Source organism: Haemorhous mexicanus, chromosome 1 (assembly GCF_027477595.1).
Source record: "Haemorhous mexicanus isolate bHaeMex1 chromosome 1, bHaeMex1.pri, whole genome shotgun sequence".
NCBI classification, from domain to species: Eukaryota; Metazoa; Chordata; class Aves; order Passeriformes; family Fringillidae; genus Haemorhous; species Haemorhous mexicanus.
In genome coordinates, this window is record NC_082341.1 from 110,468,168 (window position 1) to 110,584,882 (window position 116,715).

At 41.7% G+C, this 116,715-nt stretch overlaps 1 protein-coding gene across 1 annotated transcript; it reads left to right on the forward strand.

Moving 5' to 3' along the window:
* Positions 1 to 13,877: 13,877 nt before the first annotated feature.
* On the forward strand, positions 13,878 to 110,445 carry COLEC12 (collectin subfamily member 12). Its single transcript, XM_059858948.1, has 10 exons — positions 13,878 to 14,035; positions 25,317 to 25,367; positions 91,398 to 91,520; positions 97,566 to 97,664; positions 100,173 to 101,219; positions 102,628 to 103,116; positions 103,239 to 103,375; positions 104,116 to 104,225; positions 105,908 to 106,053; positions 107,217 to 110,445. Exons 1-10 carry the CDS (start codon positions 14,029 to 14,031, stop codon positions 107,234 to 107,236), a joined length of 2,229 nt encoding a protein of 742 aa, XP_059714931.1. The 5' UTR covers positions 13,878 to 14,028; the 3' UTR covers positions 107,237 to 110,445.
* Positions 110,446 to 116,715: the final 6,270 nt, after the last annotated feature.

Below are 116,715 nucleotides of genomic sequence, written 5' to 3' on the forward strand. Positions count from 1 at the left end.
CTGGTATGTCACTCCTATCCAAGTATTTCCTGTTTGTTTTGGAACTAAAGAGTCTGATAAATTCTTTCAACACAACAGAAATTGGAGACAGCAACATCGAGAAGATAAAATGCTTTAATGTGCAATAAACAGAAGCCAGACTTAACAATTATTTAAAGTAATATAATGAAATATAGCTGCTCTGAAGTCATAAACTGATTTCAAAGCAATGAAAGTGGCATAAAGTAATATCAAATGTAAAAATGTAAAATAATAAATAACAAACATTTAAAAATTTTTAACCCAGAATTTCAAACTCCAACCCAAAATTTACAGTCTTCCAAGTAGATAGCATTTAATTTTTTTTTTTTTTTTTGCACTGTGGAGTGTAGGAAAAATAGGTTCAAATGTCATTTCTCCTTTAATTCAGAATAAAAACAAATTTTCAACAGCAAAATTTCCTGAACACATACATCCGATGTTTTGATCAGGACTGATATTTAGACAAACAAGTTAAAAGAAAATTCCTCTTTCCAAAAAGTGCCACATATTATAGAACAGCATGAGCCCGAGCAAGCATTTAATCAAAACTGTTTAAATTTGCAGTGGTATTCATAAACCATGAAGGAATCCAGTCATTGTTCCAATATCAATCCATACATCATCACCATGTACAGTGTAAGATTATATACAGATTTCTTATTAGCCAAAAATGCTGCCCATCAGCATAACCAGGAAGCACAAGTCCAAGTAAAGCTGTGCAAGTATATACAAACCATTTCAGCTCACCCTTGCCAAGAAAAAGCATCAACAGAAGTGTTGTCTGCATTACCAATTAATTCCTGCAGAAAGCTGAGAGCCTTGGGCCGTGCACGAGGTTCTGTGATATTCAGTAATACAGGGGTCTACAACTGAGTGAACAGACCTGAATGTATCACTTGTAACAGAGTTTTGCCTGACCAGAATGAACTTGCCCTAAAACAAGCAACAGAGACTTTAATCTATAATTTAGAATTTACTTTTATAAAGAATCATTTAGGTTGGAAAAGACTTCCAAGATCATCGAGTCCAGCCGATAACCGAGCACTGCCAAGTCCACCACTAACCCATGTCCCCAAGTGCCACATCTACACAACTTTTAAACACCTCCAGGCATGGAGATTCCACCAATTCCCTGGGTTGAAAATGTCACAAAACAATCCACTCGATAGGGCTCACCTGGACACATACAGGTTGTGCACTTTCAGCTTTCTCGTTCATTCTTTGCAATTATTAGGTGCAGTCCTATTTCACAAGACTCTTAAAATTCAAAGTTTTGGTAAGAGCAATCCATTACAAGAACTGCCATCACCCTGAAAAAAGTTCTTTGAAAGCCACTCAGTGGTATAAAATGCTGCTGCCTACTTAGCAGAGCAGATCATGTCCCAAGGTTTCATTCTTCACATTTCAACCCCACCATAGAAGAAATCCATTTCAAGATTTCTTGTTTGGCTATTCATCCACATAGCTCTGCCAGTGGATGAATTAATCTCCTGCATTATCACCTTCTACAGCAATTGTTTTCTGGGGCAACTACCAAAGTCAGAAAAGAAGCTCCAAAGTGCAGCAAACGAAGTGCTTGCAGGAGCACTCTGCTTCCAACTGGATGAAAGAAGCTTGATCATGGCCATGCCATTTAACACAGGACCAGGTATTGCACCTCCTATCAGTGTGGAGGATTTTCCTATTTCATGGATTCAAAGTTGAATTGGGCCTGGAGTACATTTTGAGAAGACATAATGAGGGTTACCGACTCCATAGTTTCCCAAATAACTTATGTAAAATTCATGTTTATGCTTTAGCTTAGCCCCAGTAATTCACCACAGGCACAAGATGAGGAAGGAAGGAGGAAGACCACAGAACTGAAGCACTTCTGCTGTGAAGACAGGCTGAGCTGGGGTTGTTCAGCCTGGAGAAGAGAAGGCTCTGGGAAGACCTTATAGCAGCCTTCCAGTGCCTGAAGGGGGCTACAGGAGAGATGGAGAGGGACTTTTTACATGCACATGTAGTGATAGGACAAAGGGAATGGTTTTAAACTGACAGAGGGTAAGTTTATATATTAGATATTAGGAATAAATTCTTTACTGTGAGGGTGGTGAGGCGCTGGAACAGCTTGCCAGAGAAGCTGTGCATGTCCTATGGCTGGAAGTGTTCAAAGCCAGGTTGGAAGGGGCTTTGGGCAGCGTGGTCCAGTGGAAGCTGTCCCTGCCCATGGCTGGGGGGTTGGAACAGGATGATCTTTGATGTCCCCTCCAACCCAGACCATTCTGTGATTCTATGACTCTATGTTGAATACTTTTTCTTAAATTGGAGGCTGCACTTTCACGTCCCTCTTCTTCTCCCAAGGCTGCAAAGAGGTTATGAAGAGTTACCAGAAAACACTCTTAGCCACGAGGAGCTCATTCCCTGTAGGAGGGGGAAGTGAGAGGTGGCCACAGTCACGGCCAAGGCTCTGCTAGCCAAGTCTGTTTTCTGGCAGCAGCTCAGCCAGTCTCTCTCAGGCAAGGTAATGCTTGTTCTTGTAGCCAGCAAATGCAGCCAGTTCTCACCCTCATCCCGAGGCACCGAGCTGCTGCTGAATCAGGGCTACACAAAGACGAACGAGCCCAACGGGAAAGGGCAGGGAAACGGAGACAGCTCACACTCATAAAATGAGAAACACAGAGTTAGAAGAATTACAGAAACTATAAAAATCCTCTGCACTTTGGAACGTCCTTCTACCAGCAAATCCTGAGAAGTCCTTTCCCCACAGTAATTCCTCTTCTGTGTCATCCAAACCTCAAATTCCTCTCTGGAAATGTATGTGGATGGGACTATACTTCCCTGTGGTTGTTGCTGAATGACTCAAAACTTTTCCCTCCCTTTTCCTGTGAGACCAAGGGGCCACATCAACCACCAGCAAAATTTTGCACTCTGCATTTTAACTCTGTGAAAAAAGTAGTATCTGGGCCAAAAGAACAGGAAAATTGGTTACAAGATCAGGTTTCTTTAATTGCAAACACAAATATTATCAATATGTAAAATAAAAGATAATAACATAAAGTTAGGCTGCTTGGTTGGGTCGATGGAGGCTTGCAGGGGTGGACAGAAAGTGGCTCCAGATGTCCTGCCTTTAGGACAATATACACTACTGCTCCTACGAGCTGGGCCAAGGCAGACTGCCTCAAAGCATCCTTGCTTGCCACAAACACCCCACTCCAGGCCATATCTCCAGCAGGTTCTTCTTGGAAAGGTCAAGGCAGAGAAGACCACTGCCAGGAGCAGCTTGTACTCTCCAAGCTGGACCCACTGCTGAAGGCAGCAGTGCCAGCAGCTGCAAGGCTGAGCAACGAGCAATGGCTTCTTTGCCTTGGTCTTCAACAACAAGGTCTCAGACCTTTATGCCTAGAAGTGATGGTCAGGGAGAGAGAAACCAAAAAAAAAAAAAAAAGGAAAAAGAACTGAATCAGAGGTTCCTTGGGAAACTTTGATCTATGTCGATGGAACTAGATAGGGTTTGTGCAAGGGCTCCAAAAGGTTCAAAGGATAGTGGTTAATGATTCCTGCCACCTTGTCTGGTGACTAGTTACAAGCAAGATCTGTCCTGTCTTATACCTATATTCCTGATCTGAAGGAGGGGATGGGGTGCACTTTAATTAAGTCTGCAGATGAAGGAAAACTGGGGAGTACATTCACTGGGCTAGGAAGCAGTCCTGGATCTAGGCAGGCTGGAGGACTGGGCCAACAGAAATGTTTTGAAATTGAAGAGCAAGTGCAATTTTCTGCTCCTGTGATGGACCAACTTACTCGAATGGGACAGGCTGGGGACTGCGAGCATGGGGAGCAGCTCCACAGGAAGGGCTGTGGGGAATAGCAAGCTGAGCATGAACCAGAGGTGCACCCCAGCAGGTGACAGCAGCTTCCTGCTGGGAGGCTGGGGAGGAGATGGAGCAGGGCTCTACACAGTGCTCCATGTTGGGAGGATGAGAGAGACAAGCATGCATTGAAACAAGGGAGGTTCAGACAAGATACAAGAAGAAACTTGTTCAGCCTGAGTGATCGGTCACACCCAGGCAGGGGTGCAGGTTGCCCAGAGAGGCTGTGCAGTCTCTGCCTTTGGAGCTTTCAAGATCCAAATGGAAAAAGCACTGACCAAGCTGGTCTGGTCTCACAGCTGACCCTACTTGGAAGAGGAGGCTGGACCAGAGACCTCCTCATGGTTCCCTCCAGCATAAATGACTCTGTGTTGCAATTTTGCTATTCTAGTGGATTTCGTTCTCTGATACTTGTGCATATATTTGGATATTAATTTCTTTGCAAGTACCTTGACTATGTTCATTTAATAAATAAAAAAAAATGGAATTTATTACACAGGCAAATATCTCAAGGGGGAAAAAAAGGAACATTATGAGCAGACTAGCTGCCTGTTACCAATTTTGTAGTCTCTTTTCTGAAATCTAATACAAAGCAAAGCCAGTGACACTCCAAAACTCAGAAAAATACATGGTAACAGAAGAAGCAAACTCTTCCATACTTAAACTTCTGAACATCCCCCAGGAACACTGGTCAGGTGGTGCCTCGGGTGCCTTGCTTCATTTTCATTCCCCATGAAAATGTTTTTTGCATGTATTGCATGTGGCACATGGACTGAGCACAGTGCTGCTCCATGCTTCACAGTTCTCCCTGCCCTTGCAGTTATCCATTGCCCAAGAAACCCCAGAGATCTCCAGGTCCTAAGGGAACAGTTTGAACAAACAGGTGTATGTATATACTTGTTCTGCAGTTCATGCTGATTTTGACAGATTTTGACTGTCAACAGGCATGCCTGGTCTCTTTCCATGAAGAAAACAGCATGACAAATGACAGCATGAAAGTCTGCACTTGAAAGCATTATTTTATAAATGTGTGACTGAACTCTTTCCTCTCCATCCCAAGTGCCCCTGCAGGAACAACAAAGCTGGTGAATAATTTGGAGCTTTCCTCCTGATCTGGGTGCTGCTCCCTTTCTGGGAGGCAGAGCTGGACACCTCACTGAGCTCTGTCAGCCACAGCAGATCTGCTTCTGCTAGAGCAGGAGGGAGCTTTTTCCCATCTCAATACTCTGCTCTAGCACCTGCACTGAAATGGGCTAATAACAGTACTTATTTGCTGATCTTCAACCTGAAATGTTTGCAATACCCTTTGCACAAGACTCTGGAAGCCAGCTGCATTCTGAGCAGTCATCTTTAAAGTAGAGAAAAGTGGTCTATACTCTGCCTGAGGGTGTATGAGTGGCTGATGCTGAGTCTGGAAGCTGAAGGCTACAACTCATTGCTCAGCTGGGCTTGTAGGTAGTTTTAGGTGGATCTGAGAGAGGCATGGATGCTTCTCTCAGGCAAAGTGTTTCATTCCTCACAAATATCTCAAGTAGAGAAATTGACTTTTCTATTGTGGGAGAAAGCTTTGTAGAGCTTTCAAAAGACCTGACAGCCTGGACTGACAGAAGAAAGATCAAAATCAGCTTGTTCCCTTGTGTCCTCTCCACAGATATCTCCAAACACATTTTGGGTTATGCCTTCCCTTTATAGGGTTGCATGGTAGATGAAAGATTAAAATCACTGGCCACCATGGTCATTCTTTCTTCATTCCTGAACTGGCTTTGGCCTTTCCTAAAGTTACCCAATACTTTCCATTATAAGGACCTTTTAGCCTTGCCAAAATTCAGTCATCCTAGCTGTAATTTCTCCTGCTGGCTGGATGCCTCTGGCTGATTTTGTTTGGACTTCTTTTGATAATTATTTTTGGAAAATTTTCAGTCATTTCCAAGAAAGAACCTAAGGGAAAATGTATATATTGTTGTCTATGTCAAAAGCCTGTAGATGTTTTCCTTTAAAAACTCTCATTTCCCAGGCTTTGCATCAAAATCCCAAAATCTGGTGGGTAGGTGATCTTTGTGCCTGAAATAACATTTTCTCTTTCCCAGTGGGAGTCTGCACAGCATGGAAGCAAGATGTCAACCCCAGGTTTGTACAGTGAAGAAAACTTTAAGTCTTTTAAGAGTTCTACCTCACTTATTGTAAAGGTCAGAGAAGAGGCAGGGAAGAAGAAATTTCTGATTTTCAACGCTGAAACTAGAGAACAAGACTATGACTCTGCCAGGCAGTGCCCATGTGATGGGAACAGCTACACTGGGTCTGGGTGGGGTGGAGGTGACTTTCTTCAAGTGGCCTGCACAGTGCTGTGGTTTAGATTTGTGACCCAAAGAGTGCAGGTAACACATCCATGTTTTTGCTGCTGCTGAGCAGTGCTTTTACAGCACCAAGGCCTTCTCTGTTTCTAGCCCTGCTGCCCCATGAGTAGGCTGGGAGTAGGCAAGAGGCTGGGAGGGGGCAGCTGACCCAAACTGCCCAGGGATGTGTGACACCACATACAGCATACTCATCAATAAAACAGGGACTTTCTGTGCTTAGCTGCTGCTTGAAGACTGTCAGGGCATAGGACTGCTGGTGGGAGGTGATGAGTGATTGCCTTTGCATCAGTTGGGATCTTTTTTTCCCCATTCACTTATTAAACAGCCTTCATCTTGACCCATGAGTTTGTCTCACTTTTGGCTTTCCAACTCTCTCCCCCATCTCTCTGGGGAAACGTGAGTGAGAAATTGCGTGGGGGCTGAGCTGCCACCAGCTGGCCTCGACCCATCCCAGCAACAAAACCAACATCCAGCTCATCCTGTCGGTCATTACCCATGTTTTTCTCAACAATCCTGACAGAAGTCCTACGGCTTCATTTGCAGAAGGGCTGAGCACTGCCCCCTGACATGGAACTCCATGGGATGTAGCCTTCAAGCTTGGAAACACTGTGCATGACTGCAGCTGGATTGCTGGTCTTCTGCAATCAGCAGCACCCCTCATGTCCTCATGTCCCAGTCATCCACTCGTGGGGTTTCACTCAGAGCCTGTCAGGGCTGCTCTTTGCAGGTTTCACATGCATGGAAAGATGGGAGAAAAAGGTCAGAGGCAGCACTGTGTGTAGCTGAGCCTTGAGGAGCTGTCACTAGAACTTGCAGCCAGGCTTGGAAAGTGGAAGGTGCCCTCAGGTGTACAGTGTAAACATCAACAACAGCACTGGGTACCTCAAGAAATCATTGCACTTCAAGGGATTCACTTTTTAGGAGAGAATAGCTTTACTCTTACTGTGTCTCAGTCCTTTAAAACAGAGGTATTAATACTCCTTATTACTTGCAAAGTTTAATTAAGATTTGTGAAATGCTACCCTGATGACAGACATAGAGGAAATCAGTAATTTTTTTCTTCAGAGAAGAGCATGAACATTGCAGTGAATGGCACCTATAAGAACAAAGAAGAAAAGACAAAATGTTGAATTGGTGGTCCTTAAATGAGTTCAGTCCCTCCTCTGTACCAAATAAATGGAATTACTGGAGAAAAAAAATTAATACACCATTATATACTAGAATCCATATTGATACCTTTTGTCAGTAGGAATATATGTCTTGTCAATAATTCCAAACATAGGCAGGTAAGCTGAAGTCCCATGGGAAATCTTTCTTCTGGCATTTCCTATTGTGAGTGCTCGATTTCACCACCTCAATAATGTTTTTTGACCACAACTATTTGTGCATGCCTTACAAAATGAAAAAGCCACAGTATTTCTTCATAGCCTTCATGAATATTTCTAGTGAATATCTCATGCTCTGTAATCTACCTGAAAGAAGACAGAAGCAGAACATCAGTTGCACCAGAAGCAACTGTTGATAATATGGTCTCAGAAGCAATCACTTCCTATCTTTTAGTACATTTGTTCCTTTAGAAGTCCATTTCCTGTCAAAAAAAGATCTATGTAAACCTGGTAAATTCTACTAAAAATACTAATCAGAGTGGCCATCTTTTATTTTCAGTATGTTCCAAAAAAGCAAAACTTCAAAGGTTCAATGTTCTCCATAAATATTAATTTACATAATTTACAGATGTGTTCTACATAGTGAGCAAAATACTTTACAATTGCAGTCATGATGTTCCCTGATTTTCAAAGGGTTTTTTCTGTTCTTTTTGGGCCAAAGTCAGAGCTGAAGAGTTGTAATTTAATATTCCCCTGGACCTACTTACACCCACTTGTTGAAGCGTCAGGGAGTCCTTATGGGTGGAACTCATGGGCTGAGGAGCCAAAATACATTGCAATAATGTTAACTTAATATAGGGAGGATTCACTGCATTTTTATTTGCTTTTCTTGCTAGGATCCTCTCCTGTGACCAAGCAATATACAAGCCACACTCAGTCCCTCTTTGACGCTGTGGTCTGCACTGCCAGGCAAGGGGTCAGGAAGACCACATATGGTATTCCAGTACCTGAAGAGATCCTAGGAGAAAGATGGAGAGGGACTTTTCACAGGACCACACAGTGACAGGACAAGGAGGAATGGCTCCAAACTGAAAGACAATAGATTTAGATTAGATACTAGGAAATAATTCCTTACTGTGAGAGTGGTGAGGCACTGCAACAGATTTCCAAAGAGAAATGATGGATGTCCTGTCCCTGGAAGTGTTTAAAGCCATGTAGGATAGAGCTCTGAGCAACCTGGTCCAGTGGAAGATGTCCTTGTCCACAGCAGGGGGAAAGAACTAGATGATCTTGGAAGTTACTTCCAACCCAGGCCATTCAATGATTGTATGACTGTATCATGAATTTGGACTTACCACGTGAGTCTCTATTGACATAACCAGCAAATTTGGGGAGTGGACACAGCTGAACCATTCTGTGTTGGTGTCTGTAAGTTGTCTACAGGGGCTTCCACTCCTTCTAGTGCCAGGTGCCCTTACAGAGACAGCTCTGTGCAGCACTTTGCCTCCGGGAGAAGTTGCACAGCCAGACTGGAGCATGCAGAACACGCTCAGCTGAAGCCCAGATGTGTGGCATGTAATGACAGCAGACTGATGCTTCTCTGGGCTGACACAGCCCAATTCTGGGTTCTTGCTGACTTGCTCCCACTAAAGATAGCCATAAACTGAATGTCATTGGCATTTGGACAGTCCCAAAACATGGAGAGACCTTTGCTGCTTTCTATCAACATAAATCAAACTCTGGCCAGTATCATTTTTATATAGTCCAGCTGAAGAGAGAGCTGACCTGATTAACCTCAGGCAATAAGAATCTATTCCTGAGGCAATCAGAATTATTTTTCTGTGTGTTGAAAGAAACACATACTATGAGCAAACAAAATATCATAAGTAATGTATAAAAATCTGCTTCTGCAAGGATTCTAATAAAATTGGCACAAATTATTTAGTCTTGGTTTTAGTGTCTTCAACATTTTAGCACTCTAGCAGTAATGGAATTACTTTTCATTATGGAAATTCTGGAGTGCAAATGTCAAATATTTCATTGGTTTGGATATTCAGCAGATACAACGGCTACAATTGTTTTAGACAATTTTGACAAAAAACTGTGCAAGGAAATTGGTCTGCAAATTGCCAGAATAAAATTTCACAAACTTTCTGAACTGTAAACAATCTCTCTTCATTCAAAATATAAAAAAAACACCACAATGATGTGTTTTACCAAATATCAAAAATATGAAACAGTGGTCCCTCAGTCTCACTGACAGATGATCATAAATAGCTGTACTTTTACTTGCATTCCAGCATTTTGCTTTTATTTTAATTTAGTGCAATGTGACTGTACAGCCTTTTTTAGAGCTATCTTCCTTTTTTCCTTCCAAGATAAAAAGTTCACAGCAATTGAAAGACAGGAGAACTGGCACATGAGCCTTTGCATGATCAACATCCAAACCATGGCTAGAACAAGTCTGTATCTCTGAGTAATTCTGGCATGCCAGAAAGAAAACCAGGTGTTTTGCTGCTTTCAGAATCCCCCTCAGTCTCACAGTTAATCAAAAAATAGGAAAGGAAAAACAAAAACCAACCTCACTTGCCAGGGACAAGTCTAGATAACTAAATACTTTCAAATTATGATGCTAATTACCCAGATTAAGAAAAGGCTCATCTGTAGATTTAACAAAAATTTTAGCAAATAGCTTCACCATTTGTTCAGGATCATTTACAAACTCATTACCCAGATCCAAGGATAATGTCTTCACTCTGGGCACAGCTCCAAAATGGTCATTAACAACAATATGAAATTGTTGTGCAGAAAAAGATTTATCATTAAAATATGTTATAATACTCAACTCTTACTTTTCAAATGCACATTTTGTATGAAACCCAAATGGTACTTACTTCAGACAAATGATCTTCCACATATGGTTTCTGTGTCACATGCAGTTCTCCTCAATGATGCATGCAATTAATTTTTTGAGACATTTTAAAATTCAATTGCTGCCCTTTGTATTGTATGTGAGTTCAGGCTATGAGAAAGCTGCCAGTCAAAAGAGAATGCCACACATGCCTCCACACATGCAAGGACCAAGGCTTCCAGGATCTCCAAGATTTGCCAAAGAGCACAAGTTTTGTATGTTAGGCTCTGGGAATGAGCCAGGTGAGGGTAATGGTCTGTTATGAAGTGGAATCAAAGTGAACAAGAACTGAGCCCATTACCTTGGGTTTAAATCACTTCAGCACAGCCTGCACAATTTATTCTAAAGTGCACATGGAGAGATTAAACACTGACATCTTTCTCTTTTGGAATACTGCTGAATTTCAACACATTTTGCAGAGTAAAAGTGAGTGACACCCATTATAAACAAACTTCCTTTATATTCAAGAGAGACTGTAACAAGAAAAGAAATAAACAATGCACATGTGGTTGGTAAGTGCTTAAAGTCACACCGTGCCACAGTAACTGCAAAGCACTCACTTGGGCACCTTATTTCAGCATTTGATGAATAAATTGTAATAGTTCCATAGGCAATATGTAAACATTTCTGAAGAAGGATGATTTGTTTAGATCCTTTAGTCCTTCTCTGAGTCTGAATCTGGCTGCAACATGGGATTGCTTTGTGACAAGCAGCCTGTTGTGGTAGTAAGCTGCCGTTATATTGTTATTGTTGGATGAAAAAACAGGCCTCATAATTTATGTCCTGAACAAGGGTAACAAAGAAGCCCCTAAAATAAAGCATTTCTGTGAAATTAGTCTCCCTAGAATGTGGCCTAAAGCTTCATAAAAATAAAAGAATATGAAAATATTCTTGAAACTTTTTCTGAGAAGATCAGTGGTTTTCTGCGGAAAGGCAATGTAACAGTGTTTGGCAAATTTCACTATAGATTTAAATGAAACTTGAAAAATATGAGAGTGTATAAAAAGCTGCAACTGGGCAACACAGTATTATGTTTCCTAGCATAAAACAAACCTGTATTATGTAGTGCACTGCACCCTAAATATGTATGTATTCAGCTGAACATATACAATAATGTATATGCTCCATAATATCAATTGTCCACTGATGTTCGTTAAGTGTGCTTGATCAATTACCCCATCTCCATGATCCCTCAACAATCTGTCTTCCCCTTTGTTAATCCCAGGATTGCTAAGGGTGGTCATGGTGTCTAACACCTACATCCTCCTCTGGTCGATAGACATGGATTGGTGGGAAGGAAAGAACAATGCTCACTTTAGAAACTAAAACATAAAATACTTGGGTTTAAAGGAAAGATTTGACATATGAAACAGTTCATGAGTTTCCTGCATTTCTTTACTAGCACTAGGTTTTTGCTAGTGTTTGCAGAAGCTCATCAGCCATTTAATTAATGTAGTTTTACCTATACTTTCTCACACATTCCTAACATATGTGTAAGAAATCCAGTGTGGAATACAACTTACATGATTAAAAGCCCATATGGAAGCTTGCTCCAGAAATATGAAGTGTCCCACTGTGTTCACAAATTAATAAATATTTTCAAGTCCCAAGAATGAAGGTAGACCCCAGGCCTACTGAATCAATCATAAACTCTATATGAATTCAAAATGCTAATAAATTTTCTTTAAATTAATCCGGAACATATTTTCCTCAGATGCAGAAATTAACTCATCAAGCTCTGCAACTTTGGTTGCTACCCATCAGTTCATTAAGGTTACTATATAAATATTAGAAAAGTGTTATATTTTACTGCTTTTGAGGAATTTTTTTAAATTCCTGCACAGTCCTGCTCCTTGCACATCACCTGATGACACAGGTTTAAGGTGATGTTCTTCTTTCCCCATCTTTTTTAAAACACTCCTTCTGCATTGTGTTTTCAGAGGTACCCTCCTATGGAGAAATGGGGCTTCATTTACTGCTTTCATCCAGTCAAGGAAAAGTGATGGAAAGGTTTCTTTTTGGAAAAAATACTCATGGCCTTTGGATCAGAGTTTCGATGGCTTTCGGTTTTGAAAACAGAATTTCATTGATTCTATAAAATAAAAATTGTAAATTAACTTAGGAGCCTCACACCACCAAGTAAGCATGAGTGTGTCTCATAAACACGGCAGTCCTAATCCAACACAGCACTACAGGGACCCCGTAATTACCTGATGACTGTATTCAGGTGTAAGTGTTCTACTCATGATATTCCAGTCAACTGCTAGAGTGTAAACTAAAAGCTGAGTCAAGTCTCTTTGATATCTGAGCCCTGCTTTAAAGCAGCAAATGGCTACTGCAGCTGGCATTCCCATATTTTCATCAGTTCCAAACTAAAGGTACTGCCTCCAAGTCAGTGAAACATGCTCAAGCTGATGTCAACTCAAGTAATCAGACCAACTGAAGGAATTCAGATTTCTGAATCTGTTCTTTCATTTGTGCTCTAGAATGACTACTTTTGGTGGATTTAATCCTCCATTCCTTGCTGATATGAGATCCTACTTGATAGGTTTCCAATGCTTTTTGACCTAGTGTTAAATTAATGCTGTGACCCTGAGCCATGACCTTTCTGTTGTCCTTAATGGAGGTATAGACCCTCTGGAAAGACCATGTAGTATAATCATTTCTTTGGGCATCCCTACATCCAACAGGCTGTGGTACTGCTAATTGCAAAGGCAAAACCATGTGCATCTTCTCACTGCATCAGCAGGGATTCTGGTGCCTCCACTACTTTGTTATCCCCAGAACGAACTGGGGCACATTGCACCTGCCCTGCCTCATCAGCACTGATGTTAACACCCAAAGCTGGATCATAAACATTTATCACCATATTCAATTGCCTAAAAACTGGTAGCTTTGCAGAAAAACAAAACATGCCTTTCATGAAAACAGGAGCCTGGAAATGATCCCTTATTCCTGGCAACATCCAGAACTAGAAAAATAAAAGATGACTGGCCTGTATATCCCTAATCCCACAAATATTTACACACACTCTCCAGTGCCTGTAGTGCACGTAGTCCCATTGAACCCAAGAGGACTACTCGTGGCCCTTCGTTCAGCACCAGGGTGAATTTCGCACATCCTGCAGCCTCTTCCCAGCAGTCAGCTATGCACCCCCGCTCCAGGATCCCTCCATCGGCGTGCCGCGCGTGAGGCACGCTGCTGCGGGGAGCCTGGAGACATCACACCCGCGAGGAATCCCCCGGGTGCCTGCACGGCCGTGGGGAGTGCAGAGCCAGGACCGTTCTCCTGCCGGGAGCATCACATCCCGCTTGAGATGCCCCGGTCCCTGACGGGTGCCCTGTAACTCCCGTCCCGGACTGCTCCCCAAGGGCATCCCGGGCTGCCCACGGCCCCGCAGCCCGGGAACCCCGCGGCCCCGCGGGACGCGGCGGACGGGGTGTGACACCCCCGGGGCGCGACACCCCCAGCCCCATCCTCCGGCGGGACCCCGAGCCCGCCCCCGCCGCCCGGCCCCGGCCGCGGCCCCTTCCCCGGGGCGGAGGGAGGGAGGCGGGGCCGGGCCCGGCTCCGCGGGGCCGGGCCGGGCTCCGCGGGGCTGGCGGCGAGAGCTGGGTGCCGGCGGCGTCCGAGCAGCGAGGCGAGCGGCAGCGGCCGGGGCTGCGCAGCAGGGCCCGCGGCGGGTCATGGCCCGGCAGTAGGCAGGGAGCGCTCCGCCGCCCGCCGCTCCCGGCGGCAGCCCCGCCGCGCCCCGACCGTCCTATGTGACCCGCCCCGGCGCCAAGATGAAAGGTAGGGACGGGAGCGGGGAGCGCTCCGCAGCCCGCACACGTGCACCGGGCACCGCGGGCAGCGCGGACCGGCGGCGGGCGGGAGCGCCGTGCGGGCACGGCCCCGGAGCGCGGACAGTCTCAGCAAGGGGACATTGCGGGCAGGGCGGTCTTGGGGACCGTGCCAGCGGGATGAGCCGAAGCCAGCAGCGTGCAGGCGGGACACTGTGCGGGCAGGTGGCGGGCAGGGCACGGGCGGCCGGTGCCGGGAGAGGCAGAGCGGGGGTCTGACCGCGAGCCCGGGATGCGGGTCTGCGCCGCCGCCGCGGCTCGGCGTGTGTCGGTCAGTCCCGGTCCGGGAGCGGGCTGTCCCTGCGTGAGTGTGTGAATGTGTGTGTCGCGGCATGTGTGCTCTCCTCCCGGCACGGTTTCTCTCGGCACCCAACTTTTATCTTCCCCCTCGCCCGTGCCCCGAGAAGAGGAGTTGTGCTTCTCCCTGGTTGATTTGTTTATTTTTTGCCAGCGTTTTGCGATGTTCTTGGTGCTGCTTCTAAACATCTGGCAGTGATTAGGTGCCAGTAGAAGCTTAACTGGCTTGTGAAATGTATTTGGCGTATTTCTCCTCTGCATCCACCGACTGGAAAATTTTTGGTCTTTACTTTGCATCTGTTCAAACTGAAACTTTGTTTCTTTTCCATTTTCTCTCTCTTCCTCCCTTCCTCCTCTTTTTGTTTTAAATGGGTGGAACATTTGACCCTGTCCTATATAGCTGTGACTGAGAGGTATCACATACTTTAAAATGAAATAAAGAAGCAGATTACCAAACTGCTACTCGGTAACCTAGTAAAGTTGTATCAGGGGTGCAAGAAAACCTTCTGTTTATGAAAATTGATAGCCTTACAGCAAAAGGGAGAGGCTTTACACACTGGGGAATACTTACAATGAAAACATCAAAGGACATCATGGAAAGTTTAGAAGTTAGTTGGGACGTTGTGAGCGTTGAATTCAGTTTTTCTTCAGAGGCAAAAATAAGCTTAAGGAAAAGACATACATATTAGAAAATTGCTTTTGGGCACCACTGTGCCTGTTCTTGGATTGCAGAGTTTTATTCCAGATGCCAGGAGGCCAGTAAACATCATGACAGTTACCCTGAGTTTCCAGAGTCTAGGACACCAAATGATGTGATTATTTATTCACTTGCCAGAGTAGCTGCCTGGAGGAAAAACTTTTGGGGGGCATTTATTTTGCAAGCCCACACACACACTATTTAAGTTACTTCTGACATTGTGGCGTGATGCCTCTCCAGGGCCATGCAACATATGACAAATAATGTATTTACAATGTTCTTTATTTGTAAGCTGCTCATGCCAAAAATTTTGTCATCAGCTTGTCATTATCAGCCTAAGTGTAAGGGCAGGAACAAACCAAAACAATGGGGATCTGATTGTAGATAGAACAAACCTGTTACCACTGAAAGCCTTCCATTCCGTTCTTTGGGGTTTTGGGGAGAGGTGGGATGCAAAGGACCAAGGATGGGAATGCGACTTGTGTCTGTCTCCTTCCATTCTGTTTCCACTGCTCTTTGGAAAGCAGAGCAGTGGTGTTCAAAGGGAGGATGTAATTCCTGCTCCTGGGAGCACTCGCTTGTGCCCCACACTCCATCAAGAGGGAGTGCTAGTCCTTACCATTTGGCTTCCCTAAGAGTGATCACAGCCATCTTGTTTCTTTCCCCCAGAGAGTTCCAGAAATCAGTAATAAAACATGCAAAGAAGAGCACTTGAATGACTGCGCTAATAGCAAAACAAAAGCATCAAACAAATCATCACATCAAGTGCTTTGCCAGTGTTAGAGCAGTCAGAGAGTCAAACCAAATTTTGACTCGGTGGTTTCCTTTTCTGGGTATGGACTTGGATTTTCATGTTTTCTCTTTAAACTTGATGGTAGTGATAATTGTAGGACTGTAGAACTTTGTATAGTTACACATTTTTCTCAATAAAAACAAAAAGATCTGTTGATTGCAGCTGTCTCTGTATCTACCCTCTCTAGAGAATGGAGGAATATCTAAATAATTACATCACTAAATATCTGTAAGGAATAAATTATATTTTCCATTGCTGGTATTTGTAATGTGTTATGTTTTAAATCAGTAAAACAAATTGAAGTTTATGTTCTATATGCTGGCAGTTTTATTTCCAGCAAACAACACTGAGCTCACAAACTTTGTCATATTTTTTAGCAATAATTCATGTGATTTATATAGGGATTTGTCTGCTTTAGGGTCAGATATATCTTTATCAAATGATACTTCTAAGTTATAGTTATTTATTGGGGTATGAAGGAGCACTCGTTGCCTGGGAAACAAGTGAAAACAGCTTCCTCATAGTCAAACACCACCACATGTTCAAAACCATTGGCCCTAATTTAAGACAGGGACAAGCATTGTTAAAACTGAGAGTTTCTTCCCATATAGCTGCTATGCATTTTGTAATTGCTACTTTAAACTCTACCTGTAATCACTACTGTCATGGCAGTGCTGGTGATAAGTATTTTCCTCTGAAATGTGGATACTGTTTGGATAACCACTTAATACTAATGCCCAAAATCAGGCAATGGCAAAGTCAAAGTGGTCATTTTGGGACTGTTGCTCCCAGGATGACAGAGAAGCTCTTAATTAGAGATGCTTAAAGTAGCTTAGCTGCTTCTTTTCATTCTTCTTCTTCCTCCTCCTCCCTCTCTGCCATCACAAGCACCTTGCTATGTACCACATGTATAGCGATGGTGCTGGAGGACAGATCATCTGGGATCCTGTGCTTGAGAGCTGGAATGCGACCAAATATTCTGTCTCGTGCTGTTCCTCTCATTCAACACAAGAGGATGCACGGGGCGGGGCGGGAGGGGGGAAACAGGTGTGGTCTTGGTCATGTTGCACTGGAGCAGTGAAGCCCTCGGTGCCTCGGGACCAGCCTGGCCTGAACCCCTGCCCTGCTCAGCCTCGACCCTTCGCCTCAGAGGCGCTCAGTGCACCGTGTGCAGGAGGGGACAGCACACCCAGCTCTCTTGGGACGTGCCAGTTAGCTGACCCCGAGTTTGCCTTACACAGTGAACACTTTAGCAGACAATTAATTAACATATCTGCCTCTATTGCTAAAATTGTCCCCTCTGTGGGACTTAGAGCATGGATGTAATTTGAAAATAATGCCTACAGTAGCAAAAGCTGACTGTTTATGCAAGTTCGCTTTTTTCTTGACTACCTTGAAACATTTTAAATAATCTATTTATATGGTTTCCTTCTTGACAGATTTTGTCTTTCTCTCAGTTTTGATGCCGCTGCTAATTTTAAAGAATAAAGGAATAAAAGTTATAATTTTGTAACACTGCAGAAAATACTCTCTCTCTCTCTCTCTTCTTTGTGTATACAAAATCAAATGAACAGTCATCTGCAAATAGGTCTTTCATGGATAGAAACTTCAAACCAAGAATTTTTTTAAAAATCCAGTCCGAGCATTTTGCAGAAGCCAGAAAGCATCTGAAAACCAAGGATTAGAAGTGGAGTGATCCAGTAACCTTTCCTTAGTCCACTTATAACAGAGCTTATATGAATATAGTGACATAAACATGAAACATATGCAGGAGGTCTGAGTGGTGTGTGTTGGACATGTCACAGGACCCTACAGCAGAAGTTCAAAGGCATGAGCAGTTATAATAAATGTGTGATAAAACACAGAACAAATCCTGAGCAACACTACTATACAGTCAGTGTGTGTCCTGAGTTGATTGGTAGCACAGAGGATTTTAAACATATGGATGAGAAAGATGCAAGTGTATGTCAAAGCATGTTCTTACTAATACAAAGGAAAACAGAGCTATGGAATTACAAGAGAAATCTGTTCTTGCACAGATAGAAATATTACTGTACAACTGCAAAGGATATTGAGCAGAATTAGCATATAAGCAATTTATGACAGGAACATTTTCAGTAAGAACTTGTAATTGTTTGTTATTGCTTCAATTCTACTTTTCCCAGTCACACAGGACTAAGAATAGCAACTGAGAATAGCACAGACAAACCTCCCTATGAAGAAGGGAGTTGTTTAAAATGTCCTTTTTCCTCCTACTTTGGATAATGTAGATTCATTTTAGACTGATTTTGCTACAGCTGAGGGCTGAACAGAGCCCTTTTTTTGTCACAACCACTAAACAGTTTACTTAGATCCACACTGAAAGACTGTTGTGCCCAGAGGTTCAGACACTTCTGCCTGCTAGGATAAGGAGGGAAAGGTAATCTTGCAGAGAGATAGAGCTGATCAGGCCTTGCAGAGATAAAACAGAGTAAAATAAAGAGAGCTGGGACAAATGTCAAGGATGAAAGCAGCTCAGTACTGCAAAGGATGCATACCCAGTTATCTTCAGCTTCACAAAACCTTCCTTATCCTGAGGTTCTCTATGTCAGAACAGAAAATCTCTCCTTCCAGCCCTCCCCCTTGGAAAGCAAAATAAAGACACTTTTTACAAGGCATGGAAAGTGAACCTGATCCTCCTCATAATGTGAGTGTGGTCTGTGTGAGTGAGGGAGCAACCTAAGATGAATTGTCTTTGGAGTTTGACCGCTTCCACCTAAAATTGCAATCCCCTCTGGTGCATAAATTTGAGGTGCAGACTGGGACATCACTGGGGAACAAAGTGAAAGAGTTATGGGAGGTAATGGAGACATGTGTTGTTAGGAATGTGTATGCCATTTTAATGCCTCTGTTAATTGCCTCCTCTGACATACAGACAGGGAGGCACGATTTTTCAGTGCACTAATGAGAACATATCTGTTTGCTCTTAAATCATTATTCTGAAATACGATATGATTTAAACTTTTAACTTCTAAGGTGGATCCTCCACACCACGCAGCTGCTCCTGACCCCAGTATGGTAATGTGGCACTTATGGACTAACAAGTTTTGTTCAAAACTCCCTATTTACTGTCTTCATCTTGTGCCTAAAAAGCAAAACTAGAGTGATTATTGTTATACCTCTAAATTTCACAATCTTCTGTCTTTTTGTGTGTGTTCCTAAAGTAAGTGCTCACATTTTTTGGGCACAGCAGTAGGGGAATAGATGAAGACCAGGACATTAAAGTGCACCCATTTGTCACGATTATTGGTTTTGTTTGTTTTATGCATGTGTTAAGTGATGGGAGACACTATCCAAGTAATAGGATAGTACCAAGGGAGGATCTCTGATCTAGGACATTGCCTCTTTCAGTCACTAAGATAAGCAGAAAAATTCCCAAATCAGCAGTCTCTGTTGGACAGAGCTGAGGAAAAGCCTCAGTTTTCTGCCAGAATCCAAGCTCAAACAACATTCCAAAGGATGCTTTGGGATGCAGGGAGGTGGTCTCTCTTCCAGGACTGCCTCAGCAGGACCTCCTCCATGGCTACCCTAAAGACCAGGTACTCTGCAAGTGCAGAATCCGTGTAATCCCTGTCCAAAGGAGTTTGCTGCGTGACAAGCCAGACAAAGGAAGGGTTGGCTAATATGGGCACCACACACTTGGCCAACAACAGTGACTGTTAGTGTGACATGTCAGCTTGGGATTCTCTCAATCAGGACGTGCTTTAAGTGGGGGGTAGGATTTTGTGAGGGAGGGCTTATCAAAATAGAGGCAGAGAGAGACTTGACTATGAAAAAGGCCCATAAGGAAAAAGTAGTGGAGAAAGGCAGAACAAGAGGACAAGTGAAATAAAGCATCTGTGAAGAGAGCTAGGAATGAGCAGCCCATTAGCACAAGCAGGAGACTGTCCAAAATAAAAGCTACAAAAACCAGTGGAAACCAATTAGACTGATGAAGTCATCAACATCTGAAGGCCACAGCTGCTTGCTGTGCTTCTGCTGGCTCCATTTCACCTCTAGGTCAGCAGTTTGAACGTAGACCCAGTTAATAGTGAGCAGAAATGCATATAAATCTGGTGGCAGCTCAAAAAGCTTTTGAAATGTGATATGAGAAAGATATTGGTGTCGCTGTTCTTGTCTGCTTGAACAGTTGTTAATATTACAGAAACCTCACAAGTGGACGAGTTTTGCCTTTCAGTGAAAGTGCTGAGAAGGAGAGAGCAGGCAGAAGCAGCTTTTTGACACTGCAAGCAGTCTCTCATGAGGGAGAGGCACTTGTTACACAGTTCTGAGTAGAGTTCTTCATCCATGCTGATGGGTTAAAGAGAGGAATACTGTGATTTTCAACTAATGGGCACAGCTTCTTTCCAAAAGGTACAAGTAAAAATCTCTCCTTGATAATATTAGAATAAGCTTTACAGAGTTTCACTGAGATATAGCTCTATTGTTCCCATTAGGAACTACAGGAAAGGCAGGAACTTAGGAAAGGCAGGGTTCTAACCATTAAAGCCCTTTGAAAGAGAGATTTATTTCAGAGGAAACCCTTACACTGGCTGTCATTTTTACTACAAATTAATCTTACAGTCTGAGTTCCTCGCCTGGTACTTAGGGGTAAGTTCTAGTGTACTGTAGTTTGAGTTTTCAGGGGGTTATAAAGGAACTTCTAAAATCTGAGGTGAAACTTGGCATGACAATTTTCAGCCCAGATGCCTCATTCTCTCCTGGAATAGATTTTCCCAGATTTTGAAATGCAATGTAGAATACTGGGTTTTTTTCTTTATTTAAGTCTTCAGACGAGGTCTTTAAACAAGGACTCTGTATCCATGTTTGCAGCCACCATATGACCCAGCATCTCTAATGGTTCTGAGGTCTTGTTTGCCTCTTTAGTTAATTAGGTTTAAATGGCTGAGCAAGGTGTACTGTTAAAAGGAGACAGCTGGACACGTACATTAGCAGCTTTCTTTAACACCTTCCATATGCCAACAATGACACCCATGAAAGGAAGGGGCTAAAATGGAAACAACTTCCCTAAAATCACCTTGCACCAAAGGCTCCTCTGATCTGGTGCTGTGGTTTTATGCCCTGTATTGTCTCAGGGGCAGATTTAGCATCCATTTTGGCTCCAGGCCAGCTCTTTCTTACTTGACCTCACAGTGACTCATAAGTGATCCATGATAAATTTATTTAAGGTTTAAGAACAAGAAATTAAACCGTTCTACTCCACAGATTTGCTTTGCCACTAGCAAATTAATCAAATGAGAGTCTAATTTGTTTTAGATTAAATGAATTCCCTCTGTTCGCTGTGCTAATCCCCAGCTGAACTGCCTTTTCATAATTCCCACTCCCTGGAAGCATTGTACTGTAACTTATTTAACTCTACAACTGTACTTACTAGAGGTGTTGCAGTAATAGCTTATAACTGGAGGGAAAGTGGAATTTGGCATTGGTACTCAATTGGGCATGGATATTGCCAAAAAATCTCAAAGGGGTTTCTTTTACTTTTTTGGACCAGAACTTTTACTTTGCACCAACTCCATAAAATATTTGATGTATTGCTGTTCAGCCTCAGTGAGACAGTGACTTGTAGCAGTTTGCTGTAAGCTCCCCATGACAATCTGTTCTAGCATCCAAGGAGGCTCTTGTAAACCAAATAAAACAGGAGATCTCCAGTGGCCCTTCCCCTATATGGTCAAATACAATTGGTTGCTCACATATGTTTCTGTTCTGCCCAAAGTTCACCTTTTTTATGGACCTTACTTCTGCCAGAGTTCTGTAAAAGTCAGTGGAATAAGAGACCAGCTTTTCATGTTTTTTCATCTTTCTTGTTCTGGATTTTGATTCACAGTTGAGTATCCTATAACTGAGTTAGGGCTGGTCTTCCCCCTTCTAAAGAGTTAATTCTTGTGACCTGGACATAACAAAAAATTCTACTTCATTGTCTGCTTCAAGGAGGAGTCTGCCCTTCATATATTTCACTTATGAAAATAAGCCTTGCCTGCATATTCATGCATGTGTATGTAACAGAAATACTGTGTTCATTTGTAACTGAGGACTGGATTTAAACTACAGAAACATATTTCTAACTTAAAGCTTTCACAATGTCCCACAAAACCCCCCTACACCAGTTACAGCCTCACTCAAGTGTGGGCACCGCTGATGTGAAAATGCAGAATTTCCATTTCTAAGATCAGTCACTGGTGCTCAAAGCTCATGAATTTCTGCCACAACAATTTCTGATATTGCCTTTAAAACCCTAAGTCATTAAAACATACTGGAGTTGTTCATAGTATTTGACTTCTTACTTGGTGTATATTTTCTTTACCTCTGTAATTCATAACAGATCACATTTTCATAGTTTTCACTGGAAAAGCTGTTACCTTTTAAATGAAAACTTAGGTTCTCCTGTATTTTGCTGATTTGAAGATATCAGGAAGCTTTGAGATTTTTGTAGAACTTGGGACAAAATTTTAACATTTCCAGCACTGAAACAGGGAGCTGAGGGTCAAGTTTCAGCTGCCTCCGGTGAGGACAATACTGCCCAACAAACATGGGAGGAGCAGGCTGGGTGCAAGGCTTTGCCTTGGGACTTAAATTTATAGTCTTGTTTGTCAACTTAATTTTTAATATTTCAAACATAGACTTCTTCTGAGGTAGGACTTTCAGCCCATCTTAGTCTCTTTTTCCAAAGTGCTGTAATTTCTGAATGTTTAGTCTAAACTTGCTTTATTAATTTCCTCCATCTTTTTTTTCTTAAACTTGTTACATTACAGTTAGTATTTTAAAGTACTATATTTGCACATGATTTCAGCAAAGTTGCAGTTGTGACTGAAAGAACATTGAGCTTTGTCTGTTAAATAATTTTTATAGACCTCCCCTAAAATTACATTGACTGCCCCTTGCAAGATAACTCACAGAGATGATGTTTGAGATTTTACTGATCAGGGAGACGAGTCACCACTTGACATAACTGTCCTTGCCCATCTCCACTTTGTTTCAAATATCACAAGTGCTCTTCAAAATTAGGAGGTGAATGAATAATTATAATGTATCCAAAGCTTAAGGAAAAAGCCGATCCGTAAAAAGAATAACATGCAGCACTGCAAATACTGAAAAGCATATATATATAAATTTGAAAGTATATGTGTGTATAGAAATGTATCATATGGACAAATATAAACATGTTACATATACCAAAATAGCCAAAGAAACAAAAATGTGATTAAAGCTGTAAAAGCCAATGCTGTTGGTCTAAGCATGAAAAACAAGAAAATTAGGGAAGGGGCTGTCAGCCTAGGAGGAAGGACTTGGAGATGAGGTGTGGGAAGAAGCTGCAGGATTTAAAGGTGGCCTGGCTGTATACATCAGATATGGACTGGATAAGCCAGGTTACACTCCTGAGAAACAAAGGAGGCAATTGTGTTGCAGCCTGATAGCAGGAGAGGGCAGGAAGCTAAGGTCTCTGGAGCTGTTATCTTATTTTGTGCAGCATTTTATCTTTCGTGCAAGAGGGGAAGATCTTTCCTGAGTAGCTCACTGCTGGGATGAGAAGCTGGTTGCTGACTGTTTATGGTTTATTAGTATTTGTCATGTTTAGCTGGGGGGCCTTGTCTTCAGATAACATTTGGGACAATTGTGAGGGTTTGTTTGGCTTGGTTTTTTTAAAGGTTTCTTTCTCTCTTCAAAACCAGGATGTGTTTGTTTTGCCTAAGGAGCACCCACTGGCTCTTCCACTTCTTAAATGCACATCTGAATTGGGGGTCTAGTTAAACATATGGACAGGAGCACTGCTGGCAGCAAACAAAATGTCTTACCTGGTGAAGAATATGATTTAGCTGTTTAATCAATCGTGCTGTCTGAGTAAAGGGTGATGTGCTGCAAAATGATGCATCTCATGGACTCTGCTGCTGCTTCAGGCAAAGTCTCTTCAGAGACTTCTGTCTGTGGCACCTCACAGGTCAGAAGGAAGAACAAGTCAGATTTCCTGCTGCAGACATGCACACAAATCGTTTGGGCTTTGTTCAGCCTGGATGCAGACTGTATCTTTGCCTTTGAATTCATCCCCCCAAAGCTCTGTGCTGTCCCAAGTTAGCTGTGGCACCAGTTAGCCCAATTTCGTTACGCAGAGCAGCCCAATCACGTGCAGTAAGTCTGTGGGCAAAAAAAAATCTAACTAAACACAGACTTCTCACTCCCTCACACGTGTTTATCTGCTTTGAGCTCACTTTTCCTCCATCAGTCATTAAATGTTCCCTCTGGGAAATACAGAGGCGGGAGAAGAACAGCCTGGGCTGTGCTGCCCTCCCAGCTGTTGATGCAGAGGCTGGTGCTGGTGACGAGGCAGAGCTTTGCCTTTCCTGGCTCAGCAGAACAAGGGATTGTCTGGGTGGAAGGAGGCTGAACACATGAACACAAACATATTCTTTTTTTTAAAAAGTCATGGGTGTATTTTTTTTTTGCTGATGCCAGCCTTTTCCTTTGCTGACGGAAGGAAATGGAGAGAAATTCAGCTTCTGACAAAATAACCTTGTGATTATTAGCATATTACTGCTTGCTTGCTGTAAAGATGAGAACAAAAGGCATGAAATCAAATGATAGAATATCCTGAGTTGGAAGGGACCCTCAAGGATCATCAAATCCAACTCCTGTCCCTGTGATGCACAGGCCAGCCCCAAGAATCACATCATGTATGTGAACACATTGTCCTACCACCTCTTGAACTCAGTGACCCCTTCCCTGGGGAGCCTGATAGTCTCCTAACAGCCAACCTAAACCTCCCCACAACTTCCCTTCTCTCGGTTCCTATCATCAGTGTTTGCCCCTCCACTTCCCCTCACGAGGAAGTTGTAGACTGTTGTGAGGTGTCCCCATTGTCTCCTCTTCTCCACGCTGAACAAACCAAGTGACTTCAGCCATTTCCCTCTAGACCTTCCACAATCTTCACCATCTCAGCTTTTATTTTTCTCATCCGAGTTTCTCAGTTCTGTTTCCCATGTTTTAGTGGATCTGACATTTTCAGGCCAAGCTGGTGTGCATGGGAAGTGGTGGATGGATGGACAACCATCCCCTCTGACTCCTGTGGCCCAGGCAAGCTTGATCAGGTGGCACGCTGGTGACAATTGTGGCTGTCATTGTGATGAGGGACATACCTGCTCTGATCTGCACTTAGCTGGCCAAGCAGGCCTCAGGATGGCTGCCAGGTGATAAATCTGCAGTTTGTGATCCAGAGGGATTCTCACTGGGGGAAAGGCTCGGAACTGCCTTCTGCACATGGAGACAGAGGTGGGATAGGAGCAGCAGAGGGGAAGAGCAGTAGCATGCCTAACAAACCAAGTAAACTTACATTGTTTGAACATGCACCTGTAAAAACTTCTCATCTTTTTCCAGTGGTAGTAGTGATAATCTGCTGCTGTGTCTTTCTTTCTCCAGACGACTTTGCGGAGGAGGAGGAGGTGCAGTCCTTCGGCTACAAGAGGTTTGGTAAGTGACCTTACCAAAAGCAGTCTTTCAGCTTGCTTTTGCATAGTGCTTAGGGTAAATCAAACACTTGCTATGAAAAACTTTCTCGCTGGCAGCATCAAACATACAGGTACAGTCCCATCCTCCACATCCAATGTCCTCCCAGAAGAAGGTGTGATGTTTAGGCGTGGTTTATTTTCTTGGCAAACATAAGGTTTCCGGAATAGTTCTTTCATTAGGAAATTGAAGCCCACACCTGAAGAGAAATGAATGTGCTGGCTGTGAAAAGGGGCTATGCCTCTTACATGTCCTCTGCCCAACTGGGCATTGCTTCAGCCTCCAGACTGATGTGCAGCAGGGTTTGTAGGTTTTCCCCAGAAACTTGCCTACTTTCATGGCATCTCCTGTAGGCATGGCTCAGTTGTACCAGCAGCTGAGCCATGACACAGGCTGTGCACTCCCCTCAAAGGAAAAGTATATGCTATGAATGCATTCTGATATCAAAAATTATTAAAATGAGGTTGCTCACTTTCTTTCTTCTTTCCTCTTTTTTTTTTTTTTTTTTTTTGTCTGTTCACCTAAAATGGCTTTTTCATGTGAGGGTAGTACCATGAATCTGTGCACAGGGGTTAGCAGCCTTCAAGGCCCCTGTTTTCAAGGCTCTTGTAATCTCTTTCTGTTGTGAAACAGCCTCTGCAGTCAACAGTTTCACCCAGGACAGGAGAATGCTTGTCCCTGTGGCAAGGGGAGGGTTACATGGCGGCCTCTGAGCTCCCACAGTGCCAGCTCTGTCTTGGCACAGCCAAAGGGGCTCATCACCAAAGCTGCTGGTGCCTTTTCACCTATAAGCCATCAGAATAGTTCACCTCAATTTTTCTGTCCTGGGAAAGTAGCTGCAGCAAGAGTCACTTTCAATGACCCCAGTTGGCAAGTGGATAGAAAAGGCAGACTGAAAATAAAAATGAAAAGTAAGTCAAAAATTCCTTCCATCCCAAAAGGAGCAGGGGGAGGCAGCATAAGGAGATGTGGAGTTTGGGAGGTGGGGATCACATTCGCATGACCTTTTCTACCCCCTGAACTACTCCACTGCTCCCTGCTGTTGAGCTTTATTTTGGATAGATCAGCCAACCACAGAGCCAGCATCTGTGGCTTGGAAAGTCCTCCATAAGGCTGCACACAGGGTTTTTTCCTTTTTTGTTTATTGTTTTCCTTTTGTTTGTTTCCTTTTTTTGTTGTTGTTATTGGTGTTGTTCTGCATTAAGCCCTGGAATAACAAAAAAGCACAAAAACTCTTGAGAAATAGGAAGAAATGCTAACTGTTCGCTTCTGTCACCCTCCAAATAAGTAAAAAATATTGCTATTCATTAGCAGCTATAAAAATAGGTTCCTTTGTTGTTTTCCTCTACCTGGCTATCCCTGGCCAGCACTCTTGCAGTGAACAAGATTTTAGGGAAGAGCAGGCACTCCATTATCCTTACTGTCCCAATAGTAAGTGCGCTGTTGTGACAGGATGGGATTTTTGCCTACTAGCTTGCTGACATTTCTTTCTTTCTTTCTTTCTTTCTTTTTCTTTCTTTCTTTCTTTCTTTCTTTCTTTCTTTCTTTCTTTCTTTCTTTCTTTCTTTCTTTCTCTCTCTTTCTTTCTCTCTCTTTCTCTCTTTCTTTCTCTCTTTCTCTCTTTCTTTCTCTCTTCCTTTCTCTCGTTCTTTCTCCTGAGTATTGTAATGATACCAAGGTGAGTTATTTCTCCCCTTAGAAATACAGAACATTTCCAGAAATGCTTGTGCTGTTGCACTCGGTGGGGCAGCATGGAGGGAGGAGAGGACTTACATCCTGGAAGTGGTAGGAGGAGATTTCACCGCAAGAGGAGGAGCCAGGGTAGTGCCACCCTTAGGAACCACCGACCCTAAATGCCTTATGCATCCGGAAAACAACATTGCTGTGGTCCAGAAGGTATCCCAAATATCTGCAGTACAGAAGAGCCTTGACTAAAGGGGGAATGGGATCATGAAGCCATAGCATTGACACTGGTGAGAGCTGTGTAATTCAGTAGGGTCCCAATCCAAGGAGCTACCTTTGTCCATACTATTTTGGAGCCCAAACTTCCTCCCATACCCTTCTCATCTTTCCCAGCATCATGGGGCAGCTCAGGGAGGAGCTAGGCTGGCCTGGTTTCTACACACCCCTGCACCAGCATACATGCTGTTTGATTGTAGGTGCTCATGCTTTTGTGTCCCTTAAAGGGTTTATTTCCCCTTCTTCAGAAAACCCGACTCAGTGAGTTCCCACCACTACAGTCTCTGCTGCATTTCCAGGCAGCCTCTGAGCAGCCTCTGGAGAGAGCAGGAGCCTCATACCTTCAGCAGTGCTGGCTGCTTCCTCATCTGGCACTGAGCTCCTCCAGACAGAAAGGTGACCTGCATGACTTTTAAAGACTCCAAACTCAGTGGACAGCTGGGTCAGCATTTCAAGTGAAGCACCAGAGGTTGCTCTTGGGGCCAAAATGCAGCTGAGCTCTTGCCTGACCAGTAGGAAATGTTATTCCTGCTGTCTTGGTGTTCCCTCTTGGCCCTGTGTCCTTCCTGGTAAAAGAAGACAATAAGGGGAAATCCCAAGGCAAGAACCAAGTTTTATTACACAAACCTTGATAAAGGGTAATTTTGAAAGGAGTGCTGTCTGTCTGCTGGCTGGCACTGTAGAAATGCCAGCACTGTTCCTGTTGGTGTGGGCAGGGATAAAAACCAGCAGTGGGGTTTTTGTTTCAGGAGTCATAGCACAAGAGCAGTTGTGTTAATGTATTGTGGTTGGAGAAGTCCCTGTATGCTCCATGGACATGAGACATGGTAGGTGGACCATGAGTCAAGTACCTTTGACTCCATCCTTTGGAATTGGGAGGTCTTGTTTGGGGCAAAACATGCTCTGAGGGGCAGGAGGCTAAAGTATAACTGGTTTAAAAAAACATGTCTAGCAGTCAGTCAGTCAGTCAGTCAGTCAGTCACTGCTGGCAGCTGGGAACATGTGTTGGTCAGCATTTGGCAGGCAAAGCCTTGACCAAGCTGCTTTCCTAGAGTTCAGCTGAGGAGTTTATTATTAGCTGCCTTGTTCCCAGAGCCTGTAGTTTGGTTCAAGGAAGGAAGAGAGCAGCAGAAGGAGGGAAGGAGGGAGACATTCTCCAGCAATTCTCATTTGGGGAAGAAGTTTTTGAAAAGAGGACTGAATACACACTGTCTTGTACCACTTCCCCTTTTTCTGAATCATTCTGTCCTTCCTTCTCAGATAAGTTAATTTCTGAGAATTTGTCAAGCTACTGTATTTTTTAGTCAATAGAACATTAACTGGTCACAGTGAGCCAAACATACTAAGCATAACACACTAACATATTAAAGAATAATGAATACAGATGCAGACAACTCCTAGGAAAATACACATCAGATTTTTTCTCCTTTGAGCTTGGGACAGATTTGCTGCAGGGGGTCAGTAAGGAAAACAGTCTTTCCAGCTCACTGATGCTGTTTACTTCTTTTCAATGAATGCTACAGATGTGCAGGGATGCTGCCAGAAGTTGCTCAGCTGCAATGCCTCCAGATTGCTGCACTGAAAAAGGGAGGAAGTGTGTTTCTTATTCCAGTTATTCATCTTCAATTCCATTTCTCAGGCTGTTTTAAAGTTATCTGCTCCAGATGGCAAGCTAAGCCTCTCCACTGGTTTTCCTCTACCAGATTGCCACCAGTATTAACTCTTTCATCAATCAGTGTCACTGGTTTGTACCACCTCATGCACAACTTACTTTGGAAAACAAAGGGCAGAACTTCCTTTCCAATATGAGACACTTTGGGGATGCTAAATCTCAAGCATTAGAACTAAGACTAGTTTCTAAATGGTAGACAGAAGGATGAGATCTCTTTCTGGCGGGGTTTGACTCTTTCCTCTGAGATTTGGGCTCTAGGCATCTCCACAGGCAAGGGAATTGAAGGGATCCAATGGACTCCAAGGTAGAAGATCTGATCTTCCTAACTCATGGCATTCTGAGGTAATAGATGTAGAATTCATTGTGCATTTTTTTTCTTTATGATAATGTTTAATATCTTCACTTTAATAAATAGAGTCTTTTAAGTAGAAATTTCCTGTTAAATTACTGATTGCATAATATGAAGCTACAGTACAATATGGAATTGCTGAAAGCAGAGAAGATGATCTTTGACCTGTTACAAAGCACACTTGTAGTGTTTTAGAAAACAGACTTCAAAAAAATGAGCTGAAAGCCCTGCTGATGAAGAGGAGCTTCCCATGAAATCAGAAGATAGGACCAGTACACTATAGATAAGTGGAAGACTAAACAGCTTGTGCAAGATAGTTACCCTTTGCCCCTGACAAGCACAGCCAGAATTACAGACTGTGAGCCTGCTCTCCACAGAAACACCCATCTTGGCCACCTCCATGCTCTAGATGGTGAGTCAGGATGCTCCTCACCGTCACCTCCCCTCCTTCCTGCTGAGCTGTCAGTAGGGGACAGTCTCTCATGTCCCCAGGGAGGTCCAGTGCACACCAAGCCACTGATCCTCCAACTTTCCCCGCACCCCATGGGTCAAGAGCTGCCAGGGAAGGGGAGAGAAAAATTACCAGGGGGCCCCCTCAAGGAAGGCAGGCACTTCTTTAGGTATCTTTTGTAGGGTATATAAGATATGACTGGGTTAGGATACCTCTTCCATGCAGTTACAACAGTCTAGCTCCTAAGCATGATTCCAGGTGTAAGAATAAAGTCTAAGAATTTGTGGACCAGGAATGGATGAATCATCCTGCCATGCAGTAATGAAAAAAAGCTGAAGGGGGAAAATCTGTTTAAAAACATATTTGTAAAATAGGTTGGTTTTTTTTTTTCCCTTGATGAGTGGCCTGGGAACAGCTGAACAAGATCCATTTACCTGTTTTCTTGCTGTGCACTTTTTATAGTATTTTGTACGGTAAAAAGTTATATATTCTTTCTTCACCTTTGATAACATATAACTAGGGAGTTTTAGGAGTGTACAACTGATAAAAGCGTTGCAAATGGGGTGCAGCAAAAATGAAAACTTTTAGATACAAAGCTTTTTCTGAGAAGGATTTTAAAAAATACAGGGGAGTTTGTGCCTATGAATAACTGTTCAAACATGATCAAAATTCATGGCTCAGAATTTTGTGATAGTTCAGGAACAGCATTTATTCATTAACAGTGCACAGATGGAATAATTTTAGTCCTTGTCTCCGAATAAATCCAGGCCATTGTTCATATCTCTAATAACAAGCACCAAAACAATGTCTGGCATCAGCCTGGTGGTTTGCTATATCCACACAATCCTTAAGCCCCTATGAAAAAAAGAAATTCTGAGCTTTAGGAATTTGTCGATTTTTCTTTATGGTTTGCAAACGACCAGTGAGGGATTTCAGGTGCCGCAACCACATACCTCCCTGGGCATTCTTTCACTTGTGTGCCTGCAGTGTGTAATCATATGGCTTAATAAAAAGTCACAGGGTCACTCACACTCACAAAGCCAGAGGAAAGTCAGGCACTGTTGCTTCCAGTTCACTGCTCTGGCCATATCTGACAGATGAGGATTTTGCCTGCGTGTGTCCTGGGGTATGAAATCCCCACTGAATGGCAGTGCCCGTGTGGCTGTTCATTTTAGGCCAAGAAATTTCATTTGAAATGACCCTTTTAATTGCCATGGCCAGTAAGGTGGAAGGGAGTCGAGCCTGCCCTCTCCTATGGTGAGCCCTGAGCAGCTGAGAGAATCCAGCACCCTCAGGGGTCCTGGGTTTGTGCTGGGGCTTCAATCCCAGCATCGGGGGCTGCATGGGGAGGGACCGCCTATGTACAATTTCTTTCTTTTCTTTTCCAGCAGATGCTCCCAATACTGGAGCAGTTGACAGGGAATTGAAGTCTCAATAAATAAATAAAGAATGCTGACATGTATTGCCACTGCAGAGGAATGTGCTCAGGAGCTGTCAAGGTGCCCCTGTGCCACCAGTGTGTGTCCCTCCTCTGTCAGTACCTTCTGCCTTTTGCAGTGTAATGGCACATGTGATAGATGGGATATCCAAACAACAAACTTGAAACCACCTGTCTTCATAAAGATAGAGAATAGTTGGTGGACACTGAGAAATCCATCAGTGTCAGGCAGTAATAGCAAGATCCAAAAAGTTATCAGGTCTATGTGCTCTGTGCTAACTAAGTCAGGAGCTGAAAAAGCCGAGACCTTCGGGTCTGTGGGTTTGAGGCTGCCCCATCCAACCTGTCCTGCTGTGCCTGGCTAAAGGCACTTCTAATCCAAGCCCATAAAGAGGCCTCTTAGCAGTGCCGTGGGGACTAAAGTCATTCCAGCTGTGTGTTGTTATGTAGGCAATCTATTTTCTCTTAGTTACGGGTTTTTCCTATTTAGTACAATTAAAATTCTTGACATGCTTCTTCATATATTGCATTCGCATGCTTGGAGCAATACCTGTTTGGTCAATCTCTGTCTTTTACAGGGGTGAATTGAAAGGCAGTGTGGTCACCATGATGTGTGAATTTTGCTCTGTCTTTTTCATTAGAGCTATAAAATAGGTGTGTGGGCTGAACAGCACGTTGTATTTACGAGAAGAATGAAAAACATTGGCTGCACTGTAAGCGACACCTGGGGATTTTGTTTTTATTTCCCTGTAAACTAGCTGGACAAGTAATGATGTTTGGTAACATCAGCTTGCTGCCAGAACACCTAGGCTGCATTTTGGGGTGTTCAGCTTTGTAGCAAAATTACCTGTGAAATTACTGTCTTGGAAAGAAACTGTGCACTATGTTTTCAGTGCTTGGTACCATTATGTTTCCATGCAAAGGAGTAAGTAACACAGGAAAACTGTGGCAGAAATTAAAACTTCAGATATGAAGCCATCACCAGATGGAAGGAAAAAATAATGGAAAATACACATTAGTGGATTCTCCCAGCATGGCCGTGGGATTGTAGAATGCACCAGCATTTCTCTTGAGCTCCTCTTAAGCTTTATTCCAAATACAAATCTGCATTTGTAGTCAGCTGCTACTACAGCCAGCTGAACTTTGCGCTTTCAAGTGCTCAAATGTCTGCAGTACCTTCTTCATAATGATTTTATCTGAAAGCGGCACAGGGACACTGGTCTTTCCATGAGAAAAGGGGTGCTGTATTCCCTTGAGGCTATTTTTTTGGATGAACCTAACAACACACACAAATTAAACACATTCCTGTCATGTGCTGCTTACTTTGATATCCTGGATTCTTTTTATTTCTTAGGAATTTCTTCAACCTGTACTGTAGCTCTGTGCATGGTTGGTGCCTGGTTTTCCATGCTCCTGTGGGAGCCACTGCTGGGAAGGTGTGAAACATAACCAGCTTCACCCAGACCTGATTGTGGGACCTGGACCTAGACCCAGACCTAAATATCTCTGCTGTCCTCTACCATCACACTCAGCAGCCCTGAGCCTGGCCAGTAACACTCTGGCAAGGTAACACTCTGAATGCAGCTACATCACATTGTTGTACTTGGCAAATTTCTTGATAATTTTCAGAGAGAAGATTTTCTGTCTGAAGATTGACTTCCATATGAAATCTGAATATAGGACTTAGGATAGGAGTCATATCATCTACTTTTAGGGATCTGTGGCAACTACCTCTTTGAAGACACCTGTCCTTAAAATAGCAATAGCAAGGAGAGGCCAGTGCTGCTGGAAAGGATTTCCGTGATGAACAAGAGGATCACCACACTTATCATTTTGAGTTACTACATAGATAATATTGTCAACTCCAGATCTCTGTAACATGTCTTATATAAAAGCTGGGGAAAGCCTAAAGGAGCCTGTGAGAGAGAGAGCAGTATAAGGGATAGCACAAATGAAGAACAGGGTGAGTATTTTAGGATGATTTGTCCTGTTGCAAACGCTAACAAGGAAACAGTATGCTGCTTTGCTAAGGCAAAACCAATCCAAATTCCACTGTTCTGCACTACAGAATATTAGCCAAAATAAAGCTTGGATTTAAATTTTACCCAGTCTCAATTAGCCTTCTGTATATGGTAAACCTTAGGTGAAGCAGCCAAGAGCCAAGAAATTTCCATTTGTCCTGTTCCAGCCTGGGTTAAGTGAGTGGGCTGAGACTCTGGAAAGCGGAGCGAGGTTGGGAGAGAGGCGTGAGTGGGAAGGAGTCTTGCTCGGTGCCCGGAGCCGGCACGGACAAGAGTTGTGCAGTAGGTGTGTGGAGAGGTTTGTGTCCTGCAGACACTCTTCAGCTCAGTCAGGAATGCATCTGGAAAATCCACCCACTCAGCCAGAGAGAGAGATTGATGCCTTAAATAAATAAGATGTGAATGTGGTTTTGTGATTCAGCTTGTGACTCTTAATAGAAGCAGCTGAACTTTCTGTAGTAGGTGGAGTGTGAGACCCAGGGATCCACTTTGCTTCAGCCCAACTGAGGCTTGTAAGGAGATTTTGTATTTGAAGTTATGTGCAGACATTCAGGCCTAGCATAGCAGGACTTTCTGTCTTCTCTGGCAGCTGTTTCATAATGCCACAAAGAGGCAGAGCAGAATTGTTTTCCTTTAAGGATATCTGGGCATGAGGGTCTGCTTAACAGGGCTTCACCGCATATTTTTCAAAACCTGAAATTTTAAATATTTGGAAAATGCTTATTGATTTGCATTACATAGCATGTGTCTGTGAGCTTGATTTTCAAGGTCTTGGTCAGGGAAGAGGGAGAATTCTGCCAAATTTTATATTTTTAATTAGTCCAGGAATGGACATGGAAGCTTTTACTTACCAGGCTTGTTATGATCAATATACCCTACATTTGGTAGTGCTCAATGGCAGAAAAAACCTTCCCTTTTGTGTTTTGTTAGTGGGTGAAGGTATGATTTCAGACCATCTGTGTATTTAGTGACAACCATTGCCTGAAAGATTCATTACATATATTTCTGCTTTATCATATGATAGGGGACAGTCTGGTTACAAGAAATAATAATACATAGAGCCAAAAGATATTTTTCTTCCTTCTTCATTGTTTCTGGAAGTTATTTGCTTCAGGTGGAAATCTGATGTATAATGCCCCACATAACTGGTGATTTCATTTTAAATCTAACCTCAAGTCTCAAGTTGGGAGTGGGAGAGATCTTGTCTTTAATTAAGACTGCACAGTCTGAAGCCAGTTAATCCAGACACACACTGTCCAGGTTTCAGCACAGCAGCTTGCACAGCTAGACTCACTTGTCCCCAGAAGTTACCACACGTCCCTTCTTGCATGCACAGATGTTTATATTTAAACCTGTGTGCCTTGTGTGAATACATCCAAGCTGGATTTGGCTCAGTGTGTAGGACTACCTAACAGCACAACATCAGAAACAGACTTGTAGGACTAGATTGCATGTAGGTTCCATCTGGAAATTTGTGCTCCAAACATTGTTTCCTAGGTCTGGAAAGCCAAAAATATGAGAGGTGGTTCTTGTGCTCAGTGTATTCCAAGGCCCCATTCATAAGAATTCTGGCTGCCTCAAACAAAGTAACTTGTCTCCTTAAGAAAACAGGTTTCTTCCTGTGTAAGGATACTACGTGTTTAACCTCTTTTGCAAATTTATAAAAATAATCATGTGCAGATTTCAGGTTTTTACAAAATTTCCTTACTCAAGGTGCCTTGCAGAAAGCAGCAGCATAGCTCGGTTTTAAGGGAAGGCAAATAAACCAACATCAAGTTATGCTCATTACACAGAAGCTGAAAAAACTTTCCAGAATATTGACAATTTTAATACTTATAGGGGTTTAAATAGTTAATCAAGGATAGCTAAAATTAGGAGAAAACTTGGGGGACTCAAAGTAATGAGTTTGGTATGTGTAAGGGTCTGAATCAACTGAAATACTGCAAGAGGAAGAAGAGGAATGAACATGTCTTCATTGTCTTTCTCTTGCCTCATCAAAGAGAACCCAAGTAAAGATCATTTTTCAGAGACCTGTCATTCAAGCCTTAGAGACCATCTCTGCTGGTCTCAGATCAGACCCATCCTTTCTGCAAGGTCCAAAGCAGCACATGAAGCCACATCTGTGAAAGATCTCTGTGCTTTGTGTGGTGTTCACAGCTCAAGCTCATCATGCTTCAGAAAACTGCAGGCTCTGTGGAGATGATGGTTTGTGGTGCCGTGGTCTGCTTTTGCTTTTTAAGAGGTAATAGGGGCAACGCAGAGGTGGCTCCTGTCCTTTCCATGTTTAGCTGCAAGTCTGTCCTTTATTCCCCCTGCCCATATCAGTTTGGTCTGGAGTAGTCCAGCAGAAGGTAGAAAGCTCATTTCAGTACTGAGCCCATCGAGAGGATGCAGGAGGGAAATTTGGTAGCTGCAGGAAATGCCTGCCCTTGTCAGAGGGCGATTGGCACCCCATAAACCCCGTAAACTTCACAGCTGCCTCTTGCTTCAGCAGGCCTTGACTCTGGGCCAGGAGCAGATGAGACTCAGCCTGAGTTTGAGCCCCTTTGCCCAGCATGTGACCACCGTGCGTGCTGACCCACAGGACGGGAGGGTGCTGGCAGGGGCCCACCTCTGCAGCAATAGCCACATCTGCTCCTCTGCTGCAGCTCTGACTCCTGAGAAACTCGTGCTCTTGGCAAGCTGCTGTGTGAAATACAACATGGTGAAGCTGTTTTTATTCTCAGTTGTCTTGCAAAAGGTTACTGTGAGTAGTTCTGTGCTTTAATAAAAAGAAATAGAGCTGTGTTCTTCAGAACAAGCCCTTTTTATTACAGCTGGTTTGAATAGCACTTGGCCTCTAATCGTGTCTCCAATGGAAAGAAGACCCCTTATGAAAGCCTTTCATTTACTACAAAGAATGAACTTTCCCATGCATCAAACCAGATTACCAAAACAAACCCACCAAATAAGCGAAAGAGCTAGCAAGAATTTGTATATGTCCAGTGGGTATTCAAGGTGACTTAGAAGACATTAAGTGGAAGTGTCTTTGTAAAAGGAAGCAGAACAGCTGACTGTGAAATTATAAAGCATTTTACGTCAAAGGAATACTTAGATCACTGTAGCCTTCTTCATTTTGAGCTTGGCGATTGTGCTGATGTGGCACTATAATAATTTACTTTATTTTTCTCCCTTCTGGGAGGTTTTTAAAACAATATTTTTAAAAGAAAAATAAATAATGCCTAATGTCTTTTCAGTTGTTCTTCTGGGAAGTCTTGTGGTGAGTTAAAAGAAAATACTTGGTGAAGCTGTGAATGGGAGACATTTCCAGGGTGGGTGTGTTTTGAGGTTTGTTTGGGTTTTTGTAATACTCTACCCCTATGTATTTTTTAGCAGTTTTCATAAGCTTTTAATACAGGGGAAACTAAATTAAGAAACTCTTCCTTATTCCATCAGTTTTGGGAGCTTTTCGGGACGATGTGTTATGGGACTATTACCCTCTTTGAAGTCCTGATGGAGGGAAGCCATGACACCGCCCTAGTCCTGCAACCTTCACTCAGGCAAATTCCCAGGAAGGGTTTTTTGGTGGTCACTTCTCTGTTCTTTTGCTGTCAGATCTGTATATGAAAAGGTTTCATAGCCTCCAGGTGACCATGTTTCACCTTTCAAGACTGCTGTTTCTAGAACGCCAGTGTTCCCAGAGGGAACCAAAGGTAGTATTGTGGTCATTATGATCTCATGAGAAATGTCCTCTTTTCCCCCAAACACCTTCAGTTTGGAGATTGCAAAGCTTGTTTTCCTGCTCCTGCGCTCTGAGCAACACTTCACATCACAGGTAGGACTTGTTCCTAAGCATCCTGCCTCAAAGTGAAAAAACATCACCTGAAATCAGATCAGTACTTGAGAGAATCAACCATGTGTTCATATAATCTCCTTTGAGCTTTTTAAAATAAAATACAGTCCTGCAGAGTTGACTGGTTTTATGAAAGACATCCCCTTTCCGATGGACACATTGCATCATCTCAGCCACCAAAACTATGCAGCTGAGGGCACGGCTGGTTTTTTGCTACTGGAATTACTAAAGCTGCATGAAGTCAGATGGGGTTTTCCTCCTGTCCTGTGCTGGAAGTGGAATGCTGAGAGCAAGAACAGGAGAGCCAGGCTCAAGATGACAGAGATGCTCTGTGGCTGTGGGGAGGCAAAGCCACACAGAGCTGGCAGGCAACAGCAGGGAGGGGGTCATCCCAAAACTCTGCCAAGGGACTCTGTTGTTGCAGTCTGGTTACTCTGATTTGACCACTGCTCAGCAGGGTTCATATTTCTGTGCCCATTCATAAAAAGCAATGTAAAGACCTTTGAACTTCTCTGACTGGTGCCTGTTGGGGCCATTCCTCTGCTGCCTTGATTTGCTTGAGCAGGCTTGACTTCACCAGAGCAGAGCATGCCACACAGGCACGTTTCAGGACAGGGTTAAAACCATCTGCAGTCTGGAAAACAGCAGGGTCCCCAGAGAGGGAGTTAAACCCAGGGAGTACTGATCTGTTTCCTGCCTTTGTTATGATTTCTGCCATGTAACCCAATCTCGCCCACCAGCCAGCCTGAGTGAGCCCAGCCAGCTGAGTCAGCAGGGCATGGGCTGCTGCTGCTCACCTCACACCAGCACAGCCAGCCTCCAAAATCCCTGGCAGGTTTTCAGGTTAATCCTGCCCCAAAATAGGTGGGTGCTTGCCACCTTCACCCCCAAGCATCAAACAGAGCAGAGAGGAGGTGGGCAGGGTGCGGGGGGTCTCCCTGGTCAGCTGCCACTGTGTGCCTGTCCAGAAGGGATATACAGGGCTATGAACCCAGATCACATACAGGTCCCAACACAGCCCTTTAGGAAAATCCCATAGAAAATGGGGATGGCATTTAAGACTCTTGGGTGGGGACTCTTCTTTGATGTCAACCTCCAAAATGTTTCAAAGACTTCATATTCTTAAAGAAAATAGAGCATTATCTGCACATTATTAGCCCAGCACAGTGTGTGTGATCTTGCAAACAGGTAAAATGGGATGTAGTGTGGCAAGGGCAGGGAAGGAGAGTGTTGCCATGGCCTGGCACTGCTCACAAATCCAGGGGGTTTCACCTCCCACTCCCAGAGAGAGCCAGGCAGGTAGGTGCCTGTGTGGGCACCTACTGCCTGCCTGTGAGCAGGGCTGCCCTCGCCCTGAAGCCTTTCACTGTACAATGTCAAGTCAAACCAGCACCCAGTCTTTGCCTTCTCCAGGACTGCCAGCCCAATGAGGAGGAGCACTGGGAGGAAAGTCCTGGTGCTGCCAGAATAAAGGCTGGTCAGTTCTTTGGGGAGAGGGGTGGGGCAGTGCTGGACAGCACAATCCCAGTCGTGCTGTGGGTCCAGGTCTCCTGGCAGAAATGCTGCGCTGTGCCCAGGAGCCCTTGTGTGCAGATGGGGAGCATTGAGTGATGCCTGGCAAGAAAAAAATCACCTTCTCACTTTGTTTTTTCCTCTTTCTTGCACCACTGGCATGAGCTGGAGCTGACATCTGATCCGTTTTTGATCTTTTTCTAGCACGGGCTGTATGTTTTTTGAAGCATTTCGCTGCCAGACCTGACCACTACTAAGAGAGAGAAAAAGAAGTCAGCAAACATCCCCATTTAAAACTGTGCTGGTTTTAAAGCTTTGCAGATTACTTTGCTTGTTTTTCAGCCAGCTCATAAGATGTTGCCAGCAGATTTCCAGTAAATTAGACATTTAAGTCAAAGTGGCTTATTTGAAATATTTGAACAGTGGCATGGGGAAAACTTAGGTGAAAGGCAGAGCTGGGAGGAGGATGATCTGTAATTTGTCTGCAGCTCTGCCTGGTGCAGATGAGATAACCACAGCAGACCATCATTCTCATCAGGTTATGGTTTGTTACGAGGATTTGGGATTATCTCTGCTGATTTCCAAGGCCTTAAAATTCTGATTATTCATTTCACCTGTAGTACAGTAAGCAAAACATTTTTTCTGGGATTTCTTGATTCAGGCTCTTTTTGAAATTCGTGGAAGCTATCTGCAACATTATTTTCTCATAATAATTTTAAATTTTAGAAATCTGAGGAGAGTGGAGAATTTTGTGACTATCTCTCAGAAGTTACATTCCCAGGTCACAGACAATTCTGTTGCAAAGAAGTGCAGCTCCACTGATAAAAGCAGTGTTGTCCCTGACAGTGTTGAAGTGTGAAATGATTAGGGTAGATTTGTGTCATCCCTCTGTTAAAAAACAGAGAGTTAAACTATACTTGTGCAGGCAGCTGAAAGGCCTAAATAAGTATGTTGCTTTAAATCACAATAAAATCCATCATTTATTTTCATTGTATTTAGTGAATTGGAGCCAGGATCTCAGTGTGCAAGACTAGTTCCCTCTGTAGTTGCTTGCACCGTGCAGTCCTTTAACACTTGTCAGAGGAGCATAGGGAAGTCTGTTAACATCAAAGAATCATTGCATCTCACTGTGAAGTTTTTAAAGTTTTGCAGTAGTAGAGTTAGTTCTGCCATGAAGTTTTGCATAAGGTTGGTATGGGATTTATAAAAATAACATTCTCTTCAGTACTGACTCTCCTCACTGATTGATAGTATTAAGAGACTCTTAGTTTCCTTCTACTTAACTAGTAAGTTGGTCTGTACTACAGGCTGATTAGAGATGGACATTCCAGCATTCTCATTGCTGTATTCTTAGTTTTTAGTGAACAACAGTGAATGTTGTCCTAGATAACTGGGAGATAAAACAGCTAATATTTTAATTTGATTTTATGATAATTTATGTTCTGAAGCCATGACCATCTCCTCCATGTATAGAATATATATTATCCCAGTATGTACATTTTTGATATTTTCTTATCTTTTAGTGGGGAAAACCTTGTCAGAAGCAGACTGAAAACTCAGAGTTGTGCCCCAAGTGTCCTGCAGATTTATGCCAAAGGAGAAATAGCAAGGACCAAGAATAAGCAATATCTTACTTCCTCTGTTTTGTTCAAAAAAGTTTCCATGTTCCCTCAGCTCCCTTGAGGCAGTCCTCTGTCCTCATCTTGATTCTGGAAAAGTGTTTCTTGCTGTTTTTATGTATCTGGTCCGCTGGGCCGTACACATATCCCTGCTCTGTAGATGAGCTGCCTGCCACAGCCATGTTCACCCTCCCATCCAAGCAGTAGCAGCCCTCTTGCTCTGAGAGGTGAGGTTTCATTCATGAGATTACTTGGAACACTGCCTAAAACATAGAGACCAAAAAAAAAAAAAAAAAAAGAAGGAAGAAGACAGTTGAACAAAACAGGAAGGCCAAGCCTTCCTTCAAACACGAAATGCAGTCATGGGTATCACCAGCCTCTGTGCAGGGTGAGCTCTTACTCATTCCCTCAATGGCATTTCCATTCCAGGCAGAGGGAGTGACCAGGAGGAGACAGAGCACCTGCTTTGTATCCTGTGCTGGCTGCTGCAGCATCACTGTGGCCTGGGCTAATCATTATGGACAGCAATTAAGTGTAATTGAGGTCATCTTTCTAGCCCAGTGCTTTCCCTGTAGCTTTTAATAAGGAGAAATTAGAAGGGGAAACAAATGCTGTTGTTCACTAAGCTCTCGAGAGGTTTCTGATTGTCTCAGGATTCAACAACTCATTAGATGGAGAATTGGCAGTGCCTGGTTTGAGTAACACCAGTTTTCTGCATGTCTGTGTGGTGACGTTGTTTACATTCTTGAAGCATGTGGAATGTTAATTTTTCTGTTGGGTTTTTCCCTCCTGGTATGGGGTTCTTGGGCTATTTTGAGCCTGAGCTTGTTTTCCTCTATTATGTAAGGAGTCAAGAATATAGGAAGTGTGATGTACTTTCTATTAGTGATACTGCAACTAAAGAAACTATGAAGACAGGACTGGCCAAATAGGATCTTTGTCACAGGCTTTTGGTCATAATAAATCACTGGGTTTGGGAAAAAGAAAAAAAAAATTGTTTGGGTTTTTTTTGTAATATTTCCTGTGTTTGATGAGACAAGGACAAGTACCAAATAGATTGCAAAAGAGAACCATGTTTGTAGTGGTAACAGCCCTGGCTGAAACAGCTGCCTCACCTGCAGCCTCTGGGCTGGGCAGTCTCTGCTGGGACCGTGTCTGACATACCAAACCTGTCAGCAGTGTCCAGTGCCTGCCAATGAAAAGAGAAAATGTCTAGCGAAATTTTATCTCCCTTATCCCCCATCCCAAAATGTGGATTGCTTTTTTTCTCCCCATTTGTTTTGGCACAAATTCAGGACCCCAGAGCAAGACCTGCAAATGGTTGGTGAGAAGGAGCAAAGAAGATTCTGTGTCAACTGCTCATCCTGCTGCCTCCATAGGAGACAGCCCCTCGTGCCCATTGCTCTGTGGATGCCCTTCCCACATCATACCTGTGGGAAGACACCTCCATGTTCATGCATGCCTACAAATTAGGGGTCCTCAATGGCCTCTCTTCATAACATGCAACCAAAAGGGTGAATCCTCTACAAGTTTTTCTCATAAACACCACACATTTTTTACAATCAGGCCATTCGAGCATAACTTGGAGTCAGCAAACTGTGGTAGAGAGTACTCTAACAAATGGGAAAGTTGTGCTTGTAAATGCGTAAGTTTTTCAGAGGCAACTGCTGATAAATTCTTTCCGTTTACCATAGTTTCTCCAAGGAGATTTGCATTTTTCATTTTCTTGTCATCAGGGCTCCACAAGTAAAGGCATATAGGCTCATGTCTTCATCAGACACCCATCAGGCAACCCAGGTCTTGTTTTGGAGGGTCTGTATGCTCTCAGACTATCTGTAAACAAAATGCACATATTTATGACATGTTCTAGAGAAAGCAAACAGAATCAGAGGTCTTTTCTTCTAATTAGCTTCTACTTTGAAAATATTTTCACAAATGCAGTTTTCACATTTAAATATTAAAATGTTGTGTTCTTCCTTCTCACATAACACTTGCCTTACCCAGATTTTGATTTGCATTACTCCTGTCATCTGTGCAGTAACCCTCATCTTTGTTCATTACGTGCTTGGATCTTGTTTTTCCAAACCCTGACTAAAGCAATCTTGTGGCTTCCTGTAAAGCTGGGAAAATCAGAGATTCTTCTTGACTGACCAATCAAATACATGAGGAAAACTGTAGATGGATAGTGATAGATGGTTTGAAGGAAGTTTGCACCCAAAAGCTAAATCTGCAGCCATGATGGCACAAAACATTCAAGTAATGAAAATCCTTCTGGGTCGTCACTCTCTCAGTGCTTGGATTTCTTTTTGGATGTCTAAAATCATAGAAACAGAATCAAAGAATGGTTTGAGTTGGAAGATACATTAAAGATCATCTGGTTCAACCCCCATGCCCTGGGCAAGAACATCTTTCACTAGATCAGGTTGCTCAAAGCCCTGTCCAACCTGACTTTGAACACATCCCATACTGAAAAATCTATGTTTTCTCTGGGCAACCTGTCCCAATGTCTCACCACCCTCATAATAGAAAATTTCTTCCTGGTGTCCAATCTAAATCTACTCTCTGATAGTTTAAACCTGTTTTCCCTTGTCCTGTCACTATAGGCCCTGCTAAAAAGTCTCTTTCCCTCTTTCTTATGAGCCCTCTGTAAGTACTGGAATGCTTCTATAATGAGTCCCCAGAGTCTTCTCTCCAGGCTGAACAACTCCAGCTCTCTCAGTCTGCCTTCACAGGACGGGTGCTCCAGTCCTCTGACCACTTTTTTAGCCCTCCTCTGGACCTGCTCCAACAGGTCCATGTCTTTTTGTGCTGTGGAAACTGGATGGACATACAGAACTGGATGCAGTATTCCAGATGGGGTTTCATGAGAGAGGAGTCTTGTATTTGTGGGGTGCCCCATGGCAGGAAGGAATGATGCATCTGACTCCATGTTCTTAGAAGGCTAATTCATTATTTTAAGACACTATATTATACTAAAGAATACTGTACTAAACTATACTAGAGAATAGAGAAAGAATATTCACAGAAGGCTAAAAGATAATAATGAAAACTCATGACTCCTTCCAGATTCCCAACACAGCTGGATGGTGATTGGTCATTAAGTCAAAACAATTCAGATAAAACCAATGAAACAACCACCTGTTGGAGAAACAGTCTCCAAACCACATTCCAAAGCAGCAAAACACAGGAGAAGCAAATGAGATAATATTGTTTTCCTTTTATCCTGAGGCTTCTCAGCTTCCCAGGAGAAGAATCCTGGGCTAGGGGATTTTTCCAGAAAATATGATGGTGACAGATTTGGTAGAGTGACCTGCTGTCCGTGTGTCTTTAATGCAGCCCAGGATGTGGTTCTTCCTGACTGGTATCCCCAAATCCTTTTCTTCAGGGCTGCTCTCCTATCCATTCACCTCCCAGTCTGTACTGATATTGGGGATTGCGCAGACCTACATGCAGGACCTTGCACTGCCTCTTATTGAAATTCATGAAGTTCATGTGGATCTGTTCCTTAGTCTTTGTCAAGGTCCCTCTGGATGACATCCCTTCCCTATGGTGAGGGACCACCATTCAAGAATTCAATACAGTCATTCCATCATAGAATTCCACTAGATTATCAGGAATGATTTGCCCTTGGTAAAGACATGCTGGTTGTCTCTAATCACCTCCCTCTCTTCCATATATTTCAACATAACTTCCAGTATGATCAGTTCTGTGATCTTACCAGGCATGGAGGCGAGGCTGACTGGTTGGTAATCGCGTCTAGCAGTGAATTAGGAATTTATTGAAAGACTGGGCAGAAAAGATATTTTTTCTGTCTGTTGTCACCATGATTCATGACCCATCTATTTGTGATATGGAAGTTTCAAAACATGAAATGCTTCTTTCATTTAGATTTCGTATGTGGGATTACGTAGTGCAAATAGGACTGCATTGCATGAGGCTGAATTTGGTGTTAAATTCCAAGTATATAAGTTTGTTTTTATACGGAAATACCTCTGTTCAGAATCAGTGCAGTGCTGATATATTTCTCTAATATTAGAGCTTGTCAAAAAATTTTGACTGTTTTGTCCCAGAAAAAAAGTGCTGGCATTTCATTTTTTTTATTTTCTTGCTCTGAATAAAGGCACCATATGATTCCCACCCACCTTCCCCCACCAACAAGGGACAGTTGCAGAAGGGATCATCTTGGAAAAGCTTATACAGCTTTATTTTGAGGTCTTCAGCTGAAGAGAAACTTCAGAATTCCTGAGCAACTGAGCTATTCTACTTTATTCTGGTGGGATTTTAAATTTTGTTCTTTTGCTTTATGGGAAAAATAGATCAGATAAATTAGTCTCAGTTTTCACTAGGAGGCTGGGCTCCCAAGCCAGAAATGCATCGGGTATCACAGTGGATTTATTTAGGAATACTGTCCAGCGTTTCCTTATTGCTACCTCAAAATAAACACATTTCAATTGAGTAGTGCAATTTTTCACTTTTGCAGAAGGTTTTGATGCTTGTTCATTATGCTTTGTCCAGAATCTAAACACTACCCACAGCTTATTTTAGCTTCCATTAAAGAAAAATCTGAAAGTGTTTGTAAATATTAAATCTTTCAAATGGAACTGCCTTCTTCCCTAGACACATTAATCTCGTGAAAACTTCTACTGGGTTTAATTTAAAAAAAAAAAAGTGTCAGATTCTTCACTGTGGTTTCTTCAGCAGTGCCCTACTCAAAAATATATTGCAGACTACTCCTCCATTTAGAGAAACTATGTATTTATTATCTGCAGAAAATCTGAGAAGATCTGACTAAAATGTTTCGTGCTTGCAGTGAACAGCTCTTCCCTTTGCAGTGTTTAAATGATGGGCTGCTGCTGTTACTCATGGTGCTTATTTCATTGCATCTGAAATTCATCAATAAAAAATTCATAGTAAGAATCCTGCAAGATCTTGTGGTCTCAGCAGGTGAGCTGAGCAAAGAGTGGGTAATAACCTGCAGGCCAAGGGAAGGATGTGACAGCAGGAATTCACACATCTGCTCTGTTCTAGGCTTGAGATTCAAAGAGTAAAAAAATAATAGACAGTAGTAGCATTTTAGGAGCATCCATGACTCCAGGAGAACCTTCTCCACTGGATGACTAAGTCCTCAAGTCTTTATGAGCAATAAATAAATGACTTCATCTGTTAGCTGTCATATAAAAGCATATTTTCATCTATATTGCCTTCCACAAAAATTATTGAGAACAGGCAAGGGTTTCTAGCCCTGTTTTTAACCAGCTAGTAAACATAAGGCTGAGCTATTCTCCAATTCAAACATGAGGCTGAACTATTCTCCAATTCATAAATGCTTTTTTTGATTTTTAAAGTTATTTCATCTTAACACCTCTGGATCTTTTGGTACAGGGCAGGGAGGGTCTTTATGTGTCGATCATTTTTATTGCATTTAAACTTCTTAATCTGGAACTACCTCAGGGACATTTTACTAAGGGATTTCCAGTTGTTTTGGTTTTTTTTCATTTTGAATACCAGAATGCAATGTGAGTTTAACAAAAACAGTCTAAAAAAATCACCAAGAGAATATATAGTAGAGATCCAACTCTGATTTCTAGATGCATCCAGATTATGCTTTAGAGAATAAAAACATCTCTAAAAGTTCCAGAATAGGGCACAGAGATGAAGGATGGTAGGGATGTAACACTCCCATTCTTCTGCTCAGTTCAGCAGAGGTTTATCATCAAGAGATGTCTTGTGGCTATAAAACTGCTCAGTGTCCCACACAGATCAGGGCTGTATTTGCCTGGAGTGTTCTCTGCTCAAAAAGGACTTGTTGACAGACTCCTTGCTGCAGCAGCATCACGGAAGGTATTACAGCTAATTCAACATGTCTCTGGCAGGAGTTAGGCAAGTTTGAGGCTTCTGTGGTATCACTGTGCTTCCACATCAGCATTTGTGAGAGTTAACTCAGTTCCTTACAAGCAAATATAAACAGACCAGCTCAGGTTGTACAAATTCCAGGGGTGGAACCAGTGCTCACTGCTGTGACAAAACAGGAGTGTGACGTGTCCAGAACAGAGGGATACTGTTTCTTCCCGAAACACTCTAAAGGCAAGGAAGATGGAATCTGCTGAAAACGTATTTTTGGTGAAAAACAACCTTGAAGTTGCAGTGTTTTCTGATATTTAACTTATGCTGTTTGTCATCTGAAATGGTGGGACAGACCATTTTTTATTACTGTAGTACCTTTACCAAGTCTCATGTAATTAGGCTGTTTTCAGCAGAAATAAGCAAACTGAAGGAGCAAGTGAGATTTTCCTGACAGAAATCCATGATAAGCAATTAAATCTTTGTCTTGTCACTGTGAAGAAAGGCAGGCTGCCCACTCAATCTGATGAAAGTTTTCCCTTGGATTATTCAGGCAGCTGAATCCATCAGCTCTGCCTAGTTTGGGGTGTTTTTGACTGAGTTAGGTTGATTGTGGAGGATGTAAAAAAGCCCACTGGACAGATCACGCTTCTGTATGATGCAGAATTTTTCATACTGTTTTTCAGAAGGCTTTTTGAGAATCACAGCCCACCCTGCTGGGTGTTTCCAGGTGGAAGCTGTCTGTGTTCACTTTCTCTCAGCATTGAGGACTCCACATTAGAGAATGGTCCAGGAACTGGCTGCAAAGTGTCCATGAGCTGCAGTGTTCTGGCTGAGGTGGTGTGCACCCCAGCTCCCAAAACATGTGATATAAACAGGATGGGTGTTTTGGTTTTTCTGCTTGAGTGTGGAAGGAGTCTGGCTGACGTGTTGTGCTCCTCTCCAGAATCTTTTGGATGACTTAGAGGAGCTAGGGAATCACCAAGGGGATCAGGGTTTGAATCATAAGGAAGGATAGTGGAGTTTAGTGTGTGCTCACTGCTGAGCACTAATGAAGCAAAGCTGTCCTTGGCTGTGCATGCTGAGGGTGATACTGAGTTATGTAGCCCGTGGTCCAATTCTGTGTAGATTAAACCCATTTTGACACCTCATGGCTTTGGGTGGTTGGCATGCGCCATTTCCTTTTCTATCCCGAGCATTTTTGGGGTGGTCATAGCACTTCAGAGACTTACACTGTGTATACCTCAGGCATCCTGACTTATGGCCCACTGTCCTCTGCTCAGGACAGTGTGGTGACAGGGTGGGCAGCAGACTGACTGTCTCCCATGCCTGGGCTCAACAGCAGTGGCTTTGAAGCTGTGCTTTTGGGGCTGCCCCCGCATTTGACCCCAGCTCTGTCAATTTGGGGAATTTCCACTTGATCCATCTCACCAGTCTAAAAGGTATCACGCTTTTTATGCCCAGGGATGACTTCTGTCATGGCTAACCAAACTAAGTAGGTATTGATGGAAGAGAATTTGGTGTCCTGGATCTACCATTAACTATTACTTAAGAATGACTGTGAGCTGCAAACTTGGTCCTGTCTTGCCCAGTTTTCACAAGGATAAATCCATGATGATATTAAATCAGGTTGCAGGAAATGGTGTAAAGGAAATAGTAATTTGGAAAGAAGGATAGAGCAGCCTGGATGGGTACGTTAACCTGGGCACTGAGAGAAACTGTGGATTTGTGAAACTCTGGATTTTGCCGGGGCTATCCCAAAGTCCATGTAGCTTCAGTAATCCAGTGATCTGTTCCAGCTGTTATCATGAGCACCACAGCATAATAATCATCCCCGTGTGCATTACTCATTCTCCATTTTGTGGTATGTCTCAGTTCTTATTAGATCATTGACAGGGGGAACAAGCCATCCATTGAAGGAGACCTGGATGTAATTAAGCATTGTTCAACTGAATCCTATTAGTGTTAAATAACAAAAGATGTTACACGTAATCTGAATTAGTAAACTACATGGAGGAGTACAGCAGAGTCACGAAGGCAAGGACTGATGCTCAGCAGAGACTGCTGCTCTGGGAGATATAGCCTTGGTGACATATTAGCCACGATGCCTGTTAGCCATGTGTCATTAATTCTGGCTTAACATTCTCCAGATATGAGGGAAATGCTGAGGTTATGCAGGCATTGACTAATGACAAATAAAACCTGGACTGGCATGGAAGAACAGGAGATTTTTGTAGTCTATAGTGAGCACATGCCCAATATAAGAGAAGACAGAAAATATTTCAGGGTTGTTCTTCTGCTTTATCTCAGGAATGAATGTGAAGTCCTGGGGAATCTGCTGACCCTGTGTAACAAAACAATAGGGGCCAGACAGACCACTATTAGCAGACCCCAGCAGGATCTCCTTGTGCTGCAGGTGGCTGATGCTGCACTCACAAGTCTGCTTGTGTAACTGTGGTGCAGTGCAGAGCCACATGAACACATAGTAAACAATACCATCAGCACCCAGGGGAGAGATGCTCAGTTTCTGCAGCAGAGTCCAAGGCAAGCTGGGTAATCCCCTACCCTAACAAGCACCAAGCCCATTTTCTGACTGACTTGCACTCTTCTCAGATTGCTAGTAAATTCAGTCCGCTGAATAAGTGCTCTATAAGGGATCAGCTTTTAGGCTCTAGCTAGGTGTGAGTCTTGCCAATGCAACCGTGCTCAAGTACTTAATTTTGGACAGATTTCCTCTTAGCACCTGGAAACCTATAAATGTGTAAGCTGAAATGCAGGGAAAGAAAATACCTCAGAAACTAGGCACTGCATTTGGCACCTAATGTTCTTGATATCAGTGCAATGCACTGGGTCAGATGTAGCAGTTTTATTCCACCATAAAAATGATGAAAAGGATGCAGTTTTCAGGTTTGTTTCAGTCAATTGTGTGGGCTTTCCTTGTTGATATGGTTGTTAAAAGAAGCTTCCTGTTCTTTTTAGTAAGTGTTTTAGCTTAACCCGGGTGGCAGCCAAGCCCCACACAGCCACTCATTCACTTCCCCACTAGAAGGATCAGGTAGAGAATCAGAAAAGTAAAAGTGAGAAGACTTGTGGGTGGAGATAAAGACATTTTAATAGGGAAGGCAGAAGCTGTGCACAAGCAAAGCAAAACCAGGATTTCATTCACCACCTAATAGGTTAGAGCATGTACTGATAACACCAAGGTTTCATGTTTGATCACTGTCCAGGCCATTCACTTGAGAGTTGGACTCAATGATCCTTGCAGATGCCTTCCAACTCGGAATATTCTGTGAAATAGCTGGGAGATTATTTATTTCCCCTGGTCAGGTAAGTGTTCAATCATCTCCAGAAAAGCTGAGCTCCATCACATGTAACTTTGACTTGGGATGACAAGCACCATCACTCTAAATGCCCCCATCTTCCCCCAGCTCTGTATGCTGAGCATGATGCCATATGGAATATCTCAGTGGTCAGTTGGGATCAGCTCTCCTGAGCTGTGTTCTCTCCCAGCTCCTTATGCACCCCCAGCCTGTTCACTGGTGGGGGATGTGAGGAGCAGGAAAGGCCTCAACTCTGAATGAGAGCTGTTCAGCAATAGTGAAAATGTCCCTGTGTTATCAGCACTGGCTCCAGCACAAATCCACAGCATAGCCCTATATCAGCTACTAGGAAGAAAATTAACTACTCCGTTGCAAACCAGCACAATAAGCAAGAAACAGCTTTAGTTTAGTGGACTTTAGTTTATACCTCATGTGTTTCAACACAGCAAAATGTTGTAGGAATTCAGGCCAACAGGCACGAGTACTAAATGCAACAATGATGGAAATGATACTGGTAGAATTAGGGAAATATGCAGGTTATTATTATTATTTTTGTTATTACTGTTTCATCAGAGGCCATTATTCTACATTTTTTCTTTTGGAACCAGATTTCAAAGCTGATTAAGGAATATTCTTTAAACAACCATATTTCAGAAAATTCTCACCAGTTACATCTGCTCAGTTACAAATGCTCAGTTACATCTTGTGCATTCATTTGACTTAATAAAGACATCTGAGGCCAAAGAAAAATTTTGCTAGCCACTCCTCTTTTTTATTAAAAAAAGAGAAATCACTCTCTCTTCAGCACAGTTATGTTGGTTTCTTGTGTATCATGTCATGGATAAGCTGCATATTCATCAACAAAGTGAGGAGAGGTGAAGAGTTTTTATGAAGGTATTTTCCTTAACAACAGTAGGAATTCACTGGTTACTTCTCAGTCATCACTGATCTTTTCAACAAGGGAAATGTGGCTCATCATCCTTTTGGTACAGAAGGTGAGACTGAAACCAAGGTAAGAAATTTGCTTTGTGGTCATGGCAGATCAGCGTTCCTGAGAAACAGGTAGAGCAATTAGCAATTAATTTGTGCTCTGGTACGAGACAGGAGGAAAGTCCTAATGGTCTTCCAGCTCTAGTGCAAATGCCTGTGTTGTGCTGGAAAATTCACAGCAACCCCATTTGAAAAAGAAGGAGAAAATACACTTTACAGATTGTGTGGTTGTTTGCCTCTGAGAACAGCAGAGCACAGACATCAGGAGAAAGCGAGGGAGCTGAAGACAAAGCAAAGCTGGTGGGGGTCAACCAGGTAACTTTACCCAACTACATTTCAAATCCATGATCCCAGCATGGAAATAAAATGCAAAATACATTGAACGAGTGATTTATAACTGAAGAGGTAAGTGCCAAAAAATTTTTTTACACTTATTAAAAGTTTAGTGTTACCGTGGGAGATTCTTAAATTGCAGCAATGGTAGGAAGTGGCACTGTTAGGAAAATTCATAGACATTTCTAGAGCACATAAAATTATTGGATAAAAAGTAGCAAAGCCACGCAAACTCAGTTACAAGTGCAAATTATCAGTCATATAAATTATCTTTCCTGATGTAGGTGTAAGGGATGAGAGAAGTAACTATGTGGCCAGGTTGTGGTATGGCTAAGAAACTTGACACAACTAAATATATCACATAGGCCTTCCCTGTAGAAGAATTCCACATTTAGAAGGAGCAGATGCTAGTTGTTGTCAGTGCCAGAGATGAGTTGCATCCAGTCAGAACCAGTAGGAATGCAAGCTCCAATATGTTTCAGGAAAGAAAGATGAGAACTCAATTTCAGGTCAAATTTGACTATGTGATCTTGGTTCTCAAGTGGTTCATGTCTGGGAGAAATCTATAGTTTGTGAAAAGGTAACACCTTAGAATGGTAATCGTGTTCAAGAGGTTTCTTCCATTCAAAGTAAACGAGAATATTTTGGTGCAGGTAAATAAGAACCTAATTTATTTTTCACAGTGTCAAGTTCTCCAATCTCCTCTGGTAGCTGTGTCTCTCTGAGATGAAGGAAATTTTCTACTGGAGGAAGTAAATGTAGCTGAGTCTTCTTTTGCTTTTCGGGTTTTTTTAAGGAAACTGCAGAACAACCAAATACAAATGCTGCACCAACTACAGAAGTCTGTAAAGAAATCACCCGAGGGGTGTTTGCTGTTGTTTTCACAAAATCTATAATGCTATTTTTAGATAAGAAGTTAAACTATAGGAAATAAAAACAAGCCTCCCAAGCCATGTGTTTGAGAGGTACCGAAATTGAAGGCCAGTTTATTAGAAGACAAATCTACCATGGAAGCCCACAGATTTGTCCTGTATCTGTGTGATGCTTTACCTGGGAGTTGAGACAAGTAGTGGCTCACAAACCACTCCTGTTTTGTTTCAAAGCCACATTGTAGTAGGCAAGTGTTTGTGCAAACTGAGTTAGGAGCAGCTTTCAGCTGGTATGAGTACCTGCTGACAGGCAGAAAATTACATTTGCAAGTGTTTTATCAACAATATTTTATGTACAACCTTTTGTAATGAAAACAGTCATAAATCTTCTTGTTTACTGCAATGCTGTGATTCTGATACATCATTCTCTCTCCTAACCATATCACAATTCATGGATTTGGGGAAGCTGAGTTCACATGGGTCAGGAAAGCTATTTTGAGCCATGCTCTTGGTGAGGCAGAAATAATGTCTGGTAATCCGCCTCTCCCTCATATTGCTAGTTTGTGCTGATCCCCAGTCCCTTCCCAGGATTGCTAAGACTGCCATATCCATAGGATGGGAGTAGTCTAGCACTGCAGATCAGTGAAACCACCCACCAAGAAGGTATAAACAGGATTGAAAAGCCATAGCTTCAGGCAGCAAGGGAAGTGCAACTCTTCTGGCCCTGGTTGCTGAGAGAATATAGGGTAAAATCTGTCTTTAGACTGGCAAGGATGAGATCCAAGCTCCTTGGCTTCTCTTTAACAAGGGTACTCCCCCTATTTTTTGGTGTTCACAATTCTCCTTAGCCTTGGAGAAGTGAAGAGAAACTTTGAATGAGTGTTCCATCTGACGAAACGCTTGCTTGCTGAGTTGGCTGAGCAATATTTCTTGCTTGTTAAGCTCAAGATACATCTTAGCACTTCATGAACTATTGAAAAAAAATCCCTTACTGAGGCTCAGCCAAGGTGGCCATGGAAAAGCAGCATGGCTTGAAGGGCTGTCGTAATTCCTAAAATTGCTTTAAACACCCTGTGCTACTGTGGGAGAAGTAACTTTTGAAATAATGTGAGTCCCTCGTGGTCATATTACCTAGGGAGTCTGTGCTGCAAAATGTTTTGGAGGCTGCCTTTCTGCTGGAGGGGACCCTGTGGTCTGCCAAGGCTGGGCTCTGCTGTTGGCTGAACGGGAATGTCGCTGCCTGTGATGCCAACGCAGAGCCCAAGGGCTCGTCCTCCTCTCTGAACTGAGGACCCCGGAGCAGAGTTCCTTGGTTACACAATAAAATAATAAAAATGCTAGTTTAAAATTTGAATTAGTAAATAACTATTTTTGGCTTTCTCAGAGACAGCATCTGTAAATAATCAGGCAGAAGCCTTCCCATAAAACAACACAGAAAAACCTCAAAGAGCATTTAGATTCTGCAACATTTAAACAAGATTTTTAACTCATGGGGAAGCCAACATCAACACAATGCTTCCTGCACATAAAAGCATGGAATTTCTTAGCAGTGTGGGGGCAATAAATGACTATCACATTTCCCTCCTTTCTAAACCTAAATATTTTTCAATGGAAATAGTAATATTGATGGAAAAAGAAAAGAGGACCTTGAGTTATGTAAGAATTTATTTAAGCTCTGAACCTCCATACACTGCAGACTGGAGGCTAATTAAAGAAAAACTTTAGCTGTTCTGTTTTACTCTAATTGTCCTCCAAGCTCAGGAGATCAAATATACTAGCTGAGATCCTTCTTCTAATCATTCACATTCGTGACCCAAGTTTTGAGTTCATTCCTGCTGCTCTCAGCCAGGTCCTTCCATAATTCAAACAAAAGAGATGAATGATATACTCTTAATTTTGTCCTCCTCAGAGGCAGGAGGACATGATGACAAACAGCTACACACATGTATGCTCCTAGCAATCACTGACCGCAGGATTTGCCCACAGTGTTTGTGAAATCAGAAATTCATAGCCAAGTACATATGCATGAGTTATTTGTTAGGGAAAAGGTAAACATTTACCAGGGTAAAAAAAATTAGTTCTTTATTCAAGATGCTGTTACCTTAATTTCTTAGCTCTTTTAGGAGGTTTTCTGTTGGCTCAAGGGGCTGCCTAGTCAGGCTCTTGTGCTTTTGAGTGGGAAATTGTTTATGAACAACTGGCTATATTTCTGATCGTTAGACCTGACTGAAACCTATGGATCTACAAGCTGTGGATGAATGAACCAGCACGTAGCAAGTTTCTAGGAGGGATGACTATTGCAGGCAATCAAAACTGGGAAGTGTTACGATTTAACATGGTTCCACAAGCAAGCTTTGTGGTTTCACAAACCACCCCTGATTTGTGAACTGCAGCTAGAGAAGGGCTGAATTAAGCATTTATTTAATCTGTGTGAAACTCTGGGTAAAAAGAAGCAAAAATCAGTCTTGCGTTTCCTGTTTACCAGTCTGGTTAGCTTTTAGCTATAGTTTGTAAGTTGTCATTTAGAGTGTCTAATTATCTAGCTTCCCACAAACAACGGATTTGTGACTTTTCCCAGATGAGGCACAGTTATGAAAAGTTATACAGTAGAGGAGTCAAGATGATGGTATGCAAAATTGTGCCTAGATTTGTTTTCTCTGCTACATGATTTACTCATTTTGATAGTCTGACAAATGCCAAAGCAATTTCCCAAAAAAGCTAATGTTTGCTTCATCAGCAGCTTTCAGAGAAAACAAAATGTTGTGGTTTAGGCGTGGGGAAAGATGGTCACAGAGATACTGAGCTTACCAAAGTGCACCCATTATGAGTTCTCAGAGCCCTCCGAAAGACGTCAGTCGGTGTTGGTGGTACCTGGGAGCCTGGCACAGTTGTACTGCTGGCTGAACCATCTCCTGGCCACCTCCTGCTTTCTGGCTGCCCCCAGCAGGTAGTGCTGGGCCACAGGCACATAAAGCAGTGCCCAGGCTGTGCGTGGTCTCTGTGCAGCTCAACACTGACCTTTTCAAATGAACAAAGGACAGCTAGGCTGGTTTGCAGCTTTGAAAATCCTGGTTGGATCTACCAACACATGAAAATGCTTTAATGAAAGTAAAACCTGGATAAAGACAGGACTCCATCCTCTGGAAGGATTTTAAACTCTATCCCCCAGCAGGACTTTCTTTGGTGTTTTTTGTTTGTTTGTTTGGTTGGTTTTTTCTGTTTGTTTTGTTCTTTTTTTTTTTTTTTTTTTAACTGTTAAATTTGGGAACAGAGCAGAGATTGGCACTTCTATTATGGAACCATGAGAAAACCAAGGGTTTGTTCTGTAATTACTTTTTCAGTGTAGCTTTCTTTTCACAGAATTACAGGATGGGTAGGGTTGGAAAGGACCACATCTGGTCCAATCTCCCTGCTCAAGCAGGGCCATCCTAGAGCACATGGCACAGGATTGCATCCAGACAGTACTTGAATATCTCCAGTGAGGGAGACACCACAGCCTTTCAAGGCAATCTGTTCCAGTGCATGGTCACTCCAAAATCAATCTAAGCTGCTCTCAGGAGAACTAAAAGCTGGTGTGGAGTTTGTAACCAGCAGACTGACAGACCTGCAGTGAGGAAAGTGCGTGCCAACCCTTAAGTGTTGTTTGCACATTGGTTTGTTTGCTTGTTAATATGACCTGTGGCTTTTAACATTTTTCTTTCTTGCAGTTTAAGAAAGATTGTCTGTGAGTTTCACCTGAGAAAGATACCCTTAAGAAAAGTTTCCCTGCAAGCAGGAAGGATGCTGAGCAGAGGAACTCACACAGGAGATAACTCAACTGGCAATCCTGCAACTCTTCAAAGTAGAGCAAGAAAGTGTTACTTAGCTACCATATGGTTGACAAAAAGGTTTATTAACTTGGTTAACACTTCTCTTCAATTTACAATTTTTCAGGTAGTGTAAACTGATGACAATAGATTTTTAGTACATAAATTGAAGACATAACAAGCAGGTGCATTTCCCCAGGTTACTTGAGTTTATGTGTCTTATGCTGCTGCATTTTCATACAGGTACTCCAATTTTTCACATTGTATCTAGTATCCATGCAAGTCATGAATTCTCATGGTACTTTTCAGGAGTGCAGAAAGTTAAGTCAGGAACTGGGTTGATGTAGTCTCACAGAAGAAAAAAACAATGGACAAGACTGTGCTGTTTAGGTATTGTGAAACATTTTCCTCCTAGTTCAATAGGTAATGAGTGCAGCATGATCAGCACCAACACAGAAGTAATAGTATACAATATGTTTTTGAACTTTTTGTTCCTATCTTCCCCATTCACTCTTTTCATGCCATGTGGGTAGCTAACAGATGTGTTACATTACACTGCATTAAATCCTGTAGAGGCAATAGTCTTAAGTGCTGTGTCAAATATTTATAATGTGGAATTATTTTAGGACAGGAGCCAAGTGCAATATGGCATCCTTCACAGTGTGTCTCTTGTTTTTTGTATGAAGTGGAAGCTCAGCTACTTACAATTACAATTTTACTTCTTTAGTCTTCAACAACCCTTTTCATTTGCCACCATTTGAATATGTCTTAATTATTACCATACATTAGAGCCACTGTTGCTTTCTTTATTAGCTTTCTTATTTAAGCTGGGAGGGGCCAAGTTTTCAAGATTCCCATTGTAGCCCCACTGCTCATTTGGCTGGGCAAGACCCATCTTCCTTGGGCCCCTGAGGCTCAGCACACATGCAGGATGTACATACTGACTGTGCCCTCTAGCAAGCCCATGGCTACAGACAGACTCTGGGAAGGGCCAACCTGGAAGTCATCAGTGCAAGGCTGGCTGCGAGGTGATGCCATCATGAGGGGCCCAGGATTTGGCTCATTGGTGCTTCTGGCCTGAGGGTGAGGGCCTGGGGTGTGGAGCCCAGGGAGGCAAATAAGCGTGGCACATCCTGCCAGCTGTTTTGCACCTTTGCATTGCAGGGAGGTTATGCTTTTTGACATTATATTCTCCTTGATGTTCAAGACACTAATAGTTTTAATAGCAAGAGGAATTTTCACTCCTAAATCTGCATAATACAGTGTTTATGGACAATGTCTTGCTTTTCTTTTTTTTTTCTTTGCAAAAATGAAGACCCTAACCATAGCAGCCTGTCCTGAAATCATCTAAAATACTTGCAGCTATTTTCTCTTTAGAAAACCAGCATGTTAAGGGAGTTTGTTGTTCATCTAAGGCCACATGTCTTCCATTTATGAGGCTGCTTAAATGCCAAACTTCTGCATCCTTTTCTACTTCCTTTGACTTCCAAGCTTAGCCAAGTCACTTTATTAATGGAATTAATTTACAGGTTAAGTTAGTAATTAGAAATTCTTTACCCAGAAATATTGACAATAATTTTACTCCTTGTTCAGAAGTACTTCTCTCAGAATGCATTTGTTACTCAACCACCTGTATGATTGACCACATAATTGAATTGTTCAGTTCCTTTTGATTGTTTTAATCATTTACCCACACACGCAGGATCCGAGGTTCATCGTTTGATATTCGACAGGAAAATACATTCTTGTTGGTAGATGATTTTCTAAAGACTTCAAAATTGTTTTGTCATTTAGATAGTTTAGAAGCATCATTCTCACCTACTGTGATTCATAGGGTCTGAGTTTGGTTGAGGCCAGAGTCTGTCCCAGTGCCTCAGTTTGTTTGTCCATTAACCTGTGGGCATGGCTAATGTAGCATGGAGAATGCCCAGATAGTTCCATGTCACTCTCACGTAGTGAGACATAAATAGGACTGTTAGCTATCACTCCATCACTTGAAGTGAGAATTTACACTTATCAGCATTGGTATGGCTGTAGCTGAAATACAAGCAAAGATGGATGAGATGAGAGGATCAGATGAGATGAAGTGAGATGGAGAGAGCACAGAGCTGTGATGAAATATTTTGTACAACAAACGTATGTCCTCTGCCAGACATTTTCTGAGAGGTGCCAGCCCTTACCTCTGCACAAGTGGTATGCATTCATTTCAGTGCTATCACTCTTACTGGAAATTTTTCTCCACATTTAGGACTTTGGAGAATGTATTCAACTACGTCTTCTTGGTATTTTGTTGATATTTGCTTAGTTTCCAAACTAAAACCAACAGCTTCTCTATTCTAATCATTGTTGTATTACAAAGGGGAACAGCTATGAACAGTGTGTAGCAGGGAAAATGAGGGTAGGCCCCAAGTTTCTCTGTAAGGGCCTTCTTTTAGTACTTTCAATCCCAAATCCTAGTGTAAAAGTAACATAACTTTTATCATAGTATCTTGACAACTTTAATCTTCTCTGCTGGCACAGGCTGTAACTCACTCTTCAGACCCTTTCTCCTGTTTGCAGATGGCCTTTAGGAAAATGGAAACTATCTGCTGTTCCATTAAAAAGGCAATTGAAACAAACATAAAGATCTTGGCTCAGAAGTCCAAGTCAATCTTAGTTTCTCAGTTCAGTGCGGCATTTTCTCATTCCATAAGAAAGGAACACTCTCTGAGGTTTTCAGCTACTCTGGGTGGGCTCACGAGCCAGCAAAATGAAGGGGTGGTTTCTACCAAACTTGGCTCAGGTCTTGTGTAGCAGCTCATAAACACCATGATTTGCATAACCTCTCCAGCATCTGCACGAAAGCGACTGTCAGTCAACACTTCTGGCACGTCAGGGTCATTCTTAACACATTAGATGTGAAAGGGCACCGACAGGGTGAACTTAATATCCTTCCACTGATGTGACCCACATACCATCCAAGACAGGGAAGGATGTTTTCAATCAGGTCAAAATGAAGATGGCTACAAGCTGGGACCATTCAGTCTCTGAGCTGTTTATCAATCAAATATATTATATTCTTCATATGGGATATTCTTGAAACTATCAAAATTTTCAGGTCTCATTGAGACATAAAATAGCCAGACTGTCAGTCTGGTTTTCATTTGTGCTCCTTCCAGCTTGGCTGTAATTGAGAGCAGCCTCATGCAGTCTATCTATAGCTTCCATATACTTTTAGGCCTGTGTGCTTCTTGCTTTTACACAGGGTCCATTAGAATAGCAACAAGAGAGAAGCTTGGGGAAAAATAAAGAAAATGTGCAGAATACATTTTGCTTTGGCTATTTGACTACAGGACCCTGAAGAAATTTTTCATTTTTAATTCATGCTTGTTTTCTGAGTCATAGGGTGATGGTTTTTGTTAGCCCTTTAGTCCCTCTTTGAGCTCAACAATATTTAGTTGCTAAGGCACTTTTTAAAGTCACAGGAGGTTTGCACCTTCATCTTTAGATGATATTGTGCCCTAAAGTATCCTATGGCTACATGACTTGCTCTGAGCCCCAGTAACAGACAATGAAAGGACATTGTCCATTCCAGGCCAACATCCTGGCTCCTGGGCTCTATGTCAAGAAAAATAGGTAAGGTACAAGAGGTCAATGGGAAAACTTAAAATAAACTTTCTATGAAAAAAATTAATGAGGCAAATGACTTTGTGAAAACTGTCACACCTGGGTCTCAATCTTTCCTTAAGCCACCTAACTTTTCTTAGGGCGCTTAAGAGTCGTTGCAGCCCTGACTAACTGAAATTCCTGCTTTCATGCTGAGCATGTTCCTAAGTGCAATCCCCTTCCTTCAGCAGGCTTGAAGGAGGGAATTCTTTCAGTCAGGCCTTGTGAGGGTTTACCCACTGACCTGTGAAATGTCTGTTATGGCAAAAAAAATCAGCTTCATTACATATTTCCTCACCATTTTCCTGTCATTGTTCATAAGGGGCTTTTCCTAGTTCACTCAAGACATAACCAGTTCTTGGATGCTCAGGTATATCTTGCTATTTATTATCCTTGAAATCCATTTAGTGCCTAGTATTTTTTTGAAGCATTTTTCTTTAAATCATTCAGAGTCTGCCTATGATTTTTATAGATTTCCTTCTTGTACATCCACATACGATGCCAAAAGTAATGTCTGAGTTGGAGATTTGTACTCTGGTCTTTTAGTAATAGATGTTTGCTGACCAAATATTATTTGAGATGGTAAATGTGGCTGTTGCCCTGTCAGTTGATATCCTGTCAAAGGGGTTGGCTTCATCTCCTTTTCTGCATCTCCAGGGGGGTAATATGTTGTTTCCAAGGTATGGAAATTATTTAATATCTGGTGTTCATGCTTATTTCCAAGCAGTATTGGCACTAAAATGTCACAGAGGACATCATTACTTTGCTGGGTTTTTTTTATAACAAACTATTAGTACTTTGGTTTTGTGAAGCTGAATGCTTCATTTGCATATTGGCTGAGCTGTCACTTACAAGAGCAAGACTATCAGCAAACTGAGCTTAATTGGTGTTAAACTTTGTGGTAACTTTATGGTAGACCACCACATTTCTCTTTCCTCAAAACTGAGTACAAGCTAACAAATGGAGATGGATATAGAGATTTTGCTCTAGAAAGACCCAGGATCTGGGTCTTAGGAGGGCTAGGGAGTGTGTGCACCATGAGGGCAGTGCACTGTGCTTTGCACTTTGTCATGGCTTTTTTGGGGAAACACTGTTGTCCCAAAGCATTTAGTATGATCTGCAATAAACATTGGAAAGGGTGTTAGAAGAGTGTGCTTGTAAAATTAAAGCCAGGTACAGCTTTGAGTCACTCTATGATAATGCCTGCCTTTTTCAGGCTTGCTTATATTAATCAGTTTCAAAAGAGGCTGAAATGCGGTGATGATGAACATCATTGGGAGGGAAACAAATTAAAGTAGAAGGGAGTTCAAATGCACATCCTTCCTCTTCTTCATTTTAAAGAACTTCTTATGAAGAAGTTCCAAATTACACAATCAATCAGATTCATTTGCTGGTGCTTTTTGTCAATTGATTTTACTTGTTTTTGACAGCTGCCTCCCTGTGCAAATGTAAAATCTGAGCTCCCCACTGAGCCCTGAGTTTGGAATAATTCAAACCTCATCTGAAACTCTTTATCCAAGCTTCAGTACTGCCATTCTCTGTGTGTGTGTGAATGTGTATATATATGAAGTTCAAGTCTTTATCTTACATGAAAATGATTGAAAGAAAAGTTTTTTCACTGATGACTGGTTGAATAATGTTTAGTGTATTTAATTCCAATCAGTTCCATGTGTGATTATAAAATGCTTTTCTTTGCAAAATAATGTGGGTATCTCTTTATTACAGTTTTATAATGCCAGGACCTGTTTCTTTCCTAAGTCTTGAAGACTATATGCAGCTAGTAAGAGTACTAAAAAAGGTTCATTTATACAATAAGTGTGCGTGTTTGTGTATACTTACACATAAAACATGCATGGCTGTTGCACATGCCTATGTTAGGGAGCATCCTATGGAGTTCTAGGTACATCATTTACCACAAATGTATTGCTTAAGGTGATTGTAGGTGTTCAATCTTACTCTGCTTTGTCACACTGAGAAACAATGAGAGCTTTCCAAAATAGTTTACATGCCATATAATTATTTTAGCAGCTGTGGTTTCAGTTACCTTTAATTAGTTCCCCCTGCAGCTCTAAATAAGGAGAGGCTTCTGTTAAATGCAGTTATTTTCTTCTGCAGATGGCATGATGAAGTGTGGCTACTCATAAAAGGAGACTACTGAACACCACATGGCAAACCTGAGGATCTAAAGAAATGCAATTATGAATTAAGGACATAGATTTCTCCATGGATTATTCACGATTTCCAGTCACTATGTTTTTATATCAGAATGGTCAGCCCTAAATTTTATGTCAGCTGGCATTGCTGAAAATGTTGGCTTAGATGCTTGAGAGCTGGTGAGGTAACCCTCCACCATAATGAAATGGTATTTTGACATTGTCCTGTATTTTCCCCATATCCCCACATTTACTTGGTTCAGTGGCTCCGTCCCTCCTAGAAAGCAAGGCTTGATCTCCGTGAACATCTGTTAAACAGATGAAAAAGCCTCCTAAAGACAATTTCCTTCTCTTATGCATGGGAGAAATTTTCAGACCCCATTCAGGCCTATATGGTTTTAAACATTCCAGTTGGAAACTGTAGGGCTGCATTCCCTTTCATAGGGCTCAATGGTACGTGCCCTGTGCCATCCATGGCAGCAAGCAAACACGCTATTTCTTTCCAATTAGGATTTCATATAATAACTTCTTACAGAATTCTTCAGATATTTCAAGTTCATTTGTGACTCTTCAGCTGTATAAACAAAAGCCACATGAAGCAAAGTAAGGGTTCACAACAACACAACTTGAGTTTTAAGTGGTAATTTTAGTGGGGTTTTTTTTTAGAGGTAAAAACAAATATTCATAAATAAAGATGTTTGACTTGTATTGCTGCTGACTGACAAGGAGGGATGTATCAGAGCCATGACTTCATTCCATGAGAACGAACATCATGGAAGACGATGTAAGATGTCGTGTAGCAGGTCCCAGCAGGCAGGAGAACCCTGCTGGCTTCCTCCTGCAACTGCTGCATAGTTTAATTAATTTAAAAAGTGTTTCTGTTGCAATCTCAAATGTTCCAGTTTGCACTGTTACCCGAGGTCAGAGCTCACCTGACCTCCCTGGCAGAGGAAGAGAAGGGTAAGGAAATCAGGAAAAAAGAGAGTAAGCAATCACTCTAAGGAAGCCTTGTTTCTTTTACCCCAAACCCAGCAGAGCAAAAAAGGCTGAATTGAAAGGGAAAAGGGCTAAGACTGAGATTGATTAAGAGAGGTCCAACCCGAAGAAAAGGCAAAGAACAAAACAACTAAGACAGAGAAAAATAAACTACATTAAGATTGAGCTCAGATGAGGCAGTCGGCCGCTGGCCAGGAGGGAGCAGCTGCGGCAGGAAGGCCCGGGTCCCATTGAAACAGAAAAGGGGCCATCTTTCTGCTGGAATGAAAGGGAAACAAAAAAATAATTCACCTTTAAAGGCACAGAAATGGGATTCAAGGCTAGGGGAAGGGCAGAGAGGAATAAGAAATTGTGAGTTATTTTTTTCCTAAGGACAAGGCAGTGGCTGTTCAGATCCTCCCAGAGAGCTGTGTGATGGTGCAGATTAATCAGACTGGCCAGAGCGGGCAGGCCACTCTGAGCAGCTTCATCTTGCATTCGGAGTCCTCAATGAATGCTTGAAAATCAAGCAAATTTTCTCATTTTTACCAGGGGAGATGAGGCAGATGACATACTATACTGACGACATCATGCCTCGCTCCAGATGTGAACAGAGAGGAAAGAAAGTATAAGATGGATATTTCACCACAAGCCAGTGAAATCCTTGATACTGAGGGGGAACACGATGTTGCGAATCTCAACACCCTGAGGTTCCACAAAATAAAGGGCAAAAGGAAGCAAGGCAAAACCCTGTGCACCTCCAGGTTCAGGCAACAGAGAACAGACATTATAAATTAAATATTCATGCCTTGTAGAAAATAGACCATGCACACTAAGTTAGTGTCATCAGTGTCACAGCAAAAAGTTGTCTGCATTGTGTAAATATAGAATTAGGCTGGATCAAAAGGTATGGAGAGAGCATCTCACCTGAAAGAATTCACAAGGTTATTTAGAAAAATCCTGTGGTTTGGTATGTCTCAGAGCACTTGTCTGCTGTTAAAAGAAACATGTTCAACAACTGTTTCAGTTTCGTGGTACCAGAATTGTACCTTTAGGGCCCTGCATCAGAAGGCAAGGAAAGTTGTCAAGTGCACGTACCTAGTGAATGTAGAAGCAAAATACCCTCTTCGAATTCTGCTGAACTGGAGTTCCTGACTATCATAGATCTTCTCATACTCCCTGTTCCTAAACTGTCCTACTGATTCTTGCTAAATTAGGTGCCAGACCTTTGCTTCTTCAAGTGTACGGGTCTAGCACCAACCAGACTATGAAAAGGTTGAGATTCTTTATCTTGGTGTACTGGTAACACTGACAAATCCTGGGAAAAGGGACACTTCTGGAATATATGTACTAAAGCATGAGAAGTACAACATATGGACTCAACTCAGGACATTTTCAGGAAACCCATTTGTGTTGGGGGAAGAAAGAGGATGTAATGCTGCTGTAAGTCCTTAATTGATGCAAATACTATGTGGGGACATAACAGGAGGGTAGTGTCACATCCTTTTCTTTTTTTTTTTAATTCCCAGAATTGTTTTTACAGATTTTTGATGATGGTAGATATTAATTAATTGTGAACTTGAAACTCCAGGGAGTGTTTCCATCATCTTTGAGTAGGTGATTTATCTTGTGTGTCTACAGCTGTTCCAGAAGTAGCTGTTTCTCAGCACTGCAGAAATTGTCCCCAGATTTGTACTGACAAACTATGCAAAGACATGCTGGGGTTTTGCAATATTATAATGCATGTTGAAGTCCTCCTAGAAACTGTAAACATTAGGTTGAAGAATGACTGCCATGTTTGCTATTTGAAACTTTTGCAACATTTTCCCAAACTTTGGAGTACTGCTGTAAACAAATAAACAAAGCCACAGGAATGACTACAATTAAGCAGTATAAACAGGCTGCGTCCTGATCAAAACAAGGGCTAGCTAAATTCAGTTATGGTTGCATTCTTATGCAAAAGAGGCTGGTTTGTAGTCTGAATGACCCTATCCCTGCATGGCTATGCCAGGCTTTCCATTATGGTGTTTACTACTAGGAGCTGCAGTTTAGGTGAACTGGAGGTTAGAGTGCAGCCCTGAGAAGTTGTGGCTCTGCTTTGGCTCTCTGGTTCTGACACAACTCCTTACAGATAACCACATCCCACCTCTTGAGGTGGTAACTGAATGCCTGAGGCACTGCTCAGTCCTGTGCCTTCTCTGAGCTGTATCCCAACTTCCCAAGGTGAGTAACATACCCAGCCTGAGTTACAGGCTGCCAGCTCCTGCCCAGCCCAATGAGACACAGCAGCAAGCAGAGCACTGCACAGATAGCCAGCTCTGCAGGGGCATTAGCTTATAGTTCATCCTGGTGTGGCAGGGATACAGCAAGACACACAGGGGCAAGGCACAGGGGTACCAGAGGAGCTTGCTGATGAGGTCAGTGCAGGAGGTGACACCAAGATGATCCTGGAGTAAAGAACCAGCAAAGGACAGTACAAAATCAGTGAGGTCAGTCTTTAAAAGGCTTGGAAATACATTGGACCAAAAGTGCCTAATATTTGTGTGAGCCAAGCCCTTGGTTTTCCAGCCTCAGCAAGTTAGCATGGTGCCAGCTTCCCCATGTCTCTGCTAATCCAGATGAATGCAACTTTGAACATGAGAAATGCAAATTTGTACAGTGTGTTGAAAGAGTTGTTGTGACATGTCGCCTGTGGTGAGCAATTCCTAGCAAGTGGGAAGCCACAGTGTGTGGCAGCTGTTGCCTCTGACTGATCTTCAGGGGTAGCTCCAAGCCTGAGTGCATTGCAGTAATTAAATCTTGAAGAAAAATTAAATGGAAGTGGGAAGCTTTGGCTAACTGTGCCAGGCCTGAACAAAAGGTTCTAAAGCCTTCAGTGAAGCAAATACTGTGTTGGGACCTAACCAGGAGATTAGTGTCACCTCAAAATCCTGAGCTTCTTGCATGAGAAGAGAATGGCAGTCTTCAACAACAGCAGAAACAACCCCTTCCAGTGCATCACTGTCTTTCCCTCCTGTGTGTCGGTGATGGAGACATCTGGAGTTGAATCCCAAGTCATCCTACGCTTCAGCAAAAAGAGTCAGTCCAGTCCAAATGTGAGCCAGAAGCTGGAGAAGCAGAGGAAACTGAACTGCACTGCTTAAATGAAGGCAGATTTGAAGTACACATAATGTAGCAGACTCCTCACACTTAGTGAGCTGGCCCTATGGCACTAGGATGTTCAAAATAAATGGCATACGTATTTTTCACTTCTGATTTGATTTCTTCAAAGATTCTGTCAAACCGCTGTGAAATGTTAACAAAGCTTTTAATACTTATTTAGAGGGCAGAACAGATATTTTGTATGCACTTACAGCCTCTATTTTTTTTTCCAGAGTCAGATTGCAGTGCATTTGAAGCCTTTTTTTTTTCAACCCCAAGTTTCCATGGTTTTCTCAAGATAAAGCCAGAAATGTGAAGTCTAGTCAAATTTTATACTAGTTTGGTAACAGCAACACAACTAATTGAGGCATAGTTAGGTTAGACATTGCTTTGGTTTGGACCTTGCTGTAGCCAAATGCTTTCTCTTTAAATTTTCCCAGTTCTTTCTATTATGTTATTAAAGAACATAAGGCATGTGAGTGGATATATAAACATCCCCCCAACAGCGTGGAACAAGGCAGCCTGCAGAAGTGTGGTTGAAGTTGTCAGCTGCAGATACTTACCCACATGCAGGAATGGAAATACTGGTGACATTCAGCTGCTTTTGGTCTGCTGAAGTATTTTTGTTTGGGGTTTGGGTATTTTATTATTGGCTTTGGGTTTAGTTTAATTAAGAAGTTGACAGACACCTTACAACTTCTGCATGTAATTTATAACGGATGGCTCTGTCAGTTCTTGGTGCTTCACACAGATATGCCACAGCAAGGAGCTTCAGACAAGTTTTCACATGTAAGATTTGGAGTTTGGCATTGTAGATCACTCACTTCTCTGTATGTGCCCTCACAGAGACATTCTCTGAAAGCAGCCAAAGCTGGAGCATCCCTTTCTGATGTTACCTTTCCAAAAGATTCTTTAGCAATTGGGATTCTTCTGTTTCTGAAGTGCTGTGAAGGCTTTAAAAAGAACTTTTTTAACTTGTTGAAACCGCTGTAGCCAAAAAAATTAAAAATATGCCTCACTGCTGAAATTACTAAATGAAAAGCAAAAAGCATAAGGCTCTTTTTTCATTCAAAATCATGAGAAATGACATCTGGGGTTAGCCCTGCACAGATTTTCAAGAGGGTTAAGAAGAATTATATGAAGAGATTTCTGCTCTTTGCACAAGGAGGAACCAATATTCTTAGATTTTGTACCAGAGTGGCAAAGGTCTGGGTTTGATGTTGCAGATTTTCCCTGTGGTGTAGTAAGGAGAACTTGCAAACTGGACACTGGCTGTAGGATCAGACCTTTAAATGTTTTTCTGGAATATTGAAAATACTGAGCAAAACTGCAGACTCTCAATAGTCAAGGGAAGTGCAGACTTGCATGAACCTTCATGTCTCACAAAAAAAGTAGGCTTATTTTGAGTATCTTGTAGTGAAATAGTTATTTATCCTTGTGCTAAGACAAATGTAAGGTTTGCCTGGCCATCTAAGCAGAAGGCCTCTGGAGAGGTTTGCGTGCATAATGTCTTGGGAGAAGCACATTTGGTCTCAGAAAGACATATCATCCTTCCACATTACTAAACAATCAGTGTTTTCATTTTTAGATTTAAATTCATTTGCCCAAGACTGTTGGCATCTCTTCCTAGCCCCTCATTGCTTTTAACTACACTCCACAATTGTAAAATGCTGCAGCTTTGAAGTTGCCTGCACAGGAAAGTGAAAACCTTTTTATTCTTCTAAATAAGAGTAACCACATGAGGACTTAACGTGCTTTAAGTCACATGCAACGTGCTTCATATGTCTAATTGATTTATCTTAGCTTTCCCACATGTCCTCACACAGGCATGCCTCAATGCAGCTTGAAAGGAGGGAGTGCAGCCTCCTGGCTGAAAGCTGATGGCAAGTAATTAAACCTAGCAGCAGTGAGAACCCCTGAGACAAAATTTTTGACAGTTTTCTACACCATGTAGTGAGCTTGGGTCACCAAGGGCCTGTAAATAGCATCATAATGACTGGTTCCTCAGCAGGGATAAACATGTGCTTTGAGTTTTCTAAATGATTCAGAGGCATGCTGTGAGATAACTACTGATAACAAGCAGATGTGAAGTTTGCTTTTCAAGACAGGGAGGCTGAGGGGGAAAGTTAAGTAGATTTTGGCTTATGGACCTCAGAAAGCCTGATTTTTAAACATCATTAAAGCCTTTTTTTTTTTTTTTTTTTCCTCAGAGGAGGAGGATCTCAGTTTTACCTGATGAAGGTAATGCTGTTTTAAACCAGATCTTCTCAGGGCTAGTGGGATAACTGTAGACAAAGTTTTCTCTGAGTTTAAACCCAAAGACAAAAGTGGCACCTCACCTTTCAGTATTAGGAATGTTGTATAATTTCAAAATCCATTTTGCATTTTTTCCAGTGCCTTTTTGAAAGCTTTTTCAAAACTTGCATATGGATAAGTCTTTTTTGTTTAGTTGGTTGGTTTTTTTTGAGGGTGCCCAGGTGTTGAAGGATGTATTTCATCATACCAGGCAGGAGGACACAGAACAAAGGTGCTGAGCTGATGTGCCTGTACTCAGTGGGACAGGTGCAGTGATGGTGGGAGTGCAGGGAGAGGCTCAGTGCTAACTTGGGGCTTCCAGCCCTGTGTTTCACATTGCTAGCAGTGATACACGAGCATTAGAACAGTGCATTTGTGAGGCTTCAAAGGAAATCTGTCAGTCTCCCCAGTCAGGTTCTCCTTTCTCAGGGAGGTTTGGAGTTTTGCTAGTTCTGCACAAGTGGAGTAATATAAAGAAACTGCATCACTTGGCTTTATTTAAAAAGCCAAAGACCATGTCAATATTCTTTCCTTAGTTACAAGAGTTCACAGCAAACTGAAAGGTGAGATGAAAGCTGTTTCAGTGTTCAAGGAGGGAGTGAACTATTTAGTTAGAAAAGTGTTTGCAGACATCATTAATCCACAGTGACTTCTTTGAAACATGTTGGAATAGTTGTGGGGATGGATTTTTTAAAAACAATTTTTCTGTATCTTTAGGAGTTTCCTTTTAAACAGCTCACAATACTTTAAAACCCCTTTTTTTCCTGAAGCAGCAGTAGAAGAGGAAAGGTTTCTCCCCACCCTTCCTTGAGGGGCCAGAGAGGGAGAGAAATGAAAAGAGATCACCACAATATGCTGGGGCTCATCAGTTGCTATTCGTGTCTGGTGCCTCTTCAGTTTCTGCTGTGTTCCAGATTTCCCAAGAGAAATAACTTGTTCCTCCTGTGACCTGAGCTCCCAAACTGAAAGTGCTCCCTGGGGATGCACATGCCCCTGTGGGAGCTCAGCCCTTGTCTGAGGGTGGAAGGAGCCAGGTCTCCAGGCACTGTGGGGCACAGTTTGGGCGTGGCTGGCCTGACACGTCTCATTTCACAGGCACACATCCCAGCTGAAGCACAGGTACTACAAGCAAGAGAGAGGTACCTGGGGTGACTTTCCTGGTGCAACAGGAAAACTCAATTCAGATAAACATCTCTTCAAATGCATTAAGGGAACAAGCATGGCATATTATTGCTGCTTTCCTCTCCCATCTTCCACACAAAGAAGCTCCTAGCATGGGATCTTGGACAGCTTCTGTGTACTCACAAAGTTATCCATGGGGCATCTGCATATTTGCTCTTTGCTGTTCAGTTGGTTTCCATAAGCACAAGCTGCTGGTTACTGGCTGTTGTGAGCTACCCTCTTCAGCCTGTCCATCAAAACTTATTTTTATGGTCATCTAGTTTGGTGCAATTAATGGTTTTCAAAAGCATAGAATGCTTTAAAAATGCATAGGGTCAGAACTTTACAATTAGAGGGGTCCATCATGAACCTGACCTTTTACAAAATACAAGACGGCAGAATTGCTGAACAATTCCCATCATTCTTTTTTCCTGTAGCCAAAGCATATCTTAATAAAAGACATGAGACCTAATTTTAACACTTCATACAGCACAAAACCCCTTTTATGTATTTTTCATAGTTTCCCATTGTTAATCATCATCTCTTACTAGAATTATTGGCTTGTGTCTACTTGAAATATGTTTAACTTCACTGTCCACCATACTGGCTTTTATCATATTTTGTTTATTTGAAAGCCATGTATTGTCAGAAAGGGTTTTGTTTATGACCAAAACATGAATAAGTCAGCTTAGTCTCATCTTTGATAAACTTGTAAAGTTATGTTTTCTTTAACCCCTCATTTTTAAGGAAAGTGCTTATCATCCTTTCATCTGTGCTGCCCAATTCTTTATTGCATTTCAGTTGCTCAATAAATGGATGCAGAAACAGCATAAACTATTCCAGTACCATCACCAGACACAGTTATACCATGTCTCTAATTTTGCTTACAGACTCAGCCATTGCATTTTCTCTCTCCTCATTTACCCTCTCCTTAGTTACAGGGTTTCCTGCTGTCAGGCTCTGGTGGTTACCCACACTGCCTTCCCTGCTTGCTAAAACACAGTCACCTATCCCTCCTACGTGGCTGGGCTCTCGCCTTTTATATTTAGTTGGCAATATTTTAAAAGAAGACAATATTGGATGAGCAAATCCAATTGCCTCACAACTGTTTTATAAAACCCTCTGTGTTTTCCAAAGTTTGTGTCCTCTGGTGAGTTTTTCAGCCATGATCCACAGACTGGTGAATGCACTACAATGCCAGATAATTTATGCTGTACACACATATTCTCCATATCCTCATGCATCTTTCTGGAGATTATGTTGCCATTTGCAAGGATATGGTGCTGAATACGGGCTTCATGTCAGGCTGTTTCTGGCCTCTTTGATGTGTCCTCATTCAATGGCCAGGTGGGCTTGCAGTCTGCACAAAACTTCTGACAGCTGCAGCCTTCAGATAACAAGTGTATCAGCATGGTGGCAACCTCCTTTTGATATACAGTCAGCATCTGTTTCTGTCACAGCCTCCTCACACGACACGATGTTATGTGGGGAAGGCAGATACTCCTCTGAACCTTTGTTGAAGTGGTATTGGCATGAAGATGGGTGGATTAACTGTATCTCCTGTTTTTGGGGATTGAGAGAGGAGGAAGTTTAGAGGGGTGGGTTTTTTGCAAACTTTGCTCTGTAGTGTTTCAACAGACCTCACTGCCAGACTCCAGGCAAAGTAGTTATAAATACTGGACAAACCAAGTTGTTTGTAATACATTTTAGGTCACACCATTCAAACATGTTCAGTGCAGTTCCTGTCCAGAATCACTTCCAGGTTAAGGACAGCGCTGTAAGGACATGAGGTGACCCAGCAGGCAACCAGGTGGCAGACTCATGTGCAGTGCAGCCACTGAATCCTGAGGCCACCAGGGATGTCTTCCAAAGGGTCAGGGCAGGTCTGGGGCTCTTTGCATGAGGACCAGGTGCTGCTTGGCTCTTGAGAAATGGAGAGATTCCCTTGTGCATGAGAAGTTTTACAAGTGAGAGGAGGGAGGGGAAGGCCAGGATGTGAAAAGAGACATTAGGGGAGGGTGACTCTCCAGGATATCTGGAGTTACTGACAGACCCATGTGTGTGTTGTGGAGATGGGGAAGTGGGACATAGCAGGGGGATGCAGGAAATATGAAGGAGTCACGTGGGGGAAAAGGAGGTAGCAGCTGCTTTGGCGCTCTTCTGGAAGAGGTCAGAAAAAAAATGTAAGGAATCCAGGGGCAAAGGGATTTTAATCATTGAGTCTAGGGGTGGCCAACCTCAGGTACAAAGTTTCAGCAGTAAAAATGTGGAGAAAGATAACTGTAGAAACTTCTAAAGAAAGAACCTGTGTGACTTAATGACAACTACAGCCTGAGTTACAAATCTGAGATGTATTTGTAAACCAGCTAGGAATGAACTGTTGATATGCACTCCTTTGAAACAACGTAGGAAATTAACACTTTGTTGTAAGTGCCTATAGGAAGGCTTTCTGGGAGTTTTAACCTCTCATTCCACAAGTTTTCACAGGGACAGCTGGAACTGCTGAGCAGGTGGGATACCAACAGGAACTGTGTAATATCTAGCTGTGTATGTGTTCATCCAGGGGAGCTTTGGTGTGTGATAGGCACAGCAGGTAAAGTGTCAGAGACCTGCAAAGCTCTCAAGGTGTTTGTGAGAGGAGAGATCGGGATGTGTGGAGAAGACTGGAGATAACTGAATAGTGAGTTATTGCACAACACAAGTCAGGCAGTCTTTACCTCGTCTGGCTAAAATTTAAATTCGTTTCAGAGGGCTAATTTATCCCAGCCTAGTTCCTAAGTGTCTGGTATCTACCAAGCTGACTAGCTGAATTAGAAGAGACCTGGAACAGGAGAAGCAGGGAAAATAAGTCAGGATGGAAGTATGTGAGCCAGAATCCCATTATTCTTCAGCATCACTTGGGTAAATGATGTGGTGTTAATTATGAGATGTTCTGAATGCATATCACTTCCTAAAACTGTTAAATGAGCTTTTAGATTTTCCTCATATACCACTTTCATAAAGAGAAATTTTATGTACAGGATATATTCCAGTTGTGCATGTTGAATTTGCAAAAAGATGCCCTTTTACATTAGTTTCTTCTAATGATATTATTCCCCACAGCCCAGGCTTTATATTGAAGTTTTCAGAGTTTCTTAGGGTGTTCCTGGAAGCACTGCCTTGACAGGGAAGCAGGAAGGGCTGCAGAAAGCTTGGGTCCTGGGAAGATATAAGCTGTTTTTTAACACAGTTCTTGTTCTGAATTGGTGACCCCTTTTTTGAATATCCCACAAAACATATTAAAGCAACAAAACCAGAAATTTTGACATAGCTTCTACAGTCTATTTCAACAAGTAACATTTTAATTGCAGTATCATATTCTAGGGCTGTTCTATTTTCACTTGTTCTAATTTAGATCTAGAGTTACTACACTGAATTTATCTCGGATTCACATTGATGTAAAAGTGGAAATTTTGGTTCAGAAGTAAAAAATTTTGCTCAGAAAGACAGCAAGTTCCATGAAAACCTGCAATTAGGACTTTGTTTAGTGTATCTCAGCACTGGAAGGACCACGTATTTCAAACTGTTACCTGATGGGAGTCAAATTTTGGTTTTGTGCAATTTAAGATGGACAGCATGACTGGCTGTCTGTATTTAAGGACAAAGGTGTAAATACAAAATAGTATTGTGGAAATTTCACCACCAAGCTTAAAAGAATGGCCAATGTGGCATATTTTATGGCTGAAAATTGGATTATGTTAAAAATCTAAATCTGAGGAAAAAAGTTATTGTGACTAAAGGATTTTCAGTTGGGGAAAATGTCATAATTATAGAAAAATAACTTCTGCTTTCTGTGGTTGCTGAAACACAGAATTTCTTTTCTTGTGAGTTCTATGTTCGTCTCAGACATGTAGGGGACAAACTTCTTTTTCTAGAGTTTTTGGTTTTATTCTGTCTGGTCAGCCAAAATCAGGTTCTCAGCTGCTTTTTGATTGACAAAAATAAGTAAGTAAGTGGGATTAGTCTAGAATCTTCAAAACGGTGACCTTTGGCTTTATAGTAATAATAAACCAAATTTCAGAAGAGCTGAACCACCAGCAACTTCAGTTAACCTCCTACCCAGGTATTTAATTTTAAACTCTCTTTGATGAATGGTCCCAATTTCAGCAGGAGTTCCCAGGTAATTTTGAAATGTAGGCTGTTTGTTTAGCAACTCCCCTGGACCTGGAAGTGCTTTGCATTCCTGTGGGGGAAAAACCAGCCCTTTTCCATGTTTGACATAGAGCTGAATGATGTGTCAATATTGAAGAAATGCTTGTCCTGCTGACCAGCACGTTGGAGGCAGAGGAACATATATTTGAAAAACTGCAGTACAGGCAGAACTAGGAAAACCCTTTAGTTTCCACTGTCTCCTCATTTTTACCAGCAGTGGTGTTTTGGACTAGATATCCTGAAATTCTGTATTAGAGAACATCTTCCAATAGTCTGTTCACTTGAAAGTCAAAATATATTCATTTTGTCACCAAACAATTGCAGATTTAGGGACAAATTCTGCTACTTTCTGAGTGCCTACAGCTGCAAGTTGAGTTGGCGCATCTGTGCTGTCATATGAATACCAGACTTGATTTATGAGGTGAATTTCCACTACAGAAAATTGTCTCAATTTATGGTAATAGTCTTTTAGAGCTGAATTTCAGTCTGTAATAGCTGCTAAGCAAATTCAATCTGTTAAAATAAATGTACATTCATTAAAGAGTCTCCAGTCAAGCTCAGCAAAAAATACGAATTTTGGAACTTGTGTCTTTGCTAGTTTTCACACACAGCTGAAGGATGGGCTGTTTTCCTTTGATAAAGTTTGGAAAACCAGGGAATGGACATCAGTCAGCACACCAGATTTTGGGCTGAGTTTTATCTGTGTGATGACATTAACTCTGTGAGGCTCCACCAGAGTGGGTACTAGGGTAATTTGGCCTCAGTGCTGTATGAAAGTAAAATAGATTCGTCTGCAACTTATCTTGAAGATGGGATGAGTCAATGACAACTGGCACTGAATCCAAACACTGAGCCTTAATGAAAATTCAAGGCAATGGGGTTTTTTTTCACTTTGTAAGATTGCCAGGTACTGTTCAGATGAATTAAGAAGACACAGGCCCTCATTTTTCCTTTTGCAATACATTAGGCATCCTTGTTGAAGTTTAACAGTGCTCTTTTAAGAAGCACCCTCAGAATTACAGTGGCATTTCCTCTGTTAATAAGTGTCAGACTGGACAATATAGGATGTCTGGGGGCTCAGCCTTCCGCAGTTTGCTGCCTGCTGGAAAAAGGTGCTAAAACACCAACACACCTACAGGCTGCAGAGAAACTCCACATGAGTGTGAACATCCCTGAAGCAGTGCCCTGACAAGAGGATGGCCACACATTCCCTGCAATGGCTGTCCCCCTTCCTTGACACGAATCACTACAGATTCCCAAAAGCTTCCCTAGAGGTTCCCTTACTCCTTCCCCAGCACGGCAGTCGTGGCTGGAAGCAGAGCACCAGCCGCCCCCGGCGGTGACTAACACGGGGAATGATTCGAGGCTCAGCACACAGGGAGATAGTTTTCTTGGCTGTTAAAGGCTGCTGTGTTGATTGCCTGTTATGCCATGAAAAGCTGACAGAAGTCCCCCATTTCTGTCTCTCTTCTCTTGCAAGTTCCGGGAGCCTTCCCAGCACGTGTGGATTAAGGGAAGCTTGCAAGAAAACAAGTTTTAATGCTTAAGCTTTTGTGCACAGTTGTCCAGTACTTCTAGCAGTCTTCCAGTGTTGGATTTATTGTGTTGGTCATCATCCTTTTTTGGTTGTAACTAAATTGTCCCAAAATGCAGCGTTTAATTTATTTCTCAAAGTAATGGGGCAAATACAGCAGACGGGGTGCTCAGGATAGGGACTGCAGGGACCAGCTGCATCTCAGAAGTTTTCTGTGAATGTCAAGTGAGCCTCATCTAATGTAGTACTTCAGTAAATAGCTTCTACAAGCCTGTCCAAGTTAGCCCTCTTCATTTTTCTAGATAATTCTTCTGTTTCATATCCTGGTCCTAAACCCTTACTTTCCATACTGTGTATTTTTAGTAGTTGCTAGCATTATCTGGAAATTTTCATTTGTTTAATGAGTACATTGCACTAGTAAAAGAAGTAAAAATTTAGTATAATTATGTTTTCCAAAGCTGTATTAATTGACTGAAATACTGTTGTTCCCTTGTACTTTTCCATACTCACTTCTTTACTCTTCAAGGAAAAAGTTGGACTTCGGCAAGAAGAATTCCTCCAGAATTTGGCTTAGAGCTCTGAAGAAAGTCTGGCAGACTGGAAGAACCAGCTTTAAGGAAAAAAAAATGGGTCAAGATGAGAACTGTGTCTTTTCACCCCTACATAAGAGACATATACTTGACTCGGTTGTTGCCTCCCAATGTGGATATCTGTGCCCTCTCTGGGGAAAAGCAACAACACAGTAGTTTTGTCTAACAAACCAGGTCAAAGATAACTCACCAAAGCTCTTAGCGTTTTCTGGCAGTATTAGAGGGCCATTATTCAACATAATGAACTATCCTGGAGCAGTTTCTCCCCCTTTATTAATAGAAGTAGGCTTTATTTAGCTTCCAGCCTTTATTCCTTTGGATTAATTTTATTTTGTTTCTTGAACAGACTTATTACCTGCTTTATAAGGAAAAAACAAAAAAACCCTTGTGTTCCAGCAGACACTGACCCTTATCACCTGCTGTCTCCATCTAGTGCCAAAAAACATCTGGGAGGGTTATCTGTTTTAATTCTGAGCTCAGCTGGATCTGAGAGACGCATTCCCCTTGGGGCGGTGAGGCATCTTGTCATCACCATGAACTTCCCCTGGAGACACATATTTTCTGTGCAGCAGGCCAGAGCACAGCCACACGTATTTCCGTCTGCAGGGATTAGAGCCAAGGCACTTAACTACTCTGACCTCTTGTGTGTGATAGGCTGCGCAACTCTATCCAGTTACTCCTGTACAAAGTCCAATGACTTTGTTTTTGGCTAAAGCATATCTTTTAAATGAGGAGCCAAGCTTGATCTAAAGGCATTAAAATACAGGGAATCCCCTGTGATGGTAATTTGTTCCAGTTGTAATCACCCCCACTGTTTCAATTTCTGCTTTTTTTCCAAGAAGAGTTTCTACCTCCAACTTGTAGCCAGGAACATATGTTACTCCTACCTCTACATAAGAGTGGCCTTTAGTGACAGTGCTCCATTAAAGCAACCAAGTTTGCAGCCAAGTCTTCTGGTTTTCTTTTAATTACTGTTTTCTTCCAAGCATGAAAAGCATCTGGCTCAATTTAAGCCTCTCACTGTAAACCCCAGGCTCCTGGTAAGACTCGTAGTGGTGGAAACACCTGGTGTGACTTGCAGCCTCCCCACAAAGGGACACTAGGGTCATTAGCTCAATGGCAGCTCCCTCCAGTGTGTGCTCCCTTGGAGCCAGTGGCCCTCAAGACTCCTGACCCCATCAGAAGCTGCCCTTGGCCACCAGCCCCAGGAGACTTTTCTCTCAGCCTTTGAATGACTGGTGTGGCCCTGGAGCTGTAGAGCTGGTCCAAGGGGTCTCCAGCATGAGAAGGCTGGAAACCACAGCAGTGAGTTGGGCTTTTCCAGTCCCTGTGTTGAGCTGAGTTCTCATCAGTGCTGCGATGCCTGAGGGTGGTCCTGCTGCCAGCTCACTGCAGCAAGCCAAGGAGCTGGCTCTGCCCTTTTGTCCTCAACATCACAGTGGGAATGCTTTGGTGGCCTTCTTGTCATCTCACTTGTTGTCTTCCTTGGAGCCACTGCTCTCCACACACAGCACACAGGATTTGTGATTTTGTTTCCACCATTCTCCTTGATACCCTGATATTCACTTTCCTGTATGTGGTCCCAGTTTATCCTGTGACTCAGCTTGCTTGAATGGCTGTCCTGTACTCATCATTATGTTTAGTTATGCACAAAGTTTTGTGTTCCCTTGGGAAACCTGCAAGGTTTGTGTCTGTGACTGAGAGAGGCCAAAGAAGGATTTCCTGCAAAGCTGTGTGCCATTTTCAGACAATCCAAAATATTATGGAGCAGCTAAGCAGTTTACTAACTAATGAAATAATGATTAAAAATTAAGTGCTCCTCTGTCCTCTGGCTTCTGTCCATGTACAGTAAAATTTTGACCTGAGTTTTCTCATGCACCTTGGCAGAACACTTAGAGGAAATTTCTGTGAGTGCATTTAAATTTCTTTAACAAAGCACTCAGCAAAACAAGGAGTGAAAGAGAGAAGAACCTGAATAACAAATTATACTACCCAATTTCTACAGGAGTGTAACACTTTTTGCTGGGCACATCCTCTCTCATCTTTTGGCACAAGAACTACCAGGACATTTATCAAGCAGTTTAATCTATTTTAACTGTGCAACACAGTTCATCTAAAAATTTACAGACATTGATCTTGCCAGTAAAAAATAGTATTCATATAGTAGGATATGAAGAAACTGAATACATTAATTCTTCTTAAAAATATTTTTGAAACTCTTAGTTTTCACAGGTTTAAAGTCTGTCTAAGCTATTTAAATAGAGTGATGCATTGTTCAAATTAGATGGCAAACAAGATGCCATATTTTCTTGTGGATCAGGAAAGAAGTGCAGAACAAGAGGAACATGCAATGTAGTGAAAACTCTTAGTCTCTTAAGTGAAAAGGCTACAGCAAGTGTGTACAAATAATTCTTCCTTTTGGAGACTGGAGTAAGATTCAAAGTATGAGGAGGTACAAAGTGTGCTTAACAAACAAAGTCTACATTTCATTGCAAAAGAAGGTTCTGCTCACACTGAGAACTCTGCTTTTTGTGATGTGTGACTTTAGCTATAGTTTATGGTTTCCAACAATTCCAGCTCTGCTTTTCAGGAGGATATAGTTCAGCCATGGAAAAAATTTGTACTGGATTGAAACTTACCATACTTGGAACTAGCCAAGAAATAAATGTACTAAGTCAAATAAAACTGTGGAGAAACAGAATTTTTAGAAAATATTTTTACTCTTAATACGTGAAAATTATTCTTCAGCCTATTACCTATAAACCTCAGAGCACTACTGGGACTTAGTGCCTGAGGATTCCAAAGACACAAAGAAGAGTTATTTTGTATTTTATTGGATTTCCCCTAAATAGGTTATAGTACCATGTGTTAATTTTTTTAATGCAAAGTTTCCACTGACCTGCCAATTTGGCTGCTTCCCCTGCTCTTCTGTTTTATGCTTTTAGCTTGACATGGAACAAAAACCATTTTCCAGCTCCCTGGCTGAGTGATACACCTGCACTTGTGTAAATTGCATGTAAGCCTGTGGAAGCCAGTGAGGTTGCACTTGTGCAACTGATGCTGTGATAAGGAACAAGAGTGTTTAGTGCAGTTTAGTGCTAAAAACATTTGACACTTGCTTTGAACAAATAAATTACAGTGTCTCCACACTTAGTTGGAAAGGCTGTGGGTCAAGGGTGTGATGTATTTCTCTGCTGGAGTTCAAAAGAGCAGCTGCAGAATATGGCATAAATAACAGCAGAGATTGACCTCACTGAGAATGAAAAGGCAAGATATATTGACCCTGAAGTCAAATATTGACCCCAAATTTGTTTCAGTCATTTTTTTTTTTTTCAAGGACCAATAAATCTTGGTATTTGGCAAAAAACCCAAAGAATGGAAATCAAATTCAGGTTGGACACAAATATGATCAATTCTATTAGCTTTCTAATTTCTTGCCATCTTTTACAGAATGTACAGAAAGAGACTATTTTCTTTGTATTTTTCGTGGTATATCATATCAAAACAAGGAAACTGATTATTACAGCCATTATTTGAGAACTTCAACATTCCCCAGAGAGTTAAAAGTGTGGTAAAGTTACAAGTGTAGAGGAACATCGGAAACCAGTGAGAAAGTTCTAAAGCACATATGTAGGTTTGCAGTCCAAAAGTCTTTGGCATTAACTTCAGGCAGAATAATTTCTCAAAATGAGCTTAGACATCTTGACTGTTTGAGTTCACTCAGCTTTCTTCTTCCCTCTTCCCTGAATAGTTGTCCTCCAAAGTTTTAGTTACCTTGAGATTGCTTTCACTGAAACACAGGCTAATATTTGGGTTGGGGATTTTTTATTGCACAGGGTTTGTGTACCTTTCACAAGAACCTTTAATAATATATTTATGTGTCAACTAGGGAAAAAAACCCCCAAGGTCTCTTTTACAATTTTTTGTCTGAATTAAAATTTACCAATTCCCACTTGTAACTATAGATTTATATTATGCCTTCTACCTCTTAATTAAAGTGCTCTGGGATTTTCTCTCCATTAAAGCACATACATTATATAGTGAAAAGGTCTAAGTTTTTCATTTAGTCTTTTGGGTAAGAAAATTATTTTGTTCAATTTAAGCCTTTTACTGTCAGCCTAAATCCCCTGGTAAAGCTTGTAGCAATGAGCCTGAAATGCATGGTAAGATTTTAGTCTTACCAGACTAAAGACTAGTAAGTTGTACTTAAGTCTTGACTTAAGTCAAACTTTAAATAAAACTTAAAAGACTTGTAAGTCCTATGAGGCATGGCTGAGGGAGCTGGAGTTGTTTATCCTGGAGAAAAGGAGGCTCAGGGGTGACCTTATCGCTCTCTACAACCACCTGAAAGGAGGCTGGAGCCAGCTGGGCGTCAGCCTCTTCTACCAGGCAACAAGTGACAGGACAAGAGGACATAGCCTCAAGCTGTGACCCCTGCCTAGGGAGGTTTAGGCTGGACATCAGGAGGAATTTCTCCATGGAAAGGGTTGTCAAGTATTGGAATGAACTGCCAAGGGAGATGGTGGAGTCACCATCCCTGGAGGTCCTCAAGAAACAGCTGGATGTGGCACTCCGTGACATGGTGTAGGTGACAAAGTGGAGATGGGTCAAAGGCTGAACTCAATGAACTTGGAGGTCTTTTCCAACCAAAATGATTCTGTGATTCTGAGATTCTTAGTCCTCCATCTACAGATGTGAAATCTCAGGAGACTCTGGCCTCATGGCAACTGCCTTCCCCTTGTACTGCTCTGAAGACAGGGACCCTAAAACTGCCAGGCTCTGTTAAAATATATTGTGGAAAGACTTGGTTCTCCATGAGTTCATAAGCTACCAGGGAAAGGATTATAGCAAGGAATGTATGTTTCAGGAAGATAATTATTTTTGCATGTATTAATATTGTTGTTGTTGTTGCTGTTGAAAGTGTAGCAAATTTTTCATGTATAATGGATTTGCCAGATTCTGTATTTTTGTGATTGCAGTAGAGTTTTCACCTCCTTACCACAGTGATTGCATTGACAGCAGGGTGGGTGCTATGTAGGCAGGTAATACGTTTGTTTAATTGTTGGCTAATTCCTTATCTTTGTGACCACAGGGCTCTGGATGTCTTTCTGTATGGCTTTTCCTCACTTGTAACAAGCAGATTTAATTCATCATTTCCCAAAAAGTGCAGATTTGCTTATTGTTTCATTAGGAGGGAAAACATGAATTATATTCACAACCACCTCTGTACAGAAAATTTCTTGTAGTAGTTTTCAGAATAAGATTTTCTTTTGTAGATAAGGGCGAATATTAACCAGGGAAAAATCCCAGAATTTGTGATGATATTAGGTGGAAAAAATCCATTTATCAGGGCTGTTTGCTGCTTTCATTGCACAGTCATTACACATTGGCACAGGCATTTGAAAAAAATATTCTGGCTGCCTGAGGAATTCATTCTAAGTCTGCTTTTTATCCAGGAAATTGGATGCTAGTGAGGTGTGAATGAACCAGGGTTAGAGAGACCTCAGAAGTCAGAGATGCTACAGACACAAGGAGACAGGAGAGGGGGGAAAGGGAAGAACAGAATGAGAAAACTGAAAGATAGGAGCTTCATTGGGACATAATCATTCCTTAACCTAGAGATCCAGCTTCACAGAGGAAAAGTTCCACTTTGAAAAGATAAGATTCTGTAAAAGGAGGCAGAGGGGGAGGTTGGTTATATTGGAGGGTGGAAACAAGATTTATTGTGTCTGCCATCAAGCCTGCAATATTTCTGTAGAAAAAGCCCTACCTTTAGAAAGTGGTTTTAGAAGGGCAGTGAGGTGGAAAATAAATCCAGGCCCTGACAGCTCCTCTCCTTTGGAGGTGATTTAATGCAGAGTCTCAGTTCAGCTGAGGGGAGTAAGGCAGCACACTTCCAGAGGGGCAGCCCTTATACCTAGACATAATTTCTCTCCTGTAGTTGAGCATGTAGCCTCAAGAGATTAGGAATGAATTTACAGCCAGTGGATTTGTGACCATGAGCTATGTTCAGTGCAGTGCCTGTGGGGATCCTTTCTTCTCAGCTGAGTATTGGTATCTCAGCCAAACATTCTTGATATCACAGGGAAAAGGCTAATCAGAAGTGGCAATTTGCATAATTAAAAGAGTAGAGCAGGCTTCTTTATACCTACTGTTTTCTGAACTCACTTTTTTTGGGGGGTCCTACTGCATTCTTCCCTGTGGCCCTCTTCATTATTGGGGTCACCTTCCAAATAACAGGTCTGTGTAACTGCTAAGTACCCAGCATGGATAGAAACACTTTTACCTCTTCTTTTTTCATGCACATGAATCTTTTAAATTCCAAATAATGGCCTCAGAGAGACTTTTCATTTGGAAAAGAGGTGATTTTTATATTAGAATGGTTCTTAATGAAGGCAACAGGACCATTACCACTAAATCCAGAAATGTGTATAAAGGTATAAATATTAATTTGAGGCATCAAATCTTGGTTAATTTTTTTCAATTCTGTTAATGTCAGCATTTATTGCAGCATTTCAGCTGAAACATAACAAAACCTGTAGTTACAGTTACATCTGCAGGTTTGATTTTCTGAGTATACTTGTTCAGTCTCAGGCAATAATTTTTTTCCCGCTGAAAACCTCATCAAAAGTATCTCTGTATTTTTCCCTTACAGAAAAAATGTGTATATAGTTTTTATGCTATCAAATATGGTTGAAACTCTATTTTGTTCAGTTCCACTGGGTAGTAGATGAGAGAAAAAATCCTGATGAAAAGGGCATGCTGGTTGTGCTTCTGACTACTGAGTGAAAATTAGTTTGGATTTGTATGAGCTACAAGAGTTTAAAAGCACACTTTGCTGTAACACATGGTATTTTACAATGCTCTTTAAATGAATGACCTGCCTCAGCCATGTCAGGGGTGCATGTGTGCAGAGAAACTTACATGGAACAGATGGCTGCCAAATACTTCCCCTTCACTTGTGAAGGCACATAAAAAATTTAATTTCTGTAGTTAAATGGAATAGCTTTTGTGGCAACATCAGTGGATACAGAAAAGTTGCTTTGTTGTGCATGGCTGGAGTTCCCATTGTTTCTTGTTCTTTAAAACAGTGATCCAATGTTTTTAGCATTGCCCTTGAATTTAAAGGCTGCAGAACTGGTAAAAGAACAGGTGAAAGCTTTCTGTGAAGAGCACTGTTTTTGCATCTGCCCTGGATGACTTCATCATGTCCTTGGTGAGTGGCCCTGCAGCACAGGTGGCACTGCCATGGTTTTGGCACCTATCACACTCACAGTCATGGAGGGGATCATGTTGCCCTCTTCAAGAAATGTGTATAAAGCCACAAAGCATGGAGTTAACCACTTTTTCTGCCTACTATTTAGCACCTTTACTAGGGTCACTAACACCTAAATACTGTGTTATAAAATTAGAGAACCTCAGGGTGAAAATATACACTTTGGGTGTATATTATCTGTTACCTCTTTGCATCCTTTCAGTCGAATGTAAATTGAATTAAGGTGGAAAATCATGTACATTAGTCATCAAATGATATAATCTTAATTAGGATCTATGTTTCTTTAGGAAGATATTTACTTCAGAATGGAAGGCCTGGACTTTGACAAAAATGGCATTATTTTGTCATCTGGCACAACTCTGAGGGACAGATCCTTTCCTTGACTTTGCTAATGCTTTGTTACCTCTAGTTTTATTTAAATCATTGAATGGAATATCTTCAGGTTGTATATGGAATGGAATCATTGAATGGAATATCTTCATATCTTAAGAAAATGTTTCACAAACCAAAAATCTGGCTTTGAACTCCCTATAGATTTGGCTATATTTCTTCTTGCAAGTCAGTCTAAATTCTTCTGTATTGAGACAGAGTTTGAGAGAGGCTCTTTATTGTCATGTATCATGGTTTTCTTGCCTGTCATTGAACAGGTCTTTAATTCATACATAATTTCTGTCTTCCTTTAACTGTTCTAGTTTTTCTCTCATCTTTTGAACAGCCTAATTAGATTTTTGGGTTTAGTTCCAGAGACATGCACTGAGTGATCCGTTACTTGATTTTCAGTAACTGAGTGCAGACACATCTCTCTTATTCCAGACAGTTATTTAAAAGCACCAGCACTTTCTGAGGTTTGTTCTGGTTTGAGTTTGTCTTTAAATCTAATAGCCTATGGGATGCTGGACCCTCTGCTGGTGTGAAATTCTTACCACATTGTTATGGCTGGACCTTAAGCTATTACAAATCCGTGATTTTTCATAAAATTTACCACACTGCTTCTTCAGCTCTGTCTGTAATATTTGCCTAACATACAGTTCAGATACGCAGCAGTCTTTGCTTACCCTGTGTTGTGGTTGGGCTTTTTGTATCCTTTCAATTAAAATATTTAGTGTTTAATCACAGTAGGACATTGTTTGGTAATAGTATATAATTAAATGGTGGTGGTTGTTGAAGTGTATAATTAGGATTTCTGACAATTCATTGTGATTCTCTGGACTGCTGCAAAGAAGAACAAAGCCAGAGAGAAAATGCTGGCTGGGTTATATAAATAAGTGAGAGATGATGGTCAGGCTGAAAATGAGGGTTCTCCCCTCCTTTAATGAAAGGGTTTGTGTACATTACATAGAATAAAGTATTTCTTAGGCTGAAAGCTTTCCAGAGATAATAGTGTTGGCCCTCTGAGACTCTTTATTATGTCAGATGTGGGATTCTGATTTATGGGAAGTGGCCGCTGCCTCCAACAGGCTCAGTCTGGTGTGTGGAGGAGAATTTGCTTGATGGCCCCTTTGTGCAGAGCTTTGGGCTGCAGTGTGCAGATCATTAAGGGCTGGGTTTCCCCAAGGTGTCCCAGAGAAGGAAATCCCTCATGTTTACTGAAATACCCTGGGCTTTTGGGACAAAGTGCACCCCTTCCACTTCAGGGGGTGTGGGGACAGGGCGAGCCCTGCCAGCCCCAGCCCCAGCATTGCCCCCTCAGTGTTGAGAGTTGCTCTGCAGAGATTGGATTATGAAAGTCCTGGTGGAGTCTTCAATTCTCTTAAGCCTTAATGAACAACTCCTCCCCACTTCTATTTTTTAGGAGTCTAGGAATCTGCTCTCCTAGAATGCAAGCTGAAAGTCCTACATGATTACATAGTTGCAAGAATCATAAAACAGTTTGGGTTGCAAGGGACCCTTAAAGTTAGTCATCTAGTCCAAATGCTCTGCAGTGATCAAGGACATGTTCATCAAGATGTTTGCTCAGAGCCCTGCTCTCCCTGACCTTGAATGTTACCAGGGATGGGCTATCTCCCACCTGTCTGAGCAACCTGTTCCTGTTTCACCACACTCATTGTAAAAATCTTCGCTTTATTTAATCTGAATTTACCTTCTTTTGGTTTAAAGCCATTTCCTCTTGTCCTATCACAAAAGGCCTGCTAAAAGTTTGTCCTCATCTTTCTTATCCACCCCCTTTAAGTACTGAAAGGCCACAAAAAAGTTCCTTTGAAGCCTTCTCTTCTCCAGGTTGAACAGTCCCAACTCTGTCATCCTGTCTTCACAGAAGAGATGCTTCAGCCCTTCTGATCATCTTCATGTTCCTCCTCTGGACCCACCCAAGCAGGTCCATGTCTTTCCTGTGCTAGGGACCCCAGAACTGTGCATAGGTGGAGTCTCACCAGAGCAGAATAGAGGGGCAGATTGCCTCCCTCCACTGCTGGCCATACTGCTTTTGACACAGCCCAGGATGTGTTTGGCTTTCTGGGCTGCAAGAGCGCGTTGCCAGCCCATGTCCAGCTTTGTACACCAGCATCCCCAAGTCCTTCTTGGCAGTGCTGCTCTTGATCTGTTCATGCCCCAGCCTATATTGATACTGGGGATTGCCCCAGCCTTGTACTTGGAAAGAAAGAGGCACCAGGGAAATAAGAAATCTCAAATGTGAAGTTCAGGATGAAATCACAGGAACTGGTACCAGTGGCCCTGGTAGGGGTCATACAGCCTTGCAAGGCACAAATTCTCAGACTGGGCCTTTGAGGTGTGTTTTCTTCTCTCCAGAGGTTATTGGCACTAGCTGCCAGCTGTGTAGCAGGGCAAGCAGATTATGCTGAACGCTGTAGAGACCTGTGGAGATGGAGTGGTTTGGGTTGGGTCCATTTATTTATTAATTTTGGAAGAAAGAAGCTCTGTGTCTTGCAGTGTTTACTTGAAATACAGAGTGGCTGTTTCAGCCTGTGTCTTGCTGCCATGCTTCATAATTTTCCACCTGGAATAGGAAAACTGGCATGAGTTAGGTGGGTACATACCCACTGCTTGGATTTCAAGTTTTGCTGCTTTAATTGCTTCCTAATAAATAACCAGAAACTTTTTCAAAGCAAGCATACTTGCATTTATCCTTATTTGATTACTAAACCAGAAGCAAAACTAGAAAATTCCGGAACAAATGACAGCATGTTTGTGCTAAATATTTTTTCCAATGGCATTGTAAAAATCTGACGATTAAGTTAAGCAGGCTGTTGCAATCCACCTGCCCACAAGCCAGCACTGCACTATTTGGGTGAGCAGGACCATTGCCATTGTGGAGACAGGGCTTGCCAAAACTGTGGAATGGGAGGAGGTGTGGACTTTTACGCATTAGCTAGCAAATATGTAGGGCATCTATTAACATGATAGCTTTTTAAAAGCTCAAATTATAGCTTTTACAGTGTGAGAATAGACTCTAAATTAAAGAAATTAGTTGTATCTCGGAGCAATAATTTTAAAAGGCATGAAGCAGTTTCAATTTCTGCCATTATAAAGAACAATTGCTTTCTGAAGTAGGCCAGCATATGGAACTATCAAATCATCAGTTTTGTTCAAAGCAACAAAGCCATTCCTGAAGGATCATGGGAATTGTTTTTGTGAGGGGTAGGTTAATAACCTCTGACACAATACAAAAGAGAAGACAAAAATCTTACTGTGAATTTTGTGGCTGGCTGGATCCTGTAATCTCAAACCTATACAAAGTCATCATTGCCAAAGATGCTGTTGCCCGCTTTTTCTTAGTGTGCTGACATGATATGATATAATATGCAGGGCTATTGTCATTACCAAAGCTTCTCTGTTAAAAAAAAATGCACACACATATTTTTCCATATATTTAAATATAAATGTGTTTGTGTGTATGTATATATGAAAACACTTATATGCCTGAACTTTAAGATCCTCTCTGTCCTGTGAGACAAACTTACTTTCATAATTTCTAGTCATGCATATTAGTAAACACCTACCATTTTACACTTGGGTGCCTGAGTTGAAGCACTTTAAACCAGGTTTTTCAAAACATTTAGATATTTAAACCTAGAGATGGATTCCTCATGGGATCACCTACTTTTGCTAGTGAGACGGACACCACTGGGAGCTTCTGCAACACTGCAACGTTAATTACCTCTCAGCATTTGACTCCTAGTTACACACTGAAACACAGAATGGTTCTTGTTGGAAGGGACCCCAAAGATCATGTAGTTTCTGCCTCTCTGCCATGGGCAGTGGCACCTTCCAGGGCAGGAGGCCTGAATTAGATGTATATAGTTTGCTCAGGTCCCTTTAAATATAGGTATTAGATCCACTGCTGTTTGGAAAACATTAACTTTGAGAAAACAATCATTTGAAGGCTGCAAAGTAGGCTTGCAGTCTTCCTTTTGAAATTCAAGGGATGTTATCTCTTTTCAGTGAATCACACTAGGGAAACCCCCTCCAAACGAATGTATTTTTGTTTCCTGCACTACAGGTCTTTATCTTATCATTATTATTCTTATTTCTTGTCAAGGTTATGAAGAAAACCTTGCATCTTTGTCAAAATTGATTTGCTAGCAGAAATATTATGAGGCCACCTATGATCCTGCAGCCAGAGCCAAGAAAAGAACAGAGAGGCAAATACTTGTAAGAGAATTATTCGGGGGAAAAAAAAGTGTGTGCATGTCTTATTCCAGTGTTCAAAGATGTGCTACTTAAGTGTAATACACTTGAGGAGTCAGGCATTTTGTAAGGTGGTTACAAAGAGCAAAGCTATTTAGTCTCCCATTAAAACCATGGAACAAAACAACAACAACAACAACAACAACAACAACAAAAATCCCCCAAACAAATAAAACCCAAAAAACCCAGGTCCTCCTTCAGCAAAACCTCTTCTTGGAGCCCAAAAGGAATCTGCAGATGTATACCCCCTGCGTGAGAACAAAGTCTTCAGTCACTGGAATGCAATGCTATAAAAACAAATACTACAAAGCCTGGTAACAGGGGGATATCTCACTTGCATATTTTTTTGTGAGCATTTTGGTTTGCAGAGAAGGGGGTCCCCAAAGCATGTGAGCCAGCAGGATCTCTTTGTACTAGGTTGCTGTCTGTTTGGCCAGATGTCTTCCCAACAGTGAGGCAGAAAAACCAGAGCTCTTATTAAAATAAGTCAGAGAAAGGAATGGAAAAAAGCATATGTCCAGTGAAACGAGGCACATTGTGTCCCATCTGATTTTTATTAAACATTGATCAAATCAGCAGTGAGAAATGCACGTCATGCGGAAGTGACCCCAGCTCCCTGGGTTTGGAAGTCAGTGACAAATGTCTGGGAGCAGAGCAGCATTGAAAACACGTGTACAGGACACAGAGAGGAGTGTGCTGCACTAGGAGCATCATTAACAAATGGAGAAGAGCTGACTTCAGCTGAGAACACCCTTCTGCAGGTTTTACATTTGTTCTGTCAATAGGATGTGTGTGTAGGGTCTTTCCCTTTAGTCTACAGCTTTCTAGATGAAATGCGATACATCTCCTGGAAGAATTCTGCATTTTATGTCAGTCATAACAGCAAGCAGTCTAGTGGATAAAATTGGGGAAGTTCTGCCAAATTAAAGCCTGAGCATGGGCTCCTTCAAGGCTCAACTCACAGCTTTTGTGGTAAACCTGCATGATTTTATGCAAACCTGCTGGGTTTTGTGTAATCACAGTAAGCATTTTTAATTGTGTCCTATTTGTTGTTGCTCAGTATTTTGGCTATTACATCTTTTGAGAACAAGCTTTGAATAAAAATGTGTCCTCACAACATGTACTAAATGCACCTCCTATATCAGAACAATCCTATTTGGGCATGATCCTTAAGTGAGATAATGGGGAAGAATAACAGGGCAAGCTGAAGTCAGGGTATGTGCTGGGGAATTTGGGGAGCTCTGATTATACTGTAGTTAATCCCTATACAGAGAGGGTTGCATTCCTGGCTTTTGCATATAGCCTGATGTATTTAATTGCTCAGAAAGACATCAGAATCAGTCCTCCAAATCTTTTCTTCAAGAGGTACCTATATCTTTGGTATTTTTGTAGTAGTTTTTATATGTTTAGTAAACTAGAAAGTCTTGTGTTACTAGCAGCAGAGTTAAGCACTTCATGTTTGTAACAAAGAGCAAATACAATTGCTCTGAAAGACTTTACTGTATCCCAGGTAAAAGAAAACAAAGGAGCCTGTTAGAGCTCCCTGGCTTTTCACTGCAGCCCTGGACCCGGGTCATGTTAGATGAGGGTAGCAGGGGTTCATTGGCAATCAGAAGTAGTTTTAGGCTGACAGGCAGAAAGCCCCAGTGAGGAATGCAGTACACAGTTCCAGGCCAGTTAGTTAATGGAATCACTCCAGCCTGTATGATTGTTTTAGTATGATGTGCCTGTGTTATTGATACCAACTGTGCTGGGCTGTAAAAGGATGAAGAGGTCTGGCTTTCGTTGGGGTGCTGTTCTGGTGTCAGTTTGAAATACACTGAAATGAAAAGTTCCGAAAAGTCAAAGTGCTCTTTTATTGAACCAGAGGTAGAGAGGGTTGAGACAAGTGAAACTAGATCCCTGTGAAGCACTGGAACATACATGATGCTTGATGCTGAGCTGCAATACATCCAGTGACATCGGTGAAGTTTCAACTTGTTACACTACCCAGGGAGCTGGAGTACAGTGACAGAAAGCAGGTCATGTCATAAAATGAGTAATCTGACTATGAAACACTTATCAAGTGAAACTTTTCATTGTGCATTTGCTGCCAAAGGCTTTGTTTTTACTTCTGCCTTTCTCTGTGTTTTGTACCTCTGCAGTCCATCATTTTTCCCAGATAAGGATCTAGGCCTGTTTCAATTAACATTAAAATAAGGAGGATCAAGCTTTTTGTTTGTATGAGTATTTAGAAAGTGAATGTGATGTGAGTTTTGCCCCAGACTTGTTTTTGGATATGTGGGACTTTTAAAGACAACCAAATTGGAATTTTAAACCCTTCCATGAGAAGGAGCCTTGCATTTAGGGCGCAGGGGCTCAATGAGCCCATTAGTACTGGCTAAGACCAGCAATTTGGTACTCCAGACACCACCAAGTTCCCACTGTGAGATCATTTCAGTCTCCAAATACCTATTGCAAACCTTTAGAAAACTGCACTTTCCCTTTCCTGCTTTTTCAGCAGTTAGAGCTTCCTCACCAGCAAACTCCTTGAGACCAAATAAAAGCAACTCAGCCTATGCATCAGGATCCATAAGCAAACCTGACTACTAAATTATGGACCTTTTCTTTTGTGGTGCAGGATTTACCACCCTTCCAAACCCAAGTCAACAATAAATGGGCTATGGAGCTGCCTGTCTCTGTGTCAGCTCCCTCCCTTCCCACCCCATGGGCAGAAGAGAAGCCTTTACCCTCTGGAATTTCTGTTCTTGAGTTTATGCTTACAAGCCTTTGTCTCATTTTCCCATAATGTTCTTGAAAAAAGAACCAGATGTTCCCAGCTGGTCTTAAGTGATGTCAAAGAACCCGAATCTTTGACATCACTTTCATCACATGGCAACAGAATGTGATGTCACACCTAAAAAGTTTAGAAAAAACATGTAATATGGAAAAGACCTGAAAAAGATGCATTTTTGCCTTACCCACAGCAAGTATATGTGCAGAGAGGATTGAAGAAAATATCTTGTCAAATAAACTTTGTAAAAATCCTCTTCCTTAGTTGCTCCAATATGGTAATTCTTCCTTTTTTGAGTACCTTAGGTTTAAAGGAAGCCATTGGAAAATGTCATTGGAGAGAGAAATGCAGTTGACTTAACTCATTATGTTGGTCACCCATCCTTCTTGAACCCAGGGGAAGTGGCCTGTGCTTTTCTCTTAAAAAAAATAAAAAATAAAAACCGCTCTGCAGAAGGTAATGAGTTTGGAAAAGTAAAATCATCTGTGTGTTAGGCCTCGGGGGAAATATAAGTTATTCATAAAAAGCTACAGAGCAAGTTTTGATTAGTTAAGTAATCTGGTACATAGAATTTATTAGAGCTTAAAGCTTTCCTGTGGGACTCCCCTAATAGTACACAAACAGAGTGAAATATCAAAGAAATGCATTTTCTGACAGACACAGAAAGTTATGTTAATCCTGGCCTGTTTAATGCACCTTGAAAAGATGGATAAATCCCGTCAGTTTCTTCCAGCACATCAGTGTAGTTTTCAGGTTTTTACACATTTGTGCTTCTGATTAATAATCCATGCTCCCAACACTCTTGAGCTGTTCCCAAGGAGCACAAAAGAGGAAAATTTCTTCCTAATAGACTCAAAGATATCAAGCTGTTCTGGAAAAAAGTTTAAATATAGAATAGTAAAGCTCTGTTTTCTTTCATCAATTTGAGGCCATTTTTCTTAAGCTTGTCCACAAAGAGAAATTCACCAGCACTTTTTCTGTGGATGAACAGATCGTTGTATCAGTAAAGCACTCCTTCTTTTCTATGGAAATAGTGGTCTCCAAAACCCCCAAAAATATGAAAAAATTATCACTGTGGAAAGAAAGTGTTTGCATGGTAACTGTCTGTGGTGATTGTTGCAAAGCAGAACTACTCCTTCCAGTTTTTTCACAATGCTCTTTTATTTCTGTGGTTTTTTTCTGCCAGAACATTTGTTGTGTCCTGTTGCCCCCACAGGGATACCAAATGCTAAGAAAGAGCTGCTGCGGTGTGATGCCTGACAAAGGAGATGCTAATAAATGTTTTATTTCCAAAACTCACCAGAATCTTGTTAGCACAATCAGAAAATAGCCACCTCTCAGGAAAGCCAGAGGCTGTCCAGTGAAGGAGAACCTACTTTTCTTACACATGCTAAAATCCCAAAGTGATTGTTTCACTGAGCAGTTGTTTTAACCACCTTGATTTTTTTCCTGGCAGTACAGGCAAATAGGCACCCCATATGTAAACATCACCTGCTGAGATAAATAATTTGCTCTGTAGAAAACAGAGGAAAGGAGATGGGGAGGCAAACCTAGCACTGTGTTGTTTGCCATTGTTTTAAATTTCCTTAAATTTTCTGTTGCAGGTATTCAGGAGGGGAGCCAATGTACCAAGTGCAAAAATAACTGGGCACTGAAGTTCTCCATCATCTTATTATACATTTTATGTGCCCTGTTAACAATCACAGTAGCCATTCTGGGATACAAAGGTATGTATGCATTGAGACCAACCTTCAGACAAGCGTCCAAACACATTGTCACTTATTTGCTAGCCAGGCAATTTGTCACATTTTAGCCTAAATGTCAGTACCTGGGCAATGTTGGCTTTTTGTATGTGCATAACAACAAACTGCAACCTTAGAATTTCACTTTCAAATAGCTATGAAATTTTGAAACCAGACTAGACATTTGAAAGGAAAGTTGAAACAAAATGATCATTTCTCCACCAAGGAGGAGTACTGGAAGACACAAAGCTGTGTAACATGTGCAACAGCCAGGACTATCCTTACTAATATAATATTTATCACAGGGACAACATTTAGTATCAATATTACTTTGAAATATCTGGAAGAGGAAAAATTAAACCTGTGTACCAGTGTATTGACTATCCACAATAATTGTGATGTACAAAGACGCTTAGATGCTTTTAATAATAATTTCAAAGATTCTGGTAGTTGAGCAACCTGGAGAGAATTTGATTTGTGCAAGTCATTGGTTGGACACATTGGGAAACATGGCTTAAAATTCCCATAAATCCTTATAACTAAGTATCTGTAGCCACTTAGGCATTTATAAAAATATTTTGATGTAAATACCAGCTAATTGTGCAGTTGCAGCTATAATAAGTTAAATAAATAAGATGTGAATTTCTGGCATGTAAAGGAAAGCCAACAACATCATTGGGAGCAATATAACAGGGCATCACAGCTTGTTGCAGAGTAAACCAAGCTAGTTCTAAACTACCTGGCTGAGTATGGCTCTGAGTAGCTTCAAAACCCCTCCAAGGAGCTGAGTAAATATTCATGTGATTAGCATGCAGTGTGTCCTGTGCTGCCAACAGCTGCACTCATAGCAGAGCTGACATCACCTCTGGTCCTTTGCCAGGGAAAGAAAAGGAAATTGTAGAAATAGAAAGGATAAATAATTATTTAAGAGGATTTGGCACAGTTATGAGTGAAAGAAAATTAAAACTGTTTTGTTTAGATGGAAGATTTATCCAGGGAAAAGATAGAATGTAAGGAGCAGATAGAGAGACTTAGGTAATCTTGTTTCATGATAAAGCAGGTGGCAAATTAACATCAAATGTAAAAAAATGCAGTACATTTATGTGGCTATATCTCCTGAAGTAACTGGTCTCTGGAAGTCAGATTTTGAGAGACAAAAAGCCTTCCAGGATTCAAAAACTTATTCTTGATCTATAAAGATAAGATGATTTGGTCAAATGGATATGGGGAGGCCTTTTGCAGATATAAATCTGCAACAATCTGCTTTCATCAGGTGAGAATGGGATCTTTCCAGACTTAACCCAGCCCCTAAATGACTGGGATTTAGCAGAATTTCCCTCAAGAGTTTTTTATAGGACTGTCATTTCTGGGGCTTCCCAGAAGACTGAGCCCTCACTCAGCATCAGATACAGCGTTTCAAGTTGGAGAGACCATTGCTCTTTATCTTGCTTTGGCAAATGATTTGCATGTGTGGAGGAAGCAGTATCAATAAGGAAACTGTCCAGAAGACTTTGGGAGAAGGATTTTTTTCTTCCTCATTTCAATCTAGTTTTCAAGCTTCTTTCTCTATGGGGGCTGCTAACACCATCTTTTCCCCAGGCTTTGCTCTCTACTTGAGGCTCCAACTTTGCTTCACTCATTTCTAAACTTCCTTCTTTGAATGAGCAGTCACTCATCAGGGATGAGTCTTTCTGTTGTACCAGTACCAAGTCACAGCTATCCAGGACAAGGACAAAAGAATTCCCTCTTCCAAAAATAAATGTAAAAGGGATTGTAGGAAGGTGGATAATGCATATCTTCCTCGCAGACCCTTAGACATTTTGGTGACCACTGCTCCACTGCTCACCAGCTTGGTGATTGCAACATTTGAATGCCAAGGAAAAGAGGCAAATAGACAAAAGTCTTATTGAATCCAAGTATTCCTTCTGTAACACCAAGCAGCAAATGGTCATGTGTCAGACACTGCTTTGTACCTGCAGTTTCAGAGCTTTTTTTCAGCAAGCTAATTTGCAAGGAAAACATAAGTTAGATAAAACCTCAGCTGACAGTACATATTCAAATGAATTACTGCAATAGTTTTGATTTTTGAGAAGGAATTAGGCTTAAAGGAAGAACAAAACTCAGAATAAAAGTATATTGTTCTTGAATTTTCCTCTCTGTATCAGAATTTGGCTTCTCTTTTTTACTGCAATATTACACTGGAAGAAGGAATTCTGCTGCCATCAGGGATTATTTCAGTCTCTTAGCTAAGTTTCCATTAAATTTGCCTCCCACACTTATGTTTATAAAGCCCAAAACTACTTTTAAAACTTTAATTTCCTATGTCGCATTTAAATATCCTTTGTGATTTAAAACGTTAAAACTACTAATCAGTGGATTAAATATGGCAAGCAAAAAAGTAACTCAATGGGAGGCAAAGTCAACACAGAACAAACCTCCAAACTAGTGGTAAAAATTATATAGTATGTTGGAGAACCCTGAAACCAAAACAAGAATGAATAACAAGGAAACAAAACATGAAGGAATAACAAGGCAAGTTTAGTATTCTTCTGCTTTGAGAAGACAAATTGTTGTTTAAAACACTAATAAAGCAATCTGCAATTTTTGCACATACTTTATTAAATTAAAAATACAAAGTTATAATTTTTCTGGCACCAGCCAGTGTCAGATTAGTCCATTGAAGATGAATGATCTTCCTGTGGCTCATTCCAGTAAGGGAGTGCTTGCAGCTTGAATTTCTGGTAGTTCTTATTCTCTAGTCAGTCCTTGTTTTAAAGTTTCTTGAGTAATGCCCACCATGACTTTCATCTGCTTCTTTTATCTGTCTCCCAGACATAGTTTGCCTGCCATTACCTGGGGCCAACACATCCTGGTGAGATGGCACATTTTGTCATAGTGGCTTAGATGCAGGCAGTCCTCACTGTTCTGGTCAGCAACTACTTGAAATTTTGGCTTCCTTCAGAGGATCTTTACCACATTTTCCACTGTGATCTTGTCAGGAATTGAGATGACAATGCAGAGAGACCAAGCTGTGAATTAAGGCGAAGTTAACCAAAAGCAAGTTAAGACATACACAACTTTGCCTTTTTAAGAGCAGGCAGATTGTTGGGAGCAGCAGAGTAGCCTTTTGTGTGGGATATTACAGCTGATCTGCCTGTTTATCTTTTTCTGGAGAAGGTGGAAAGTGGCTGTTCAAGTATGGGACACTCACTAGAGGCTGACTTCCACCTCTGAGAGTGTTCCACATGGTCACATATCACTGAAGGCTCCATCCAGAGATGGTGGTGGGAGCTACTACCAGGGAAGAAAATACATTCCCAGTAACAGGACATCAGTCCATTTGACCTTTTTTGACATCAAGAGCAACAAAACCCAACACTGGCCTCTCGCTACTCAGTCTCCCCCAAATTCTTCCACTTGCAGGGCAATAGCAAGAAAAGCAAATAAGCTACAATGTGCTTTGGGAAGGAGTTTGGGCAGGAGATCAAGTTCCCCAAACCCGTGATTTATTTGACCATGGAGATCCCACCCCGGTATAAAGCAAATACATGCATTAGTTTATCTATGGGATGGCAGCTTAGCCCTTGAGCTAACCCTGCAGTCACTTTTGCAGAGACCTCTTCTGTTTCTGCTGCTGCAGTTCAGTGGTTTAGGGTTTTTTTCTCTTTGAACAATGAAAATACCATATGCTGTTGTATAATTACTTCTGTTCAGTCTCATTTAACTGCCAGAAAACTATTTATTGATAGGATTACTATTGTTGTGTTTACATTTGCTTTGGACTCTTCAGGGTTATATTTTAACTCAAGCTTCCAGTGCTAGATTTCATTCAACCATGAAATCATATTTGTTATATGATAGTTTTGTTTTATAAACTTCAGATCTGAAGTACAAACTGGCATTCATTTGGATAGCAAAAGGAAGAAATTGCATTTTTCTTTTAATTATTGATACTATATATTCATTTGCCAACTCCAAATGAGTTGTATAACTGGGAAAACAGTTGAATATTACACTAAAACTGAATTAACAAGAACCATAGGTGATGTGACATAGCTAGTCAAGGCACAGGTTCAGCAGAAACACTTGAATTAGGCCTGCTTTTTAAATACAGATGATTTCATAAGGTCCTTCTAAGTGCCTAGAGTGAGCCATGCCCTGGCATTGACTCTCTGTAGACAAAGGAGAACACTACAGACTGAACAAGGAGCTGCCTAGAGCCAGAAGGAAAAGCCAAGTCCTCACTCTCTCTGCATGTGATGCATAGGCATATACATGCATCTGGAGTGTCAGAAGGAGCTAAAGGACCTTTGTTGATCTGGGCTCCAGCCTGGAAGACAGCAGGGCAGGACAAACAGAGAATCAACTCTGGTTTCATTTAGGAAAAATGGCATATAGCATTTTGACAACTTTAATGGGCAGAAGTACCAGGGAAAAATTAGTGCTATAATAGGGAGAAAAATGCTTTCTAAAGCTGAAGATATTGAGCAACTGTCCCTCTGAAAAAGCAAAGCCTCTATTGTAGTCTGGGTCTGGTGTTTAGCAAGCAATCTGTCATCATCTCAAATACAGAAAGCCACATTCTGACTAACTGCACACACAGTAGAGTCTCTCTTTTACTGGCTTGTTAGCAGCCTAGAAAGGAGCACACAGGTAATTCACCACAGGGTGTATGGTCTCTCTGAAGACCCTGAGAATTTTCTCTGTCGTAACTCCTCAGTGATGCTCCATCAGAAAGTCTTGGTCTGATTTTCTCATATTTGTTTTGGGGAAGCAGTAAAAGCCTCCAATGTAACTGTAGTATCCAGAATCAGAAAAACAAATGCAAACATTAATAGAGAAGGAGCACGTGATGGACTACACTTTAAAGGTCTGGGATTTGTGTGGTTGCACATGAGCAGCAAAAGATGACTAAATTTCACTTCTTGTGAAAACCCAAACCTTTACATAGCAATAATTTTTATGAGACTCTTTCCTAGCTGCAGATCATTTCACAGACCAAAAGAGTTAGAGGTACCCCTACCCCACACAGCTTTACAGAACCTCAAAAGATGGGAAACACTTTATTGCTCCTGTTTAAAAAAAGAAGCTGGCACAATAATTCGTGTCGCCTCTCCCAGGGTTGTTACAGACCCATTCTGCTCCCAGTGTAGCAAAAGGACTAAATAATCTCATGATGAGAAGCAATTTCTACTCCTAGTTGTGGCTTGAATGCAAAAGGCTGTTAGACAAAGTCTAGTGTGAAAGCTGTAGGCTACCTCTAACTTGCAGGCATTTCACATTTTTGCCACTGGAAGCCACCCCAGGCTATTTATTTGTTGCTCTGCTTTTTCCATTCCCGTATTAATTTCATCAAATAATTGAATGTATCAGTGACAAGAAAAGTACTGAGGCATTACAAAATAAAGGGCACATCAGTCATAAATCTGCACTTCCTAAATGACCATCCTTTTAATCTTAATGAGGCAGAATAATTTCAAGACTGCTTTGAGTGATTATCAATATGTTTAAACCCCCTGAAACATTTAGTAATTACTATCTCAGTCCTAAGTTTACTATCCAGGTGGCAACTTTTAATGATGAAAAGGCACAAGGAAAAAAAATTCTTTTTAAGGAGAAATGGCTCATAGCAAAATTAAAGGAAATCTTCATTCACACATCTGAGCCTTTAGCAATCAGTTTTCCTTTGCCACACAGCACAGTGCTGGAAGCATGGAAATACTGTTAAAAGAAAATTACTTTGTTTGTGAGGAAAACCCACAAGGAGGGATTTCCTCATTCAGGAGAGAGATTTCTCATGGGCAAAAAAAATCATTAGGGACTACTGGCAGACTGAAGAAGTAGAAGAATGCTGGATCCACCAGCAAATAGGAGCTCATCCTTCCAACATCACAGAGCAACGGCAGTGTGTAATGGCAAGCAACTGTTTGGTGGTAATGGTGTGAGGTTTGGTTTGCTTTATTGTTTAGTAGTCTTTTTCCATAATTTCCCTTTTCTTCTTTTCATAACACACTGTTCTCTCTCCCCTAGTTGTAGAAAAAATGGACAATGTGACAGGTGGCCTGGAAACATCCCACAGAAGATACACAGAGAAGCTCACAGAAGTGGAGAGTGATCTGAAGAAATTAGGTAATCTACCCACAAGCAAAGCCCCTTTGTATTATGGACCTGGGGTGTTCTCCTGGCAGATTGAGGCAGGAAATTTGTCTGAAAAATCTCTGCCTATGACAAGATACAGCACTTCCATTCCAGTTTCTCAAGTACTTGGGAAAGTACTTAAAAATAGTTCAGATCAGCTCTACTTAGAAGAGCATTTTAAGAATACTTCAAAATTTACAGTTCCCACTGAAGTCACTCTGAAACCATTTATACTTAAATAAACAGACACTTAAATGTTGTCCTCAGGAGAGAAACTTCTCTGAGGTAGAGATCTAAAACATAACAGAAGTTGTTCTACAGCACAAAAGATTCTACATAAAATGAGCACCTATCACCTAGTCATCTTGATGCTGTTTTAGCAATTAAGATTCAAAACTGAAGACCACTTTGCAAGGTACACAAATAATCAGCTATTCAAAATTCTTATGTCTGAGGCAAGTGTATTACTTCCATAAATTGTTTTTTAATCATCTCAGGGAATACAGGAAGTAAGATTGTTATGTATTTAGGTCTCCCAAGCACTATCAAAGTTCTCAATTTTCAGGAAGATGCAAAAAAAAAAAAAATCATGGATAAAGATTCTACTCTCTAAGTGTACACTTTTACTTTTCTTCCTATACATATAGTTTTTATTGTAGAAGTATTAATATACACATACATGCAAGTGATTCTTGAAATAAATTTTGTCTAGTTTTGTAAAGCATATATTGGGACGTATTTCTAGGAAAACTTCCTTGCTTGCAGCTTGATTGTAAATTTTTACAATTTTTTTCCTTTATAAAGGAGCTGGCTTCAAAAGTATTTGCACACTACATTTAGTTCAAAGATGTGGGGTAATTTGGTGATATGTTTTTTTACTGACACATCTACAGAAGTAAATGTTACACTTTACTCCTGTAAAGGTTTCTCATGCAACCTTTTGGATTATTATATTATGCTGATTAAATTTTCATTACTTGGAGCATCTTTGCTTCTTTCATGGCCACTCATTTTTACACACTGCTGGATGGATGCTCAGTGAGATGCTCAGGATCATCCATTCCCATTTAAGTGGCCTTGCCATGGAGGAAGTTAGGAAAGTTCTAGAGCAGTTTGTGTAGGAGACATTAAAGTAAGAGAAGTGCTGTAGGGCCAGAAGGATAAAAGCGTGTGGTGACTGCAAGGCAGGCCTTCAGGAATTAGCTGCATGTAGACCTGGCAGTTGTTGGAGCTGTGTGAGGAAGACAGTATAATTTGAGCTGCAGCCAAGAGGTAAACATAGAGTCAGAGCTGAGAAGATCTGGAAGTCAGAGAAGTGGCAGGGAGAGGAACTGTGTTCAGGAAGATGTCCATCCACAAAAGACTCCATAAACACTTCAGGCTGAAGTCTCACAAGCCATCATTTGACATTTGCCATCATGACTCATTCAATCACACCAGGCAAATGCACCATACACAGCTGTGTTCACTGTAATTTATGAAAACCATACTGCTCTCTCTTGGCATCATCTGAAATTATGGACTTGAGACTATCTAATTCATAAATATAGCTACATGAAGATGAGGACAAAAATATATGGACTGTGAGCAGGATAGTGAAGTGATTGAGATCAAGCAAGGGAGTCTTCCCTGAGAGCAAGCGTTGACTGCTTATTTCCTTGGTTTCTATGTCCTGGATGATAGGCTGTGCAGTCTCAAATGCTTTATCATCCTTGGACGAGCTTCCAGAAGTATTCCGTAGGGCAATGTAAGCACAGGCTTACAAGAGATGTTCCTCATAGATTAAAGGTTCTGCCTTTCTCAAACTCAGAACATGAGGAAACAATAATGGCAAAATAAATGTCATTAAAAGCAATAGTAATGTATTAGAGAGAAAACCAGAAATATATCTTATCCTGACATATCTGAAGTAGCCTGCTGGCAAAGTTTTTGTCTCTAACCCAGATTGCTTTGAAATAAATATGAGAACTTACATAAAGCTAAACCCAAGATTTTAAAAATTGGAACTATATGTACTAAATCATAGTGAAGGTATTCCACTTGCAATGAAAAGAAAGAAGAGAAGATGAACAGATAAAATAAACTTCTGAGCTTTCAGCAAAATCCAGTTGTAACTTCAAAACCTACACTTGCTGGTACCTGTTTAATGTTTTGAATTCTGTTTCCCATTCAGTTTTCATTCAGAACACAGCATTCTTGACTGCATTTACTCATGAGTTTCTAGCCATAGTTTTTCTCATTTGTGATGACAGAATCACCGTTTTGTTCTCCTCAGCAAGACACAAGGTCTCCATCAATTCCTCTTTGCTTTTTTCTCTGTCTAGAGGCAGAACTTTGCTTAGTGGTTTCTCTTTTCTGGAAAAGTTAGCATAAAAGTTCTACTAAACAGTTTTACAACCTGACTGTTCTTAAAATAAACTGTGCTGTTTTATACTGTGTTTAAAAAAACCCCAAAACCTAAAGCCTTTCCTTTTTTTTTTTCTTTTTTCCTGTACAAAGATGACCAAGCTGGACAAAAAGCCTTGAATACTAACACTGAGCTATCCAGCTTCAGATCTGACATTCTGGCTCTTCGTCAGCAACTTCATGACATTGCAGAGAAAACTAGCAGAAACAAAGACACCCTGGAGAAGCTGCAAGAGTCTGGAAATTTATTAGATGATAGGCAGAACCAAATGAAAAGTGCCTTAGATAGTAACTCTTTCACAATCATCAGTGTCAACAAGACTCTTCAAGCATATACTGGCTATATCAACAATCTCCAACAAGACACAAGTAATATACAAGCAAACCTGCAAAGCCAAGAGCATTCTCAAAACGTGGTCATCATGAGCCTTAACAACTTAAACCTGACTCAAATACAGCAAAGAAATCTTATCAATGTCTTACAGAAGTCAATGGAAGATACAAGCTCGGCTATTCTAAGAATCAAGAATGACTTTCAAAATCTGCAGCAGATTGTCCTTCAGGCCCGGAAGGACACTGACTGGCTTAAGGAGAAAGTACACAATTTACAGGCTTTGGCTGCCAACAACTCAGCAATGACAAAAGCCAACAATGATACACTTGAAGACATGAACAGTCAGCTCAGCTCCTTCAGTGGGCAGATGGAGAACATCACCACAATTGCCCAAGCCAATGAACAAAGTCTAAAGGATCTCCAGGAACAGCATAAAGGAGATGAAAACAGAACTGCTGCCAAATTCACCAGTCTAGAAGAAAGGTTCCAAGTCTTTGAAACTGATATAGTCAATATCATCAGCAACATCAGCTACACTGCCCATCACCTACGGACACTGACGAGCAGTCTCAATGAGGTCAGGACAACTTGTACGGACACCTTAAGTAAACACTCAGATGAGCTGATTTTTATGAACAGCACACTAGCCAATATTCGCATAGACTCTGCATCTCTCAAGGTGCAACAGGATTTGATGAGGTCAAGGTTAGATGTAGAGGTTGCCAATTTGTCAGTAATCATGGAAGAAATGAAGCTGGTGGATTCCAAACATGGCCAGCTCATCAAGAACTTCACTATCCTACAAGGTATGCAGCTTCCCTAATGATGTGTGTGTGCTGAATTCCTGCTTGCATTACTTCTTTAGTTCTGTAGAAGTTAGTGCATGCTGGTGCAGAGTCCTGGGGTTTTCCATTATCTAATCCTAAGCTTTGGAAATTAGCATGTAGCTTGAATTTTCCGTACTAATTTTTGTATGCCTTTTTTACGTAGCTAAAATGGGGATGTTATGAAAGAAAGTTCTGACTTAGCAGAATTTTATTCTGTCTGACGGACTGACTAGATCTGCTTTTGATTTAGTTTCTAAAATAAGTGATTGAAGGTGTGGAACCTCAAGAAACCAATCCCCAGTAAGGAGGAAATGGCTAAAAAATATATGTTGGACTATTCCCAGAAAGGTCCACCCTCGCTGAAAAACAAGTTGCTATTTCACTTTAAGCCAGTTGTTAGTCTGCCAGAAAACATCCTACTTTGCTTAGTGTTTAATCCTGGGATACTTTATTTTCTCCAGAAATAAATAGCATCAGGTTTAGGAGGTTTCTCCCAGCCAAATATTATCCCAAATGAAAAGAACACTCATATTTCCAATCAGATGTGAATCACTAAACCTCTAATCACAAATATAAATCCATTGCTCCAAATAAACTAAGGCTGCATTAGAGCCAAGATTACATGTCAGTAACCTTAACCATTCTCATTTCAACCAGGGCTAAATGATTCCAGCTTGGAAATCTATCTCTGGAGGAGTTTGAATTGTGTAGATTAGTCCTGGGGGTGGGAAGGTATTGACAAGGGATTTGCTCATCCACGAACAGAATCCCAAATTGTTTTGTTGTTTATTGCTGTCACAGTATTGCCATTTCCTGTCGTGGGTTATAGTTCCCTGTCTTGTTAGAGCTGGCCAATTTGCAACTTCTGATCTTTCCTACAGTTGGCCTTTTGCTCACTATCCATCATTTTGTCCCTTTTTGATACCCTGTTATTGACAGACCAACAAACAGGATCAGGAGAAAGAGTCCTGGGACTAAGAGCAGAGAGATGAGACTAGAAGGAGAAGGGAGCGTGGCCGGGTGAGGGAACAGGACCACCAGCACACAGCACTAGTGCATAAACTAGTAGCACAGAGTTTTGCAGGGTCTGGCACCTTGGCTGGTCACCTGGGGCGCGGTGTCACTGTCCAGTTCACATGGCTGGGTGTATCAGAGTATTTTCTGTATCCTGTATTTTCTGGAGGTCAAGGAAAGGACAACAGTATACAGGACCTGGAAAGCAGCTGCACTATTACAAGCACTGATGAAAGCAGCTGTTAGCCCAGTTTCTGTGTTATTAAATATTCAGTGGTGCTGGTCTGAGATGTATTAAACAAGCCCACCCCACGTGGGCTTTTTGTTTTGTTTTCTGTGCATATCCCCACTTTGTATGCTTACATTGTTTCAGGCCCTCCTGGTCCAAGGGGACCTAAAGGTGACAGAGGCCCTCAAGGTCCTCTTGGCCCTGCTGGCCTAAAAGGACAAAAAGGAGAGAAAGGAGAGCCTGGACCACCAGGACCTGCAGGTGAGAAGGGCCCACCTGGACCAGCTGGGCCACCAGGAGAAAAAGGAGGGAAAGGTTCAAGAGGATCGCCTGGCTCCAAAGGTCAGAGAGGTTCTCCTGGCAAGACCGGTCTGCCTGGACCAAATGGAGACCCAGGGCCACCAGGGCCACCAGGCAAGGATGGTCCACCAGGGCCCCAAGGCCCACCTGGATTTCAAGGCCTGCAAGGAACCGTGGGAAGCCCAGGGTTACCAGGACCACGAGGAATAACTGGACTCCCTGGGGTCCCTGGGCTGCCTGGTCCGAAGGGCCCGCCTGGCCCACCAGGGCCGCCGGGCCCAGGGATGCCAATGGCACTGCAGAGTCAGCCTACGCCCATGCCCGAGGCTAATGGTAAGCCATCAACACTCTGCATCCTGTGGAGGGGAATGGGTTCCTCCATTCATTTCTGGCCCTATTACTGCTCCCTTGAGTTACCAATAACAGGCTTAACACAAAAAAAATTCACATCACAGGTTGTTCTCCCCGTTGGAAGAACTATACGGAAAAGTGCTACTACTTTTCCGTTGAAAGAGAAATTTTTGAAGACGCTAAGTTATTCTGTGAAGAGAAAGCATCGCGCTTGGTTATCATCAATGACAAAGAGGAGCAGGTAATTGCCTTCTCTTGCTGGTTTTCAAGGAGGAAGTTTGGAGCTGTTTAACACGTTGAAACCACAAGATAATGGGAAGCTGAGAGCACCATGAATTCATATAGTAGAAGTAAACACATTGATTGACTCATTAGAATTTTGTCCACCCTGTGCCTGATCAGCAGCTTCTCCCTGTGCAGAAGGGTAGTGTGAGCAGAACTGATGCTGACCCTGAAGGTGGTGGGGACAGAGCAGTCAGAAAAGCTGCTGAGAACTGTAGGAGTTTTGAACCTTTAAAGATGGAATCTATTACGCCTTGAGTACTATCAAAGTGTTTTTCGCAGCAGTGACTATAATTTAATTTTAAATTATCTGATTTAATACATGCAGCCTAGGACTAGTATGACCCACAAGTATCTTTAATCTAACAATATTTTGAGTACTATTCAGCATGGCAGTGGAGATGTCAAGATACAATTCCTTACTCTTAGGGTTTTTTTAAATTTGTGTCTGTAAGATATTAGCTGTGGCTTTATGTCAACCCAATTTTCATGCCTAGTTCTCTCTACCTCATGGCAAACAATGAAAGGGATTCTAGTCTGGGCAAGGGGTCCCAAGGCCAACTCCTGAAACATATCTTCAGCTTAGAAAAATTTCTCTGGTCCACCATGTTCTAATAACAAGAGTCTTACGAAACCAGTGTAGTTAATTGGCCCCAAAACCAGTTTTCCTTGTTATGGACTAAGCTCTTTCTTTCACAGCAATGGATAAAAAGGCAGATTATTGGGAAAGGCAGCTTCTGGATTGGACTAACAGATACAGAGAAGGAAAATGAATGGAGATGGTTGGATGGATCCTTACCAGTTTACACGTACGTAAATAAAAAGCAATGTGGTCGCTCTTGCTGACACTTCTAAAAGCAGCATCTAGAAATCATCTAATGAATCCAGATGGTTGTAGATGCCAATAATTTAATTTGTTACTGAGGATGCTGGGGTTCTTTCTCTCTGCCTTCTCTATGCACAAGGATTCCTTTCCTTGCCAGAAAGAAAACTGAATGTTGAATGACAGAATCACATAACTATGTAGCGCAGTGTTTCTTGCCAAAACTTTTGCTTCTGACTTTTATTACAAAGTTGAGATGGAAAGCACAGTTTTACTGTTTTGGTTTGAATTTTCCTTATTTGCATTACAACTGGCTATAAATAGAGTACGCGTTCTAATAAAAAATGACCAGTCTTTAGATAAAGCCCAAATCCAACTGGAAAGCGTTCAACATAAGGAAAATGCATGAAATGAGGGTGTCTATGCTTTGGCCAGCTGAGAACTGAATTGGCAGCTTTCCAGGAATCCTAGGGCTACACCTAATTTGTCCTAAATGGAACAGATTGCAACCACCCAAATTTTTAATACTGAGGAGTAGACTAAAGAGTTTATAGATCTTAATATGCTGTGCTTCAGAAAAACAGGCTACACAGTCAGTCAGATGTTACGAAATGATTAGCTGTGATCTCATTGGTGTTCATTTAGATGAAAAACATGGAAAAAGCCAGATTCATTTCAAATGAGCCGTAATATTTTCCCCTTTTTCTCCTTTCCCATTTTCATCTTTCTTCCTCTTCACGGCAGCACTGTGACTGATCCTACTTAGGGTGCTGCTTTTAGTAGATTTCCACTGCACCATGGTTTTAGGTGCTCTGTCATAACCTCAGAGCTCTTGGTTACAGATTTTTGGAGTATTTCATTACTTCTGGAAAGCTGTGTGTCCTCCCAGGTGCCTGGTTGGACGCTTTATGTCAGGCAGGCATGTTTTTTAGCTGAGCATGGACTGTGTCAGCCAGCAATCACAAGCTCCCTTCAACAACCTGTTTCTTCAGGAAAAGTGTGCTTTTAACTCCTGAGATTGGAAGCTTTTCTCACTCATTAAACAAAAACAGGATGAGGAAACACTTGCTGCAAGATTTTTTACTTGCTACGTTCAATTTCACCATCAAAGCTAACGATCTCAAAAGATGTGTGTAAATATACTGTGTGCATTTCTTAAAAGTCAATAGAATTCCCTCCCCATCTGAGCATGTGTTTCTAAAACACACGGATCTTTGCTGTTCCTCCCAAGATGCCCACCTTTGGTGCAGTCAGAGAGCTTTGCAGTGAGCAAGGGCAGGCTGTTGCCATCTTGGCATTACCTCTGAGCCTGTGGGCTCTTCTGAGTCCCATCTGCCAGCGGGAATGCGGTGTGCAGGTTTCACAGGCTTGGAGCAACGCACTTGGAGCACGGAGCACCCCCACTGTGTGTGCATGTACACTCAGAAACTAAAATAAAGTTCATTGGTCTAAATTTAGGTCTCTGAGTTTTGGCAGCCTGAGGCCAAATAGATTCCCTTCTCTGTAATACATCTGTTTTCCATTTTCAGCAAGAGTCATGTATTGTTTGTTTCAATGTGCGTTTCCCGTTCAGAACAGATCTCATGATGTTTTTGTTAATTTCTCATGGTGAAAACCTGCTATGTGTGCTGTGTTGTGCAATCATATCTCTTGCTTTTTTGTGGAAAGAAACTGGAAACCTGGGCAGCCTGATAACTGGGATCACGATCACGGGCCAGGGGAAGATTGTGCTGGGTTGATCTATGCTGGGCTCTGGAATGACTTCTACTGTGAAGATGTTAACAATTTCATTTGTGAAAAAGACATGGACAAAGGTAAGCAAGGCCCTTGTTTTGATTGTTCCATCTTGCCCATAGTCAGTGTCCCGCAGGTACAAGAGGGATCTTGGCTAAATGCTACAGCAGTGCCTTGTTGAGGAAGAGGGGGAATCACATGTGGGGCACTTCTACTCAGATCCAGATGCAAATGCTGGATTTATTGCACTTGGGAAAAGCAGCCTCAAAGCTGGCTATAGCCATGGAATGCCCAGAATCTTGACCATTTCCTGTAGGCTTTACACATGCCTAAAATTTTGGGCATGATTTGGCACATGCTCCAGATCCCACCCACACTGGAAGCTGCCTTTATAGGCTCAGTGGCCACACAACAGGGAAAGCTGACCTTAGGATGGCTCAGGAGCCAGTCTTCAAAAACCAGAAAGTCTTTCTTTTGAAAGTTTGTGCAATGGGAGGCACTTGGTGACTGCTGAGGAGGTCTTAAAATTCCCATCACTGCCAGGAGATGTCCCATGGGACTGAGAAGCTGAGTCCATAGGCCGTAAGCAGCTCATCCTGCAGCTGGAGCGAAGGACTCATAAAGTGCTGGTGTGGCCAGCAGTCAGCCAGGTGTTTGCCACAGGGCATGTCTCTCTGTTGACACAGGCATTTCTGCTGGAGCAGAGGGCGGGTGGTTCCCATGGCCGCCTAGAGCCCGGCCCCATCGCCACAGAGCGTGGTCAAAGCTGGTGTTTGTCTTCATGGTGGGGCTCTGACTGAAACGTTATCTCCTCCATACAACCTGTTCAAACATTGCTTTGCCAAGGGTGCCTGGCTCCTCCAACTGGAAACTTGTTGGTTGAATTTCAGTGAAGGCAGACATAAATGTCAGCTAGAGCCAAAATTACATCCCATGCATAGTCCCCTAAGACACAGCTAAGTGCTGAACAAGCTTTGTGTGTATAATTCTGTTTGGATGTCCAGACTGAAGGACCATGTGTAAGTACCAATATGATTTACCCTGGTTTTCCTACATACATTTGTTATTTTAAGAAAACTTTAAGGTTTACAAATATTTATCCTCCAGGACTTACAGGATCTGAGTACAAGTCTGCTCAATTTTTTTCCATACCTTGATCTTTTTGGAAATTTGTTTAATCTTCACAGGCTTTTTACAGGATTTCTTTTTCTCTTTGTTTTTCTTGTTTTCTCTCATACTGTAGGGCAAATTCTTGGAGTGTAATAGGCTGTAACTTTACAGATACCTTCATATCAAGGAAATTTATGTAAAGAAGAAGAAAATCCTGGGAAAGAGCAACACTGACTTCCAAAATTGAAAGAAAAATATGAAAACAGAAAAGAGCAAGCACTGAAAACTGATTTAAAAGCATCAAGGAATTCAGCAATAACTCCTCTCCAGCACCCTGTAATTATTTAAGGCCTTTCAACCCTCAGCATCAGGAAATACTGTTGGACTAATTCTGTTCTAGATTTTCTTCCCAACCAGTAACCACATCCATAAGCAGCTTGTGTCTTCTGAGAAAAGACATTCTATCAATCTGAGTAAGACTGTTGGTCACTCATATAGAAAAACATATAAAGCAACTGTGTAAACAGTTGCCTAATTTGCTAAAATCCCAAATGTAGGAAAATTATACAGATACACGAATATATAGATTTTATATAAATATATATATATAGTCCAACTCTTATCAGTAATATGGAATATACTTTTAAGAGCTTTTAAAACTTTGTATTTTTGTACAAAATATTTGCTTTTTACAATTGTTCTCTTTTTTACTGACTTTTTTTACAAATATAGTGCACAGGGGCCAAAGAAAACAATAAAGGTACTAATAATTCATTAAGGTTTGCTGTCAGGCCTAGCTCAGCTATAGAGAAATATTTTTCCAGTTAGAAATATTTTTACTTTCCCAGATGATTTGTTCTGGTTAAATAACTTTTAAAGCAGATTTTAGATAGTGTTTTCCTTACTGTATGCAGTCTAGTCTGCATGTGTAACAATTAAGTTGACTAAGGACTAGATACTCATTATAGCTCTGATCATAGCCAGTGTTTCATTGGGGTACTATGGAAAGACCATTTTTATAAAAGCTTTTCCTTCCTTCCTCCCTCCCCTCCTCCCTTCCTCCCTTCCCTCTTTCCCTCCTCCCTTCCTCCCTTCCTTCCTCCCTCTCAGAAAAAAATTCCATGGAAGTTAATCTCCAATTTTTAACCATCATTTTGAAATGTTTTCATTCCTTCTCCCTTCTTGTAAGGAATTCTACCCCAGTAGTTGCCACACATACTGCAGGTCAAGCCCAGATGAGAGACTTTATGAAAAGAGAAACAAAGAAGCTGCACACACTGAAATGTTTTTTTTAAGACAGATTTCAAGATTTGGTGAGAAAAACATGCCATACTCAGAAAAGTCTAATAAACTTGCACTTCTCTAAAGTGCTTTGTAAATCGATCTCTCTGTTTTCTTGGACTGCTACTTCTCTCCCAAACAAAATAGAAAATCAAATATGCTGCAAAGCAGAAAGAGATTATACCATTACCCAGCCAGTTTCCTCCACAGTCCCATGAGCCATTGTCTAGGCAGCAATACTGCATATCAGGAATCTAAAAAATTAGTGGGTTAATTCATTAGCAGAAACCTTGGTATTTGTTTCCAGTTTTTATACCCTTCTCATGGCCACATGCTCTACAATGAAAGAAGTTGTTTTGCCTTCTTGGGAAGGAGAGCTGTTTTTCCATTGCCTCCTGACCTGCCATTTACCTTGGCCGAATCCAGATAAGTTTGTGGAAATACTCCAGCTCTGTTGGAAAGGGACAAGATTCTGTACTTTAGATTTTGAAATATTGCTCCTAAGATCGATCAATTAAAGACTGCTGTTTCCCTACATCTCCCACTGCCTCCAGTGTTTTAAATTTCAATTATAATTTTTTTTTCAAAATACAAAAAATGTTACATTTGAGAATCTGTCCTGTGGGTACAAATTAGATATGAGACAGGAACAACATGAAAATTGGTTTATGTATTACATAAAAGGATTTATGTATTACAGCTGCAGAAACCCTGCGTCACCTTCGTGGAGGGAGGGCTTGTCTTCAGACAGTCTGGATTTTGTGAGCCTTTTCTTTTTCACAAGGTTTTGAATACAACTTGATTCTGCCATGCACTGTCATGCTGTACCCAGGAGTTGTATGTAGACACATGCTGTAATGTTTACATCTATATTTACACATTGTCTGTGGAGATAATGTTAAACTGATAGTTTTGGATAATAAGGTACAAAACTAGTATTTTGTGTGCCCAGAGAGCCTCACAAACCCTGGTGAGTGGAGCCTTGAAGAGCCACACTGAATTGGAAGGACTGCTACCTTTGTTTTGAATGTTGGCTTATTTGGGGGAAGTAAGCCTGTTTTGAGCATCTACCACATTAAATTATATTCTTTATGCTTTTTCTGGATGTCACAGACTTCTGTCACCAAAAGAAGTGAATGAGAAATGTCTAAGCCCAAGCTTCCTTGCCCAGATTTCACCCTTCTCTTCCTTCAGCAACAGCAGTGATCGTACATACATGAGATCAGATTATCCAAGAGTTATCTAGTGTCCCCCAGCCGGAGGAATGACAAGCTGAGGACACTGAGAAATGAGACGTGACTGGGCTCACACCCTCTGTTCACACACTTGAATCAAACACTGCAGCTGTTAGACAAAACTGGATGAAGGGGGATGCTGCAGTTGCGTGCCTGACGTGTCCGGTCATCCCTAAAATATGGCCTGAGCAGCCAGGCGTGCTGAGACAGACAATCCTTTTGACCTAGTATTCCTGCAAGAAGGAAACAGAATGGCAACGAGAATTGAAATCACTGGGAAGACCAAGAGAGTGTTAAGACAGCTCAGGAACGTGTCACAGAAAGGACAGATTGGCAGGAGCAAAGCAGGACACCAGAATGGGCCAAGAAATTGTCATGAAAGTCAGACTGGCCACTCCTTAATGGGAAAATGTCCCCATCAAATCTTTCTGTATGGTTTGAGTAATAATGCAGGTTTTATGGAATGTGTTAAGTGATAGCAAATAATTTCGTCCCAGCTTGAGTTTTGCTTTCCTTCTTATACACAAGTATTGCAACGTGTCATATTGAGCACACATTCCCATCATCCTTCTTGTTTTACATAAAGTTAAATACAAGTTCATATACCCTGGCAAGCACTGGGACTGTTGAAAGAAAAAGAGGGAAAGGCAGAGAAGGTACAAAGTCATTGTGATTTACATTAAGTTCTGGGTTTCTTAATGTCATTTCTGACTTGTTTCATTAATTTATTTGGAAATGCCTTCAGCTGATTAGAGCTTATAAATCTCAACTCTCATTTCCTTTGTTGTCTATAATTAATACTTGCAAATGTTCCAATAAAGGAATCACTAAGTGGAGACACAGAAATGAATGTTGTTGACTCTGTGCATGTGTGTGTAACCAAGAGAGATGTGGAGATCAGAGGTATGTGGACCCAGAATGTTCATAGGTATTAAAAATCAAACTAATGAAGCATTTTTCCATTAAAGCCTTCTTTTTCACTTGCACCACCCTGGTTCTGAGCATGGCTGGGGCTATCTTATCCTGTAATTGCAGGTTTAGTGCCTTGTTCTTGTAGCACATAGGGGATAGGAACATGGTTTTGAAGGTCTGATCTGAGCAAGACCTTTAAGAAGGGCTGAAGCCCTTTGCTGCTTACTGTCCTAGCACACCAAACACCTCAGATGGGCCTCCAGGTGAGGGATGTCCTGAACTAAGTCGCATCAGTCCCCACATTAGCCATTATGATGGCTTAAATTGTCTGTTTATAATGGCTGATATGGTCTCCTCTCTCTGTGATGGCTGACCTTTTTTAATTTTCTGTTCCTGGCAAGTAGCTACTCTGCTTTTAGCATGTAGCAGGAACTGGTGTCTGGTCACTGGTGAGGCAAGGAGCTGGTCAGAGGGCAGCCACTGGCTGCGGGAAGAAACTGATCTGCAAGGAGCTGGGGAAAGGAGGCTGAGTCGATTCACATGTAAGAAAACAAAAGCACTTTTCCCCAGTGCAGGCTCCTTGCCTAAGAGCACAGCAGCTCACACATCTGTAGCATCCAAAGGGAACAAGCAGTCTCCAGCCTTGCTTTGTTTTTCCTTCCCTCACTTCTGTGGGTGTCTGTGTTCCCCAGAGATCTTGGCTTTTCCATGAGCTGTCCCCAGAGCAGGCTCTGTGCTGCCCTGTGCAGGTGCTGGGGCTCACCCAGGTGAGAGGCCAGCAGTGGGACAGCTGCCCATGCCTGGCACTGCCCCCAGCTGGGACACCCTGGGCTCCCCAGGGCTTGGAGAGGAGGTGGAGGAGGAAGTTCCCAGTGCTTACCCACACTCAGAAACACCTTGGGCATCTGTAAATGGGATAATAAACTGCCTTACAGACAAAACCCTTGTCCCCAGAAACCAGGCCTTCTTAAAACCAGAACCTATTTGTGCATTCACCATCTCCACTTCATTTTTCCCATGTTGTTTAGTGGAAAGAAAATTCTAAAAAAAACTTGGCCAAAAAAATTTTTGAAAGTTCTCATCTGTTTTCTTTCATATGGTGGAATACGTTTGTTTTTCTTCCCATCTGGCTCAGAGATGAAACAACATTCTTTGATTTCTTTTTCAAAATAAACTCAAGTGTAGTGCTATGAAGTTTATGTGGAGATGTTTTGGGGTTTTTTAAGACCAAAACAATAAAAGCAAATTACCAGGCAAATAATGCCCTTTTTGGAGAAGATCTTGCATGCCATGATGATTTTCTTACCCAAAGAACTTCCCAGAGGCATGCAAGTATTGCCAGTCCCATTTTGTGACTGGAAGAAAAAGGAGATTTTCAAGAATGTGATTCATTTTGATGTCTCATTTTAAAGATTTTGTTTATCAGGTAGGTGATTTTCAGAAGTGACTTTTTCCAGTGAAACAAACATTGACATCGAGCAAATTATTTTTCATACACCTTAGTTAGGGGAGTGGGCTTTTCAATGCTAAATTAAACAGAGTGGTGTCCTTCCCCCATCACCCTGCATACAGGAGGTAGCCATTTCTGCTGCTGTTTTGGAGAGCAGGGCTCAGTGTGATCACAGCACGAGAACAGCAGCAGAGTAGAGCAATGTCCTGTGTGAGTAAGAGTTAACACCTGACACTAAATCACCAAGAGACCTCTTGATCAGATACAAGGAGGTTAAAGGACTGCTAAGACCTTTGACTCCTCTGCAGCTCAACTTCAACAAATCTTCCCAAAAACATACCAACATATACTTTAAAAACAATTAGGAGTTGCTTTATCCCTTTAATAATTTTGGCTGCTTTTCAAAAACTTTATTAGGAATCTTCTTTAAATAACCAGTGTGAATGCAATTATGTCCAGTTTAGAGAAATTTGTTCTGGTTCCAGTGCTGTCCTTTAGCTTAAACAGCATCTCTCCTGGGACTGTCAAGTAATTGTAGTGGTCAGTGTGGAGCCATTCATCTTGAGACACAGTAAGGGGTGGTTGGGAACAAGCACATCCCTCTGACCAGCTGGGGAGCCCTGATGACAGAGCCTGGCTCTGATCCCACCATCCAGCCCCACAAGGGATTATCTGAGGACACTCTAGGCATCTTGATGAATGGTGGAAGTTTCCATACTCTTTTTTTTTTTAGTGTTGCAAGACAGCACAGAGCAACAACACTGGTATAAAGGGTGGTTTCCCACTGAATTAGAGCAGATTACAAGTGCCTGGCTTTTTATAAGGCAGTAACACATTTTAGAAGGCATTTGAAAAATCAGTCTGTGTATCTGAGCTTAAGCACACTTATTCTGGCTTTACACCAGAGCAGAATCTAAATTCAAGTTATACCTAGGCCTTGTTCTTCAAGAGATTAAAATCTCCAATTCAGAGATTAGCATGTGACTTCTACTTTTTCTATCTGTCCTGCCAAGGCACAAATCCCCAGCTCAGGCATCAGTGTGATTCCAAGCTCAAAGGATTGCTTCCAAACTTCCCATGTTTGCAGTCATGCTCCTGCCAGCCCTGCCAGAGGTCCTGCTGATGGAAGCTACAAGTCTGAAATGTGACTTTGGAAGGATTTTGTTTAGGAATCCTTCTCATTCAGAAGTCTGGGCATATTGCAAAGATGACATTTCTTTAATTCCATCTCTATTACCCACACTCATATAAAACAGATGATGAATTATTTTTCTGAATGGCAACAATGTATTTTGTCCACTTTGGTTTATTATATCAAAATAAAAGCCTGGAAATTAAAATCAGACAAAGTGTCCTTGGCATTGCAGTATCCCACTGTAGCAGGCAAATAATGTTCCTGGATTACTGCCTGTGAGAACAGCACAAACTGCTATCTGAACAACAGACAGCTTCGTGCTATCTGCTTGCAGAAGCAAACTTACCTACAGGCACAGCCTTGTCACTGGCCCATCATCTGACAGACTGGGGCAACCCTGCTTTCCTGCTGTGTTTCAAAGAAACTGTAGGAGATAAGAAAGAGAAAAGGTCAAGTGAGAAGAGCTGACGACAGAAGGGGAACAGAGAAAAATAGAAAGGGACAGCTCAGGGAGTAGAAGAAAAAAATACAGAAAATGATTGAGGAGTATAATGAACCCTGATGTCCTCATCGTGGTTTCTAGTAAGATCAACCACAGAGGAGCTCTCTTCTCAGAAACAACATAACAGGGGCAGTGTCGTGGCTCTCGTAATTCCCATCCTCAGCTGTGAAAAGAACACATCCCTGCCTTGCAAGAAAGGCATGTCATTCACTTGGTGCCTGAAGTCATGGAACAGTTTCCCAGCACAAACAAAAATTCCTGGTGGCTCCAGGTCTCCTGGGAGCTGGGCTGAGGCTTTTGTTTTGGTGGTTGGTTGGTTTTTCCTACGTGTCCTTTTCCTCCTACCCAAGTTTTGAAACACAGAATATTTTCTATTTTTCCATCTATATTAGAAGTACAAAACCCAGCTTTGGAAGAAAGAACAAAAGCAAGAACCTACAGGAGGTCTCCAAGCAACAAAACGCTGTCTACGGTGGAAAATATATCCACAGCAGTATTTGGACTTGCAGCTCCCATTTTTATACTAAATTCTCATTGGTATCAACATTTGAGCAGGTGCACTTTATGAAGTCAAACATGGCTCTTCAGTACACAAATTTTAATAAACAAGAGCTGCAGAAATGTACACATGCTGAAAAAAGGGATACAAGGAGGCGGTACCTTCGTTTTTAAAAACAGACAGTTGTTGAATTTGAACACCAGAGAGACTTCAATTCTAAATACCTTTGAATTTGCTTTAATGGTAGCATTTTTAAATGACCAATCACTGATTTTCCCCAGTTTTTACTTTAAGATGCAAAAGCTGGGGACTCTCAGCAGTCACCAGCTGATGATTTCATGGGAAAAAAAAACTAATTTCAAAGGCAGATTGGATCTCTGGATACCATTTTATACAGATTAGCCATGCTAGGAGAGGGAAGGTGGTCAAAAGTCCAGGTCAGGACTCTTCACTAGCTGAATTAACTCTTTTTGTGGAGAAGGAGAGCACCTTATTTATTTCCGGTCTCACGAGGTCTCCCAGTCTGCGTACATCTTGTGGCATCTTACATATGAAGAAATTCTAAAAATAAAATAAGGCAAGAAAAACCACAGGCAGAACAGCTGCTGTTCTACCCATACAAAGCTTTGAATTAAAGCCATTATGAAGGGCCAGACTCTGCAATTGAAAAGCCATTTACATTTTCAAGTCTGATTCCAACTGCAAATCTTCAGTTATATATATGACAGATTAAAAGACTCTGGCCTCACTGTACTTCTCCCTGGCAAGAGAAAAACCATCTGTACAGCATAGCTTGTGGTTGCTTCAACTCTGTAGGTACAATTTTTTAAAGGACATGGTAATATATTTTTTCATTTCCCTTCCCTTTATTTTAGCATGCAGCAAAATCACGTGCATGGCATTTCTCCCAACCCTGTGGTAGTTGGGACTCTGGCTCAGGAGACTGATGTGTTTTGATTTGCTCTTTTCCCTTAATTTGAGAGGCTACTGCACTATTTCCTTTGTGATCATACCAGCCAGGGTAAAAACCTTGTATGAATATATGGCTGTGAAAGCAGGAAAAAGAGCCAGGAGTACTGCTCTCTTTCCAAGCACAGAGAGACAGTGAAAATGAGTGTACACCATGTAACAGGCTGCACAAACCCATCTGGAACTGACTCCCACAGCACTCAGGCCATGCTCTGGGCTACTCACACCATGGGTATGGGATAAGGAATGACAGTCCTTCCACACGGAGTGCCAAGAACGAGCTTCCTGGAGTCCAGGCAAGCCTTGTTTTGACAGTTTAATCACCATTTGAGAAGTACATGGCCCTTGTACCACAGTTGATGGAGTCAGCTCTCCCCAGCTCTCCCTCTTCACTGCTGATGCTGCAGCCAGAGGTGTTCTCATTCTCAAAGACCCCAGATAACACTGGGTCAGCTTTTTTCCAATGCATATGCAGCATCTTGCAAGGTACAGCCCTAATTGTTGAACATTTTGAAAAAGAAATGGAAGAAATCAGGTGAAGAAGCTGAAGTTCTGCTAGGAAAATAAAAACAAAACCAAAAATATAAACTACGCCAAACCTAGAACAGGTAAATTATTTTATCATTAGCTAAAATATGTGATAAGTAGAGCTTAGGGAAAATAAAGTATTTGTTGTAATTTATTGTCAGTGTGATCAGGGCTGTCAGCCACTGGGAAGGAGTGCACCACATGCTTCTCCTTCACATGAGATGACACACCTGAGAAGATAGCAAGTAAAATACCTGTAGGAGGACAGAATCAGACCCATTGCTTCTGTTCAAAAGGGATTGTTGCCTGAGAATGAAAAACCAAGAGGAAGGGATTTATTCAGACATTCACTCCTTGCTGCTCTACTGCTCAGGGCCATCTTCTCCCACTGCCAAGGGCATGGTTGCCAGCTGTGTCAGATATGCCATGCTGTGTGAACATCTCAGCCACCCCACAGAACCTGTGGCATCATTAGGTGACAGCAAAGAGTGCTCACCAACACACCACTAATGCCATCCAGCACCACATACAACTGCACCTCATTTTGGTGTGGTTCATATAATAACAACTATAATGGCATAAACATGAAATTCTAGAGCATGAAGTGTGTGCACTTGAAAATATATATTCATTGAAACATCAGCTAAAGAACTTGCTTCTAAGCAAGGCAACTAAAGAGCTGCCTTCTAATCCTGCAACTATATATGGTTGCAGAGCAAATACATGTATCAGAGCAAATTATGTCATTTACATGCCAACCAGTGAGAGAAGGAAAAATCTTAGAGAGCATTGTGGTGAGTATAACACTTAGCTTCAGAATTTGAATTTAATGGAGCAGCAGTTTTTTCTAGTGGTACTCATACCATGGTTGTGAGATTTAAAATAGACTGTCCCATGCCCCTATCTGAATGCCACTGTAGTTTAGGTAACAGAAGTTAGAGGTATCTCAATGTTTTTCCAGGAAATCAGGTGGAATTTGCCCTGTGTTTTAAAAACTCTATAGCCTGGCAACAGAGGATTTACCCAGCAGATGCCCATCCCTCTATTCATAGACTCTCTGCAAACACACTCAGGCTATAAAGTCCTTTCTCCAGGGGAGTCAACCAGATTAAATCCTGCCA

Coding starts and splice junctions, on each gene's coding strand:
- COLEC12 (XM_059858948.1), top strand. Junction 97,665..100,172: donor GAGTGATCTGAAGAAATTAG/GTAATCTACCCA, acceptor TCCTGTACAAAG/ATGACCAAGCTGGACAAAAA. Junction 103,117..103,238: donor GCCCATGCCCGAGGCTAATG/GTAAGCCATCAA, acceptor TTCACATCACAG/GTTGTTCTCCCCGTTGGAAG.